General features: G+C 34.6%; 11 protein-coding genes, 1 long non-coding RNA gene and 2 pseudogenes across 18 annotated transcripts; 11 read left to right on the top strand and 3 right to left on the bottom strand.

Annotated features, from left to right (window-relative positions):
- Positions 1–11,080: 11,080 nt before the first annotated feature.
- LOC110634565 (glutaredoxin-C11) lies at positions 11,081–11,830 on the top strand. Its single transcript, XM_021783619.2, has one exon. It carries the CDS (start codon positions 11,296–11,298, stop codon positions 11,602–11,604), a length of 309 nt encoding a protein of 102 aa, XP_021639311.1. The 5' UTR covers positions 11,081–11,295; the 3' UTR covers positions 11,605–11,830.
- A 1,608-nt stretch (positions 11,831–13,438) lies between these two features.
- On the top strand, positions 13,439–14,153 carry LOC110634576 (monothiol glutaredoxin-S9). The gene has a single exon (XM_021783629.2). The coding sequence runs from the start codon at positions 13,677–13,679 to the stop codon at positions 13,980–13,982; it is 306 nt and encodes a 101-aa protein (XP_021639321.1). The 5' UTR covers positions 13,439–13,676; the 3' UTR covers positions 13,983–14,153.
- Positions 14,154–23,164: 9,011 nt separating this feature from the next.
- Positions 23,165–28,046, top strand: LOC110634546 (membrane-anchored ubiquitin-fold protein 3). Of its 3 annotated transcripts, none has more exons than XM_021783611.2 (5): positions 23,165–23,442; positions 23,988–24,138; positions 24,443–24,661; positions 25,277–25,447; positions 27,708–28,046. In XM_021783611.2, the coding sequence occupies exons 3-5, from the start codon at positions 24,529–24,531 to the stop codon at positions 27,752–27,754; spliced, it is 351 nt and encodes a 116-aa protein (XP_021639303.1). In that variant the 5' UTR covers positions 23,165–23,442; positions 23,988–24,138; positions 24,443–24,528; the 3' UTR covers positions 27,755–28,046. The 3 variants fall into 3 exon arrangements, with proteins under 3 accessions (XP_021639303.1, XP_021639295.1, XP_021639288.1); XM_021783603.2 differs by having other exon boundaries at positions 27,705–28,046; XM_021783596.2 differs by lacking the exon at positions 27,708–28,046 and adding an exon at positions 25,823–26,296.
- Positions 28,047–29,321: 1,275 nt separating this feature from the next.
- LOC110634537 (bidirectional sugar transporter N3-like) lies at positions 29,322–31,187 on the top strand. The gene is made up of 6 exons (XM_021783585.2): positions 29,322–29,764; positions 29,865–29,901; positions 30,010–30,220; positions 30,311–30,472; positions 30,599–30,718; positions 30,825–31,187. Exons 1-6 carry the CDS (start codon positions 29,719–29,721, stop codon positions 31,062–31,064), a joined length of 816 nt encoding a protein of 271 aa, XP_021639277.1. The 5' UTR covers positions 29,322–29,718; the 3' UTR covers positions 31,065–31,187.
- A 338-nt stretch (positions 31,188–31,525) lies between these two features.
- Positions 31,526–37,173, top strand: LOC110634821 (uncharacterized; annotated as a pseudogene).
- Positions 37,174–42,270: 5,097 nt separating this feature from the next.
- LOC110634531 (protein TRANSPORT INHIBITOR RESPONSE 1) lies at positions 42,271–46,404 on the bottom strand. Its single transcript, XM_021783575.2, has 3 exons — positions 45,725–46,404; positions 43,829–44,321; positions 42,271–43,510 (listed from the first exon to the last, which is right to left on the bottom strand). The coding sequence occupies exons 1-3, from the start codon at positions 46,186–46,188 to the stop codon at positions 42,713–42,715; spliced, it is 1,755 nt and encodes a 584-aa protein (XP_021639267.2). The 5' UTR covers positions 46,189–46,404; the 3' UTR covers positions 42,271–42,712.
- Positions 46,405–54,938: 8,534 nt separating this feature from the next.
- Positions 54,939–56,002, top strand: LOC110634526 (uncharacterized). The gene is made up of 2 exons (XR_002490999.2): positions 54,939–55,571; positions 55,725–56,002. It is a non-coding gene; the product is annotated as an uncharacterized LOC110634526 (long non-coding RNA).
- A 1,050-nt stretch (positions 56,003–57,052) lies between these two features.
- On the bottom strand, positions 57,053–60,414 carry LOC110634494 (tubby-like F-box protein 3). The gene is made up of 5 exons (XM_021783520.2): positions 59,465–60,414; positions 58,635–58,722; positions 58,268–58,397; positions 57,996–58,181; positions 57,053–57,798 (listed from the first exon to the last, which is right to left on the bottom strand). The coding sequence occupies exons 1-5, from the start codon at positions 59,813–59,815 to the stop codon at positions 57,327–57,329; spliced, it is 1,227 nt and encodes a 408-aa protein (XP_021639212.1). The 5' UTR covers positions 59,816–60,414; the 3' UTR covers positions 57,053–57,326.
- Positions 60,415–62,576: 2,162 nt separating this feature from the next.
- Positions 62,577–67,791, top strand: LOC110634459 (sodium/hydrogen exchanger 1). 2 transcript variants are annotated; one of them, XM_058138669.1, is made up of 15 exons: positions 62,577–62,753; positions 62,930–63,092; positions 63,239–63,357; positions 63,867–63,964; positions 64,038–64,097; positions 64,440–64,486; positions 64,586–64,780; positions 65,006–65,052; positions 65,564–65,630; positions 65,765–65,865; positions 65,997–66,098; positions 66,287–66,425; positions 66,503–66,565; positions 66,900–66,983; positions 67,261–67,791. In XM_058138669.1, exons 1-15 carry the CDS (start codon positions 62,659–62,661, stop codon positions 67,582–67,584), a joined length of 1,704 nt encoding a protein of 567 aa, XP_057994652.1. In that variant the 5' UTR covers positions 62,577–62,658; the 3' UTR covers positions 67,585–67,791. The 2 variants fall into 2 exon arrangements, with proteins under 2 accessions (XP_057994652.1, XP_021639162.1); XM_021783470.2 differs by having other exon boundaries at positions 62,610–62,753; positions 62,893–63,092.
- Positions 67,792–67,943: 152 nt separating this feature from the next.
- LOC110634474 (protein NETWORKED 3C) lies at positions 67,944–71,370 on the top strand. The gene is made up of 3 exons (XM_021783488.2): positions 67,944–68,406; positions 68,872–69,003; positions 70,503–71,370. Exons 2-3 carry the CDS (start codon positions 68,907–68,909, stop codon positions 71,213–71,215), a joined length of 810 nt encoding a protein of 269 aa, XP_021639180.2. The 5' UTR covers positions 67,944–68,406; positions 68,872–68,906; the 3' UTR covers positions 71,216–71,370.
- Positions 71,371–72,148: 778 nt separating this feature from the next.
- Positions 72,149–72,961, bottom strand: LOC110634486 (classical arabinogalactan protein 26-like). Its single transcript, XM_021783508.2, has one exon. It carries the CDS (start codon positions 72,819–72,821, stop codon positions 72,399–72,401), a length of 423 nt encoding a protein of 140 aa, XP_021639200.2. The 5' UTR covers positions 72,822–72,961; the 3' UTR covers positions 72,149–72,398.
- A 24,652-nt stretch (positions 72,962–97,613) lies between these two features.
- LOC110665593 (auxin response factor 4) lies at positions 97,614–104,155 on the top strand. Its single transcript, XM_021825791.2, has 14 exons — positions 97,614–98,492; positions 99,053–99,165; positions 99,866–99,961; positions 100,108–100,164; positions 100,335–100,493; positions 100,808–100,892; positions 101,161–101,251; positions 101,586–101,750; positions 101,873–101,992; positions 102,258–102,342; positions 102,432–102,597; positions 102,743–103,392; positions 103,544–103,731; positions 103,825–104,155. Exons 1-14 carry the CDS (start codon positions 98,387–98,389, stop codon positions 103,904–103,906), a joined length of 2,163 nt encoding a protein of 720 aa, XP_021681483.2. The 5' UTR covers positions 97,614–98,386; the 3' UTR covers positions 103,907–104,155.
- A 745-nt stretch (positions 104,156–104,900) lies between these two features.
- On the top strand, positions 104,901–117,771 carry LOC131177972 (uncharacterized; annotated as a pseudogene).
- Positions 117,772–133,879: 16,108 nt separating this feature from the next.
- Positions 133,880–138,472, top strand: LOC110665548 (bifunctional 3-dehydroquinate dehydratase/shikimate dehydrogenase, chloroplastic). 4 transcript variants are annotated; one of them, XR_002496924.2, is made up of 10 exons: positions 133,880–134,273; positions 135,561–135,672; positions 135,908–136,126; positions 136,197–136,537; positions 136,740–136,803; positions 137,041–137,149; positions 137,461–137,610; positions 137,692–137,840; positions 137,969–138,094; positions 138,221–138,472. XR_002496924.2 is itself a non-coding variant. In XM_021825728.2 (10 exons), the coding sequence occupies exons 1-10, from the start codon at positions 134,068–134,070 to the stop codon at positions 138,262–138,264; spliced, it is 1,428 nt and encodes a 475-aa protein (XP_021681420.2). In that variant the 5' UTR covers positions 133,882–134,067; the 3' UTR covers positions 138,265–138,472. The 4 variants fall into 4 exon arrangements, 2 of the variants coding, with proteins under 2 accessions (XP_021681420.2, XP_021681419.2); XR_002496923.2 differs by having other exon boundaries at positions 137,692–137,878; XM_021825728.2 differs by having other exon boundaries at positions 133,882–134,273; positions 136,037–136,126; positions 137,932–138,094.
- Positions 138,473–144,179: the final 5,707 nt, after the last annotated feature.

Raw genomic sequence — 144,179 nt, 5'->3', positions numbered from 1 at the left:
AGTGCCGGTCCGGCCCATAGGTTGGGTCGTGACATGCAAACTCCACATCCCTCCGTCTGGGGTCTACATAACTCTTCTGCCTACTGAAAGCTGTTTTCAATCGTTCCCTGATTAAATGAACTACCTCTGAAGTGTACTGCACTAGGTCTACATCATGCACCTTCGCTTCTCCCATTTCCATCCAACACAGAGGAGACCTACACTTTCTTCCATATAGTGCCTCATAGGGTGCCATCCTATCTTTGGAATAATGCTTGTTGTTGTAGGCAAACTCCACCAAAGCTAGCTGATCATCTCATTGACGTCCAAAATCTAAAACACTCATGCGAAGCATGTCTTCCAGTGTTTGGATTGTCCTTTCGGACTGTCGGTCTGTCTGAGGGTGGAAAGTCATACTAAAGTTCAACTGTATGCCAAGTGCCTCCTGCAACTTCCTCCAAAACCGAGAAGTGAACTGGGGCCCTCTGTCAGATATTATGGAAGCTGGAACTCCATGCAATCTGACTATTTCTCGAATGTAGAGTCGGGCGTACTGTGCCACAGAATATGTAGTCCTCACAGGCAAAAAGTGAGCTGATTTGGTTAGACGGTCTACAATTACCCATATCGAATCATATCCTCGCATGGTACGAGGCAACCCATTCACAAAATCCGTAATCTTTTCCCACTTCCATTCTGGGATAGGGAGCTCTTGCAGCTTCCCAGACGGTCTCTGGTGTTCAAACTTCACCTTCTGACAAGTCAAGCACTTGGACACGAAGTCTGCTATGTCTCTCTTCATGCCAATCCACCAATAGCTATCCCTCACATCATGGTGCATCTTGGTGGAGCCTGGGTGGACATTGTACAGTGTATAGTGTGCCTCTTGCATGATTTCATTTCTGAGATTGTCCACATCGGGCACACATATCCTAGAACCTTGTATAAGGGCGCCATCATTGGCAAACCCGAACTCACCACCTTCACCTTGCTGTACTCTTTCTATGATTTTCATCAATTGTTGGTCTCTGTGCTGGGAAACTCTAACTCTGTCCCGCAAGTCTGGCCTCACTAAAAAATGAGCCAACAATACCCCCTCATCTGAAAGATCTAGGATTAAACCTTGATCCATTAACTCATGTACTTCCCAAATCAACGGTTTTTTCTCTGCTGAAATGTGCGCCAAACTGCCAGAAGATTTTCTGCTCAAAGCATCTGCTACTACATTGGCCTTCCCAGGGTGGTACTGGATAGTGCAATCATAGTCTTTCAGAAGCTCCATCCATCTCCTCTGTCTCAAGTTTAAATCCCTCTATTGGAAGATGTACTTCAAACTCTTGTGGTCGGTGTATATCTCGCACACTTCACCATATAAGTAGTGTCTCCAGATTTTTAGTGCAAAGACTACAGCCGCCATTTCCAAATCATGGGTGGGGTAGTTCTGCTCATGCGTCTTCAGCTGTCTTGAAGCATAAGCCACTACCTTTCCATTCTGCATCAAAACACAACCTAGGCTAACTCTGGAGGCGTTACAGTACACGGTGTATCCTTTACCACTCATAGGTAGTGTCAACACAGAGGCGGTGGTTAGACACTCCTTAAGCTTCTGGAAGCTCTTCTCACAGTCATCTGTCCAAATGAATGGAACATTCTTCCAAGTTAACTTAGTTAAGGGAGCCGCTATCCTGGAAAAATCTTGCACAAAACGCCTATAGTAGCCAGCTAGACCCAGAAAACTTCGCACCTCGGTGACTGTTGTAGGCCTAAGCCAATCAGTTACAGCTTTAATTTTCTTGGGATCCACTTGAATGTCGTCACTAGAAACCACGTGTCCCAAGAATGAGATGCTCTCTAGCCAAAATTCACATTTTGAAAATTTGGCATATAGCTGTTGCTCCCTCAAAGTCTGCAACACCATTCTCAAGTGCCACACGTGTTCTTCCTCGGTCCGAGAGTATACCAAAATGTCATCTATGAATACGATGACAAAACGGTCCAAAAATGGCTTGAACACCCTGTTCATCAAATCCATGAAAGCTGCTGGTGCATTAATGAGTCCAAAAGACATCACCAAGAACTCATAATGACCATATCTTGTCCTGAATGCTGTTTTGGACACGTTCTCATTCCTGAATCTCAACTGATGTAGCCTGATTGTAGGTCTATCTTGGAAAAGAATCTAGCCCATTGGAGCTGATCAAACAGGTCATCGATCCGAGGAAGTGGATACTTGTTCTTCACAGTTACCTTGTTCAGCTGTCTATAGTCAATACACAACCTCAATAACCCATCTTTCTTTCTTACAAATAGCACAGGAGCACCCCAGGGTGAAGTTCTCAGACGTATGAAACCTTTGTCCAAAAGCTCCTATAGTTGCTCCTTTAACTCTTTCAATTCTACTGGTGCCATCCTGTAAGGCGGCATTGATATGGGGTTTGTACCCGGCACAACATCAATGCAAAACTCTATTTCCCTTCCTGGTGGTAACCCTGGAAGCTCCTCAGGGAAGACATCCATGAATTCTCTGACAACAGGAACATTTTCCATGTTAACACCTTCTACAGATATATCTCTCACCAATGCCAAATATCCTTGACATCCACGCCTCAACATTTTTCTAGCACTAATTGCTGACACCAAATTATATGGAGCCACGCTCCTGTCACCATCAAAGCTAAACTCTTCCACACCAGGTATGTGGAAATGCACCTTTTTGTTCCTGCAGTCTAAAGTGGCATAATGAGTTGCCAACCAGTCCATCCCCAAAATTACATCAAAATCTATCACTGGTAGAGGAACCAAGTCTGCTGGGAGGATCTTTCCATCCACCACTACTGGGCTACCCGGAAAAACCATATCTACATCTATGTTGTCACTAAGTGGGGTAGCTACCGACAAAGGGCATTCTAAAGTTGTAGGGTTTCTACCCAACCTCATGGCAAACACAGGGGAGACAAATGAGTGCGTAGCACCCGGATCTATTAAAACACGAGCCTCATGGAACAGACCAGAAGAATACCTGCCACAACTGCATTTGAAGCCTGAGCATCCTGATGGGTCAAGGTGAAAACCCGAGCTTGACCCCTACCCTGAGTGGCAGAACCTTGATACTGACTTCTACCTCCTGATCTGCCTCCAAATTCACGTCCCCCTTGTCCTTGGCCCCTGCCATCGAATCGATCGCCGCTGCCATGCTGGAAGCACCGGGATACAACTGACGAGGAACATTTGCAATAGAACCCTGTGACCTAATCTGTGGCTCGCTGAACATGGGGCATTCCCTAGCAAAGTGACCTGGTTGGCCACACCTGAAGCATACTCCTGAACCCATCATACAAGGTCCTGAATGTCCTCTTCCACACTGTGCACAAGGTGCCAAGGAGGATCCTGAACTGCACCAGGCTGCTGTACCACTGAGCGTGACCCTTCTTTGGATCCGTGCACAGTGCAGACCCTCGAGTTTTGTGTCTAAAACCACTCTTCTTGTTCCTACTTCTTCCTCTGAAATTACTCTGGCCACCACTATCTGGAGTACCCATGTGGGGAACACCTGAAGAACCCTCTGCTCTGTTTTTCTTTGCCCTTCCGCTGTCATCCACAGCATAGCTAATCTTTATCTGTCTGGCTCAATCAACTACCATATCAAAAGACTGATCAGACATCATGGCCAGGTTTGCATACCTCCTGTCCAGCCCCTTTAGGAATCTCTTCACCTTCATAGTTTCTGTAGATACTGCTGTAGGGGCATACCTGCTCAATTCCAGAAATTCTGTAGCATACTCATCTACAGACCTGTCATTCTGTCTTAAGGCCTCAAAGGCCCACTGCTTTTGATCCCTGAAGCTTTCTGGCACAAACCGATTGATGAACAGTTCACACAAACTGAGTCCACGACAAACCCTCCATCCGAGGCAATATGTAGTCATTCATCCATTGTCTAGGCATAGGCCCTATGACATGTTGCATACACTCTATAAGTCTTCTATCAGTCAACTGCAACTCTGTTCCTGCCTATCTGCAGGAATCCAAAAATCGATATGCATCATCTGACACATCATAAGTTCCAGGCACCAACTTCTTGAAATTAATTATCTGTTTGTAAGGTTCCCCTCTTGGTGCGGTGGACTGTTGCTGCTATGGAGGGTGGACCATATACTGCGCCATCATATTGATGGTTCTCTGCAACCCAGCTAGAGTAGCTGCCATGGGGTCCATGGGACCCTGTGCCATGAAAGACTGATCCTGAACTATTGGCAGCTGCTCTTCTACTTGAGCAGTTCTAGGCCTCCTACCCCGTCTCCTCGGGGTAGGCGCCTCATCCTGTGCTGACACCTCGTCAGGCACATCTGGTTCTGGTGCAGTGGCAGCTCTCCTACTTCTACGCATTTTCCTGAAATTCAGCAGCATTAGTCCATAAAATTCAAAACAACAGGTTACACAGCTTTATAGACTCATATTTACACACAATATATGAAGTAGAAACTAGAAGCAAAGTTGACAATGCAAGACGAACGTGGACCCTATTTTCCGCATGTGACTCCTAGTAGACTCTTCCCAACACTTAGACAATTTTTCCCTATGAATCTGGAGCCTAAGCTCTAATACCACATTTGTCACGACCCAACCTATGGGCCGGAGCGGCACTAGGACCTGGGCCAGCCTAAAGCTCCTGAGGCCCGTAGTAAGCCTAACTATTCATTAACCCAACTCTAAGGCCCATTTGGGCCCAATTTCAAGAATTCAACCGGATAGAGTCCGGCCACAAAATGGACCTTTCAACGGGGAGTTTTTGACTCACCCGACTTGTAAACAAAATAAATACTCAATTGGGGAGCTCAGCTCACCCTCCACATGCTCATATCAACATAAAAATAAATGGGAGCTCAGCTCCCTCATCCAGTCCATCAAACATGCATGTGATAATAATTTTACAGGTCCAAAATAACAATTTATATTATAGACCCAAATTAGTTAAATATTTCTAACACATGCGGAAATTCTAGAAATTTATAGAATTACACAAACATGAATAAATAACCTGCGAGGGAGAAAGCAGGTTAACCTCAAAAATATCCTCCTATGGCCTGAAAAAATATTGAACAGGAGTGAGCGTTCGACTCAGAGAATAAAATATCAATTTTAACTATAATCTCTATAACTATCTGAAACTAATGCACCCTGTAGGGTGAAATGCAACATCAGCAATAAATTCACATCATAATAGCAAAAAGGTAATTTGGAGCACTCACACACCCAGTAATATCAATCATAATATATGGGAGTTGATCCCCTATACAGCTCTTTTAAATCTAACCTGGTGCCAGCGAAGAACTCAAGCCGGACTTTCGCTTAATAAACCAAATCGGGGTCCCAGCGAAGAATTCAAGCCGTGACTACCCCCGAAGGATCGAGTCCCAGCGAAGATCTCAAGCCATGACTACCCGTCCTATCCATAGTACACACCACATCACACGCATGCCAACGCACACACACTGCTCCAAATTACCACAACAACATCCATGGCACTTTAACAGTAATGAAGGCAACATAAAACGTGCCTAGAGTTTAACTACATAGATACATACATATAAGTGATGCATGGGCATGCTTAAACATATAATAATATCGAAATTACAATTAAAATTAATATTTTACTCACAGACTTGACAGCGGTCACTGTGGCGGCTGGGCGGAGGAAGAAGGCTGTCCCGGCTCACCTGACAATTACATTACAATTATTTAACACAATTGACTCAATACAAATCATGAAAAGATCAAATACGTCCTAAGTCGTGCCGAAAATCCGGCAGAGTCTCCCCTATACCTAGGACCTACCCAACCTGCAAAAGGGCTCAAAACACACTTCTATATTCGCAACTCATATATCCACAATTCAATCACATCACACAGCCCCTCCTGGGCCCATCAAATCAGTCATCCATCACAATATGTAAAATTTCAATTTAGTCCTTATAATTGATCATTTTTGCAAAAACTACCCAAACAAGCTCTAAAAATTCTAAAACTTTGTTCTGCGGTCCTTAGCAATATTACTAGGCTATTGCAAAAAGAATCATAATTTTCTGAGCTACTAAGAATATTTTATGGATTTTTAATCCTATTTAAGCACTAGAAAATTACGAAAAAGTAAGGTTCGGGTTTACCTTTGCCGATTTCGACTTCGGGAACGCACTCGGGATGTCTGACAATGGTGGGGTAGCCAAAACCTCGATCCAGTTCGGAGACTTTTCCGGTAGCGGGTCTGTCTGACCGGAAATTCACAAACCCGGACAACTGTCGAATTTCCACGAATTGAGGATACCTACACGAAGCCCACAACACAGAGGTTAGTAAATAAATTTTACGAAATTTTCTAAGCTCATTTAATGCTCGGAAAAACACTGCGAAGTTCCGTTGGACCCACCGAAAAATGGTGTCGAAAAAATTCGAAATTTATGTTGCCGCAAAGCTCTCGATGAGTGGAGCGCTCTGGTACTCTCGGTTTTCTCGTGGGATTCACGGTTTGCAAGAAATCTAGCCCAAAAGTCAAAATGGGCTAAAACTTCCTGGGCAAAAATTGGACAAACCGCTCAATGGATTTCGGTGTTCTTGGTGTCTATGGAAAGCTCTCGACTAGTAGATAGATTTAGACACAAGACCCAGTCCGATTGGTGGCCGGATCGGCCGAATTTTGGCCGGGAAGACGAAGCGGCACGCTTGCACGTCGCGTCGCTTCAGGCACCGTTTTCCGGCGTTCCAAGCAGCAGCTGGTGGGCTGGGACTGCTGGGGATGGGCGCCGGCGAGCTGGGGTGGCAGGGGAGGCGACGGTGCGGCAAGGGGAGGAGGGAGGAGAGAGAAAAAGGGAGAGAAGGGGAGGGAGGTCGGGACGCGTGCGGGGAGGAGGAAAAAAAAGAAGAAGACCGGTCCGATTCGATCGGTCCGATCCGGTCCGGTTCGATTCGGCCGGTTGGATTTAAGATACAAAATTTTGAATTTTTACTCTGCCTTAGGATTGAAAACGAGGTCTAAAAATTCCAAAAAAATTCTAGAAAACTCAGAAAAATTTGTAGACTCCAAATATATTTTTAGTTTTGTCACGTGGTTTTTAAATAAATTTTTAAAAATCATCAAAGTTTATATTTTTGAAAAATCGAACCCGATTTTTAAAATTCGAAAAATCTCAAAAAAATTTCTTAAAATTTAAATAAAATTAAAATATAAATAATACTCATAAAATAATAAAATTTAAAATTTTGGGGTGTTACAATAACAGTTAACTGTTTTAACAGTTGTTAGCTGTCTTATTAATCGTTAGCTGTTAGATATTAGCCGTTAGTAGTTAGCTATTTGTATAGTTTGTTAAAGTAAAAGTATTTGATAAAAATAACTGTTGAATTAGCTGTTAAATATAAAAATAGTGATATAATTTTTGTTGACTTAGTCAAAACGCTTTCTTAACCTCTAAAAGCTATGAAGAGTAGTTTTTCATGAATCACTCCGTCAACCTCTAAACACTGGTATGAATACTATATTACTGAATAATATAATTAAGAGAGATAATGTTTCGACCAGAGTTAGAATGTTAAACGCTATTTTAAAAATTATTGGCAAACATGACCTAAACCAGTAGATTGGAGAGATTTTGATAAATTTTATTATTTTATCTTACCTTATTTAAAAAAAAAATCTATATACACTAAATATATTATACTCCATCTAAACGCATTATTAAACACAAATATTCAACTTTTTCTTTTATAAAAAATGTGACTCATTTTTTTGATTAAGTGAATATGTGCTCTAAGAACACCTAATAATCTCTGTCTAATAATAATGTTTTTAGGCAAGTTACAACAAATTACGTTCTTTTTGTGACTAAAGAAAATTAAAGAAACACAAAGTGTAAGGTATACAAATTCACATTGCCAATTAAGTCAATTTGCTAAGACCCTGGAACATGATTGCCAATGACCATAGATATAGCCACATCGATCGCAGTTTTGGAATCTTTCAACTCCCCATTACGAATCTTTCTCTTATCTTAACGAAGGGCTAAACATTCTGATAAAAAATTTGATATTTGATACCTTATATAGTTAAAGGAATACGTAAGTTTTCATTTGTATACCTTCACAATATCTCGGTATCTCTCACTCCCTCCCCACTGCTCCATTGATTCTACCTAACTTTGTGTCAATTTCTTAGTGCCCACGACTAGACATGGCTGCGGCCGCTTTTGGAGTTGCAACTAAATGGGGCTCGGTTCAGTTAAAATCGGGTTCAAACTGACTAATATATGTTTTTTAGATGGTCTTTGGGCTTTCTAAATCTGTGTGTTCTCTCTGGAAATTCAATATTCCTGTATCTCTTATGTATCATTCAAGTATGAGCATGCTCTACCCTTATCTCTATGGGCAGAATCAAAAGATTATTTTTGAGAGGGTCAACATTATTGATTTAATACATTAACTACATATTTTAAATGGTAAATCAAAAATATCATAATAGAGTGTAATTAAGTTATAATTTTTTTTAAGAGTGCTAGTATTTTGAAAAGTTTTTGAATATATAATGAAAAATAAAAAATTTCAATACTTTACATTACTTAAATCTTAATAAAATAATATAATTATTTTTTTGAGGCTAATAACTAAAATAAAATAATTTTACCTAAAATAAATTAATTTTTTTCTCTAAATATATATATGTCTATAGGAAAATTTTAAAAGGGTTGGGGGGCCAAGGCTCCCCCTAGTTCTCCTCTATTGTTTTAAGTTCTCTTAAAACTCTTAATTTTGTAACTTTCTAATGTTTTAAGTTCTCTTAATTCTTTTTACCTCCTTTAATTATTTTTTATTATATTAAAAAAATATTAAATATCATATATTCCTTCAATTTTTCTTCTTGTTATTGTTTTTGATTCCTCCATTCCTCAAACCAAACTACTGATTCCAATCTAAAATCAGCCCGAACAGAGCATCATCAGCCACGTCTACCCACGACTACTTTAAGCCTTAATGATTAATTCCAATCCAATCTGCCAATTAGTTCTGGGTGAGTTAATTATTTAATATCTACCGTATGATCTTGCACTAATTGACAGTATGATAAATGAATTTTCTCATTACGCAAACAATAATTAGACCCATAACTTTATTATCAGTAGATTACATTTTATCAGATTGATTTTTTTTTAATTTTAAGATTTGCATTTCAGGTAATAAAGATTTTTACAGAATAATGAATGGCAGAATATTATTAGCTCATTCTTGATTTAAGCCATTTAACATTCTTTACAGAAAACAGAAAGCTTCCTTTTCAATAAGTCGTATAATTTTTATTTTTTAAAATTAATATTTTTTTAAATTAAAAGAATTGAATTTTTTTATTTTAAATATTAGATTTAATAAATAAAATTAATTAAATTTAATTTTTGTAAAATTTAATTATTAAATAAGGAAAAAAAATTTTCTGTTTTTCAGCTGGTTGACGTTCTCGATCCTCACCCTGCATAATGGAATGTGCACAGCGTCAGGATGTACTCAGCAAAGTAGCTTTTGCACCTCCCAGCCCATGCCCAGTAGTGCCAACCAAGATGAAAAATAGTGTAAGCAGTTTAATGCTCATGCTTATTTGATAGACTCGGGTTTCACGTTATTAATTTTCTACTTAAAAATAATGCAAGTGGCTGCACTTGGCTAAGTAGCTGCAAATGACGCATGTACACGTTCAGCATGCATAAAGGATACATATTTTAACGTGTCATCACCATCTCTACTGAAGTTGGCCGACATGTTCATGCAGAACCAAGGAATACTGCATATTCCTGAGACTTTGATATATAGAAAAGGATTCTTGAACATCTTCAGATGATGAGGCAGAACAAGGAATTGAAGAAGATGCATTTTTATATATATAAGATTCGATTTTAATATTATGATAGGTACGTAGCTGCAGGGCCAAGTCCTGCTTTTATTCCTCCTGTTGTCTGTTTTAAAACCATTGGCCTTTCACTTCTTCCTAAGGGCATAACATTTATCCAGTTCACATGCATATAGAGATAAAAATGCTGATCAATTTGCAAAGCAGATCACAGAATAAAATCTTATATTTTCCTGTATTAGAAAGATAAAAAATTCTATTACATCACTTGTTTCTTGACTTCATAACAGCCAAAGCCATGTCATTTACTGCAAAAATCTGATAAGGAATGTAATTCTTCCTCATCAGGTTTGGTATTTTTACACACTTCGCTTGCTGGGTTCTAGAGTCAGTGGCTATATAACCATTTTTTTTTAGTTTTTTTTGGAATTTATCCTTTGTTTTATTGATGAATTATGAATGCCATGAGTACGATGAAGGGGACCAATGTAGAGGAAAGAGGGAAAGGATTGGATAAACTCTTATCTTATTCCACATCAGCCAACAGATGCTGCAATGACAGTTGAACCCAAAAAAAAAGTTCTATATATTGATCCACTTTAGGACATACGTCATATGCAATCTCACTAACTACTAATAAGTTCTTGTTAGTTAGATTAATAGAAATGAAAAGGAAAAAAAAAAAAATCAAGACACTTGGTTAGCAGCAGGTAAAGAAATAGACCAGCGGAGACTTGAACCTTCCACGGCTTTGACATTCCATGAAATATGTACAGGGAAAAGTGCTTAAAATTCTTGATGGTGGAAGATTATCGGTTGATATCAAGAACAGTGTGAATTATATATTCTCTTCCATGTTGCACCAAATTGGAAATGGTTCGTAGATATCATTATCCTTATATTTAATCTCCTCTGATGCCACTAACCGGGGCCGAAAGTATATATACATCTTCTGATAATATAAGCTTATTAAATGTATTAATTAATAATTAAATTATTCTTCTTAGTGTACGGACATCTTAGTTATATATTTACATATATATTATAATGTCAAACAAATCATGAGTGGCATTTTTCTTATCCAAACAAATATCTCAAAGAACTTTCTCCTTTTTTGTATTTTTTTTAATAATTTTTTTGGAATCCTCTATTCTATTTTTTTCCTTAACGGACTAAACAATCAATCCACACCACCCTGGCCAGCCATTATAAATAACGCCTGATGAATCTCAGAGTCTATCGTAGCTCAATACACACAAACAAAAACAGAAGCTTCCTTACTTGCCTAGTTTTGTTTTATCTTTTTCTCTTCACAAACCTTCGCTAGCTAGCTTTCTTTGTTTGTTCTAGCGATCACCACTTACTTGATTAGCTGTATAGAAAAAAAGAATTGTTTCATTAGTTAGGGAAACCAAACACAAAGAGTTTTTGCAATGGATAGGGTGAGAGATTTGGCTTCAACTAGGGCTGCAGTGATCTTCACCAAGAGCTCATGTTGCATGTGCCATAGCATCAAAACACTTTTTTACGAACTTGGTGCAAGCCCTGCAATTCACGAGCTCGATCGCGACGCCAGTGGGAGAGAAATGGAGTGGGCTTTAAGAGGCCTTGGATGTAACCCTTCAGTCCCAGCTGTGTTCATAGGTGGAAAATACGTAGGCTCAGCAAAAGATGTCTTATCCCTGCACTTGGATGGCTCATTGAAGCAAATGCTCATAGATGCAAAGGCAATCTGGTTCTAGTACTTCTGAAACAACTATAATAATACTACTTCATGTTTATGTTGTAGTAATTATAAATATAGCTCTAATACCATGTTGAAAACAAATGTTGTATTAAGGGCTTTGCTTTTTTCCTGGTTCCTTGACTACATTGTATGCAAAATGTAATACTCGATATATCAAAAATAGACTTAAGAGTTCCTATATATATAATATGCACTTGTTAATACAGTGCAGCTTTTAATTACCTTGCTGGGTTTGTTCCTGCTCGCATTAACTCAAAAATATTCCAAATCTTACATCATGATCTAGGTTCACATAAGAATTTCACCGTGACCAGGCAGAATCCGGGGGAATTCTCCCTTAAAAATTAATTGCTCCTCCACAAGTGACTAAGCCACAGTGTATAGAATAAAGTCTTTTTCACAATATTGCTTCACTTGGTGACAAGTAATCAGAAATATTCTAACAGAAATTCATCCACTACTTGCTAAAGTTATACCCTTCTGTTTCATGAAGTGAAAATTGCGACAGTTAGCAGAGAACTTCCTATCACAACCACCATAGACAAAGCTTGTGGACAGAATGATGCATATATATGTGCCTTTTCTTCTCTTTCTAAGTGTTTTAATTTTTTCTTGGTCCCCTTTGTTATATGTTTTAGAGCTCTAAATTATTAAACAAATATAAGATGGTTGTTGGGTTTTGTCATTGCCCTTATTAATCAGTATAATTACAGGTTCTAAGCATTTTTAATGGTGATTAAGCCGTTTGCATATTATCTAATTTAGGGGAGGCACAAAAAAAGTTATTCTAGAGCCTTTTATGTCTCCCTTGTGGATTCTTCCATATCCAAAAAGGCAAAACTTTTCCTATGTGCCTTTTTATGCTCAAGCTAAGAATATGACACGCATGCACACACACATATATGATATATATCATGCATATGTACACTTGTTTGTATGAGCATCATACATTAATTCATGCAAATAAAGTCAGATATATATATATATACAGTACATACCCAAGATGATTAATAGTATAGGTCCTGTGCAGTCACTGTAATATTCGTGAAGACTATTGTGCTTTACAGGAATTATAAGCAGCCTATTCAAGAAAGGAGCTAGCAACCAACAAAGTTCAATATTGAAGAATTTGAATTTCTACACCTGCGGGGATTGAGCTTGTATATCCACACATGTGAGAGAGAACACTGGTTGGAGTAATATGCAGTATAGTGCTATATAAAATTAATAGAACCGCTCTCACATGCGCTTGTGTGTGTGCTAGAAAGAAAGAATCCTGCAAGTTGGTGGGCGCAACACGAAGAATCTCTGCAGCCACACCGAAAGCCATCCCAATCTTTCAGCATAAGGATTCAAAGAAGGTGAGTGCGAGAATCTGGAAAAATTGACTAGCCTTTTGAGAATATTTGTCCCCCTACTTTTCCTGTGCCTTTTTTCATAAAATCTGCCCAAGTGAGAACAGGTGGTCAATAGGATGTGCCACCCTGGAGCCATTGCTAATTTGAAGTTTGATGCTTTCATCTTGGAGAAAAGCAAGAAATAGTCCTAATATCAGATGGTTATTATATATAATTTATAGCTAGGCTTATGGAAGTCGGTCAATTTGAAAGTCAATTTGAAAACTTTAGTAGAAAGAGTGTAGAAAATTTGTTGGGTTTGCAACTTGCTGCTTTCAGCCCATGGAAGCACAGTGGTCTCCATCTTTCAAGTAACTTTCATCAACTTGGGCATCTAATAAGAAATAAAGTTCCTCTACTTTTGAATGTTCTCGTTCAAACAAAGGACTCTAATACTCCATACTAAAGTTGTCCCTATAAATAGTCTAGCATTAGGGTATAATTTCAAAAAACCTTGAGCTTTAATTCCTTCCTCTCTTGCCAGCCCACTTTCCTTTCAATACCTTTCATCTTCACAATACCATTGGATCGAATTCTAGCTCAGAATTCAGTCTGATGGTCTTGAGGTTCTGAACAAAATCTAGGGAAAGGGAAAGGACCTTTTCTCTCTCTCTCTGTCACTGCATTAGCTAGAGATTAAGGAGACATTTCCTAATCAAGATTTGTGAACATGGAAAAGGTGATGGGACTGGCCTCAGAGAAGGGGGTTGTGATATTCAGCAAGAGCTCATGTTGCATGTGTTATGCAGTCAAAATACTGTTTCAAGGAATTGGGGTGGAACCTCTGGTTTATGAGATTGACCAAGACCCTGAAGGCAGGGAAATGGAAAGAGCCCTCATGAGGATGGGGTGTACTGCTCCTGTACCAGCTGTGTTCATTGGTGGAAAGCTGATGGGATCTACCAATGAAATCATGTCCCTCCATCTAAGTGGCACACTCAACCAAATGCTCAAGCCATACCAGGCTTTATCTTAAATTCACTACTTATACGCCACCAAGTATAATAAAAATTGGCTTGATTTAGTAGTCTAGCTAGTATGCTCTGTATTAATTAGTATATCTAGCTGTTTGTGCTAAGTATTGATCGTTTTTCATTTACTAGTATGTAATGTTTTCTCCTTTTGTTAATGAAATTAGCTTTATATACTTCTTTTTTCTGTTTGTTCAATACAGAATTTCACCGCTTCTTTTATTTGTGTATATGTATACACACCACATTTGAATGCAAGAAGGAAGAATGTAGACCGAAAAATAAGGAACAACTTTAATTCAGTTAATTATTCTCAATAGCAATATAGCATATCCTGCATTGGGAATGCTCATGCTCTAAATACATCGAACATTTAGAACAAAAGTTATTGCCATTTTGATGTCATGCAATTTTCAGATGGATACAAATTATATAAAATACATTTTTTGTTAGTATGACTCAAAATATTTGATAGATTTGGAGAAAATATTTTTCTAATTTGAGTAGGAGAAATATTTTTAATTGATTGAAGAATTATTTTGTTTTAATATAATATATAAGACTCCTATTTCAGTGTCTAAAACTACTATTTTAATGATATTCCTATTTGAGTAGGATATAGAATATGAGAAAAATGAACTCTTGTTCATTATTGAGGGTATTATTATCAAGTAGTTAAAACACTTTTTATGATGTATTATGAAGTTAAAATAGTAAAAACTATTAGTTATGTTTATAAGAGAATGAGAAGGACAAATTAATTTATTTATTATGAGCGGTTAGTAGTGCGGTATCTCTTGTGTGTAATTGGTTAATGAGTAGCCAGAGTGAGCTTGAATTTATTGACATATCCGTTTATATTTTTTGATTTTAGTATAAGATGACATGCTAATGCTAGTGAATTTATAGAGTCCTAGGGAGAAGATGAGCCACATAAAATATTGTATTTTGTTTATTTATTTTATATGTTTATGAGTTATACACTTCTATGATTGCAATAAAGCGGATTTGATTATAACAAAGTGACATATGAGCTTAAGGACGATTGTAGCAATATAAAGAAAGTCGCATATGCAATAATACAGTGATGCAAGCTCAAGTTTTTATGAAGAGTTGGAATTAATGTGGAACTCTTATACAAAATCAAGAAAGCTAACAATGTGAAAATTAATTTGAAAAAAGAAGCAAGTTACACATAAAATGACTTAATTGAAGATTAAAGATTTGAAAGTTTAAGATCAAGCATGAAGATTTGATATAATTAAAGACACTCAAAAGTTTGGGGTATGTAACTATATATATGATTGATAAATTTTGAGTCAAGTTGGATATATTTTAATTAAGGCATGACTCAAAATTCTAATTTCAGTGCGACAATTATTCCTTAATTGGTTGAAGGATTATTTTATATGTAAAGTAATCTTATTTTCATGTTATTCTTATTTAAGTGGGATAGCATTGAATTGACTAATTACAAGAGAATTATTTAGCTTTAGCTCATGTTTAGAGAAAAAGTATAAAGTTCAAGAAGAAGTGACTCTTGTCTATTGCAGCCCATAAAGGAGAAAATGACATAGAATCCAAAAGAAATAAACTCTTGTCAATTGTTGAAGGGGCTACTAAAGTAATAAATCTATTAATTATGCATATAGTAAAATGAATATTGCATTATTTTATTCAATATAAGTACTTAGCAGTATGATATCTCGTATGTGTAATAGGATTAATGGGTAGGGTAAGGCGGCTTTCAACATATTGATGTATTAATTTGTGTTTGATGTTAGTGTAAGGTAGCAAACCCGTAAATGTAGTACTAATAAAATAAAATAGTAGATCACCTAAAATATTATATTATATTTATTTTTTAATTACAAGAAGCGACTGTGTAATGTGTTCCTTGTGTTAATGATGTTTGCTTTATATATATATATATATATATATATATATATATATATATATATATATATATATAATTTACAATACAGATTTTCACCATTTCTTTTATGCATCTACCATGTTTGAAGGCAAGAAAAGAATGTAGACAACAAAAATAAATAAAATTTTACTGCAAATTTTTTAATGATAAACTTTATCAAGATAAAATAATATATAATAGTATCTGTGATAAATTGATAAATCACTTTTATAGAGATGTATATTTAATAGTGTAAAATACAATTAAGTTATAGGTAGCTGGCGGGAAAGTTGTTAGGCAAGTTGTTAAAGCTGAGCTGGAGAAAAATGGTTATGCAATTTATTGTGATGGTTATAGCTCAGCTAAGAACACATGTATTTTCTTTTGTATATAAAAACACACAAAAAGCTACTGAATAAAAAAAGTGTGGATTCATTTTCTCAATACTCTCTATATTTCTTGATATCGTTTTCATGGTTTTCTTGATATTGTTGACATGGTATCAGAGCTATGAATTCTTGTGTAGTTCTTCTTTCTCACTAAATTGAAGAAATTATGGGATGAATTGAAATGCTTAAAACCATTTCCATTATGCACTAGTGGTGCATGTGTTTGTGGCGCTTCAAAAGCTGTGGTTGAGTATGATGACAATGATAAGTTGATTCAGTTTTTAATGGGACTTGGTATGTACTATGATAATGTGAAGAATCAAATTTTGATTACTGACCCTCTATCGAACATTAGCAAGGCTTACTCCATGGCTTCAAGTGTGGCAAAGTAAAGGGAGGTGCATCCAACTAGTATGGATACTGGTGACAATGTGGCTATGTTGGCGAAAGGAGGATATATGAAAAAGGATCTTGGAAACAATAAGATGGTATACGCAAAGAAAGGGGTCAAGAAGGAGGATCATTTTTGCACCTACTGTCACAAACCTGGCCATGTGCATGAAACATGCTTTAAACTCAATGGTTATCCTGACTGGTTCCAAGATTTCAAACAAAAGAAATATGGAAAACCCTAAGCATATGTGGTAGTGCAAGAAACACCACTAGATATTTCTAGATCTGGATCCACTTCAACTCAAAAAAATGAAGAGTGGAGCAAAGATTTTGCACATGCTGTCCAACAAGAAGTGCTCAAGTGTATGAAGGGTAAGATTAGTATTGATGATGCTGGGCCCAATTTTCTGGATTCACAGGAGTTGCAAGTATGAATACAAACGATTGTTTACTTGGCTTAGAGAATAATAGGAAAGGTAAATGGATTATTGACACGGGAGCTTCAAATCATATGATATTTCACCCACATCTATTTGATTTTGACCAAGTTTTTTATTGTCACAAACCCGTATATCTACTCGATGGTTCTAAGCAATTTGGCACTAAAATAGGAACTGTTACTTTATGTTCAAATCTAAAGCTGACAAACGTGTTTTACCTTCCCAAATTTAAGTACAATTTATTATATGTTGGATAACTTGCAGCCCATTCTAATATTCTTGTTTCTTTCTCTTTCACAAAATGCATTATAGAGGACCAATGGACTAAAGATGTGATAGCTGTTGGGAGTTTGGAAGAGGGCTTATATAGGATGCATGGCACATCAATATCTTCACATACTAGTTGTAATCTAGATACTATGACATCTTTACCTACCACTATTGTTGGTCAATGTAGAGTTTTCATTAATAAAAGTTCATCAAACAATAATAGTGTTGTCATTAATAAAAGTTCTCTTGATTCTTTCTGTGTATGGCACAATAGGCTAGGGCATGCTTCATCTACTACACTTAGTCATGTCAGCCAAATTGATAACTTAACCCATCTGGACAATTGTGATGTATGTCATCTTTCTAAACAACATAGATTACCGTTCACACCTAGCACCACAAATTCCAATTTTCCTTTTCAGTTAGTACTTGTAGACTTGTGAGGTCCATACAAAGTGTCATCAATAATAAGTGCCAGATTCATGTTGACTATAGTAGATGACATATAACCGTGCAATGTGGACCTACCTTCTATAAGACAAAACGCAAACACATAATGCCCTTACCAACTTTATCAACCTCATTCAAAATCAGTACCAACTCTCCATTAAACACATTCATAGTGATAATGGTCAATAATTTGTGAACTCTGCCTGTACCCATTTGTTTCAAACTCATGGTATCATACATCAGAAATCATGTGCCTACTCTCCTTAATAAAATGGTGTTGTAGAGAGAAAGCATCAACACCTTCTTCAAATATCTCGTTCCCTCATGTTTCAATCTAATCTCACATCTCAGTTTTGGAGTGAGTCACTTATTACTGCTACCTTTATCATAAATGAATTACCCACCAAGCTCCTTAATTGGAAATCTTCCTTTGAAGTCTTAAATTGTGTTGCACCTGATTACTCTTTTCTTCAATCCTTCGAGTGCTTATGTTATGCTACAAATACCTCACCCCATAAGTCTAGATTTGATCCTAGAGCCCATAAGTGTATTTTCATTGGGTATCCACCTAGTTAAAAAGCATATAAATTGTATAATCTCCACACCAATTCCATCTTAATTTCACGTGATGTCATTTTTTGTGAATCCGTGTTTTCTTTCTTATCTCTACATTCTTCATTCATTCCTTCAACCTCCTCTATTCCAAATTCTGTCATACCAAATATTGTATCTCATCCATCAAATTCACAGTTATCTAATTCTTTCTTACAACATCACACTTCAATGAACTCTCTAAAATCTATTCCTATGTCTATACCACAAACTCCTCCTCCTATTTTCTCTATAGAATAGGACACAGAATGTGAAATAGAATTAAAAAATGAACCTACAAGGCAATTACGCAAGAATACCAGAACTACGGCTAAACCCGCGTGGCTTCAAGATTTTGTTGTGTTTGTCCATCCTGCCTTAAGCACTCTCCATGATAACATGCAGCTTTCAATCGATAGTTCATTGGTTCCATCGTCTAAACCATGTAATTTTTCTTATTTTGTTTTTAATCTCGCATATCTCTACTTTGTTGCTAATGTATCAATAATCCCTGAGCCTACTACTTATTCTCAAACTAAGACCAATCCTCATTGGATTGAGGCTATGGCCAAAGAACTTGTAGCCTTAGAATAATTGGTGCATGGGAACTTGCCACATTACCTACTCATAAGAAGGCAATCGACTCTAAATGGATATACAGAGTTAAATATAACCCTGATGGTAGCACGGATCGCTACAAAGCTCAACTTGTAACAAAAGGTTATAACCAGCTACCCGATCTTGATTATACGACGAGTTTTTCTCTTGTTACAAAGACTGTTACTATAAGATTGTTCTTGGCTATAGCAGCTACTCGGAATTGGGTTATGCATTAGTTGGATATTAACAATGCATACTTACATAGTTTCATTGATGAGGAATTTTATATGAAGCCCCCTGATGGTTATCTCAAAGCTCAACCAAGCCAAGTTTGCAAATTGCGCAAGTCTCTTTATGGCCTTAAGCAGGCTGGACGACAATGGAAAAAAGAATTGACTTCAAAGCTTTGTTCTTATGGATTTCATCAATCTACTCATGATAGTTGTCTATTCGCAAAGGTTACAGCTCAAGCCTTCATTGCCCTTCTTGTGTATTTTGATGATGTTCTCCTCACCAGCAATGATGAATCATTGATTCTTGATGTCAAGGCATTTCTTCACTACTCATTCACAATAAAAAAACCTTAGCTATGCCAAGTACTTTCTTGGTATAGAAATTGCACACTCTACATCTGGGTTATTCTTAAACCAATGAAAGTATGTCATGGATATTTTAACTGATGCTGGGTTTCTTGATTGCAAGTTAAAAGAATTTCCCATAAGCAAAAACTTGAAGCTAGATGATCAAACCAGTGATTTAGTTCAACATCCGAAGAATTATAGGAGAATTGTTGGTCACTTACTTTACTTGAATCTTACATGCCCGGATATTTCTTTTGTTGTTCAGAACCTTAGCCAATTCCTTCAAAGTCCACAAAAGACATATTGGGATGCTCTTCATGCTCTGTTGCAGTATCTAAAAGGCACACCAGCTAAGGGGTTGTTCTTTCCTACCAATTCTGAGATGAATGTTCAAGATGTTGATTAGGCAACATGTCTGATCTCCCGCAAATCATTAACAGGCTATTTTATTTTTCTGGGGAAATCACTTGTTTCATGGAAGTCCAAAAAGCAAACCACTGTCAGTCGATCATTCGCTGAAGTTGAATACCGTAATATGGCTATGACGGTTTGTGAAATCCAATGGTTGTCTTATTTGTTACGAGACTTTCAGATTTCGGTTCCTCTTCCCATACTACTATTTTGCGATAACAAAGCCGCTGTCCATATTTCTGAAAATCTGGTGTTTCATGAGCGAACAAAACATTTGGATATTGATTGTCACACAGTATGGCAGCAAATGCAAAACAAATTCATTCATACAGCCCATATATCTGCAAAAGAGCAGCCGGCAGACTTGTTTATGAAAGCTCTTGCTAGTCCCCTGTTTCACAAGTTCTTGTCCAAGATGGGATTGATTTCTTTGAACCCATCTCCATCTTGAGGGGGGGGATGTAAAATACAATTAAGTTATAGGTAGCTGGCGGGAAAGTTGTTAGGCAAGTTGTTAAAGCTGAGCTGGAGAAAAATGGTAATATAATTTGTTGAGATGGTTATAGCCCAGCTAAAAAAGCATGTATTTTCTTTTGTATATAAAAACACACAGAATGCTACTGAATAAAAAAAGTGTGGATTCATTTTCTCAACACTCTCAATATTGCTTGATATCGTTTACATGGTTTTCTTGATATTGTTAATAAATAGTATTAATAATAATAATTTTTTTATACTTTTCTAATTATTATAAGATACCAATATTATATTTTTAATTTTTTTTAATAATATTTTATTTTTTTTATATTAATCTCAAAAAAATAAAAATTATAGTTTCGCCTGGATACAAATTAATAATATCATGTAGCTTTTAAGATATGCTAAGCTAAAATCCTTAAATTAAAGTTCAAACATTAAGAAACAAATTCTAGAGGGAAGGGCCTACCAAAAGAAAAAGAAAGAGCATTATTGTGAGGGGAGGGAATGAACTTTGAGGACTCCCACTTTTGAACTTCCTATTGCCTTCCACCATATGCAGAAAAGTTTGAAAGCAAGATTCTTTTCTTGATTGTACTGCTATTGATTCTTCTGCTTTATCTTAGATAAAGAAAAGTATTACATTCCTTGACTTTTGCTCCTTTTCTTCTGTGAATATCTTGGTCTTTCAGAAACTTTAAGCAATAAGCTTCATGTGGTATGATTGCTACTTTGCCCCCATACCATCTTCAGAGCATCTCTTTCTCATGCCCCCATAACATCTTCAGAGCATCTCTTTCTCATTGTTATTAAGTTAGAAATGGCAAAACTTATGCTGAGATCCAAACTTACATATTATTGAATGATTATCAGCCAAAACTTTGCATTTCCACTTATGTTCTGCCACATCATTGAAAATTAATGAGCATTTCTCATTAAATATGAGTTGCAGCTTCGATGGAGGAATTTTGTAGTTCATTGTTAATGCTGCTCATGTTGCTGCAGTAGATTGTACAGGTTTTATATTCTAAAAATTTCCATCACAAACAAAAGATACTTAACTGATATGGAAATGACAAGAAGGCGAGGCATTGTTAGAATTGATATCATCAGTCTATAATAAGCAGGAATTTGAACCCTTGTGCAAACACTAGATAAGTGATTTAGACAGCTTGAGAACTAACAGCACTCAGAACGAAGGAGGTCCCCTTCCACCCCACTTTACGTGATTCACAGAAGGGATTTAGTAGTTTAAAGATTGAAATTGAATTGTCATAAAATATCAAAGATATTTCATTCTTTTGTTGAAGCGAAGACTGTACATTAATGTGGCAAAGAAGATTCTTCAATGGCATAGGGATAAAATTGCACTAAAGCAAAGAAATGAAAAGGAGCAAAATCATTGAAGTTGGTGCTGACTCGAAGAATCAAAATCATTGAAGTATCCCTCGGAAAAAATATGACAGAAAATTCGTATTAGCTTCCTTGTTTCTTGAACTTGAAATATATAATGTTGTCTTTTCGCATTCCAATGGCTGAAAAAACAAAAGAATCATGTGTATTGTTGAAACAAAGTATTCAGAATGAACTCTTAGTGATGGACAGATTCCATATCCACTATAATTAATCATCCAATTTCTTTTGTAGTGGTTTTTACTTTTCCTGGAAATGGATTCTGATCAATCCACTGAGGCAATAACGGTAGGTTATATCCTTTCCTTAGGGCAGATATTCCCCATACCCTGCAAGGCACAAAGAGAAGCCCATCATTCGAAAGCCACAGAGGTATGATCAAAGCTCAACAAGGTAATTAGAAGGATCTGTAACGCAATGAATAGAGTTCCCATTTCCTGGATCCCATCCCATCTCTCTCTTTGGTTGCTTGCAATCTCCTTTCACATCATGCATGTCGCTATTATGTGGACTGTATTGGCCCTTTGCTTTACAGGTATGGCCAAATGCTGGGTACAACACCATATGAACATCACATGATGCAGGTTTGAGTTGAAAAAGGTTGCTACTGGCCACATAAAAATTAAAGAAAGAGAAAAAACAAGGTCAACACCAGATCAAGACACGCCTTTAAGAAATTAAAGAATTCAATTCTTGCATATATATGAATCTCATATATAATTCAACTTCGGTCATTTGCCAACATAAATTTTAAGGAATTCTGTGCAAATCTTGATCCCAGAATGGAAAAATTCAATCTCTAACTCTCTTAATTTTTCATCTCAAAAATATAAATTAATTAAAATTAAATGATTTTTTAATATATCAAAAATTCTAAAAAGAAATGAGAATTACAAAGGCTACAGGAATTTAAATACGAATTTTTACTAATGAGACAGGCATTAGATTTTTTTTTTTTTCCCAACGGTTTCACCTGGTGTAGTATTCACGTAACTAACAGTAACTGACTCAATGCGTGTACTTTCTACGCAGACTTTAGACCGTCAGATTATTAACTGCATTTATCCAGCGTCTTCTACGCCTTCGAGAGGAATAAATCAACCACAGACCTCAGTATATAGTATACTCCACCATACGTCGCCACGTTGCAACTTGACGGCTCGGTAGGATATGAGAGGGCATTTTAGTCAAATAGTAGGAGACTGGAGTTATGCTATGTTCACGTGTACATCTTTGATTGGGAGTCTAAAACAACGTCACCAGGTGTTGATAGCATTGAAATGGAGCCAGTGACCATTGCTTGTTATCGGCAGACACAGATTTTCGATGGGGAAGGAGAGAACAAAGAAAAGGATCGGGAAGACAAAGTAATTAACAATCAACGAACATATCTCTCTTTCGATGGAAGCACCGATACCGTAACTGAGAACCCTAAGCGATTTGTTTCGGTTTCGGTTTCTGTTTCTGTTTCTTTTTACTCTCGCTGATCCAGCGATCTTCCTTTCTTTCTTTCATGGATTCTTGATCTTGATCAGGTACTAATCGAATCGCTCTCTCTCTCTCTCTCTCTCTCAATTGTATATTTTGATCTCTCGTTTCTTCTTCTTTTCTTTTTTAACGATTTGGCTTGGATTCGTATTTCGTTGGTTTATTTTCTATTCGTTTCGTGGCTCAGAAACTGCAGGATAGAGAATTTTTTTTTTTTTTCAATTGCTATTGTTGTAACTTTTCGCTCCTGAAGGAACTCTGTCACCCCATATTAAGCTTTTGGATCTGTGTTAAGTTTAATTCAGACTAGATTTCGGTATTTTACGCAAACAACATACATTTTATTATTATTTTTTTAAATAAAAAGAGAGCGAGAGAGAAGAAGAAGCCCCCTTCATTTTTTCGCATTCAAAGTCTAGGGTTTTAACTTCTCTGGCTCCTTTTATTGGTTTGATTTTTAAAATTTTGTTAAAGATTGTTGTGCATGGTTAATTTTATGGACTGTCTATTAGTGGAAGTTAATGATTGGGTCTTTGAACTTTCTGTGTTTTTTCCAATTTCTTAACAATCAATAGTCTACATCTGATTGCAGAAACAAGCAGCAAGAGTGGAGCTGTTATACGGAGAATCCATTGGGTCATATGAAGTGCTTACTTGATTGGATTGGTTCTCTAGCAGTTGATTCTGACGTACCGTATTTTCATGTTTTCACACCCAACAAACTTTTTGGCCAATTCACGGAGGTTAGTGAAACAGAATTTCCACTATGTGTGAAGTTATGTTATTGATTTTGGCTGACACGAAAATTTTGAAAAATAAACTTAAAGTTACTCTTTTTCATGCTTTTTAGTTGCTATGCTATATTTTAAGAAAGCTAAACTTGACTGAGATTGATTATCCCATTGCCTGTGAATTGAAGCATTGATATTTGGGAACAGAGTGATGTGCGAAAATCTTGGCTTCAAATGAAGATATATGAATATATATATATATATATATATATATATATATTATTTTTTTTTATTATTATTTTTTTTTTTTTTGCAGGTGAGTGGAGTGAGATAAAAATTTTCTTGTGTTGATTGGATACCGCGTGGTAACTGCAAACTGAGCAGAAGAGAAGAAAGGTAGTTATGGCTGAAGGAGCAGAGCAAATTGAGCTTAAATTCCGCATTTATGACGGAACAGATATAGGGCATAGTACTTATGCGTCATCAATGACTGTTGGAACTCTGAAGCAAAGGCTAGTTACAGAGTGGCCCCGAGGTTATTTATCTAGATATTTCTATGCTCTTTTTACTTGTTCCAACTAAACATAGTGATTGTTAAACTTTCGAATTGCTTTTGAACTTCAAAAGGTTTGAGCAGATGTATCGGATTTTATTATTGTTGTTATTTTTGCTCTGTTTTCTGCTGCCAACCCTATTATATCATTTTGCATTGCAGGTTGGGCTTTAAAAACCAAATAGCTTCTTGAGTTTCAGATTTCTCTTATAGAAATTCTTTGTTAAAAAAAAAAATTGTTTTCCTTGTTTAGTGTCTGTATTTTCTATTGATCATGATCTCAATCATAATTAGCATGTAATGTGACATTGCCAATTTTGGCTTTGCTTTTACTTTTCCAGGCTCACATTCTATATTGCTAATGATATTAGGTCAAACTGTTAGTGGTTGATTTGTGAGAGAGAGTGACCAATAATTTGATTGCACTGGTAGCAAATTTTAGTAGTATTATGCTTTTGATTGATTATTGATTGATTTTGCTATATGCTTCTAGTCAGAAAGCTACCTGCTTTATGTTGCAAGTCAAATTTAGGCTTTCATGTATTCACTTTATAGCCTATTCCCTGTCTGTCTCTAATGGTGCCTTTGGATTTACAGATAAAACAGTATTACCCAAGTCAGTAAATGATTTGAAACTAATACATGCTGGTAAAATATTGGAGAATAGTAAGACACTTGCTGATTCCAGAATAACCTATGGTGACCTTCCTGCTGGGGTTATAACAATGCATGTACTGGTACAGCCTCCTGCAGCTAAGAAGAAGATGGGTTCGTTCCATTTCACTTCCTTTTCCCTTGTGTCTTGATTTTTTATAACCTGTGCAATTTGTCAAGGTTTTCTTGAGATACATGAAGCATAGTAGTTGTAAAACCTTGAACAACTTTGTTCAACTTTTGAGCTAAGGCTAACTACTTCAAGTCCACATTATTTCACTATTGGCTAGTGCATAGAACTTTTAAGTTATCTAGCATCTCTTTTCCTTCAAACTAGGGGAAGGAGGAAATAGGTGGAGCCATATGAACTTTATCAAAAAGTCGTGAAGAACTGTAGATAGCTTTATTCATGCGCCAGTTTTCAAAATTTTATCATCATAACTGCATCCAACTTTACTTTTCATGATTTTCCTGTTTGTTGTACTGCAGACAAAAACCCAGAGGAGATGAAAAAGCAGAATTCATGCTCATGTGTTATCCTTTGACATTGGAAGCATGCTTTTTGGCTACAAATGCCGACAGCATCACCCATTGAAAATTTTTTGTTTAATTAGTGATATTAGTGCAGTTTCACATTTCATATGGCATTCATATGTGTGGATTGCATTTGCAATTTCTAATTGCTTTTGTTGTTTTTCCTGTTGTAATCAGTCTCTTAAAAGCAATATTAGACTATCAGCTCATTTTCTTTACCCGGGAGTAGTATTTTGCTGAGCACAGTGATAGAGGCGTATGTTTATTTGAGATATAGACAGAGAGATATAGTATGAACTAGATGAACTTTAGCATTTGGCATTAATTAGTTGTTTTTTTATTTGTCAAATGAAAGGCATTCTGGAACTGCATGTATATTTGAAAGTGCGGGAGAATGATGATAGGTGTTTAGGAGGATTTGTAGTTTAATCTCTACATATTTATATCTCTATCAGTAATTACAGCTCTCATAAATTTCACTAATTTAGTGTGTTGTAACACTATCGTCTTAAATTTAATGTGTCATATTAGCATCTTGAAATAGGAGATGTTATAAGAGTTCACCTTTTTGTGAAAGAGGAAGCACTATTTTTATGTACATCAGAAGTATAATATTCTTCTCCGAAATAGTTTAGTAATATCAGTGGAGAAATAATTTAGAACCTATTTGGTTTAACTATTGGATGTAGCTAATAGCCGATAGCTGTTACTATTAAGTAATAGCTTATAACAGATAATTGATGATAGCTGATTTATGTTAAGTGTTTGGCAAATTAAGTTTAATCATTATTGTTGATATGTAAAATGATTAATAAGAGTATATATTATATAATTTATTTTACTATTGAAATAAATGTATAAAATCAAATAATCTAATGCAAAATAATATAGTAATCGTTAATAGCAAAGAAAAAAAATATAATAATATTACATTTTTACACATAAAAATGTGAATTTTTTTTATAATAAGTATTTTGTATTTTATTTCTATATGCTAATGTATAATGGAAAAGAAAAGATGCAACCTTGGCTTAGTAATGCTTAATAGAAATTATACGTTTTTGGGCGCATTTACTTCATTTTCTTATTATTTTGCTTCTATTATGCGAAAATTGTATTTTGAATGGGCAAAGTAGATTGAAAATCCAAATGAGATGTGATTTTCCTTAATCTCGTTAATTTTCTTGCCCCTTGTTGATAACAGGTAGAGCTTGGGATCCAGTATATGCTCTGTTTTCTTATATTCTTCACGGTAGCAAATACTGTTGTAAGACTTGGCCAATCAGTACGATAAGATGGGCGTACAAATTGATTAGATTAAGGTTATTTTTGTCAAATAATAAAACAAAAAAAATTGCTGCTATTTATGAATCGCAGGTAGATAGCTTATTAACTATGGTTTAATTATTTGGAAAAAGAAAATTACTTAAACACCCTTAAATGACCATCTCCTTCAACTATTGCCCCTCTTCCCTTTTTAATCTCTCTCATCCTCTCATTTCTTTTCTTTCCACCGTTTCTGTTCGTCTCTCTCACAAATTATCTAGGTAATTTCAAAATGAAAATCGTAAATCATTGATAAATTTTCAACCCATGAATAAATCTGAACTAAATCGTAAATCATTGATAAATTATCTAGGTATGATAAACACTTAAAGGTATGAATCACGGAAGGCTCAGGCAGAGAGAGCAGAACAACTGAACAAGAATTAGGGGATGCTTTGCGAAGATGGGCCAATGAGATATCCATTCTGTTTTTGGCTTTTGCTTGGTGATGTGATACTTTATATTATATTTTCCTGCGTGACTTGTAACATTTTGTCATCTGTTGCAACAGCAGAATCGGGTATGGCACAACAAGTACTGCTGGACATTTTGGTGGGATAGATGGCTGGGATTCTACAACGTAGCTATGATCTTAGGATGATATGATTGTTAGCTTACAGAGTAACATACAAGATGTTTTCATGGCTGTCTTATTAATTCTTTTTAATTATTTTTGAATGTGCATTATCATAGGTTTTGAAACTAAAGCTGATAATCTGTATCTTTCACAAGAAAAAAGAGATGGAAAATATCTAAGCTTTCTCTCTTACATCAGAAATAGAAAACTCTGAATTTGTATACAAAGCAGAGCCTTGCACGGTAGAAAAGGATGAAATTTATTCACTCTTGTTAATTTTCCTTTTCATCTGGCATTAACTTTGAACTGCGTGCATCTAAAGCACCTGAGGCTGTATGTAAACATGAAGCAATGGCATGATGAACCAAGTGAAATAGCAATAGAGCTTTTCCCAAGTATTTGTAATTAGTTTTCTAATTAGACAACATCTTGCTTCCAATATAGGAGTAGTACTTGTATGATTACAATGTAAATATTACAAATGTAGAAGAATTTCAATATAAAGTTGAGAGCGTCTAGAGTTGTTGAGAAGAGAGCAAGCTTGATTTAACAGAAAGGTTTTTCCTTTATGACATTTTGATAATAGATTTAGAAGATGAAAATGACTCTTTGCAGACTATTTACCAAAAAATTAAAACGGAAACCTGTATCATTCCTTGATGGGCCGCACAACCTCCACCAATTAATTAATAATGTGGTTAGTTTTTCTTTAAATAAGTTTGATCTTGAAATTAAATTGTAATTAACGTACACGATATCTTCTCTCCATAAAAAGATCACCAAACTCCGATAGAGTGGCAGACAGATGTCCAAAACTTGGAGTAAATGCCAAGTGGAAAGAGAATCCTGCTGGTGAGGCCATTACAGACGCACTCAGCTCAGCTGATCCACCACCGGACAAAAAATGTAAAAAGAAATGGAGCAAAGATTCAATGCAAAGAGAGTGTCCCCATAACGGAAATACCAAACCCCTATCTTGGAAATCCCATAAATCCTTCATTGCTGATATCATCTTCGATTTCTGCAATTCCACATTTTCTTTCCCAATTCATAAATTCTGGAATATATGGTTCTATTAGTTAATGATCATCAAGGATATTCATTTAACTTGAAATACATCTTGTAGCAGGGGACAGTTTTTTCTTCCATTAAATGACGGAGCTGCCCTTGAAATGTAACAGCCAACTGTAAAAACCAGACGATCAACGGGAAATTGCCATTTTGTCTGTTTGTTTCCTCTCAATCATTTGCTTCACGTCAGCCAATGGCTCAAGCTGCTTTGCACTTGGAGCCACAAGCCAATCATAAGATAAATCCTTTTATTCTATTTTTCTATTTCTTTCCTTAATTCGAATAATTTTGACAGAGGTAGAAAACATAGGATCTTGATTAACATATGAATTGAGTTAATTTTTTTTTGCCCAATTCTTTTATCATTGGAAAGGATTTTCCATTTTTTTTTTTTTAAAATTCCTGAACAAGGAACCATAAACGCCACAGTGTAAGCCTTTACACGACATCACACGTCAAGTTAATGGAACGTGGCAAGATATCAGCTAAGTAGCAAGATAAAAGAAATGGGCTGAGGCCCGATTACCTTTTAGCTAAGCTGTACCGGCTATCCCTTCTTTCGAAAAGCTTGAAGTCAGCGAAGCTAAAGCTATGCTAGTGAATCATTAGCAGAAAGAGCAACAAAAGGTGGTATGCTGAAGAGAGAATTTCAAGATTATCAGAACTCGAAAACGCACCATCTAGTTATCAGTTCACAAAATATCGGGGAACGGTTTGTTCTTTAGCTCTATAGAACATGTCCAATATGAAGTTGCCAAGTCATCAGCTTTTGCTTTATAGCCCTATATAAGGATATGCAAATGCAACCTGATGCACACAATTCATGTAATAACTTCTTCTGGTTGCCCTCAATAGCAAAAAGCTTCACATTTTCATAATGGCATTGCATGATCCTCGCCTAGTTCTTGTCTTTGGTCTTCTGGGTACCTTCTCCGATCTCTAGTCACTGCCTTAACCAATTAAATTCCACCTTAATAAATTGCACTAACTAATGCTAATTTCATTTATGTTTCACGTCTTCAGGCAATGTGTTGTCCTTCCTCGTATATTTGGCTCCATTGTAAGCCAACTCTGCAACTTCCTCTGTGTGTGTGTGTGTGTGTAATTAGGATATTCATTTTATATATGATCTCATATATGTATATATTCTTTTGCATTTTCTCTGCAGGCCAACTTTTTACAAAATTTTCAAGAAAAAATCGACACAAGAATTCCAATCCTTACCATATTCAGTAGCACTGTTTAGTGCCATGTTAATGCTGTATTATGCCTCTTTGAAGCCACATGCATTTATGCTGATTACAATTAACTCCCTCGGTTGCGTCATTGAAACCATCTATCTCGTCATTTACATAATATATGCAGCCAAGAACTCCAGGGTATTCCTTTCCCATCCATGTTTCTCTTTCACATACATATGTACATTGACCACATCATTAAACTGAGAAAATTGGTGTCCCATTCGGCAGATTTATACCTTGAAGCTACTTATCTCATTCAACTTGGTGGCATATGCAATGATCATAGGATTGACATCCCTGTTCTCACATGGCTTTGAGAAGATGAATGTTGTTGGATGGATCTCTGTCGTCTTCTCTGTCTCTGTCTATGCTGCTCCTCTTAGTATCATGGTATGTATATATATATATATACATACTGATGATATAGTAACCCAATTAAAATTATTATTAATTAATTTCTAATAAGTACGCCATATCTAGAAAGTTATGCTGATTAATTCATTTATTTTCATTCAGCGGCTTGTTGTAAAAACAAAGAGCGTAGAATACATGCCCTTTTCACTGTCACTTGCATTGACTATCTGTGCGACTTGCTGGTTGGGATATGGCCTTGCTGTGGACGATTACTTTATCGCTGTAAGTCATCGAGTCCTTAAAAATAGCTATAGTATTCTTGCTTCGGTTATTACTATATATAGGCTCGCTACTTAAAACCCTTGCTTGTCTCTGCTTGTGTATTCAGACACCAAATGTACTAGGATTCTTGCTTGGATTAGTTCAGATGATACTGTACTTGATCTACAAGAACAGAAAGAATGAGATCTTGCCTAAAACCAACTCACAAGAACTAGCAATTAGCGAGCATCAAACGAGAAAAGATGGAAACTCTAATAAAACCAGCTTGAATCAACCAGAAGAAGCTGCAAGGGATGGTGAAAGAATAGCTAACAAAGCAGTAGAATCAACTGAACTCGAAGTGTGACTGCTTATTTATTATATGAGCATGAGTTTCTATACATATTAACCTGATCTTCCAAGCTGTTCTAGAGGTGGAAGATCGATATTGAACTCAGTGATATATACAATTTTGTTGCTTTAATTACTACAAAATATGACTATATGAGCTCCACTGATCGTGAGGTTATATTATTTATTTATCGATGTAGGCTTCCTTATTAATGTAATGTAGTTACAAACAATACGGCTGGTGATGACATGATAATTATGAATAAATATGTAATTAATTTTTAATTATCTATTTATGTTTATATAGTTATAAATAATATTGAGTAATTTAATTATTTTAGTTTGTTAGAAAGATTTTAAATAAGAATCTCTCATAAAACGAGAGGTTAAATAAGAAAAAAAAAACAAATTAAAAACGACGTCGGACAAGATAATCTGCGATACACTAACCGTTCATGTCGTCTTTCCGGAAACTACACCGTATCAAATTGCCTGACTAGAGTTCAGGACCTCGGGTAAATTTGAACTTCAACGAGCTACCGACCACCGCCATACTCACTTCACCTCTTAAAATAGGGTTCCCAAATTCGACCTGTTTCCTGTTATTGATAGTCAATTGCTTAATAAGAAATAAGATAATTTCGTGAAACAATGAAGAATCGGGGCTCAAAAGAAGGTGAGGAAAAGAGTGAGAAGATCAACGGCCCAAAATCTATCAGCATGAAAAAGAAGAACATGATGAGATTAGGAGGGCCGGGTCTTTCCCTTGAAGCTTTCGCTAATGCCAAATCCACCAGAAACAACTACAACCATGCTCCAATAAGTACATTGTTCCTCTCCTCTACACTCTGTTGTTTCTTTAGTTTTTGTTGAATTTCAGGCCCCACCACACACACAACCACACAACCCCCCCCCCTCTCTTCTTTTTTGTTTTGAATTTAGTGGTGCGTCTGGCGGAGATTGGAAATGTTATATTGAGCTCGAAATTTAGTAGGTTTGTTTGCATAGCATGAAAAAGGCTCACATAGTGAAGCCTAAGCAGCTTAACAGTTCTACAATATTAACATTTGGCTTCTGGTCTGACTCTGAATTCGATAGAGGGCAGAAATTTTCCTCTTTCTTTTGCTGTGGATTGTTTTAGTATTGTTTTCAAGCTGTGGAATATATGCTTGGTTTTGGGTGGGTTGGAATATCTCAATTCTAGTTGGCCCTGCAATTGGGACCTCAGCTTTTTATGTTCCCCTCTAAATAATAATAGAAGGGATAACTTTAGAAAGTGAAGGTTTTCTTTTTTTTTTTTTTTTTTGGATAAGCCGAAATTTATTAATAGAGAAAGGCAAGAAGCCAAAAAGGACAACCTAGCCACAAAACAGGACTGAAACAAACCATAAACAAGGGACAAAATAATAGAAGGTTTTCTTGAAAGGACTGTGAACATGGTTTCTGTACTCTTATCTTTTTACAGCTTGAATTTTGTTGAATTTATATGCCTTTATGCAAGAGGGAGAAAGGGGAAACACGTGATATCCTTGAATACTTGCACTTTCTGATTTTTGCATTTGCATATCTTCCAGCTGATACATATGTGTAGACTTACGTGGTTTGGAAATCATGTCAAAGTGTGATAGGAAAGTTTTATCTTGAAAAATGAATGATCAAATAGAAGCGGAGCTAAGGTGGCATCATGGACTAATTTCTTATTGTGGGATGAAGATCATCTTTTATGCCATTGCCCCCATTTTTGTTTTTCAATTAATTTTGTATGTGTTATAGCTTTTCGTTTGAAAATTTTCTCAATGTTTGCCATCAGAGAAGCAAAGAGAGTTCCATAAGAATGCAAAGCATGTGAGAAAGTGAAAAAACTAGAGCAACAAAATCAGCAGGATGATCTCTCATCAGTTGTTGGATCTATGGAGGTGTGGACTATTATCTTGCTCATATTATCTCCAAATATCAGTTTTATTTTCATAAAACCTTTAGCATCCCAGGGAATTCTATTCATTAGCATGTCAGTAGGGAAACTGTATTGTGCTTGAAATATCATGACAAAGGACTGGATTTGTGTTGAAGAGGCATGGATCTTGGCTGGGATTCCAAGTTGAAGCACATAGTTACATTAGCTCATTTTATTGTTAGTTTAATTTAGTCAAATTTTGGCTTCGTAGTATTATGGGTTTTAGGATTACCTTGGCTTCAAATCTTAAATTAGTTTTTAGGAGTCCAAATGCAGTCAAGATTTACAACTTAACTCAACTCAACTCAACTAAACCTTTATCCAAAAAATTTAGGGTCGGCTATATGGATTCGCTTTCTCTACTCTAAACGATTTTGGGTTAAATCCTCAGAAATTTGTAATGCTTCTAGATCATATTGTACTACTCTCTTCCAAGTTAATTTAGGTCTACCTCTTTTTTTCTTTCTATCCTCTAACCTAATTTGCTCTACTTGTCTAACTGGAGCCTCCATATGTCTACGCTTCACATGACCAAACCACCTCAATCTCCCTTCTCTCAATTTATCCTCAATTGGCACCACTCCTACCTTTTTTCTAATATTCTCATTACGGACTTTATCTAGTCTAGTATGACTACTCATCCACCTTAACATTCTCATCTCTACAACTCTTATCTTAGATGCATACGACTCCTTCAGTGCCCAATACTCACTACCATATAACATAGCCGGTCGTATGGCTGTACGGTAAAATTTTCCTTTCAACTTATTGGGAATCTTGCGATCACATAAAACTCCCGTGGCACGTCTCCACTTCAACCATCCGGTTTTAATCCTATGACTAACATACTCCTCACATCCCCCATCTACTTGAAGGACTGAGCCGAGATATGTAAAGTGATTACTTTGGGACAGTACCACTCCATTCAAGCTAACTCCTTCCCTATCACTAGTTTGGCCTTTATTGAACTTGCAATGCATGTATTCTGTCTTCGTTCTACTTAACTTAAGGGTCTTTGACTCTAGAGTATTTCTCCAAAGCTCTAGCTTTCTATTGACTCATTCTCGCGTCTCATCTATCAAAACAATATCATCTTCAAACATCATGCACTAAGAAATACTCTCTTGTATATGTTTCGTCAATTCATCTAAAACTAATGTAAAAAGGTAAGGGCTTATAGCTAATTCTTGGTGTTATCCAATTGAGATCGGAAAATCTCTTGTGTCCCCTCCCACTGTGCGCACAATAGTAGTTGCTCCTTCGTACATATCTTTTAACACTTATATGTACCTAATAGATACCCTCTTTTGTTCTAACACACTCCATAAGACATCTCTTGGAATGTTATCACAAGCCTTCTCCAAATCAATAAAAATCATGTATAGATCTTTCTTCACATCTCTATATTTCTCCATTAAGCTTCTAATAAGAAAGATAGCTTCCATAGTTGAACGACCGGGCATAAAGCCAAATTGATTGGGAGAGATAGAAGTATCATGACGCAGTCGATGCACCACAACTCTCTTCTACAACTTCATAGTATGGCTCATGAGTTTAATTCCCCTATAGTTCGAGCAACTCTGTATGTCTCCCTTATTTTTAAAAATAGGTACTAAAATACTTCTCCTCCATTCATCAGGCATTTTCTTTGAGTTTAGAATCTTATTAAATAATTTAGTTAATCATGCCACTCCCATATCTTCCAAACACTTCCGCACTTCAATTGGTATTCCATCAAGTCTACAAGCTTTACCCACTTTCATTCTCTTAAGTGTTTTCTTTACTTCTAAAGATCTAATCATTCTAGTATAATTCAGATTCTTTTCTATTGTTCTATAGTCTATATTCACCCTATTACCATTTTAACTATTATTAAAGAGATCGTTAAAATAATTTCTCCATCTTTCTTTAATGTCCTCATCTTTCACCAACACTTTTTCTTCTTTATCCTTAATGAACCTAACTTGATTGAGATCTTGACATTTCTTTTCTCTCCTCATTGCTAATCTATAAATATCTTTCTCCCCTTTTTTAGTTCCAAGTTTCTCATATAACTTTTCAAAGGCCTGTGCTCTTGCTTGACTAATTGCCTTTTTTGCCTCTTTCTTTGCTATCTTGTATTGTTCATATGCTTTATTATTATCACATTTAGGTAATTTCTTATACCATTCCCTTTTTCTCTTCACTGCCTTTTGTACTTCCTCATTCCACTACTATCTCTCTTTTGAGGGTGGTCCATGTCCTTTAGACTCTCCAAGTACTTTTCTAGCTACTTCTCTAATCTTTGATGCTATCTGTATCCACATATCATTGGCCTCCATATCCAGCTTCTATGCTTCGGACTCAAGAAGCTCATTTTTGAACTTCACTTGCTTTACTCCTTTGAACTCCCACCACTTTGTTCGAGCTACACTCTTTCTTCTGACCTTACTTAAATTATTCCTAAACTTGACATCCAAAACCACTAACCGATGTTGACTTGTTAAAGCCTCTCTTGGAATGACCTTGCAATTTGTCTTCCTGGTTAAGAGGAAGTCGATTTGGCTTCTATGTTGCCCACTTTTGAAAGTCACTAAATGTGACTCTTTTAATAAAGTAGATATTTATTAGTATTAGGTGGTATGCCATAGCAAAATTCATGATGTTTTTTCTCTCCTCATTTCGACTGCCAAAACCAAAACTGGCATGAACATTCTCATAACCTTGCCTATCACTTCCTACATGTCCATTCAAATCTCCACCAATGAAAACATTCTCTTCATTCGGTATGCTTTGCATTAAATCATCCATATCTTCCCAAAATCTTTGTTTACTCTCACTATCTAGTCCTATTTGTGGGGCATAAGTACTAACGACATTTATTGTTTTTCCTTCTAGTACTAGTTTTACTAGTATAAATCTATCCCCTATTCTTTTCACAGCTATTACAGCGTCTTTCAATGTCCTATCTATGATTTTGCCTACTCCGTTCTTATTTCTCTCTTTTCCGGTAAACCACAGTTTGTACCCTGAATTACCGACTTCCTTGCTTTTCTCTCCTACCCATTTAGTCCCCTGAATACAAGCAATATTCACCATTCTCTTTTCCAAGGTATCCACAAGCTCCATTAATTTTCCTGTAAGTGATCCAACATTCTAAGTGCTAACCCTGATCCTCCTCCTATCCTGTTCCTTCCTAATTGGTCTCCTTCTATGATATCTTCTATTGTTTTTTATGTCTATCTTGTATTCTGTTCCATTATCTGTTCTACTATCTATCCTATGGACTAACTTCTTTACTCACACACGTTCATGATGTGGGAACCCTTGCTCACTTAACACCACACCCGGGCGCTGGCATGGCGCGTCGCTTTCGGTGAACGCCCTACACCCTTGCATGTTTCTCACTACACCCGGGCTCCGATGTAGTGCGTCGTAAGTAGAGAAACCCTCAACATTTATATCATTTGAATCCATATCATAAGGTGTGACGAAATTTTTACGCTAGTTGTCACCTACCGTAACCCTCCTCTTTTTTCCGGGCTTGGGACCGGCTAAACGCAAACTACTTAGGCGGAGTTGCAGTCAAGATTTACATGGATGCAAAATCTGAACCTAGTCATTTACTGCATCAAGTGTGATTACAGGATGACAATGAAACTGGAGAAGGTATAAAATTGATGAAAAACAAACAAAAGAACAAGAAAAATGGTTCACACAATTTGAGAGAATTGTATGAGAAGCAAGTACAAAGAGAAAGAAAAAAGCAAGAATTGAGAGGGAGGCAGTTATTAAAGCAAAGCAGGAAGAAAGAGAGGAGGCTGAAGCTTGTAGAGAAGCTGAAAGAGAAAAGATGTACAAGAAGACTCGGCATGGTCAGCCTGTTATGAAGTATAGAATCGAGCATCTCTTTCAGACCATTCAAGGATCAAACTGAATTTGGTTAACCATTCAGAACCAAGCATATTTGTTATTTGTGGCTTGGCCACCTGCATAATTTACAAAAGCCACTGACTGCTGGAGTTTCAAAATATTGTGGTTTTATTTCTTGGAACTTTACTTACAAGTTGAGTTGTTGTTGAACATTAGTTTTCAGGAGTTTTTGACATTCCAAAGAAAAACAATTTTGATGTGGTATTGGGGATCTGTTGATTCCATTGTAACGATATTGATCAGTAGCTAAGTTCTCAAACCTGGCTAATTTAGTCGTTGTGCTCATTTCAACAAGAACTGCTATCATATGTAACACATATCTACGAATTCGTATTAGAATATCGTTTACCTTATAAACAGATAGAAATCCCAAAAAGCCATTGGTAGATCAGTCCACACAGAGAGAGAGAGAGAGAGAGAGAGAGAGAGAGAGAGAGAGAGAATGAGAGGAAAACACGAGTATGCATTATATTACGAAACAGGGGGGGACACGCAATGTAGCAAACCCCTCTGCTCCTATTTATTCATTAAAGCCTTAATGGCAAAACTAATGGCACAGTTGCACACTCCATTGTCGGATTAACAACAGCATGAACTGAAGTCATCAAACATCAAAAATAACAAGCGGGATATGCTGCCCTACATAACACCAGACGAGACAACCTTAGATGGTTGGACGGATCAGCAAGCAGCGCAGCGGAGGTAGTAAACAGGTGGACGGATCAGCAAACGGCGGCGTGGAGGTGGCATGCAGGCGGCCATGATAGCGAGAATAATGATGAGTACCATGACAATCCCCTTCAAATCCAAACCATTACTGCCGTCACAAAATTGAGTGCACATGATCTTGCCCATATTCTAAACTTTGTAATAAGAGCCTCTTTTTTGGTCCTTCCGTGCTCTCCTCTGAAATGGAAACGCAACAATAAAGAGAAATGATAGGTGATTTTTTGTTTGGTTCAATTCAAGTCAAGTTAGCGTAGGAAATATTTAACATAAGCTTTATTTCATTGGTAAATGGAAGACTTGGGAAATGTCTAGTCAAATGTTTTTGGACGACTATGAGCTTCTCCTGAGTGGAAATTCTTGCCTTGGCGTAGAGAACGAATAAGATGTTAGCTTACAACTATATATTTTTTTTAAGAAGGGAAGAAAAATAATCTGCACTAAGCAACATCTAGAATAAGAATAAGATATGCTTGCTAGGGGCTGGTTCGGTCCCTAAATCAGACTGGAAGCACTTAAAATTGTAGTTAATTTTAATTATGACTGAATTAGACTAAAATTGAATCAAAAAATATTAATTTAGTTTCACATAAAAATTAGATTTTTTCATTTAAAAAATAAAAAAGTTAAAAAAGATTGGACTGTGGTATTTGATCAAAAGAAAATCAAATTGGATAGGATTAAAATTGAAGCTAAAGTCGTAGGAGGACTTTAAAGGCTAGTTCAGATTTTCATGCATTTTAATTCAGTTTAATTTTTAAAATATAAAATATAGTAATTTAATTAATTTAATTTTGATAATTCAATTCGATTTAATTTAATTTAAATCAAATATTCAGCCCTAAGTAGTGTGGTTGATCATGCGAGAGCCATAAAGCAATTTCTAACCCCTCTCACACTCGAAAGCCTGACTTCCAGGGAGGCCTTATCGTTAGCAAGAGTTAAAGGGTACAAGAAGGTTATCATTGAAGGTGACACTCAAATAGTTGTTAATGCCCCTAAGAAAGGGCGACTTTGTTGTCTATTCAAGGCATTGTATCGAACATTAACTTTCTAGCAAGTGCCTTCGACTCCATCTTCTTTTCCTATGTTAGGAGGAACGGCAATGATGTTGCTCATGTTTTAGCGAGTTGAACACTTGATGACTTATCTTTATTTTTATTTATTCAAAGCAAATGCTTTTTATCTCAGGTAGTTTACCTTTTTAGTGACTTATTATGTTATCTTAAAAAAAAAAAAAAAAAAAAAAAAAAACCCAAAACCGTTGGCAAGTCTACATCTTCAATCAACTTGAATCCAATCAGTGCTAGCCGGGCTGAATACGACTAGTAAGAGTCTGGAGCACCAGGACAAAGGAGGAGGAATGGCAAAAAATATACAGAAAAATTAGTGACTTGAAATGATTGTCGAGGATTAGTCGTTGTAGATTATGTACTCCATTAGTGGCTCGAAAAATATAGGCGATCATCAGAAAATTATACGGCTCACAAAATTACTCCCAAATATTTTTTCTTAAATATAACAAAATAGAAAAAAAGAATGGTTTAATTATTATATGTTTAAAAGATGGATACCACAATTGTAAAGATATATGTATATATTAAAAATATGATTTTTTTATTTATTTTATATTTTAGTATTTTCATTTCATGTAATTAATTAGCCTATCTGAAATAATAGATATCAAGTAAAATTAAGGATTTTGATACTGTTAATGTTCAGGTTTAAATGGGTTATATATTTTTCTTGAAAAATGACTTTCTAATTACTAATATTATTTGTTTCATTGAATTTTTTTGAATACAATAACTTTTAAAAGCAAAATTTAACCAAAAAAGAAATAAAAGTGTCCATTTTAATGGAGTGACTCAGATTGATATGTCATGAGAAAACTGGAGAGCCAGTGATTGAATTAATATCCTTGGAGGGGTATAAGTATAAATATCATCAATTATCAATGAATTACAATTCAAGCCGCCCTTCAAGATTCAGATTAATACAACGTACTCAAACCAGAAGAAGAAGAAGAAGAAGTAGAAGCAGGGCTACACATGACATGAACACAGGATGAGGATTTCAGATGGAACAGAGTAATTAAAAAAAAAAACACTAAATTAAGCGACTCGAAACATGACGTAAGTTCGGCGAGGAGGTATACTGCAGATGACCATGAGAGCGAGAGCAATAACAAGCGCCATCAAAAGTCCTGTGAAGTCAACGCCATCGCCGTCGCTTAGCTCCGAGCAAACCATTTTTCCCATTTTCGTCGCAAGTCGCAACAATATATGCTTGCTTTTCTCCTTTCCTTTTGTTCCCTCGAAATGTTACCACATTATTTTCATGACGATTTTATAATTTTATCTTAGATTGAGTCAAGCCCACAGTGGAATTTTGCATGTATAAAGAAACTTCGCTTCCTGTTTGGTCGTCTGAAAAAATCAACCCACAATTATGGACCCAACGACTACGCTTGTACTAATGACAGTGACGTTGTCCATTTTCAATCCCTGCGTAGGGTTTAAGCTTTCTCAACAGTGGGGGGCGGCCGGAGACTGGACGCAGACGATTGGGTTGGGCCAAGTTAGGAGACAAGGCCGTCTGTCCTGGGGCAAGACCAAGCCTGCAAGGGGATCTGAGACTACCCCTTTTACCCATTGAATGTGACAACATGTTGGGGTTGAATTGAAATAATTAAACAGTGGAAGAAGGTAGATAAAGTGGAAGGTAACAAAATGATTGAGAGCATTATTCATGAGGATGCAACAATCATTGATTTGATTCCCTTCATCAAAGGGTCACTCGCTCAGGTTGGCTCTGTTTTTTTTAAGTATTCATTACACCATACTACATGTGGGCCTCTTTTAACTATGACTGTTGATGCAAATGCAATGGAATAATAGTTTTGATTCAGTTACTGTGCCTCATCATGGCTATAAAACAGTGAGAAAATATAAAGATAAAAAAAATAAAAAAAACAAAAAAAGAGCTGCAGACTACCATAGTAACAGGGAATGATGGACAATAAATGCATCAAACGTGTGGCTATCATCAACCAATAAAAATGTTTGGGAGGATAACTTTTGAATGCCCTATTTGCTCACACATATTAACAAAGTTTACAGATAAAAATAAAATAAAATAAAATAACCTAAATACCTTCGAAGACCCTCTTACCCAGCCAAAAAAAAAAAGAACCCAACACAATTAACTAAGAAACTAAAATCATGAACACTCAATAAATCTATTCCGAAAATATAATCAGCACAATTAATAAAAAATAATGATTAATCCCTTTCTGTTCTGTAAAAAAAAAATGGGGGTGAGGAGCTGACAAAAAGGGTCGAAGTTGAAATTAAAGTAGGTGACTAATAGGAAAGATGAAATTTATCCAATTGTCCAAAAACGCCCTCGTTTCATTAATGCAATTGATGAATATATATACAGATGTATTACGATTAACTCTCTGTTGCAGGCTTCGGGAAAAAAAAAAAAAATCTCTCTGTTGTAGGCTGGCGACTTAGAAAAGGGTATTTAAAAGGGGCACATGAAAATCAGATATCAGGTGGGAAGTGTTGTGTAGGAGGAAAGAGAGTGGGCGTGAAAGAAGCAAAAGTTATGGACATTAACTAATGTCCACGAATCTATCACGTGGCACAACAGTCGAGGCTCATGAATTCCAATAGAAAAACAAAATAAATAAAGTGAAAGTTAGTACCATATATACATTCTTCTCTTTCTATTCCTGTTATATTTTATCAAATCTTATGTTCTCTTACGGGTCTGGATTACTTCCTGGCTTTAACTTGAGGATTGAGAGAAGCTGCTAGAAGTCAATGCTATCTAATGAATATTGGCCTTTTGTTAGGTTTAATCTCATTAATTAACAGGCCAAGCCAAGCCAAGCCAAGGTTTTGTTTTATGTGCAATGTGCTTTAACTATATTATTATTATTATTATTATTATTATTATTAATGTTGCTCGTGTTCACTATCAGTTGAAATGGCATTTTTTAAACATAGAATAGAATGGCAGCTAGAACTAGGCAGGATGCATTGCACTCCCATTCCATCAACTCAATGATTTTCTGTTTCTGGTCAACGAGTTCTCTACCTAATTTCCAGATCAACCGACTTGGTAGAGAGAAACACACAACAGCACTCACTTCTACATAACATTTCCAAGATTCGCCTGACTAACTGTCAAGAAGGGGGACATATTAATATGAATGTGGATTTCATTTACTTCTTCAACATCCAAATGCATTTGCTCTTCAAATCAATGAAAGTTGTTTAAAACTAGGAACCTGTCTTCAAACTAACCTATAAACCTAGATTTCACATGCCGGCTCAGAAATATTGATCCTTTACAACACCTTTCTCTTTAGATTCATGATTAGAGACCTGCAATCTGGCATATGCCCTCACCAGGGAAATAACTGTGACTATGACCTTACCAGAGATGATAAAAGAGAAAACTGTATGATTGCATATAAAGTGATAACTTCACTTTGTAAATTCACAGTTGACCAGTCTCTGTAATTCAATTAGGCAGAGGAATAAAATCTAGAATAGTAACAAAAAGCAGTAGTAGAAATTTAAATGTGTCAAAACATTCCAAGAATATCACTTCATATCCACATGAATTGAGCTTTATTCCACAAGGAGTTTAAAAATGGCACAAATGAGTCCACAAAAATAATTTCTATCCCAAAATTGTTAAATAAACACATTAATTAGCATTCCAGTCTCCAAATAGCATACATGGCAACTATCTTGAATTAAATAACAACTCTGATTAATACATACTACAACAATACAAGTTTCCATCTCTTTATTAATAATTAACTGGTAACCAATAGCTCAGCCAAGTGTAAAATGGGATGACAATTGAGATCTCAAGCCTCAGTATACCCCTCCTCCATTCCTTGTTTCCGGACCAATCAGGCTGCAATTATATCAAGCTACAGAAAATTAAATGTGCAACAATGAGAAGCACTTGGAGCATGTACCTGTCGTATATTATTCACCACAGGCAAGAAGCATGATGCAGAAGTGGGAGAGAATAGAGATCTGTCAAGAAAGCCTCAATGCAGAATCTTCATCCATTGTCCAAACAAAACCAGGCATGTCAAATCGAGGCCCAGCCACAGTCCTATAAATGTAAAGCTTCTCAACAGGACAACTTTCTGGCCTTGAACCCGGAGGTCCCCTCTCATCCATAACTTCAACATTGAGCCTAGGTATCTTCTGACCTAGCAGCTTACATGCTCCAAAACTCACTGAGCAAGAAGACATCCAAAGGGATCGCATTGTCTCCAGCTTTGCAGCATTGACCAAAAGAGCCTTGTCCCCAAAGGGGCAATCTCGAATCTCTAGTTTGCGAAGGTTTTCACACCCAGACAGCACATGATGGAGTCCCAGATCACTATCTCCAGCAAATGCTACAGATAGCATCTCTAGCTTTTTCGCATGATTTCCAATATGCTCAAACACACGATCAGTGAGAAGACCTGCCATGGAAAGCCGCTGGAGGTCCTTGCAGTGTTCAACAATGGCTCCAAAACCATCATCTAATGGCTGAAGGGTTATGTAATCAGGGGCTCGCGGTTCAATAATACAAAGACGAAAGCGAGTCATGTTTGGACGGTTCCTGGCAATTGTTGCCAAGGCATCATTAGTCATTTGACGGCAAAAGTACAAAACTGAGTGAAGCTTAGGGCAGCCCTCAGAAACAGAGACAAGGCCCTGTTCTGTCAAGGATACATTTGGTTCCTGGGCAAACGGCTCAGATGGGAAAACCCTCAGTTCTCGCAGGTCCTTGCAAAATGCTGCAAGAGCTTCAAGTCCAATATCCTCAATGTAATCCAGAACCTGCATTCATTTCCTTCATTAGATTAAAAACAAACCACCAACAGAAACTCAATACTCATATCAAAATCAATATCCAAATTTGATACCCATAAAGTGTTTCTAGAACAGCGACTGATGTCATTCCACTACACGACTACGTGGAAAATCATCAAGACAAATGGCAAAATCTTAATCAAACATTTAAACTAAACTCCATATGGAATTTATAATTTGTCAGAAACTGTTTTGATTTATTCCAGTATTTTGTCAAGTGCAAAAAGAAAAGCACTCAGATATAGCATCCTAGTGAAAAGTTAGAAGTTAGGAAGGTAAACTTACCCATAGGCGCTGCAAACTTTGACACTGACTAACAAGCTTAGTAAGATCAGTGCTTTGGATAGTGGCATAGCTCAAATTCAGTGATGTTAGGCTAGGGCAAATAGGATAAATTGCCGGAAGGTAACCTGGGACCGCATCCCAAAACCCAGATAAACTTCTCAGTTCCTTGCACCCAGAAAAAGCTCCAGCTAGGCTTGAGAAGACATCAGGCTGCAGCTCAGCTGAGTAGGTGCCTGTGCCCAACTCAACCAGCTGGGGCGCCCTGCAAAGAATGTTAGCAAGCCTGTCAAGAGGCACAGCACGGTTGAGCCGAAGAGTCCTCAAATTGGGGCACCGACCCACCAGGCGCTCTAGGGCCGAGAAACTCACCTCAGACCCTAAGCAGGAAATGTTAAGAGAAACCAGTGATGTGTACGAGTCAGGAAAGTGGCTCAACCAATGCCCACTAAGATCATCCACCTCACTCTCCCGCAAATCCAGCTCCTTCAGATTCCTACGGACAAGTTGCTTAACGAATAAAAACAAGGTCCAAGACACAGGAATATTCTATGTTTCACATACAAAAGCTGCAGTAACTCTTGTTCTACTAAGTTTAGCTAGAGAGTATGAAACAAATAAACTAATAAAACAGAAAATTTGTGATGAAATTTGTGGCCCATCATGTTGTAATCATTGAAAATGACTAGACTGCCTTATTAAAGTTACTTTCCTCCATACACATGCTCTCAAGAAAAGAACCATTCACCCTTTACTAGTATGGTCTACTAAGTCGGCCAAAATTATTGTATTATAAAGCATACATCACAATTTAAATTACACCAGGATTTTAATAACCCAAAATAGACATAGAAAAGGGGTAAATATAAAGGAGTTATCCTTCTTAAAACAGTAGAATAAAGTAATGAAAAGATTATCTAGTTGAGGAATCCAAAAGAAACCCACATTGTACAAGAAGCAAGCATCCAAAATCTAGAACAACTGTCACACCAAGCCCAACCATAACAAACAAATTAGCATATGAAAAAATAACATAAGCGATCTTGACTAGATTTTCCAAATTATTAGTGATTCAAAGAACAAGCACACCCCAGATCTGACAGAAACAAACCCAAATGGGAAGACAACCAAAGCAAGAAACAAAGTTTGAAATAGCAAATATCGAATTTCCAAATCTAAAGACCAAACCAGGAAACTAAATCCAAATAAAGATACTTATGTATTGTTTAGAAACCAATCATGGAAAAGTATCAAAAACACATTAATAGAAACTGTCACTGAATTCAGACTCCTCGGAGAAAGCCATGTGCGCGCACAACCACATAAAGAGAGGGAAAGGATGTATTAAATGAAAGGGAAAAAACATTGTAAGCCTCTCGATTTGCAAACCAGGAAATTGTTCAAACAAATGTTGAATTAAAAAAAAAATAAAAAAAGAAGAAGAAGAAGACAGATATTTACCCGCATTCATCATCACACAACCGTACAACTAAAGCAGCAAATCCATGTTCACAATTTAAATAAACCAAAAAAAAAAAAACGGCGCAAAATTGCTCCGTTTATGGGCAGAGAAGTTGTAGAAACATCCAAGAAATTGAAGTCCAAAACTATCAACTTTGGTACCTACAAAATACTAAAAGCCACCTCCATTACAGAGATGCCAACTCAATAGTGTTCAACTGAGCTTACTTGCACTCTCTAGCTCTCCGGACCAAAAAAAATCTTTAAACTCACCGTAAAATTGACTTGCTCTTCCCCAACACCAACACACACACACACACAAAAAACTCCCTTCCCCTCCTAAACCCACATTTCTTCATCGACCATACACAACCCAACAATCAGGATTTAAGCAAAAAAAAAAATGCATCAAGAGTGGAGAAGAGTAAAAACAAAAACCTGCAATTGGCAGCGATGGCGGCAAGTCCATCAGTAGAGAAACCCTCACATGAAGAAAGCACCAAAACCTTGAAATTCTTGAAGGACTTAGCAATCAGCTCCAAAGCCTCATCCGTAACCACCATTCTCTTCAACCTGATCTCCTCAAGCCAGGGGTATGCTGTAGCCATGGCCGCGATCCAAGGGTAAACATAACCACCCCAACCTTCGGGGACGAGATTGAAATCCGCGAAGTGCGGCTTCCCTTTAAGCTCAACCGATCTCACCTCTGGAAATCTCCTAATCACCATTGGCGGACTCACAGCGTAACAGTTCCCGACGAAAATCCTCCTCCGGCACCACCTCTCTATCTCGTACCAGGACTTGCACACCATCGATATCGCGTTCCGGTCCTTGTCATCGTAAATGAAGGAGAACACGTGCTCCAGCACCTCCTCAGGGAAGGAGCTCGCCATTCTCAACATTAATGCCAATTATTATGAGTCCGAAATGATGTCGTTTCCTTTGTTCTTCAGCGTTTCACGTTCAGAGAAATACAGAGAGAGGGAGAGAGCTCAGATTGTTATTGCTGTTAGATCTGAAAGGCCATCAACTCAAGAGCTCAACTCAAGAGCTTATAGGTGCTGGAGAGAGAGAGAAAGAGAGAATAATGGGAGGATAAGGGGAGTTTTTATGTTGTGCGACCGGTCAGGTTACATTTTAACCAAGGTTAAACAGTGTAATTGCCTTTCCTGATTGCCTTTCCTGATATCGACACGTGGATGCAAGTGAAAGTTCACCGTTGGATGGACGGTGGCAGAGGAGAAAGGGATCTTATCCGTTGGCGACGAAGCGCAGCCGCAAAAACGGGTGTATATAAGAGCGTCTAGCCAAAGCCGACGTGGAGAGAATTTCAAAGTATCGCCGGGACTGATTGTCATTATTTCTACTCTCAATTTATCGTGAACGAGAATTTGGAAAGGGTTTGGAGAGATAATAAAGTGTGGTGATGTGTAGAGGGTGATGGTGGAGAGGGAATCTCATGATTCCCGTTGCACGGCTGGATCTGACGGATCGGATATTGGGGGGACCACCGTAAGAGAGAGGAGAGGTGATTAAAAAGTTAAAATAATGAGAATGATCTGATGTGAAGTTGTTTTGTTTATGATGACATCATGACCGTCCAATCATATTTGACTCTTCCACTCCGGGTCCGGGATTCAGGCTCTCCTCAAGCAGTTACACTATCACTGATCCATTTCAGTTCCAACGGACGTGATCTAGATGTTATAGATGGTAATATTGATCGAAGTACAAACGAGTGCACGTTGCATCTTAATCAAGACCGCCAGATGATAACACTTTTTTGACAGTGTACGGATTTTGCTCGCAATAGCAAACAGGTTTTTTACACGTTCACCCAAGAAAAAGGCTCCATGAGGGAGTGATTAATTTTTCTTTTTTACTGTGAACGGTAAAAAAAAATGAAAGAAGAAAGAAAAGAGGAGGCTGTAATTAGTAATTACCACATGCCCATCGTATTGAATGACGAAAACATCCCTTATCTGTTAGCACAGTTTCCTCCTCTATACACAAAAAGTGAAGGGTAGTGTTGTCAGTGCACGAAAAGGACTGGGTATTATGGGGTGGCACCGCCTGAGCTTGGAGACGTTAGAACTGTCCCTTTTACGTCGAAAAAGCTGATGTGGTTAAAATTGGAGGGTGGAAATTGTAATTAATCAGAAAAGGGAAGATGAGGGCCGTTGGATGGATGGTGTTCGTGGCATAGCGTCTCCATCAGCTTTGTCTCTACTGGTAGTAGTGTTTTTTCGAAGGCTTGAACATATAAGAAACTATAGATTAATTAATTAAGAAATTAAAATTTTAAAGCTCAGAAAATTAGGTGTTAATGAGTTTAATAAAGAGTTGAATGAAGTAAAGAAATGAGAGAGTGAGTTGTCGAGCACGTAAAGGAGATAATAAAATGGCGATTAAATTAAATAAGGAGAATTGATAATTAAGCCCACGCACGGTTCTCCGGGAATCTCTCTTGCCCTCGAGTGGAATTGCTCGGACTTAGCTGTACACATATATGGAGGCTGTGGCTGTGCTTGTTAATACCACCCACCTGACTTGCTGCTAGTTTTTTAATTTCTTTAATTTTAATTAATAATTTTAGGGAAAATAAAATTCTAGGAGCCATACCATAATGATGATGGCTATGGTATTTGCCTTGATTAGTGCCGAGTTACCATACTTATAGTAACAAGTGTTTATTTATGTATTAATTAGGTTTAATTTTTTTTTAATATTAATTTTCCCTTTGTTTAATAAACAGGGTAACGTGAAGTGGTGCTTCCAAGGATCATGAGAACAAATTAAATAAAGGAATCGTAAATGAAGTATTTTGCATTATTGTTAATGCATATCTTAAGTTGGTACAAAAGGTGTAATTAACGATAATTAGTGCAAGCAAATGTGCAATCGAAGTAGGGAGATAAAATTTGTAAACGCTTAAGAAGTTTTAGATTAAATATTTGAACTAACAATTGATGTTTTTTTTTTTCATAAACTCTCAAATTTGTATGCATTAGTTTAGAATATATTTTAGTTTTTTTTTTAATTGTGTTTGTTAATATTAAATTTTGAGGTTTTCTCTTTGATATTGTCTGAGATTCTTAGATCGGTGACTGATCAGAGTGCTGCTTGTAATCAATGAAAAAATGTAAGGTCGGCTGTCTGAGTTAGATAACTCCAATACTCTGCTCTAATAAGTAGATATTGAAAGAAGCAAATACCAACAAAAAAGAATAAGACTAGAATTGCATACATTGAATATTGATATGAATCATATTTATAAAGTAAAAGATAATGTCTTTCTCACTTTAATTAGGATTTTATCAGTTCATGTCAGCTCATTCCTTCAATTCTTTGCAAAAATATTACCTAATATGTCCTACATTTCCTGTGATATTATAAGGCATGCTTTCTTTATGTAACTAACTCATACCTGATCATTCTTCTATCTTGTCAGAATATATTACTATCCTTTGATCGATCAGTGATTTTATCCAAACACTTTGTAAGCTGTTCGATCACTTTGTGAGCCATCCGAACACTCTGTGAACTTTTTGAACACCCACTCTAATCCAAACATCCTATTTTTAATAAGTTCTACATTTTTTAAATTCGAGGATCCAAATCATTTACCATTTAGTTCAAAAATCAGGTCATACATTAGATGAGAGAAACACAATACATACATTAAAATTTCTCAAGTATAGGTTTAAAAACTTATTCACTCGAGATCTAATAATAATTATATATATGAGTATATGTATTCATAAGATACAAAATTAAGAATTATTAAGAAAAATTAACAAATAAAATAAGAGGATTGTCATTGTGAAAACACTCGTTAATGACCACCCCAAAGAAAAAAAAAATCAGAAGAACGAAAGGAGGGAGGAGGAGAGTAAAGAAAGAAAGAGGAAAATGAGAGAAAATTTGATTATTTTAAGTAATAGTTAGAATGATGAAAAACTAATTTAAAGAAAAATCTGAAATTCATCTAATTAAAAAACTATAAATTATTAAATTAGTGAAATAAATTAAATTTAATTGTTGGGATTCAAGTATTTATGGATTAGCAATTACAAAAAAATAAAAATAAATGAAATCAACTTGAGAATAAGAATTAATTAAATTGCATAAATAAATGTATTTATGATAGGGTATGGATAAGTCCAGTAATTGAAGAAGAAGAAGAAGATCAGCAGTTGATAAATCATTTGATGGAGTTAACAGCAATTAAAGCCATTGATGACAGCTCCCAACAACATGCATTAATCAAACCCATGTGATGTGAAAATCTGAACTCTTTAAGTCTAAGATTTGAGACCCATTTCCACCTGCTTCCAGCTTCCCCAAAATTTCTCACTGCTCAATTGATATTGACAACGATCTATCTCTTCAGGACAATACAAAATAATTATTCCTATCCAATGTTTGGCAATTTTTCCTGTTTTCTAACAGTTAAATTTCAGTATTTATAGTTAGTAACTAATTGCTCAACAGAAAAGATATTGTTGAAAAAAAAAAGTCAAACTAAGTTTTTTTTTTTTAAATTAATGTTGCTATTGCTTTAGTTTTATCCGAACTAATGCTTCAAAATACCATCGAACATGGTGGCTTAGTGGTAATCTTGCAGAGTTGGAGACATTCAATCTCAGTTCGACTCCTCACACCGGTGTTGAGGACTAAAAAATGTCTTCGCATAATGATGAGTGAATCAATGGCGAATAGTCTATTCTTACGGCTCATTGAGATTTACTATGGTTATGTGGTCAGTTCTCCGGGGTTTATGAATTCATTTAACCGGAGACCCTAGCCTAGGAGGTAATGACTATCAAGCAGGAGAGCTCCTTTTTTTTTTTGCAGATAAAAAAAAAAACCTAATGCTTCAAAATATAATAAAAAAAAGGAGAAAATTATTTAAATGAAGTAGAGCTCAAATTTTAATTTTGAAGATAATAGAGTGTTACAATTTGTAGATTCTGATAGAAAATTCCCCTTGTTTATTTTTCCCCACTTTTTTGAAATTTTGATTGAAAATGATAAAATGGGAATAATTAAAATTGAATATTTTTTTTCTTCAATGAAAGCTATCTCAATCACCTTAAAAGAAAATATAAATAAATTATAAATTCAATTTTATATAAAAAAATAATTTAATATTTTTAATTAAATAGTTTGTGTATTTATCATTTTAGTTGTATATAATATTTTAATTAATTTTACATAAATTTTAAAATAATATTTAATTTAAAATTATTAAACTACTAATTTTTTTTTATATAAAGTAAATACACCCAATAAATAATCTCACTGGGCACCAATATAGAGACAACTGGAACTGGAAGTCTAAATTAATCATATATCCCTGTTGTAAACCATGAAGCTAAAGACTTCTTCTTTTTTTTTTTTAATTTTAAAATTTTAAAATTTTTTTAAATTTTATATAAAAAAATTAAAATAATAAATAATATTAATTAATTAATTAATTAATTAATAGGTAATCATAGTTTTAAGCTATAATAACTTTAATAATGTGTGGCGCTTACCCCCAAAGAATGCAACATGAATATTAATACAGTATCTGATGCAGACAAGAGATGTGTAGGTCAGGTTTCTTGTGTACAAAAAGTTTTACACCCAATAATTATTATGACAACAACCCAATAAGGTGCATTCATTAATTATTTTAATTATAATGTTTATTAAAAAACATCCTAAATTAAATAAATAATTATTATACAATTTAGTTTAAATTAAATCTAAATATATATATATTTTTTTATAAAAAGAAACAAATAAAACAAAGCTAAGCCAATAAGAGAATTAAAGAAAGGAACAAGATTTATGGCCAACTTTTGTTGACCATAGAAATGAAAGGGAATAAGGAGCAATGAGAGGGACACTTTAATTAATACTGAAATTAGATGGCTCCCACTCTAGAGATTCTTTACAATATATACATGCGTATATCATTGATTGATTTGATCATAGATAATTATAAAAAAAATAATAAAAAATAAAAACTCCTAATTGGATAATTAATCAATTAATTATGTGTAATTGAAGTATAATACTATTGTAATTAGCTTTGCCATTAAAGGTTAAAAATTTTGCAGCCTAAGTATTTTGGAGGTAGCAGAGAGCTGTGCTTTTAGACTTTAAAAGGTTAGGTGAGGACTGTTGGAAAGAAAAGCAATTTCCTTTCCCCCAATCATTAGAAGATCCTGCTTTAGATCTGATTTTAGAAATTTATGCCTCAAAAATCGCTTAAATATCATTTTTTGAAGAAAAAAAAAAAAAAAAAAACTCAATCGCGTCAATGTTTAAGATTTTGAGATAAATTACTAGTAAAATTTTAAATTATAATATGAGTTTAGGTGACTAAATTAATTAATGGGGATCAAATATGGAATCCAAGAGAGGCATGTAGCATGGTCCATAGGAAGGTGGGGAATTACGCCATGTACGTAAGGTGGTATCTTATCTTATCAATCAATTAAGTCCTAAGCTATCATCACACTTCAAATAACTTGGATTTTTTCTAAAGATAAAATAGATAATGACATTATTTGTTTTGCTTGAGCTTTTGGAAAGAGTTCCATTGGTTGGCTTCCTCAATCATATGCGTATATAGAATATCTTTACATCCCCTCCATATCCACTCACAACTACACAATCTCTTGTTGAAAAATCAAAAATACAAAATTATATATATATTAAATTTGAGAAATCTAAAATTCTCTCTCTCTATATGGGTTAGTCTTAATCATGAATGGTAATGAACCAGGTAGATAAAGAGTAAGGATCGCTCATTCTATCTTCAGAGATTGAGGTCAGAACAAGAACTTTTCTAACAAAGAACGATGCAAGATGTAATGAGTTTTTATGTGAGATTTTTTTTTTTTATTTATTGTTATATAACATTTTAATCTTTGTCTTATATAATATCAAAATTAAGATATGATAAATAAAAGAAATTTAATCGAGCGTAGAATAAGTCAAATAGGTACGATTATCATCTCTAGTCCTAATAAGCTAGAAAAGAAAGCTGAAGGGTTCAAAATTGAACAGGGGGGACCGCCACGAAGCCCAAAAAAGGAGAGGAGAGGAGAGCAAAAGGCTAGCTTGTCTGCACTGTGCAATCATCTCTCGTGTTTCCAACTGAACGGATGTTAAGGAAAAAAAAAAAAGGAAAGCTTTGTAAGAGCTATATACATCTATGCCTATGAGTTATGACTGTGATCATCACCCACAGTTGCCTCTCTCTTTTACTATCATCGTTCTTACTAAAATACTTGCATGTTTACCTAACTTTTATCTTTTCTTCGCCTTCATCTAACTCGGCACTACACTCCTAATTCATATCAAAGAATCTGATATTTACAGTAATTCAATTGAATTCATCCAAAAACATAAAAATAATTTAGTATGATTCAACGTGTTTAATCTATTGCTATATTAATATTAAAAAAATTACTTATTTGGAGTCAATTTACAAATAAAATTTTGATATGGGTTGGTAAGTATTTGGTGAGCAGAGTAAGACCAATAAATATAATTTATCGTAATATAGCTGGAGGTGAATAAATGGCTGATTACTGGCTCCTATGGACAAAAACTTCCCGACTTGCCGTTGAAGTCTCGGATCTAACAGTCTGTTCACCATCGCTTTCACCGTCACATGTAATCAGAAGGAAGCATTTCTCCGATTTGACTTTTTCAGTTTAAAGAAGATACATAATAGTAACGCTCTTGATTTTTTTTTTCCTAATTTTTTTTAAAATTTTTTTGTTTTAATTATATAATTATAATACCATTAAAATAAATCCCATTAATTAATATTGATTTTTGTTTTAATCAACAGTCAGTAATAAACAATAAAAGTCTTTGATTGCCCCTTATGACTTAATTAAGAGTTTAATTCCTGAAAATAATAGTTTATAGTTAGGTTCATTGAAGGTTTAGGGTTGGTTGAACTTCAACACCATAATTGGAATTTTCTTTTTTTTTTTTTTTCACGTGAGAGAAAAATCAGATTAATTAAGGGTAGATACAACGATCAATTATATAATTCAACCAAAACTCATGTATTAGCAAAAGATTAATGACTGCCATAAGGTGGTAGGGGGGATAATCAAAGTAGTCTTAAATCAAACAAATCAAATCAATAACCTAAACTATATTTAAGTCTAATTATATTTGATGGGTTAGTTCATCTAATTATATTCAAGACTTAAACCAACCCCAAAGAAATTAAGGATAGGAAATATCTTATCTTAACATACGATGTTGATTTCTTGCACATAAAAGGGTAAAATAATCATGCTCATTGGCCAATTTTTTCCTAAAAAGTTATATTTTCCTACAATAAGTTCCTTCACTACATGACAAATTTAGCTCTGCATGCTTCACTCTATTATTTTGATTGGATCAGGGAGTCAAAATTTGCTAGAAAATTTTGTATATCTTCGAGGACATGCAATTTCTTAATATTATAAACAATGTATATTTAGAATTTACAGGCCTAGCTCCTCCTTTTTGACTTATGTGTAACAACAATTATGAGGCTAATATATAGCTTAAAAGTAGAAGAAGAAGAAGAAGAAGAAGAAGAAGAAGAAAGAAAGGGGTCTAGGAAAGCAAGCAATCTGCATGGAGGCAAATTCTGTAGCCCGACATGTTAGGAAAAGATGGAAAATTCAAGATTTAAGAATCCCATCTTTCAAGATCTCTTTCTCTCTGTGCCTGTCTTTGTTAAAGGGCATCATCTCATCCCCATTCCTCGTGCAAAAGGTGCCTTTTTCAGATAAGGCATCTCCAATCTGGTGCTAGCCTAGCTCGAATTGACCATTTTTTAGGGGAATGTATACAATACATTAAATATTTTCAAGAGTGAATATCATATGCATATGAAGTATTTCAAAAGCACTGAATAATTTAAGGACCAATCAATGCTCGTATCTCTCTCGAGACTACTAGCAGCAACTGACAATATTATTATTATTGATTGTTAAGGGGTTAGCATCGATTCATTTGCTATAATAGTAACTCCCAATTGGGTTTTGGGACCACTACTTTGGTTATTCCTCACGCCAAAAATTTTTAGCTCTTCTGTTCGACTTATCAATTCCATCTCTAGCAGGATTTGAGCAGTGTTTTTCATGGTCCAGATTGACAAAATTGAGAATCCAATGGCTAGAACTAGAATTGATTGATTAAGCTGCTTTTGGACATTAATGGTGAGAGAGGACCACTATCCAACAAGTAAATGTGTCCAAAACATTAGCTTGCTGAATTGCTGGGGACCAATATTTTGCCTTCTTTTATTGAGCCAATTATTCACGAGAGGCTGACATTGATGTCCGAGGTGAAAGGCCCATCTCTGTAGCCGAAGACAGAGTGTGCATTTACATTTAGACTCAATTTTAATGAACAAGTTTTTCTGATACTTACTAGGCTGCCATTTAATGGCCACTTTTCCAGTACACACTATGTGTCAGGATTCAGGAATCACGCCTTTTTTCTTTTGATTTTTTCTGCTTACCCATTGCAATTTCCTTATCATCTCGCTTTCATGCAACTTGACCATATATATGCCATCCATCCTTACCAAATTTTCTCATACATCTTAATTATTTAAGTTTTTAATTCTAATGATTGAGTGATTGTCTTGTGAATTAAGAATTTGGTCTTCATGCTATTGTCAATCTATGCAGACAAATAGCAGGGGCTTGATAAAGACACATTATCGAGCTTGTTGCTTTAGACTTTAGACATAGACGCCCAATTATTATCGGCCCTACTCTCTTTGTTGACTATTGGGCGAAGCCCACAGAACTATAGGCTCCAAGGTCCCAACTCCAACGTCCTAACCCCATGGCTGGATGGTGGATCCAGTCATGCAGTACAAGCATTGAAGTGGCATAGCTTTAGATGGTAGTGAAAGAAGAAGAAGAGTAGTTGTGTTGTCTTGCCGGCTTTGAATGATAGGTTCCTTCGAAAGTTGGAAAGAAATGTTGTTCAGATTTTTCTTATTAGATATTCTTACATTCCCTCGCAAAAACTATTACTTCCTTAAGTTTATCAATTGCGGGGATTTTCTGCTCTGATTTTTCACAAAAATCTGCGTCCCAAGGCACTCATAATTCCATTGTAGTAGAGTACAAACTTGGAAATGCATCCAGCTGGACCAGGGGGACCTGCTGTGGTCCCAGACCAGGTGGACCGTGGTGGCCAGGGGTGGTTTTTTTGGACGACTTGCTGAAGGTTTAAGCGGCATGGTATCTTCTCTGTAAGTGATCCTCTCCTGCTTCAGTTTTGTTCATTTAGTTCAGTTAACCATATGAGAAGTGGAGAAAAGAAAGTTTGAAGGAAAGTAAACTGAATGAAGATTTATAGAAAAATTGAAGTAAATTCTTGATCTGACTGGTCTGTGTATTTGCAGGTTATATTGCTTGTGCTGTTGTTGGTTGATACAAGATTTGCTTTGGTGGACCTTGTCGTCCCACCCCACTACTCTGATCCTCTGTTGATTCATTCCTTCTGTAAACTTGCAGTTGCACAGTGGCTATTTCGTTTCTTCTCCTCTTACAGTTTCTTAAATTGTTGTTTACCCTCTAGCTTTAATACATGGTCAATTTTTAAGGATCCTTATGACCTCATCCAGGGCCTTAAGATGTATGACATCATCAGTTATGTTTATTTATATTAATTTTGAACGAAGCCTTCAGCAACCAAATAACCAATCAATTTTACAGATTGTATAATTTGTTTTAGCTTACAGATTGCAGCATTGCATTGCAAAAATTTTCCCAGCGTATTTCTTGGGATGGCAATCGATGTACTTGCCCAGTCTAATCCAACAAACAGCCCGAAACTTTGAAACATCGAGTGCCAAAGCACGATGTGCAAGAGAGAAAACACAAATCTGCATCAAATCTATAGTTGTTTTGCACTATAATTCTACCATGAATTCATTAGTACTAACAGCCATATGAACATGTATGGCAATCACGCAGAATTAGCAAATTCTAAATTTCCAACCGTTCAACAAGGGAAACATTTTGAAAGCTACACAATAAGTAGGAAAACAACATCCAAAGCAAGTAGCAATAGTAGCCTTCGTCTGGGAAAACTACAAGCAAACTCATGAAACAACTCGCCGTTAAGGTGTCAAGTATCGAACACTCAGTGAAACAAGAGATGATGTTTGTCAGCCACAGTACAACCTACAGATTAGAGCACATTTGGCTCATAATGCCAATAAGTTAATATGTACATAAAAAATTCAAAAAAATTAAAATCCTATTTCTTCACGTGGCATTAGAAGAAAACAGATTGAACTACCCAGAAACTTTGTTGGAGAATGCTCCCATGCCATACAGCTACAAGCCAACAAATGCATTTGAAACCAACTTTTCTGGAACGATATGAGTAACTGTCAGGAAAAATGTAGGAACTTCAAACACTTCAAACCCCAAAAGAGCAAAGGATACAGCTAATATTGGCTAGGGAACAAGATTAAGAAGGGGAAAGGAAAGGAGGGCAGGCAGGGAAGAGGAGGGGGGGCGGGAGGGGGGGAGGGAGAACCTTCACAAGTATGACAATTGACGAGTTCGAAAAAACCAATGCAACTGAAAAGTTCAACCAGTGTAGTCCAAAGTAATCACTGTATGATACCGACTTACAAAATGATTCGGTACAAAATACCTTTGAATAACCAACTGAAAGAGAATGAGTAATTTTTTCATCTGGGTGTATAAGAATATGATCTACATCAATCTAAATTTCGAAGTCATTCATTTCACTTCAAAAGACGTTACAGCAGCCATAAGGTTGAAAATTCATAATGGACAGAAGATATTACGGGAAAAAGAGTTTATTGAATAAGAATAGCATAGTTGTGCAAAAAAGGGGGGCAAGCAAGAAAACAAAATTCAGAAGGTCAAGAAGAGCACAAACAGCAAAAACAAATATGATCAGAAAGGTCTCTTCGTATGAAAATGGGGAGTTCTAGTAAGCCACTGGATTCACACCTGCTTGTCTGTCATTCACAAGCAATCTTGGTGTCAAAGCTGCTAAGGCATATAGCAAATGCCAGGAAAGCAGAGATTGGATACTGATAATCCATGGTGAAGACATCTTTTCCCACTTTTCCAAACTGAAGAATTACATTCTCATGCTCTGGCCTGCCAACTCCATTATCTGGAGAAGCAACCAGCTGGAAGTTCTTAACTGAAGCAACTGTAACCCGTCCATTGAAGTTCAGGCACCAACACTGGAGTTGTTCATGCCACCTGGGTGCCTTATTCCTTAAGACTAGCATTCCATCTTTATAGCCTGCCAAAGGAACAGATTGCAAATTCTCTGTGCGGGTAGATTTTGATCTGAAAAAGGGAAGTGAGGTAAAGGAATCCAAATTGCTATGCAAAAACTCAGTTTGCGTAGGGGCCACTCCACCAGGTTCAATAGAAGAGGCAGGGATGGCATCCATAATGCACTGCATTCTTCTTGGACCTCTGAATATCACATAGTTAAAACCCAGCAAATTATAAATTTATAATATGATAACCTACAAGATCATTCCCCATCCTCCACAGAGGAGGAAAGAACATTATTCACCAGAATGCTTTAAATTCTTTTTTTCCCTGTTGAACAAAAAAATTTTTTTCCCCCTTAAAAAACAATCAGAAAGTTTAAGAAACACCTCTCTTACCTTGAACCTAAGACATTCAGCTCATATGAGACATGGGCCACAGGATAGTTCCCTGTAGGGACCCTGGGGGAGACCTGTTTCATGTTAACTATCCTGGTGGAGCGACATTTAGCAACTTTGGCTCCAGAATTTGGAGGCTGTGGCTGTGCATCATAGATTGTGAACTTGGTTCCCAGAAAATTGGATCTGTTGTAATGGAAATGAAATCACAAAATTAGACTTACAAAACAAGAAAAAAAAGATCAGTCACATCATCTAATAGCTGACAATACCTCAACTTTCCAATGTAAGTGCTGCTCCCACTGGACACATCATCACAGTTTAAAGAGATGATGTAATCTGTGCAAGTAGGTCGTCTGCACCTCCGTGCAGCAAGAAGAAACTTACCATCATCATTTGATGCTGCCAATATAGCATATAAGTAAAACAGTCCAGCACTAACAGCACAAAGAGAAGTCCCAAATCAAACAGAAACCTACTCATCTCCAAAATTATTAAGAGGGAAACTAACCCTCCAAAAAATCTTATTAAATTGATTGCAGCAGCACTGATCACCACAAATACACAGCAATAAAATCACATCAACTGTTGGAGATGTATACAATTAAAGGAAAAAAAAACAAAGATTTAGGTATTCACCTTGATTTAAGCTGAGGTACAGATAATATGTTTGGTTGCTACGATTCCGTTTAATGTAGCACTGAAGGAGGGAGTCCCTTGGACCAGGCTGCAAAAATAAATAACCCAAGAACTTTGAAATTAGCAGTAGTGGGAAAACATAAATGCCTTAGATCTTAGATAACAGAAGTTAAAATTTCCATTTACAATTTTTATAACAGGAGAGAGAGAGGTGTTCAAATAGTTTCTACTCATGGCATTACAGAAAACTCCAAGAAGCCCATAATTCCACAACTACAAAAAGGAACTTTATGATCTTTGAAAGAATATCAACTCAAAAAATATAAAGCATGCCAATCCAAGTAGACATATTTCAGAGCATCATTATGACAATAACCTTATTATAGCATAACTCAACAAGCCATTGCCATCAATGACAACAAGCAAAACCAAGTAATATGTTTCAAATCCAAAGAAAAAGCAAGTACCCCTCATATAAGTGGGAGAAAAGGTGAGACCTTCCCCTGTGATTGCTGAAATTTTGCAAAGTAAAGTAAGTAAAGACAACTATGTAATTTCACAGCATTAAAATTAATAGCAGAGCCGCAATATGGCTGAAATTTTCATCAAAGGAAGAGTCAAATAACTATAATTATTCCCATCACATTGATACACAACTATAATCCAGCAACTGATTATAAAACACTATTGTTCCATAGTTTAATATAACGATATAGAACGACTAGCATTTTCCAAATTGTTACTAACGCATCTGGATTTCACTACACTAGCAAGACACATAAATAACAGAAAATAAAACTTATTTAAAACCTGAATGAGGGCCAATAAACCTGTTTCAAGGAGATTGGGAATGTCAATTTGCCCGAATCTTCCAGAGTTTTTACAATTTCTTTCATGATTTCTCTCCAATTTCGGCACACACCAGCACAAGCAACCACATTCTTCCGGGATGGCCAAGTAATTTCAGATGCCTCGATTCTCGTTAGCACATCCCTCAAAAGCTCAGGCGGCATGTTAGCCCAACAGCTCTGCTTAAATGCATCAACAGACACGAAAGAGCTATCCTGAACCACCTTGTGTGACCTCGATCGCATCCCATAACCAAATCTCACATCGAAACCTTTTCTAGACATGCTCCCAAATTCACCCCTCATGTCCTGAAGCATGCTCTTGAAAGACATCTTCACCCCCCCTTAAATTTTGAACTCTCAACGACCTAGAAAACACACGCACAGACCCCAAAAAAATATATAAAAAAAAGGGGAAATACACTGAAAATTTTTATCGCTTCCACATTCACATCCTAAAAGCTGCACTTAACTGTAAGATAAGCTGATAATCAGTGATCAAGAATACCCAGAAGCTTGAGAAGCTAAAAATATCCACTTTTGATGGAAGCGAATACCAATTCCTACTAATTCATCACCAAAAATGTGAAGATCAGTAGTAAATTGTCTTCAAAAGGAGGAATTAACACAACGATTCAGATATACAATTCCATAATCGGACAATCAGCACATGGAAAAAAAATCACACCCATCCACAATCACTCCAATAAGTTAATCAAGTGCAGATATATTGGGAAAAGCAAACCTCAGAACGGTGCAAATGGATCTGGAAGGAAGCAAAATGGGAACTTCTGAAAGGGCCATGAAAGGCATTGCGGTTAAAACTAGGGGTCAAGTGAGAAAGCAATGGTGAAGAGAGAGTGGGAGATTAGAATTTGGTACGTGCCGTGATATGCGTGTCTCCGTACTGGGCTACTGGGGTCAGGGGTCAGGCCAGGGAGGCCAGTATCCACCCTGCATGGTCCCATTTCCCTTAATCCCAATATTTGCATTGCATTGCATGCCTCTGGGTGGCGGATCCGAGTCTGGGTTTCTAAACGGGTCACTAAAATAATTGCATAACAAACTAATGAATAATAGAGGGTCGATAACATATTATTAAGATTCAAATTTTCAACCTCCTAATCTTTTTATTAAAAGCCCACGCAACATTGATTCAGTGGTAAAGGCATAATGAATTTGATCCCGAGTCGATCCCCATCCCCTTATACTTATAGAAAAAAAAAAAAATCATTAAAAAAATAAAGTTAAAAAAAATTTTGGTTTAGTATGCTTTTTAGAGGTAAGTCACCTTTTTTTTTTTTCCTCATTAATTTTAGTGACCCATCATAAATATGTTAGGTCATCTATATTTTTCATGCAATTTCCAAGCACTGTTTATTGTTATTATTATTATTATTATTAGAAAAAGGAAAAAGTTGAGAATGCAATGCTTATATTTAACTTGTTTGATTGGCAAAATATGCTATATGAGTACTTAATTAGAAGAATAATTGTAATGTTAGTGTAAAATATAGCTCGTTTCATTTGAGAGAATGATGCATCAAATTCTCATATAAGAAAGAGTTTAGTAGTGAAATTTGTATAAAATTAAAGTATTATTATTTTAATTATATGTATACTTTTTATTAATTTTTATATTAATTTCATAATAAATACTTAATTTAAATATATTAAACCCATTCTTATATAAGAACAAACTTATAGTAATTAAACTTTGAAAAGAATATTTTATTTTCATTATTTTTGGCAAATTAAATGGACTCCATTTTCCATTGAAAATTATATTTTTAATTTTTGATGAAACCTTAAGCACGCATAAACTAAATTTAAAAAGTCAGTTTGAAAATTGTTGAAATCGAAATAAACAAAACAAATGAATATAGAATTTAATTAGAATTTTAAAGTTGTCATTGTTGAGAGAGTTTCACCTGAATTTTAGAGTTTTTCTTTTATTTATTTATTATTTATTTAATTATTAATACTTAAAAAAAATTAAAATACTTTCACTGAAACAAGTAATCTTAACAATTTAATTTTAAAAATAAATAAATGAAAGTGCTAATAAAAATAAAATTTATGAATGATAAAATATATATATATATATATTAAAGCTGAAGTTATACAAACTCAGAAATAAATGTCACATATTTAAATAATTAATTTAAAAATATGTCATTTACCAGCCAATTATCATTGTCTTTTACCGATTTATACAAGCCAATTGATAAAAAATACCACTTAACAAAGGATATTGATTAATTGATATGTAAATAAAGATATAAAAATAATAATTATTAAACTTTACTTGAGTTAATTTATTTTTTTAATTTTTAAAATTTAAATTAAAAGAAAGATATTGAATATTGATTCTGCTTTTTTATCCGATAACATGTATATATCAACTAATTAAAAAATACAAACAATCTATTATTTATTAAATTTTAATTTTTAAAATTTAATAAAATTTATTAATATTAGAAAATAAATTCATTTCACATCTTTTAGATATTGAATATAGTGCTAATTAAAATTTTTTTATCTTCACTTGTTGATTTTAATAATTTAATTATTTTTATATAATTATATTTTTAATTATTTATTATTTTTTAAATCTTGATGTTTATGTTTTATAATTTGTTTATTAAATTTCATCTGTGTGTATGCATAAGTATATATTGTATTTCAAAAAATAAATATTTTTATAAAAGATTTAGAGTTTAAAATTATTTAATATCTAAAAAATATAAAGATTATAACTAGTTTCTATTTATAATTTAAAAAATAATATATTAATCAACTTATTTATTTATTCACGTTTAGAATAAAATTATAAAAAATTTATTATTAGTAAAGTTTTATAATATAGTTATAAAATATAAAATAAAAAATACATATAAATTTATATTATTAAAATAAAATAATAAATAATCAGAATTGCTAGTTAAAAATACTATTTTTAATATATTTTTTACAATAAAAGAGGAAAGGCACATCACGGTCCCACCAAACTTAAATTCATCGACATCTATGATCCCGACCACACCATAGTCGAACTCTACTCATTCGTTACGTTTTGCGCGGTCTTGCCTAGGCAACAGTTCACTTGTCCGTTCTGCTTCCCTCCTTTGAAGTTCTCTCTTCAAATCAAAATCTAATTTTCTCTCTCCGTCTCTATGTCGTTTTACATAAATATCTGTCGTACTCTCTCTCTTTCTCAGCATCTTCCATTCAAATCCTCTTTCTCTAGATGCGTGAGTGGGGGTTCAAGGTAAACGCCTGCTTCTTTCCTTTTAGCTTTCCTTTTCCAACAGTCTTGATGAGTTGTGTCTTGTGTGTTCTCAACATCATTTTTTGTTTATTTACTTCATTTTTCTTTAATTATTTGTGCTGACTTCTGTGTTTAATAGAGTGAGTTTATTAGTCCAATTCTGAGATGGGTTTCAGTTTGGGATCAGTGGTGGTGAGATTGGGGTTGAAATCAGGAACTGATGCAACCCCTGTTGATTCTATAACTTTGTGTGTGGCACTCCTTTGTGCCTGCATTCTCATCGGTCATCTTCTCGAGAAGAATCGATGGATGAACGAGTCAATTACGGCCCTTTCCATTGTAAGTTACTCTCTTTATTGTTCACAAATTTGACTTTTAAATGATGCTAAACTTAAATTTATTGCTATAATTGTGAAGTTTTAGGTGAATATGTGGTAGGGGATTGTGGAAGGCAATAGATTGATTATCTTTCTGTTTTATGGCAGGGCCTCTGTACTGGGCTTATTATCCTGCTAACCACAGAAGGAAAGAGCTCACACCTTTTTCTATTCAATGAACAGCTTTTCTTTATATATGTTCTTCCACCTATCATTTTCAATGCTGGGTAAGTGATGCATCTTACGTATCCATCTCTCTCCCCGACCCATTACCATTTGGCAAATCTCTTAGGAATATGATGTGTGATTCTTGATTTCAAGGTTTAGAGTCCTTCCTCTGCCTATTGGTATATTGAATCTTAAATCAGAAAAGCCTTCTTAGGTACTCTTTTAAAGTATTGTATTTCTCTGCTTTGCCAAGTATTCTTGGTCCCTAATTGTGCAAGACACTGACCTTTGGTGGGAAATTGGGTTCTAATCTTGTTATTAATTGACAAGCACACTTGCCCATGCTAGAGTTACAATTCAGAAAAGCAACAGTCAAGGTTTTTCCTTGAGTCATTTTTTAGCAAACTTTGGAGTATATATGGGTTGTGGAATTGCTCAAACGTGATCAATCAGAATTTGTTTAGCAGTATAATTTTTGGTTATGTATCTCACATTTTTCTGCTTTGTCTCTCTCTCTCTCCATCTGTTTATAGGAAGTGTTTTATGTCTATATACACGTGTGTAACAGTTTCCAGGTAAAAAAGAAACAGTTTTTTCGAAACTTTATGACAATCATGCTATTCGGTGCTGTTGGGACTTTAATATCCTTTATCATCATATCACTGGGTATGTTCCAATACTCTCTGCTGATACTTATTTTTGATTTATCATGGCTGTGACTTCTTAACTATTGCTTCAGGTTCGGTGCAGTTATTCAACAAATTAAATATTGATTTCTTGGACACAATGGATTATCTAGGTACTCTGTCTCTCTTCTCTAAGAAATTACTTGTATTTACTGGGAATGAAAAATAACTGGGAATGTTATGCCTAGATGCTATGTCATTATGAACCTATAATGAGGTATGAAAAAAATTAATTTTTGTTCCTTTTGCATTTTTGGAATTATATCATTTACGTTGTCTCCTTTTTATGAGTGTTTGTCTAGCTCATATGTTACTGTTTGGATTCAGCTCTTATCCATCATTAGAAGCAATATCTTCATGAACCATTAAGTGCAATTAAACAAAACATTGCTTTATATACTTCTTTCTTTTGATATTTTGATATTTATTTTTCACTTTCCTTTCCATTTTTTTAGCACTAGGAGCAATATTTTCAGCCACGGATTCTGTTTGCACCTTGCAGGTATAAATAATTTCAAGGCTGTCTTTTCTATCTTATATATGAAAAGTATATAAAAACAAACATAATATACTTTGTTGAGTTCTAGAATTGATGTGGCAGGTGCTCAATCAGGAAGAAACACCTTTGCTTTACAGTCTTGTCTTTGGAGAAGGTGTGGTAAATGATGCCACATCTGTTGTGCTTCTCAATGCAATTCAACGATTTGACCTCTCCCACATTACCTCAAGCATTGCTATGAAGCTGTTTGGCAATTTCTTATATTTGTTTGCTACAAGCACATTGCTCGGTGTGGCAGTGAGTTCCTTTCTCTCTCTCCCTCTCTCTTGACTATGTTCAGTGTTCGTGGCTTCTCAACACCTCTTCTTTAGATCAAATAAGAATTTTGCAGGTGAAGCTATCCATATGATCATGATAACTGCTATTTTGTTTTTATTTTCTGGAATACACCAATAGCACATGCTAGACTCATTTAAGATCTAATGTATCTTGTAAGCTATAACATTTTGTTTGTACTTTCAGGTTGGATTAGTAAGTGCTTACATCATAAAGAAATTGTACTTTGGCAGGTATCTTAAAGGGCAGTAATTCTTTTTCCTCAATTTTTTGTTTAGATATGGGGATGAATTCAATCTCTAGATGTAGATAAATTTTCAATGGTTTTGTTTTTGGGGCTTGGCTACCTACGAACTGTAGCTCTCCTTACTCTTAATCTCTAGAATTTTCTTTATTGTTTGATTTTGAAAACTTGTGCAAGTATGAATATTTAGAAATATATAGCTAACTTACTATGATCTATTAGTGTGATTTTTGTATGAGTCAAGAATTGAGTATTATGATCATAAATTTCTGGGATAAATTTGGCTTTTTATATTTTTTTAGAAAATTGCCTACTATGGTCAAGTATCTATAATGAGTCTCTCTCTCTCTCTCTCTCTCTCTCTCTCTCTCTCTCTCTCTCTCTCTCTCTATATATATATATATATATATATATATATATATATATATATATCTGTGTGTGTGTGTGTGTGTGTATAGTTAATTTGGAAACCGATTGAGCTAAATTATGCACAATATCAGGCACTCTACTGATCGCGAAGTTGCTTTGATGATTCTTATGGCTTATCTTTCATATATTATGTCTGAGGTAACATTTCTACTGATTTGCTAAGCACCCCATGAAATTCTCATGAACTTTTTACTTAAACATAGTGTCTGAGCTTAGATAGCATCTTACTTTCTGCTCTAACGGGTGTGTTGTGGAACTTATTTGTCATCCAGTTGTTCAATTTAAGTGCCATTCTCACCGTGTTCTTCTGTGGGATTGTCATGTCACACTACACCTGGCATAATGTGACTGAAAGTTCAAGAGTCACTACCAAGTAATTCAAATCTTTGAAACCGTTTCTCGGGACATTGAAATTGATTTGGTTCATATAGTCAAGTTCTTCCCCACTGTGGGTCATTGATGGCATGTTACTAAAATTCATGTGCTTTTGATTCATTTCTGCAGACATGCTTTTGCAACGTTGTCATTTATTGCAGAAATTTTCATCTTTGTATATGTTGGTATGGATGCCTTAGACATTGAGAAGTGGAAATTTGTGAGCAAGAGGTAATCCTAGCTAGAAGTCTACACAAATGTAGTTTCGTTAAGTCTCTTGTTTTGATATGTTGTCCATTTTTGTTCTTTGCCTGGTTTTTAACAGTATCAGATAAGCATTCTCTTCTGGTAAATAATTTGAGATTTGTAATTTACTGACTGCAAATAGCATGTATTGACTTTATACTTGATTTTTATAGTCCTTGCAGATCCATTGGTGTGAGTTCAATACTTCTTGGGCTAGTATTGGTTGGAAGAGCTGCTTCTATATTTCCTTTGTCCTTTATATCAAATTTGACCAGGAAGTCTCAAAGTGACAAAATTGGATTAAAGCAGCAGGTAGGCATTTATTGTATTATAATGTTAAGTTTTCACCCAAGTGAATCACAAATGAGTAGTTAATTTTTCTCAAACAGGTTGTAATATGGTGGGCTGGGCTCATGCGAGGAGCTGTATCTGTGGCACTCGCTTATAATCAGGTAAATACTGGACAACGGTTCACAAGTCTAGGGTATCTGCAGTTAAAAGAGAAGAAAGAGAATCGATTATAGGATGGCCAATCCAAAAGTTTTCTTAATTTGAGGGGAATGCCTATGTTTGATTGATTCTAATTCTGAAATGAATGGAGAAGCTGATGGAGTTTCTGCCTCATTCAATACACTTGGTTATCCAGTGTTTCCACATCTAGATTTAGCAGTACTTTTCTCTGTTGCATATAAGGATGTTATTAATTATATGTTACAAAAGAATATTTTAAATTGATTTGACATGGCATTTTTATGTGTTAAATTTTGTATAATGATTTCCATGCAGTTTACCAACTCCGGGCATACTCTATTGCCGGGAAATGCCATGATGATAACAAGCACCATTTCAGTTGTTCTTTTTAGCACAGTGGTAAGAGACCTCATCCTGATTAAAAAGCTTGCTTATCCATCCAGTCTGTGGTAATATAAACTGTAGTAGCTTTGATTGTGAAGTATGATATTTATCGGATGATTGAGGTTCTATGCTAGTTTTGTAATGTACTCCCTCTTAATGCTACAACAGTATCACTAGAGATGTCATAGACTCTCTGCGCAATGTTAGTTGACTGTGTTTCCAACATAACTCAAGCAATAGACATAGATGATTTCATAAGCATGAAGCCACTTGAGCTTGTTTGTCCTTTCAGGTATTTGGATTAGTAACCAAGCCTCTTATGAGAGTGTTGTTGCCAAAGACACAATCAAGCAATGAATTAAGTTGTGAGTTAGCAGATTCAGTTGATTCAAAGTCTCTTGCTTTACCACTTCTTGGTAATGGGAAAGAAAGAGAATCAGATGCCGATATTAATATTCCCCTTCCAACAAGCAAACGCATGCTTCCGTGGGACCCAACTCATACTGTCCATCACTATTGGCGGAAATTTGATGATGCCTTCATGCGTCCGGTGTTTGGCGGAAGAGGATTTACACAATATGTTCCTGCCTCACCAACACAATGGACTCTTCTTTGATATATGGTAAGAAGAAGAAGAAGAAGAAGAAGACAAGGAGGAAACAGGGTAATGCATAAAAACAAGTTGTGGTTGATAGTATTATATGAATACAAGTTTTCTTTTTTCTTTTTTTTTAAATTTACATAATCAAATGATACTAAATTATATTTATTTATAATCATATAAAATATAAAAAATAAAATAAAATTATATATTTATTAATAATTTTATTATTCAGTTTAATTAATAAAGTTCATAATTTTTTTTTTAATTTAACCATGAAAGGGCCCGATTCAATACTAATATGACCAATAAAAAAAAAGCCAATGGCACTCTAAGCCAAAAATTGATTTTTGGAAAAAAAAAAAGATAAATATTGTCATTATATTTTTGGCAACAAGTTAAAGAGAAATTTTTGTGAAAATAATTGAGATGGGAAAGGGTGGTGACGTGGCTTTCGACCGTTGCCCACTGGGAAATTTTTAGTCCCGCGGGACGCTCCGCATGATTCGATTTCGATGAGCAATTTAGTAAAGTCACATCTACCGGAACTCTTCTTTGCTACACGTGCCCTTTTCCTATTCGTCTTAAAACTCTAATAAGTACCAGAAACAAAGAGACAAAGATATTGGCAACTACAAGAAATCGTACTATTTTATTTAATTTAAATCACCCCATCACTGCACATCGTCTTTGTTTCTTGTTCTACACTGTATATATGGTATGCACTGACCTAATAGCAGATTCAAGCGCGCACACACACAGAGAAAGAGAGAGAGAGAGAGAGGCTCCATTGTCGTCTCTCGCGGGAAGAAAGGAAGACCACTGAAGACCACTCAGGTACCTTCTCCAGTTTCTGTGATCTCTGCAGTTTTTTGGCTAATTAACCTTCGATTCCCTCTTCTATATGGTGATGGAACTTACAGCTTCAAATATAGATTCTCTTTTTCTTCCCTAATTTGCTGCGGATTTGCCGTCTCTTGTTTTTCTTTTCCTTTTGAATTTTGGTACATATTATTTCAGGCATGTGATTTGGCGTTTTCAAAATTGCACTTCCCTTTATGGTATTTAGTGGATACAATGACTAAACTGACCCCGATATTTTATGCTGCTTCTCCCATGGGAGATGACTAAATCTGTCTTTTTAGACCCTTTTTGTCCCTATATATGGTAATAGCAATGACGCCAAGCTGTAACGGTCGTCGTTCTGTAGGTTTGATGTGGATTTTCGACTCTGTATTCTATTTTATGAGGTCACAAGTGAAAACCCTTTTGTTGATTTTGAGCTGTGTACTTTCGATTTAGATAAAGAAGAGAGCAATCAAGAAGAGACATAGAAGATGGTGGAGATGCTGAAGAAGGATACGTCACACTGGTGGTGGTTTGACAGTCACCAAAGCTCCAGGCGCTCTCCGTGGCTACAATCCACTCTTGGCGGTGAAAGGCTTTTCTAATCCATAACTCTCGTTGTTTTTTTTTGTAATATGTGGTTTTCGTTCTCGTTTTCTTGCTTTTTTTTTTTTCCACTGTTCTGGAAGAGATGGATCAGTTTTGAAGGCCCAAAGTTTTGAATCGTTTCTTTAACTTTTTTTTTTTTAATTCCTTACTTTTCAGTGAAATTCTAGTGAGGAATTGAGCACGAGTGATTAGCTAGTAAAGAATGGTTGTTACCTTTTTGGGGGTAGACGACTTCTAGCAAATATTAGGTTTCAACGTATTTACTTGTCCAAAATTGTAGTATGTGGCTGCACCTTCATGGACTCTTTGAGAAACTATAGTCGTGAAAAAAAAAATCAGGAACCGAGGATTGGTGCAGAAAGTTTATTAGGGAGAAATTCCAAGAAATTGCTTCTTTTCTGTGTGGTTTTGGATACACATGTGGGGTTAGAGGAAGGTTCCGCCAAGGGCGGTGTGATATTCTATTTTTCCTCTTTTTGTTCTTTTACTTGGTTCATTTGGCTGGGATACAACGAAAGAGGAATAAACCTCTATTTGCAGAGTTACCATTTGACTGGCGGGGTAACTATCAGTAATGTTAAGATCATTGCACAAATTGTTGAGGGAAAAAAAGAGTTGATATTGGAGGGGTCCACAGACAATGTAAACTGGTGGTATTTTATGATAAAGGATAGCAATAGCAATTGAGACCAGAAAAGTATATATTAACATGGAGAACCTCAAGTTCATTTCTCTGAATGGGTCATATTTTATCTCCTCGGTACTACTTCTGAGGATGATCTATCGTCTGTGATTTTATGACCATGAGTGAACCAATTGTTGTCGTCTTTTTGCATAAATTTACTTTTAGGAATGGCCCCAGAAGATTCATTTTTTTTAAGCTTCTTAAGGGTCTCATTATAGCCTAATAACGTACTGGACGGACCCATTTGTGTTTAGTTAAACGTGAAGGAAACTTTTTCAAGCATAACATGTAGACTCTATTAGGGCTTTGAAGGTTGGTGGGGCCGTGAACTCTTTTTATAAATTACGTTGTTCCTTTGCCAGCATGGACCCTTTTGATAAACTAAACAATGCTTCTTTCTTTCATTTCTTTTCTTCACTTTTTCTTTTTGCTAAATCGACCAGGAGTGTTGATAGTTACACAAAACAGGATAAGAATTTTTGTTCTGTATGATACTTGATGTAGTTATGATTGTGCTTTGTAAATGAAGGATATTTTGGTATCATTGTTTGAAGAAGTTGAATTTATAATTGTGAGCATTGATAATTTTAGACAACTATGTTAATATTCTAAATTAGTTGCTCATGCGTTTCACAAGGAAAAATTCCATGATATCAATGGTGAACTCTTGGGATTTGATCTCTTGCAATCCAATGTTTTCTTAGCGTTATTAATTTTCTGAATTTTCGTAACTTTGTATTTCTGATTATATGATTGATTTGGGGCATTGAAAATCTCTTTTCTGGTATGTCAGAGCTAGACAGGAAGACAAAGACAATGCTGAAATTGATAGAGGATGACGCAGACTCATTTGCCCAGCTTGCAGAGATGTATTACAAGAAACGGCCAGAGCTGATTAGCATGGTTGAAGATTTTTACAGGACACATCGATCATTAGCAGAGCGATATGATCAACTTAAGTCTGACCCTGGAAATCGCTTTCTAACAACAATGGGGTCCCCATTTTCAACAAAATATCAACAGCAGAAGTTAGTGAATGGGATAGATCAAGCCTGTGACAAACATTCTGAAATTTACGACCTGGAGGATTCTGCTGAATCTGAAGTTGAAGATCCAGAACAGGAAGAAGAAACTGAACTTGAAGAAGAAATGGGGGATGTTGAGGAACCTGAACAAGAACTAGAACTTAGTCAAGTTGAAGTTTCAGGTGCAATCTGCAATGATGAAGTGATGAAATTACAGCAAGAAATAGAAAGACTCAAAGAAGAGAACAGGATTCAGAGGGAACAACTCTTGCAGAAAGATGAAGAGAAGAGAGAGGTTATAAGACAGCTCAGTTTGGCTATGGAAGTGCTTAAGCTAGAAAATGTGCAGCTCAGAAAGCGTGTAGCTAGAGACTCAACCAAGAAAACGAGCCTTTTTGTGTTCGAGAACTTGAAGGAGATATTTTCAAGGAAGCTTTTCAATGGGTCTTCAAAATCTCGGGGGAGTATACTAGCTCTTTAGGCATGGGTTGCAGCCAACAATTATTGTACATGTAGTTTGTAGACACAGTTCATATCTAAAAGAGAATGTAACTCAATTTTCTGTTCAGCTGAATTTAGGAAGTAAACATACAATGTCTTTGAACTCTATTTAGGTAGTAAATGTCAAATTTAGCATGCCTCTGAATCTATATCCATTTAGCTATATAATAAATGAATATTATAAAGCTAAGTTTTGAAATATTATCCATTTAGCTATATAATAAATAAATATTATAAAGCTAAGTTTTGAAATAGGTTTACACAATATTACCTCCAAGTGTTTGTTCTATTTGTTTGCCAAGAGGCATGGTTTCTCCTTTTGCTCTTCCAACCCATTCAAATTCCATATTATGTTACAACAATAAATAGATTAAATTAATTTTTTTTAATATATATATATATATATATATATTTTCATGGTTCCCTTTACAAATATTTTTAAAATATTTTTAATAAATTAAATATAAATATAAGAACCATTATATAGCTATATTTTCCTTCAATTAAATAATATATTAATAATGATTATAAACGGGCGTTGCACTGTTAAAAATCTAGTTTTTAATTTTGTCAATACTACTATTATGCTATCTTGATGCAATTTATCAGAGGTAACCTGATTTTTTTTTTTCTAAATTTTTTTAGCAGTTGCTACATTAATGTATATACAGAAGGAGGAGGAAGGAGAATCAGTGGTTACAAGAGATTGTAACCAGCATCCTACCAGAATACTACCACATAGTTCAAACATGTCTAATGGAAGCAGATTCATCGATACTTGCTCAATCTGTAAGATTGGAAGTAAAACAAGCACAATATAAAAACAGAGAATTTACAGTTTCAGCAGATAAATTTTAGTTTTGTAATCTTCAAAACCTTCATCCGATAGTTTGTCTCTTTAAGAACATTGAAATATAAGAATTGAGAATGCAACTTTATTTATTTAATAGTTTTCAAGACAAATATCCTACCACATAGTTAAAACAATGCCTTCCTCAGAAAAATAAAAATAAAAATAAAAATAAAAACAATGCCACACACTTTCATTCTCACCTAACATCACAATATGACATTAAACTATATACTACAAAAAGAAATCAACTAAAAATAAAAGAGAAAGTGGAACCACTAGCAACAATAATGGAGCTGCCACCAAGAGTACCTCACAAAGCAGAAAGCTGCATCAAGCAAAACACCAGCAAACCCAGAAAGCATACAGCTAGATTTAAAGGTCCTGATGAACTTAGAGAAGTGGCAGAAGAAGCTGGTAAAGACCCAGATGGTGATATTGCAAACACAGGCCCTGGAGCTGGATCGATAAGATCTGGATTCGGAGGACTTGGGCTAGAAGGAATGGTGGGGAGTGATGACTCAGCTGGAGAAGGTACCCCAGCTCCAGTAGTAGGGAACACAGGCTCAATATCTGGTGATAAACTTGGAGGAGAGGATAAGGGAGCTTCAGGTAACAATGCAGGGGCTGCTGATATGGTAGAAAACTGTACATGTACTTGAGATGTAAAAGCTGGTGAAGAAAAATAGGCCATGAAGACCATGAAAGTTGTCAAGAATGACCAAAAGGAAGCCATTAATGATGATGAAATCAATTCACCTGTTATGAACTTCAATAAATGTGCAGAGAGAGAGAGAGAGAAGTATTATGGAAGAATTTTGAGGAGGTTCGTGATTAAGGGTTAAAGGGTCTCTGGTAAGAAGTGATGGTGGGACTGTCTGCCAAGCGTCCATAGATTATTGGGAATTGATTTTGTGAAGACAGCTCTGCATTTTGGCTATAGGACAAGATTTATATGCAATTGTAAACAGGATCACATGATGGTTGTATGACTTTTATCCTTTTCTGGTCCGTGAAATTCCATAACTGAGAAGAAAACTCCCAGCACATGCAAGTAGAATGGCAGCAAAATATTATAATAGTAGATGATTTGTTTTGATTGCATGTTAATCAGTGATTTACAGTGACATTTATTATGTGGAATCATTGCTTTTTTGTGAGTTTGTGATCCCCCAAATTATGGGAATCCAACCCAAATACCCAATGAGTAATATTATTATTTACTAGGTTCAATTTACTGTATTGGAATCCTGCATTTGTCTACCTAATCATAGACTATTTCTATTTTGTACTACTCTGACTCAGGTCACTGAGCTTACCTAAGTGTCTGTCAATTGTTAGAAAATTGATGATAAACAGAACAACAGAAGTGAAAAGCAGCAGTTTAGTCATTGATTCATGTGTTAGAGATCCGCTTTCAACTGGCTAACAAATCATGTTTGATTTTTGTCCACCACTATTCATTTCTTGCTAATATATGATAACTGGAGCGAGCAGGTGAGGGCAAGAAGCAACAAAGCAACATGGTCTTGATCACTTTCACTTGTTTATGTCAAAATATGTACCGCATTTAAAACAGTAATTGTATTGAAAGGATTGGATAAATAATTAAAAAAAAAATGCCCCCATTGAATGTTAATTTAAAAAATTTCCCAAACCAGATACATTTCTAACCCTTCAGGAAAAAATAAAAATGATCATGATGTTCGCCATGCTTTTTGAGATCGGCTATGAGCAAATGTATCATGCAAAAGGAAATGAATAGATGATCATGATTAGAAATTTGCTGTCACAATTTGGAAAATTTAAAGAAACTGATAAATGTAAGTATCTCAGGCCAATTTAGGTGACTTGTAAACATTAGAGATGAGAAATTACCTGCAATCTCTACAGGAACAAACACCAGTACACCACTCTTATACCAATTATGTCCCTGGTGAGACTCCTGGAAAAACAGTTGCAACTATTTCTTTTTTCAGATGTAATTCAAAAGACACAGCGTGCGTTCAGAACGAAAATCAAACTTATTTAGCCAAGGAAGCTTTAATTGTTCATGATCTTACCCACAAGTGAGTTACGGATGGAGCAAAACTGAATTTAATTTCATAATCCAAAAATTAATCCTAAAATATTAATAAAAATAAGTTAAGATTTTTATATCAAAATTAAATTATATGACGTGGGACAGAGTAGCTACACTCCCGTATCATATGGATGTGAACTTTAGAATTTCAAGCCGAAAGGCACTGCTTGGGCTTTTGTTCAATGTTCCCCATTACAATGAGAGTTTCCCAACTTCAATAAAAGGGACAAAAATGAAGAAGACATGATGAAGGTGATTTAGCTTGGACTGCCGAGGTCCGAAAAGTTGCTGAAAAGGCAAATAATAACCACCATCTGACTTTATATTTTGCTTTTATTGCAAATTGGCTCCTAAAATGAGAGTGATTTTGACATCTAATTCACGACTTTCTCAGCAATGATTATAATAATTGGATCTTAATTTAGTTGGTTGATTAGACTTGATTAGTTAATTAGCAACGGTTGGAAAAAATGAGGAGGGTTACATCTTTTTCCTGGTGTTATGCCAAAACTGAAAAGGAAAATCGAGTGTGGGGCACCCACATACTCATGGGGTCCCTTTCAAATTTTAAATTCTTACATTTTGTTTTTCCTCCATTAATATTACAGCAAGCAAAATCAGCTACATCACATTAATTAATTTCCTTCAAATCAAATCCACATATTTTTCTCCTTGGGCATGCCTAAACCTGATTCTATCCCTCATATAAAATAATATAAATATCCATTATCGCAAATCATTACAACCAAATTTCAAGGCTGATTGCAGCTGCTCTCACTTAACCGAAAAGATAGACATGGAAATTCGTTAAAAATAGAAAAACTCTTACCTCCCGCCCAAAAAAGGGATAAAAGAAGGAAAAAAAAAAAAAGAAACAAAAACCTCAATGACGGGCGGTACAGGAGCTCAAAAAAATGAGCAGAAGCTTTGGCATGCCATCGATTGGGAAGTTAAGGGCAGTATCCATGCTTACCAACTAAGGGTGTCCTAATAAAATTAAAATTGACGTGTTAACATTTGGAGGTTACGCCCAAAGGAGTCCATCAAAGCCAATTTCCGGATTTGAAACTGGGCTGTCACCCAGTGGATCTGGTTCTATTACTTGCTTATCTGCTGGTGAGTCTACAAATGGCTCCAACAGCAAGATAATTGTCTACAAACTCAAACACTAAATATGCCGATCAAGAACATGGAGATTTGAGAACACAAGTGGGGGTGAAAAATCAGACAATTCAGAAAAGGGATGGCACACCACCTACAATCAACAAGGTAGGCTAGGTTATGAAATATTTTTTATTCGGGTGCCATTCAACTTCAAAACCTGAAATGGTTTTGTCCACGAGAATTTATGAATATAAACCATAAGGAATAGGCGGACAAAAAATAAATAGATAACTTGCCTACTGATTGCTCATATACTCGTATCCAGTATTGACTTCATTTGCTAAGACCTATAGGAAGAGAATATTGATTTAAAGTAAAAAAGAAATAGAAAACCTTAAACTTCAAAGGAAAACAGTTAGTCTATGGAATAGGATATGATCCTTCTTTAGTGAAAGATTTAATCAATGCCGAAAATGTTGTTGCCACATTCAGAGCAGAAGAGTTTCCACCATTAAGACCATAAGAAAAATCAAATGAAGGGGGGATCACTAGCTACTGTTGGATGCGAAAGCATAAAGCTTACCAGTGATAGGATAACAATTTGTTACCCTTCGAAACTTGCCAAAGAGCACCATGCTTTTGCTAGTAGTTTTAACCGAGCACAAAGGGGGAAAAAATAAAATTTAAAATCATATTATTTTGTATATAAAAAGAATAAACAAGTTGAAAATAACAGTTTCAAAGTGTATTGTGACTAGATATGTTCTCTAATTTTTGCTACTATACCCTATAGATTCTTCACACTCCTCACTTTCATTGGGAAGGAAAAGGAATATTATAAAATAATAATAATAAAAAGCACTAGCATATACTTGCAACGAGAATTTTATCCACAAAAAGCTTTGTGTTTACATTGCCAAAGTGCCATAAAGCATTACGTACTCTATCATGGTTGTGAGGGGTAAATGCCAAACCGGCAATTATTAGTTAAGAAGGCCGGCCTCCATCAACATTATTGGAAACCTTGAAGCAAAGACACGAGAATGAATAAAAATGATGGAATAAACTTAAATATCATGTAAAAAGCCAAGTTTCCAATAGCATTACCATATATGTACTCTTGGATTCAAAGCAACTTCAACCTTCATGAACAAGCCGGCTTTGATGATACCAAGTTCTGCCAGATCACCAGCAAATCTGTGTCAAGAGCATCATTACACATACAAGGAACGATGTCAAGTCTAAATATAATTAGAACACTTCTATAGAGTAAAATGAGGCGAAAGGTTATTAAGAAAACAAAAGGTAGAAATTTGGAATAATTCTTTGGTAATAAGGCCCTTTACTTTTGACTAATAAGGTAATGAAATGCAATCGCTCGTTTCATCGGAATGGCACTGTTTCTTCACACCCTACGTGAACATCAAAACTCACAATCACGCCCCCCTGAAAATATAGCATCAAAGTTCTTATTAAAAGCAGGAAAAAAAAAATTAAATAATGCTGCTCAAGAGGCAGAGAAAATCCATTAGCCTAAGATGAGATTTCGATGCCAGGCTTTTTCGTCTTATTGGTGGAATTTAACTGGCTTTCCAGCATAATCACATCACAGTCACACAATGATAAATAAGAGACATACCAGTTGCCAATGGAAAAAATGAAAGGGATTATGGACTAGAACTCTCCCAAATTAATTTGGCCCAATTGGAATAGTTTCTAAATTCTAACTGTACACAGCTTGATTCAGAGCCTTTTGAAAGTAACACATCATATTGCTATAGACTTTCCGTTTTTTGACTGCCTTTTCAGTACTTTTCCCTTTTCCCATTCACAAATACTTTTATATATTAAAGAAATGTTAGTTTGATAATCTTGAGAAACACTATGGCAACATTTTGTGGTTCCTTTGCATACAAGAAACTCCAGCATTATTTGCATCAGAGGTCGGCTCAACTCGCCGTACCAGCAAACCCTGCACAATTGTAATTTATGAGGAAACTGCTTGGCACATTCATGCTATCAAGTAGCAATGAAGTAATGACACTGCAAACTTGTGCTTAATATATCACATGTAAGATGGGGAGAGAAGCAAATTGTAGCACTGTTACAACAGATAAGTTTGAGATTCGATAAATGATAAGAAACACCTCATTAGACTGTACTTTTAAGCACACACGCAATGCTGGATTCTCCAACAAGAACAAATATGAACTAATCTTGCTATACTGGAGAACAGCCTTTACAGATGCAGACACCAAATTAAGTTTCATGTCATAGATCATGTAAAATCCTCAACTTACTACGCGGATCCTAAAGAAAGCCAATTGACAAATGATGATGACACCTTCAACAATTCATATATGCAAATTTTATAACAAACAGTTCTATCTCTGAATCAGTCAAAATCAGAACAAGAAACTTTTAGAGATGTTTGGCCCTTAAGATTGTCAAGCACCTCATTGCATGTCAATATCCAATTTACACCCATCGAGTTTAAATATATGAACATTCAGCATAGAAATATGCAAAATTCACCATATGGAATATATATGAGAAATGATGGTATCTCACCAGTGTATTTTCTGTTCCTCTCATAGTCATTCAGAAAATGAGATACAACTGTTGTTGGAATCACATAACCAGTATTCTAAGATTCTTCAGATCTGTAAACCTGAAAGAAGTGTTTCATGAAAACATAATAAAGACGGGGCAATTGCAAGTAAAAGAATGACAGATTTTGCAAGCAACAACAAAAGATGAGAACTTCCAGTTTATTAGACTATGAAGACTTTTACCAACAAGCATGATGCAATTCATAGAAGGAAGTATGAACTGGAGACAGTTCATTCTTCAGATGAAGTCATATAAACAGATAATATCAAACCAGGTAAACACTGACAGCTTAAGTGCAACAACATGCCAAAGAACGTACCTGAAATGGCACTCCAATGCACTCCCCTTGGTCATTAAATGCAGGACCACCACTATTAACTAAAATCTAGCAGGTATAAGCAGTGGCTACCACAAAAATATGACATAATGCCTCAATAAAACGAGAGAGAGAGAGAGAGAGAGAGAGAGAGAGAGAGCTGTCATTATTAGGAATCCATATAGAAGCAATTTCCAGAATGAAAATACATAAACTACAGAGTACAGACATTTTAACATGGAGTAGAATATTGAAAACATAAGTTACAGAACATCTACTAACCAGGATTTATTGCTTCATCAATTTGAATACCCAACAAGTCAGATGACCCATGAGGATATGACGTAACATGAAGTAGTAAACAACATGGTGTCATGTTCTTCAAACATGCTGCTCAAAGACATTCCTTAAGATATCAAATGATCACATGTGACGTGTTCGAACTGTAACAAGTCATAGGTTTCAAAGTGGAATCGAACTTCTATGCGTGATACAACTCCATTTGTCACTGAAATGGTGTCTCCTCCAAGACGATATCCCACAACAGTTACTGCATCCTGCCCATGTAAAAAGAAATATGAAAGTAGTTTAAAAAGTTGCCCGGAAAGATATGCATACAATGCAGAATATGAATATCAACATATATATTAGAATAGTTTCATATTACTACAGATGAATGTTTTATTTATTTCCATTTTCAAAACTAAGCTACATAAACTCAGTATAAGACGTAAATTTCAAATGAGCCAGCATAAAATGATAAAAAGGTCTCTTTTCCCTCTTCCAGGAGGAAGGGAGGAGTGGATTTGATCAACCCCAAAGCATTTGATGGAGGTCTCAACTAGGTACCAAATTTATAATATCTGTCATGATGTCATATGATGTTAGTTTGGTTTTATACTAAACTTATATGATCAAATAACTGATGCTGCTCCATCTTTACAACTTTAAAAGATTATGAAATGCATAGTTTGGTTTTAGACTTTTAGTAGATACATAAAACTTACATAGTCAAATACCTGAGGCTGCTTCATCTTTACAATTTTAGAAGATCATGAAATGAACATTAAATATTTAATACTCTGAAATTTAATTGTTTAAAGAAGCACGATAATTTAAAGCAGTTGCAAATGCACAGACAAAAAGATCCATTGACATGGAAGTAAAACACACACCCACAAGAGCACAAAATGATGCCATGACTCTACGTGAAAGGGATCTTCTGAACCTGAAGACAGGGCAAACGTCCAAAATGGACTGGTTCAGCTCCTTCCCAAAATTCCTCATTCTCTACTGAAAGTAAAGCTAAATCACAATCGACGCCTCTGGTTAATACCTGCATTTTAAATCACTGTGAGGAATTAAGTTGTAAAATCTTACCAATATCCCATAGGCATAAACATCTTAAACATAGCAGCTTGCTTAGGCATTCATTAATTAACAGTAAATTCAAATCTTCCTATTAGATTTTCTGGGTGAAATGCAAAACACAAATGAAAAAATCCAAGAATGTTCAGGAGCTCAAAGACAAATGCTGAGAGACAGAATTACAGCATACAAGCTTAAATGCCGCAATGCTGCTAATTTTATCGTATTATGAGAATATAATTAATAAATTAAAAAATATTTTCAATTTTATTTTATAATAATATGAAATATTATATTTACATTTTATAAATAAAATTATTATCTACTAATAAAATTATATTGCATATTAGTTACATATATATAGTTTTGGTTAACATCAACTCATCCACTAATGCTAATAGTATAATATTTGTTTAAAACAATATAATATTTATTATTTACTTATTATAATACATTGAAATATAATTTAATAATAAAAGAAATTTAATTATCGAGGCTAATTATAAAATAATAATAATAATAATAATTAAAAAATAAAATTAATTAACATATCTAAAAAAAATTAACATTTTTCTCATAATAATAGATTTAATATATAAGATCAATGTATATGCGCATTGCTTTAAAATATTTTTTAATCATTAAAAAATAAATTAAATAGATTTTAATTACATCAAAATTTAAGAGTATAACTAACTTAATTATTTGTTACTTGTATACTTTAATAAATTAATCTATAAATATATATTATAAGAAATCAATAGATATTATTTTTAATATTTTTAGATAACAATAGCTTAGCCGGTCCCAAGCCCGGATAAAGGAGGAGGGTTGCGGTAGGTGACAACCAGCGTAAAAATTTCGTCACACCCTATGATATGGATTCAAATGATATAAACGTTGGGGCGTCCTCTACTAACGGCGCTACATGAGCCGGGTGTAGTGATAAATATGCAAGGGTGTAGGGCGTTCACGAAAGCGGCAGCGCCATCTTTGGCGCCGGGTGTGGTGTTAAGTGAGCAAGGGTTCCCACATCATGGACGGGTGTGGGTAAAGAAGTTAGTCCATAAGACAGATAATAGAACAAATAGTGGAACAGAACACAAGATAGACATAGAAAATAATAGAAGATATCATAGAAGGAGACCAATTAGGAAGGAGCAGGATAGGAGGAGGATCAGGGTTGGTATTTGGAATGTTGGATCACTTACAGGAAAATTAATGGAGCTTGTGGATACCTTGGAAAGGAGAAGTGTGAATATTACTTGCATTCAGGAGACTAAATGGGTAGGAGAGAAAAGTAAGAAAGTGGGTAATTCATGGTACAAACTGTGATTTACCGGAAAGGAGAGAAACAAGAACGGAATGGATATAATCATAGACAGGACATTGAAAGACGCAGTAGTAGCTGTGAAAAGAGTAGGAGATAGAATTATACTAGTAAAGCTAGTACTAGACGGAGAAACAATAAATATAGTTAGTGCTTATGCCCCACAAATAGGACTAGACAGTGAGAGTAAACAAAGGTTTTGGGAAGATATGGATGATTTAATGCAAAGCATACCGAATGAAGAGAATGTTTTCATTGGTGGAGATTTGAATGGACATGTAGGAAGTGATAGGCAAGGTTATGAGAATGTTCATGGAGGTTTTGGTTTTGGCAATGAAATGAGGAAGGAAAAAGCATCCTGGATTTTGCTATGGCATACGACCTAATACTAGCAAATACCTACTTTATAAAAAGAGAGTCACATTTAGTGACTTTCAAAAGTGGGCAACATAGAAGCCAAATCGACTTCCTCTTAACCAGGAAGACAAATAGAGCTCTATGCAAGGATTGCAAGGTCATTCCAGGAGAGGCTTTAACAAGTCAACATAGGTTGGTGGTCTTGGATGTCAAGTTTAGGAACAATTCAAGTAAGGTCAGAAGAAATAGTGTAGCTCGAACAAAGTGGTGGGAGTTCAAAGGAGTAAAGCAAGTGAAGTTCAAAAATGAGCTTCTTGAGTTCAAGTATGGAAGCTAGATATGGAGGCCAATGATATGTGGATACAGATGGCATCAAAGATTAGAGAAGTAGCTAGAAAAGTACTTGGGAGTCTAAAGGACATGTACCACCCTCAAAAGATAGATTGTGGTGGAATGATGAAGTAAAAAAGTCAGTGAATAAAAAAAGGTAATTGTATAAGAAATTACATAAATGTGATATTTATGAGGCATATGAACAGTACAAGATAGCAAAGAAAGAGGCAAAAAAGGCAGTTAGCCAAGCAAGAGCACAGGCCTTTGAAAAGTTATATAAGAAACTTGGAACTAAAGAAGGGGAGAAAGATATTTATAGATTAGCAAGGAGTAGAGAAAGGAAATGTCAAGATCTCAATCAAGTTAGGTGCATTAAGGATAAAGAAGGAAAAGTGTTGGTGAAAGATGAGGACATTAAAGAAAGATGGAGAAATTATTTTAATGATCTCTTTAATAATAGTCAAAATGGAAATAGCGTGAATATAGATTATAGAACAATAGAAAAGAATGTAAATTATACTAGAAGGATTAGATCTTTAGAAGTAAAGGAAGCACTTAAGAGAATGAAAGTAGGTAAAGCCTGTGGACCCGATGAAATACCAATTGAAGTGTGGAAGTATTTGGGAGATATGGGAGTGGCATGGTTAACTAAATTATTTAATAAGATTCTAAACTCAAAGAAAATGCCTGATGAATGGAGGAAGAGTATTTTAGTACCTATTTTTAAAAATAAGAGTTGCTCAAACTATAGGGGAATTAAACTCATGAGCCATACTATGAAGTTGTGGGAGAGAGTTGTGGAGCATCGACTACGTCATGATACTTCTATCTCTCTCAATCAATTTGGTTTCATGCCCAGTCATTCAACTATGGAAGCGATATTTCTCATTAGAAGCTTGATGGAGAAATATAGAGATGGGAAGAAAGATCTACACATGGTTTTTATTGATTTGGAGAAGGCTTATGATAGTGTTCCAAGAGAGGTCTTATGGAATACGTTAGAACAAAAGAGGGTATCTATTAGGTATATACAAGTATTGAAAGATATGTATGAAGGAGCACTACTATTGTGCGCACAGTGAGAGGGGACACAAGAGATTTTCCGATTTCAATTGGATTACACCAAGGATCAGCCATAAGCCCTTACCTTTTTACATTAGTTTTAGATGAACTGACGAAACATATACAAGAGAGTATTCCTTGGTGCATGATGTTTGCGGATGATATTGTTCTGATAGATGAGACACGAGAAGGAGTCAATAGGAAGCTAGAACTTTGGAGAAGTACTCTAGAGTCAAAGGGTTTTAAGTTAAGTAGAACGAAGACAGAATACATGCATTGCAAGTTCAGTGAAGGCCAAAGCGGTGATAGGGAAGGAGTTAGTTTGAATGGAGTGGCACCGTCCCAAAGTAATCACTTTAAATATCTAGGCTCATCCTTCAAGTAGATGGGGATGTGAGGAGGATTTTAGTCATATGATTAAAGCCGGATGCTTGGAGAGAAGACGTGCCACGCTAGTTAAATGTGATCGTAAAATTCCCAATAAATTAAAAGGAAAATTTTTACCGCATGACCATACGACGGCTATGCTAGATTGTAGTGAGTGTTGGGCACTAAAAGAGTCGTATGCATCTAAGATAAGAGTTGCAGAGATGAGAATGTTAAGGTGGATGAGTGGTCATACTAGACTAGATAAAGTCCGTAATGAAAGTATTAGAGAAAAGGTAGGAGTGGTGCCAATTGAAGATAAGTTGAGAGAAGGGAGATTGAGGTGGTTTGGTCATGTGAAGCGTAGACATACGGAGGCTCCAGTTAGACAAGTAGAGCACATTAGGCTAGAGGATAGAAAGAAAAAAAGGGGTAGACCTAAATTGACTTGGAGGAGAGTAGTATAGCATGACTTAGAAGCATTACACATTTCTGAGGATTTAACCCAAAATCGTTCAGAGTGGAAAAGCGAATCCATATAGCCGACCCCAAATTTTTGGGATAAAAGTTTAGTTGAGTTGAGTTGAGTTATTTTTAGATAACAATAATGATGATAATCAAAATCGCTCTATTTTAAAATAGTATTTACAATATAAGTATATTATTAAAATAGATTAATAATTTATTATTATACTTTCCTTGTAATGAGATGAAACTTTGATATTTCATTAATCTAATGTTAATATAGAGTAAATTCATCTTATCATAAAATAAAATCATTTTAAAATGAGTCAACACTTTTTATTAGTGCTCGATAATCTACATGTCTTATAAAATAGCTTAAATTGAACATATTAATTGACTTCAAATTATAATGATGCTTAGAAAAAATGATAATTTATAAATAATATAAAATAAAATTTTTTATTAAATTAGTAAAACAAAAATTATACATTTAAATAAATTAAAATAAGGTCAATAAAAAAGCTTTATTTTTTTTTATAGATAATTGATAAAAATATAATAAATGTATTAAACAAATAGATTATATATTTTTTAAAATTATATTTTATTTTTTTAAGCTAATAAATGGAAGATTTTGTTTTTTGGTATGAAAATACAATAGGCACGTAACCGAGTAGAAATCTTGCTAAATGAAAAAGTGAATAAGAGAGCAAGTTTATTTTAGGTTAAAGGAAAAAAAGATAATTTTACTTTTTTAATTGCTCTTTTAATAATAATAATAAATAAAAGGTCAAGATTATCCTCATTGATGGGTTATATTCCGTAGATTGAGAAGGGTAAACCTGTCATTATATGCTTGAAAACTATTTAAAGGAGCTGAATAAGAAAAGAAAATTACATGTCGCTGTGACTGCAGTGTCTAGGAGATGTCATCACTTGATCATTCAATCAAAGTAAAGGAAGGGCAAAATGGTAAGAATAATAAAATTGTCAGCTGCTTTAGTTATACAAAAAGGGATAAAAGTGTACTTTTAAGGAACAGTAAAACTATTGTCTATTTTTGTAATATATATATATAAATTGCTTAATTTCATTAGTTAAGGGTTATTATATTTAAATAAAGATTAAAATTAGACTAAATAATTTAAAAATGTATGTAAATTAAAAACTCAATCAAAATTCAAAAATTGATCAATTTGAGTTAAAACAAATCAAAATAGAACGATTTGCTTTAATTTATTTTTTATTCATTTCAGTTTGATTTGATTTCTAAAATATAATAATTCGATTAATTCAATTTTAATGATTTGATTCAATTTGGTTCGATTTGAATTAAACACTCAATCCTATATTTAATATACTTAACAACTCTAAATAAATATTATGAAAAATTTTGTAGATATTATTTTTTTAATATTTTTTACATAATAATAATTATATTAATGTTTTAAAATAATAATTTATAAAAAGAAAAAGGTGGTGTAAGTAATATAAGTATAATAGATTAACAACATAATATCAAATTCTGATATTTTATTTATATAATATTAATTTATAATGTGAAAGTCATTATATCATAAAATAAAATCATCGATAATAATAATTAATGTAAATTTAATAATGAAATAAAATAATAAAAAAATGAAAATGATAATAACAAAAAAAGAAAAAGAAAAATTAATTTGAATTTATGTGCTTTAAAAATTAAAATAAATTAATAAAATTTGAAAACAATTAATAAATAAAATATCCAATGACTTGAAGGAGACTCATTTATTTTGGTTTAAAAGATTCAACTAATTAAAAAAAGAAAAAAAAATAATAATAAGTTAACATTTCAAAAGATTTCAAAATATATCATTGAAAAATTGAAAAGAAAGTTTTTACTTTTAACAATAAAAAAATTTTAAAAATTAAGATATTGAAAATAAAGAATCAAAATAGGTAAAATAAAATGTAATTCACTTTATTATAAATAAAATTATTTTTAATAATCATAATAATTAAATAATTTAAAAACAATTAAAATTGAAATCAAAATTTGAAAAGGGAAATAATTTGAATATATATATACTGCTCTTTAAAATGTTATAATTTTGGGACTATTAAATTTTTTCAAAACAAAAATAAAAGGATTAAAAATGAAAAAGATTAAGAACAGTAAAAGGGTTGTTTGTTTTAGTTATATATAATAATAAGAATCAATCTCATAGCTAAATGCAACTTACCAACGTTGAGTTTGGCTATTTGTAATTTATAAATATGCAAATCAATGCAGAAAGGTTTTTAAAAATGTCACTACCCCTTGGTCATAGTCAACTAACTTGATTGTTGTTACCATTTATAATATTTTTTTGAACATACATTAGTCCATTTCCTTTGTTTACACTAAATTTTTGTGTACAAAAGCACAAGAATTTTGAGAATTTTTGTGTGCTTTTATGTCAGTTATCTGTGTTTTTTGATCAATTTGTAATATGATATTTAGGTAAAGATTGATCAAAAAACACAGATAACTGACATAAGGCCATGACTAAATTGGGGCTCTATAGAACAGGCAAGAAAATGTCACTCCAACTAAACATTAGGCATAGGCAGATAGAACTACTTGTTTATGATATAAAATTGAGAAGCATTGACAAATTATGTTGATTATATTCATAAAAGTTCTGGTAAAGTAGATTACTCACGTGTCATATTCAACACAATGTGCATTTGTTAAAAGTTTTCCATTTCCATTCATAAAAGCACTGCACAAAAAATTTAAAAGCAAATGAATAATCAGTTTAATAGAACATAGTCAATAAAATTAAAAAAAAAAATCATGTGGTAATGGCAATCAAACATGAAAACTTTAAAGAGCCAATAGCAACTCAATGATTTCTTTTGAAACACCCAAAAATAAGAAAAAGATAAAATAAACTAGTTTGTGGAAGACTTCAAAGGTAAAATTAAAAATAATTGAATAATAAAACTCACCTACCAGTGCTTGTGTATTGCCTTTGTTTTTACCAAGGGAATAATCAGGTGCAGTATGGGTGCAGTACACCTAGGCAAATCAAATAATCCAGATTTTTACTCTAGCAAAGAGCAAGTTCATCCAAAAGTAACAGAATGGACTCTTCTAAATACTGAAGAAAAAGAGGCAAGCACACATTATTTCACCACATACACACATATCAACATCAGTCATGGTGAGAATTTTTACTGCAAGTAGCTGAGAACAATATCTTTCAATCATCCTCAGTGCAATGCACAGTACTTTGGACGAGACTAAAGGATGAAAGCTTTACCTATGGAGCATCTACAAACAGAAAATTAGCGTTACCAACCTAGATTTGGTAAAACGATATAAACCAGAAAAGATTTAAAAAAAGAAAAATCATCAATAATACCTAAACAGAAGCTAAATATTTACAGAATGTCAACATCCAAGAGCACATGACTTGTGCAAAGAAGACACCAGACATGCTGGCATATAAACTAGCGAAAACACTAAGCAAATGTTGGAAAGTAGACATGCAAAAAACCCCCAAGGTGTCATTGGCCCAGTACAATAACTCATCTAAAATTATACAGCACTTGACTTGAACTTTTTTAAGACAAGTTAGCCGAGAGAATTTCACGATAATCTGTTCATCAAAATTATTATATTAGCAAGGACTTGACAAGTCAATTAGAAATAATATCACAAACATCAAATATAAGCAAACTTCATAAGCATAATAGGCACAATAAATAATGAGGCAGGAATATATGATGAGTGGGCTACTTCTTTCATTTACATAGCATAATCGACACAATAAGAGTGATAATCCTTATATCACTTGTAGGTAGGAGGTAAACCTATGAGGAGTAGAGGGACAGATACTCACTATGCTAATGGCTAGTCTCACCTGTTGCTCAATGAAGTTCAACTAATCACTCCGCTATAAAGAGCATTAGGGATACAATGGGATATGACAGGAAGAAACATCATTGTATTTGAGTCATCACATCTTTAAAATTACATAAATAGAAATAAATACAAAATAAATGGCTATTATCCTCTTTATTCTCTAAAAATTACATTTTACTACCCAAATTTTCTACCCCTTGACATTCTCCCCCACTTAAACAATTGACATCCTCATAGACTGAGCTTGTAACCTCTTTAATCTTTTGTGCAAGTGGTTATGGAATACACAATGAAATACTGTCTCATTAAAAACCTTTACCAGAAAAAACCTAGTGGGAATAAACCTTAGTAAAGGAAAAAAAAGTACAGTGCGTATTTATTCCCTCTCATGAAGATATCATTTGAGATATTTGAGTCTTGCATTCCAATATAGTTCACCAATCTTCTACACGTGGTTGGAGGTTTGCTTCATTCTCCCATTTTGGTGAAGTACTCCTTGTACGATTGACTTTTGGTGGTTTTCAACAATTCACTCTGCTAGGATCTCTTTACTCCTTGGTTGACTGTTGGTGTGCAAATGAAGGTTGGTTTAGAAATTTTGCTGCGGCTAGCGTTTGTCCTATGTGGATGATATGGCTTTAGTCTGCCCATGTGGAAAACTAGGTGAATCTTCACCCATTCTGGTGACTTCACTTTGTAAGTAACTTGGCCAACTCTAAAAACAACTGGTATTGGCCCTTTGTAGTTGCAAATTAGTCTCTTGTTTCGGTTGCAAAGGAATCAGAATTGGTTTGTTAATAGCTTCACCATCACTAGATCTTCAACTTCAAACTATTGTGGTCTTCAGTTCTCATCTGCCTAATTCTTCATGTGTCTGGACGCTTTCTCCAATTGGTTCTTGCAATCTTTGCATCTTACTTCCACTCCTTTATGAAGTGGCACACTTTGGGAATTTTGCCTTGTTCAATCACATAGCCTAAGAACTTGATTTGGGGTTGGACAAAAATGCCTTTCTCACTCTTCCAAAAGAGCTTGTTCTCCTTCAAGCTTTCAAAAACAAAACAGAGATGTTTCTTGTGTTCTTTCAAGGTAGAACTGTACACCACGCTATCATCAAAGTAGACCACCACAAACTTGTTGAGATAATCATGAAATACCTTGTTTATCAAATTACAAAAGATAGTCAGAACGTTTATTAGCTCAAAAGGCACACAAGATATTAGAAAATATTGTACTGTGTCACACTTGTGGTTTTGGATTCATCCTCCACACACGTTGGTTCCCTAAGCTTAACACCTTTCTTGAATTGGAGAGCCCATATCAATTTCTTTTTATATATGGGGCTAAAACTTATAGGAACTATGCAAGGTTTATCCCTCATCAAGAGAATACAATCCTTTCAAGGTCCTATTTGGCAAGATACTTTCACGAGCCACTCCCACAATGTTTAATGCTTTGGAGATAACAACATTTTATCTTTCCCGTATCCTCCTGTATATCTGACTTGAATAGTAATGCCATTGTATTCGCCATGAAGTTATTGGTGACTCTTATGTCAACAAGAGCTCTTGCATTGACGGAGCACTATCTTCCTTCCTTGAGACTCTTCTCTTCCTCTCAAATGGCTTTTGAGACATTTAAGGCACCCTTGTGAGGACATTCTACAACATAATGCGGCTTATCATGGAGAAAATACTTTAATGTTCTAGGCTCAACCAATGCTACTTTGTTTGACTCTTGGTATTGGTTATTCCATGGTTTTGCCTTGTTCTGTTCTCTCCCTAAATTAATTGGCCTGTCTCTACTCATTCCTTCGAAAGCAGAGTTACTTCGGTCTATTCCCCCACTCAAAGCCTTACTCCATTGGTAGGGCAATTGTCTAGACATGGTGTGAAATTAAACTTTCTTTTGGGAGCATTGTTAGAATAATCATCTACACTTTTTGCCGTGGTCAAGGCTACATTAAGTTCTTTCACGTTTTGTCTCATCAACTCCTTCTTTGACCAAGGCTCCAAACCTTTCAAAAAAGTGAATAGTCTGTCTGCTTTTGATATATACTTGATTTCTAGCATTAGTGCCAAAAAGTTCTTTACACACTCTCGATTGAACCCGTTGTAATTCCTTCAGCTTGCATCGTGATTTGTAAGCCACTTGCTCAGGATAAATTTGTGCTTCAGTTACTTTTTAAAGTTATCCCAACTAATAATTGAACATTGTTCTGATATTATTTCTTCCATTTTAGTACACCACCACAATTCGGCATCATTTAGCCAAATACATTAGTACTATTTTTAACCTGCCTTCATCAAAATCATTTTTAGTAGCATTGAAATACAATTTCCTATAAAAAAAAGAAAGTTGTTTACTTTTCACGCATCGCGATTACCATCAAAAGCCTTTGGCTCATAAATTTTAGCCTTGTCGTCCTCGTAGGCTCTCATATTAGGATTTCTGGCAGCTCTCACCAGTAAGTTCACATTGAATCGATCCCACAGTCTCCTCGACATCATTCTTAATATCATCCACAGTCCCTACAAGAGAATTGAGAGAAGTGGTAATAGATTTTAAGCTTACCTCAATGTTTTCCATACGAAATGCCACTACCTCAAACTCTAGCATTTTGTTCTTAAGGTTCTCCAACGTGGTATTTCCTGCAAAAAAGAGATATTGGTTGGCCTTAAGCTCTATTGGCTTACTCTTATTTCCTATAAGCATGAGATTTTGGGTAGCCTCAAGTTCTATTGGCTCACCCTTGCCCTCAGATAACTTAGCTATCACAGCCAAAAGATATTTCCTGTAAGCATGAGATTTTGGGTGACCTCAAGTTTTACTGACTCATCTTTGCCCTCAAATAACTTGGCTTTCATAGCCAAAAAATATTTCTTGTAAACATTAGATTTTGGGTAGCCTTAAGCTCTATTGGCTCACCCTTGCCCGAGGCAACTTGGCTATCAGAGCCAAAAGATACTCAATTTTCTCTTCCAATACCTCGATGCACCTACCTCATTGTTCAAGAATGAGGTGAATTGACTCAAGCTCTACTATCAACCCCTCAAGAGTGTCACAACGTCATTATCCTCTTTTCAAAAGATGCAACTAAAAGAATGAGCAACACCCTACTTGAGGTCATTACCCTCTCTCCGAAAAGATGCAACTAAGGAGTGTGTAGCACCCCATTTATATGGCACAAAGCCTCCTCTTTCTCATCCAATGTAGAAATAAATCACCCTGCCTACTCCTTTTGGAGCGCTTGGCGTAATAATCATTGTGACATTCATAGACTCGAGCAAAATCACTTTGACCCTTTTCTCTAGGGTGTCAATACATGCACAATTGATTTCTTTCAAACCTTCAAGTATCAGTGATTGCTCTTATATCAAAAGTCACAAGCTTAATATAAGAACTCATCTGGGACTGTGCAACACCTGTCTTAAACTCTTTCAACACAAGTTAGCCGAGAGAATCTCACAATAATCTGATCATCAAGATGAGTATATTAGCATGGGCTTGGCAAACCAATTGGAAATAACATCACAAGCATCAGATATAAGCAAGCTTCACAAGCATAATAGGCACAATAGATAATGAGGCATGGATATATGATGAACAAACTACTTTTTTCATTCACATAGTATAATCAACATAATAAGAGTGATAGTCCTTACATCACTCGTTGGTAGGGGAAACCTACAAGGAGTAGAGGGACAGAGACTCTCCTTGCTAGTAGCTAGTCTCACCTGTCGCTCAACGGAGTTCAGTAGTCACTCTACCTTGAAAAGCATTAGGGACACAATGAAGTGTGGCAAGAGGAGACATCATAATACTTGAGCTATTACAACCTTAAAATTACATAAATGAAAATAAATACAAAATAAATGGCTATTATCCTCTTTAATCCCTAATAATTACATTTTAATTTTCAAACTTCCTACTCTTTTATAGAAAATTTAACTCAATAGTCCCCTATCCAGCTACTCACCTATCTATATTTGGTAAATCGATATAAAATAGATGAGAATTAAAAAAAAAAATCAATAACACCTAAACAGAAGCTAAATATTTACAGAATGTCAGCATGTAAGAGTACATGCTGTCATCTAAACCAGTAAAAACACTAAGCAAATGCTGGAAAGTAGACATGCAAAAACCCCCCAAGGAAGGCATGATTTGCCCAACTCCATTTTATCAATAAGAGAAATTTAACTCAAAATTATGTGCTAGTTTTACCTTGACAACCGCATTTATAAAAACTGTCTCCTTAAGATTCTCGGGTTCAGCCTAAACATAGATAAAAACACCTTATAAAATTACAGTTAATTAATTATTAAGGGGGTGTTTGGTTCACCTTTCGGTGCAGTTAAATAGTTGATAGACATCTAAACAGGCGAATTAGAGTATTTGGTAAACTTAAAAAATATAAAGCCAATAGCTGATGGACAACTGATATGATATCCATCAACTACAGTTTGCATCAATTCTATTTTTAGAACTGTTTCTCATCAGCTGAGAACTGATTTAGTTACTGCAGTTTGTATCAATTCTATTTTTAGAACTGTTTCTCATCAGCTGAGAACTGATTTAGTTTTATATTTTATTTAGACTATATTATTCTTTTTTAAGTAACTCGAAAATCAATATTATTAATACTGATTGCTTTTATCTTCTTTATTTACAATTTTAACATATTAATTAGCACGTTACAACTTTGTTAAAATATTTTTTTAATAATATAAAATATAAAATACTTATTTCTTATGAAAAATTATGTTTTTTTTATCTAAAAATATAAATTTAATTATAAAATTTTTTCTTCACTAATAATAATAATTACTTTATTATTTTATAACTACATTTTTTAAGTTATCTAATTATTTTTTTTAAAGAATTTAATTATTTTCTTATTTCAATAATAAAATAAATAATATAATATATTAAATTAATAATTATATATTTCATTTAATAATAAAATAAATAATATAATATAATAAATTTATAATTTTATATTTATTTTAATAATAAAATAAATTATATAATAATTTAACCAAACACCTAACGATAAAATCAGTCGTCATCGGCCATCAGTCACTTTTTTTCTAAATGTACCAAAGAAGCAAAATAATCGGATAACAGAAGTAATTTGAAATAAGAATAAACAAAGAGAGCGAGTAGGGTGTACATCTCTGTTGGCCATATATCAATGGACGACAAGGAACCTCGCTTCTACGGGCGTCGTTTGTGACTGGTAGCGTTAGAAGTGACGGAGCCAATTGATCGATGCGACGTGACGAGATCGCGTCCGAAAGAAGCCTTGAAGCGGAATTAGCACACAGAAGCAGCAGGTAGGGACAGCTATAGCCATACTGCAGCAACTAGCGGAAGAAATGGAAGAGTTGAACAGTTAGAGTTGAGCTGCTCCAGTTTTTTCGCAGTTTCCTTATCCCCGGGCCCTGCTTCCCTAATCTCTACCCTCTACTGCTAACTGCAGGTTTCGGCTCCTAAGATACTTGCAGTGGACGGGCTAAATAAATAGGATTTTTTGGCTCCATGCTTTTGTTGTTGGGCGAAGTTAAATGTTGGCTACGAATAAACTGAAACTTATAGGCAATTTAACCCAATTGAATTAAGGTTAAATATATAGGGTAACAAATAAGAATATTACATAAATAAAATTGTTTATAATAAAAAAAATAATATTATGAAATATATGATAAAAATCAAAATTTATAAATAATGTAATTAACAAATTAAAATTAACATAGTTTTTAAAAAATAAAATTTTATATTAAATTTACAAACTCGTAAATTTAACTTATTTATAAATCTAATATTTAACTCACAAATTAATGGATATATTATTATAATTTTATAATCTAACAAACTCATTTATATATTAATTACTATGATTGAATGAATTAAATTCTATTTAGGTTTGGATATCCCACCCTTTATATTTCTTTTAGTGAATTTTAAATAACATACAAAATTAACAAATTCATATAAAATGTGAATGATAACGATTAAATTTAACAAAACATAAATTATAATCATATTTGGATGATATATATTATATGGGTTGAAATTTGGAGACATTATAATGGATTAATTTTTACGAACTCGCCTTTTCTCTTTACTTTCTCTTTCTAAAAACTCTCCCAACGCAAAAGTAGTTTTAAAAGGGTTGTTCTCTTATCTTCTATTCTCATATCGTTTTTCCTTTATTTACTGGCGGGCAACCTTCCTCTTATTCATCCCCATTCTCTTTCCTTTGTCCTATCTTTCTTTTGTATCTTAGTTTTATATGAATTTTTATTAGTTTCAGTAAGGATTTTGTTCTATCTCAGGTCAGTTTATTATTATTATTATTATATAAACAGAAATTTAACTGGCTGAAATTAAGATTACAATGGTCCAACCCATACAACTTTATTATAACATACATTTCAAACCCAGGCCCTAAAAGAAAGAAACCCTAGGGAATATTCGGGTTAATCTGAACCCACTTTCCATGGCAGCAAGCACCACCTCTACAGCAACAGCTCTTCAACAGTTACCCGCCATAAGAGATGGCAAATCCATATCAACAAGCAAAAGGAAAACAACATAATCAGCATATAGAGCGCTTAAGCACCATTCTACCAAAATCTTCCAACTAAAACCTTCAAAGCTAAAGGAAATTGGAAAGAAGTTTGCAGTAAAAAAGCCATAAAAGACAAGAACTTGGACCTATGATGAATGAACTGAAAATAAGGTACGGCAAACGAGTTTTTCATATTTGCCTAAAGGAAAGGTCAGCCGTCTCAGTACCACCCCTTAAACTGCCGGCCAATGAGTTTCTAAAGCTTCCAACCAACATGTGGGGAGGCCTATTACAACATGCAAGCAACTCTACTGAACACACACCCAAAACAAAACCCCTACCGACGAAGGGGAATTGAAATTCCATCATTAGAGACTGAGAGAAAACTAAGAAAACTAGGAGAAAAACAACTAAAAACTACCTAAAAACGAAATTGAAGACGAGATAGGAGAGGGTCAACGAGCAGACCTCTGATCCGACTCCATTGTACTGCTGTAGCTTATTTTATGTGACGCACTAGTCATAATTTTAGGTTTATTTTATTCTTTAAGCTGCGTAGATACTTAGTATGAATTTTCGGTTTGTTTTATTCTTCAAGCTACGTAGATACTTAGTATGTTAATAATGTATTTAATAAAAAATTAAAAAAATTAAAAATTAAATATTATTCTTATAAATTTTAATTTTAAAAAATGATCATTATTAACTGATACCTTTCAATGTTAGAATTTAATCTTAAAATAATATAAATATTAATAAAATAAAAAATTTAAATAATATTAATAAAAATTAAAAATTATAAAAATAATAATTGCTCTTACTAGGCCCTTACAAAACACCCATTTAAATATGTTTCAATTAAATTTTTTGTCAATTTGTTATTTTAATGAAACTGACTTTTATAATAAAAAAAAATGGGCTACATTTAATTGCCCGGACGCTCAGTTGCTTCCGGCAGTAATATATTTTCAGGATAAATTTTGATAATTATTTTTAAATTTATTTAAATATAATATTATAATTTTTTAATTTAAAAATATAATATAAAATTTTATTAATTTTTAAATTTTATATAATAAAATTTTTCGAACATCTAATTATTAATTTTTTAATTATATCTGACCCTATTAACTTTTATTAAAATTTAAATTTAAAATACTATAATTTTAATACGATTTTAACATTATCATACTAAAATTCATTATTAGAAAGTTAGGATATATACTTTGGGGAAACCGAGCAGTATTATTAAATGTTATTTAAAAAATAATATGAAAATTATTAAATCAATATTTATAATAAATTTATGTAATCTAAAGTGTCAAAAATTAAGAAAAATATTTTAAAGAAAAATTACAGTAAATAAATGAAGTTTAATAATTTACATAAGTAAAATAGTTTAATCTTAACTTTAATAAAGATATATTATATTTAATTATTGAAATGTAACTATAATTCAGATAACAAATGTAATTATAATAAAATTTATTTATTTATTTTAACAGATTTATTATAATAATATTAATCTCAAAATTAGAAATTATTATATATTTATATGAAAACTTCTTTAATCTCAAAAGGAAATTTTAGATTTTTTTTTTTTTTGAATAGCCCCCTTCTTTAGCTCCGCTCCAGCCCCTGCCCAGGCCCCAGCTAGTTTTGAAAGACACGTCGCTTTCGCCGCTGTAATTGCTCCAGGCAGTTTCTCTTTTTACTATGCGATCTGATTTCCACTCTTTGCCCATTATTGCCGCTCGCACTCGGCCATCTTTATCGTTGATCACTAAAAAAAAAAAAATAAAATAAAAAATGGCATCAAAGTTTTGTTTTAAACTCAGATGCATGTCTGTCAGTCTGTCTGTCTGTCCACGGACAAGCACAACCAGTCGCTCTCAACTAGCCCTAGCCGATAGATTGAGATCTGAAACGGCTGAATTCACAAACCTTTGATTTTGGGTCTTTCCCGGAGGGCGGAAACCAAAACCAACAAGATAAGCAAATAGTAATTTTCGAACTGTATTATGGTTAAGACATGCCAGCTATGAACAATTTACTTGGGCTATGATCTTATCTCAATGAGAGAGAAGACAATAACAGTGACGCTTGCTCTTCAGTCTTCATACAGGGGTTGTAGGCGGACAACTCGTCCTTCTGGAGTGTTCTGTTCAAATTAAACAAATAGCAGAACCCTTTTCTTTAATCATTAATTGTATAAGGAAATGTGGAGAGATTAAATGAGAGAAATAAAGTGAAAGAAAATTAATTTTTTACGTTGTTCGAATAAATTATTAAAATAATAAAAAATATAATTTATTAATTTATAAAAAATATATAAAGAAAGAAGGCCCTCATTTATTATCTACGGTCGCACCATTCATGCGGTACAAGAGGATTTTTATTCGGTGGGTGAAAACTTTTATATGTAAAATATAAAAGTTTATTGATAGAAATGTGGTATATGCTACTATTGTTGTATCACTTTTTTTATAAAAAGACTTTCCTTGCCATTAAAATAAAAAATAGAGACCACTAATTGTTTATTTTGATTTATTTTACTACAATTGATTAAACCATGACGTTAAAATTAGAATTGCAATTAGGGGAGAGGTTTAAATTGAAAAATCGAATCGAATCGATTAATTCGGTTCAATCGGTTTGATTTTAAAATTTAATCGGTTCGATTTGATTTATAATTTTGATAATTTCAGTTAATCGATTCGGTTTGGTTATTTTCATAAAAAATCAAAAAAATCGAACCGAACTGAAATTATTAATATATATAGGAAATAAAAAAAATCGAATCAAATTGAATCGAATCGAATCGAACCGAATCAAAATCAAAGAAAACCGAACCGAACCTTAAGATTTTTGAGTTTTGATTTCTAATTTTTTTTGTTTTTATGTTTTTATTATTTAGATTTAATGTTAAAATATGAAATTTTATAAATTTCGGTTTGATTGATTTAAAATCGAACCGAACCGATATTTATCGATTCGATTCGGTTCGATTTTCTCTTATCAATCGGTTCGGTTTTTAAAAATTTTAATTTTCAATTTTCGGTTTTGTCGGTTTGGTTCAGTTTGGAACCGAACTGACCATTTGCACACCCCTAATTGCAATGGAATAATAGGATCATGTGAATGGGAATGGTTAAAAATTGATAAAATTAATTTATAAATTTTAAAAATTTATTTATTTATTTATAATATTTTTTAAATTTAAAAATTAAATTTATAAGTTAAAAAAATTAACTAAGGAATTAAATTATCATTTTAATATTTATAAATTTTATGTTTATAAGTTAATTAAATATTTTATTATATTATTTTTATTTAATTTTTAAAATTTTATCATAAATTTTATTTTATATTTTTTTATTATTTTAATAATAAATATATATAAAATTTTTTTATTAAATATATTAATAATTTATCAATTCGCTTATAAAAAATTTCAATTAAATATGTGTGAATAATTAAATTAAATAAGTTTAAATAATGTTTTAGTGCTGATAATAAATATGAATAAATTGAAGTAAATTTTAATTAGATAATTTGGAATGAATATTTAAATATTAAATTAAATAATTTTTATGTGTAGACTATCCGTTCCCATAATCGGCAGCTGCTGGGAGCAAGAGCGCACACATCACACATGAAAGAACAAATGGAGAATGAAAAAAATAAGAGGGAGTTGGTGTTTGCGGACAAAAAAATGGAAATACAGGCAAGAAAAGGAGAAAATGTGGACGGAGAAAGCCAGAAGAGAGAGAGAGAATAAGGAAAAAGAAAGGAAGGTGACGGTGAATGCAGGCAAAAAGAGCCACATAGAAGGCATCGGTGACCAAAGTTTGCTAATATCGCCAACCCAATAAAGACAGTACACTGACTCATGGCTTTAACACCTGCCCAGAGATGATGAAATAGTACTACTGCTGTGTCAAAAAGGATGCACAAACCACCCTCTCCTTCCCTCCTCTCCCTCCCACAAACGCACACACATACACGTAGATTCTGAGAGCACGCTCTACAGGTGTAAAAACACCGTCCCTACCCCCAGGGCACTTCAATACTTGCTGCAGCTGAACAAAAACCACCCATCTCTCATCTCTTCCCCCCAGGGCACTTCAAAAAGGAAAGCAAAGAAAGGAACAGATAATAATTAAACGTTACATTTTCATTATTATTTAGTTGGTAAAGTTTGTTATAGGGAGTGGCGGAGGAAGTGGGTGAAAATTTAGGTTGCGCCACATTGCACGTTCTTTAGGTGGATTCAAGACACCTGATTGTCAAGGACTCTCACTGCCTTCTTTTTGTCTTCTTTGTGTCTTCTTCTATCGGCTATACACTGTATTCTCCGTTTCCTTGTGTTTTGTTTGCCTCCTCCTACATTCCTATCTCCATAGACAAAAAGCAGAGAGATAGAGAGATGGCTAAGGGTAATGTTGTTTGTGAAGTTAAGGGGTCGACCAAAGACGTTGGTGTTGAGACCAGAAATTGTATCGACGATGGCTTGCCTCCTAACAACCACCATGGTGATGTTTCGCTTTCTTCTTCTTTCTTTTTCCCCCTCTTCTCTATCCTCTCACCTTCGCTTTGATGATACATTTTTCCCCCGATGAAAGGAATATAATAATCTTACTTTTTTTATTTTCTTACATGCTATTATTTTTAAAACCTCGTTTTTACTGTAGTCGGAAATTTGAGGGGGTTTGGATTTTATTATGTTATTGGATGGTTTTTCTTCATCGACTAGAGAAATACTGGGGTGGTGTCTGTGCATTTTCTGGCCATTTTATGTTTTGAATTTCTTCAAAATTTTCTGCCAACACTTTTTCTGTCGCACCCAGTTTGGGGTTTAGGATTTTTCCTTCTCTATGCAACATTTTTTTTTACTTCTGCTTGGAGCTTCTGTTGAAGATAAAATTCGTAGTTCCCAATGTATTTCTTTTAGCTTTTCCCTTGTTTTCACCCCAATTTTAGATAATGATCTATTTTTAATTTCTTTGCATTGTTTTCTTTTTTAATGGGATAGTTTCCTCTTGTTTATTTTTTTTTAATTAATTAATCTTTGCCCTTTATGTCTCATTCTTAGGTAATAAAGATGACCTATACACTGAACTGTGGCATTCATGTGCCGGTCCCCTTGTTTATGTACCTCGCGCTGGAGAGAAGGTTGTCTACTTCCCTCAAGGTCACATGGAACAGGTTCTGTTCTCCTATTTTGCTCTGTTACATCCTTTTTCTTCTGGTTTTGTGTCGACTCATAGTCTTGTTCATCCCATTGAAATAGAAGCTTAGTCCAGCCTGCTTTTGTACAACGACGAGATTTCAATACAAGGACAAGAATCAATGAGTCGCCACCTTAAGTCAGTTTCATAATCATATGTGAATTTTAAAGACAAATTTTTATCACTGGGCTTAACTCATTTGTTTGCGAAATTAGGATGATTTCAATTCTGGTGCAGCTCTTTGACTTCTGCAACTAAGATTCTCATGTTTTGGAATCTCATATTGAGTGAAATCCTATTAATTTTGTTTTTGAAACAGGAGTTGCACTAGAAATGCAAATCTAGCTGAAAGATGTTGGATTTCTTGGGATTTTAATTAATTTAGGCTTTAAACAAAAGAAATAATATGGAAAGCTGCATACACTGAACTCACTTTTAATTTATTCAGGGAAATTAAATTCAATTGAATTCTATTAGCTAAATCATAATATCATATGGATTACATATAAAAGCAATTGAATTGATCATATCACTTATTGTTCTACTAAATTTTTGCACACTTAAGGGACTGCTTATATGATGTTAGCCTAAACTGACATAACTTTGTAAACTAATTATTATCTTTCTAGGTTGTGCTATTTTAGTAGATTAAATTTTGGTGTTCTGTTATCTATTAGGTTGAGGCGTACATGAACCAAGATGGTACAATGGAAATGCCTATCTACAATTTACCTTCCATGATAATCTGCAAGGTTGTCTATGTGCAACTAAAGGTCTGCCATATTCTTTTGCTCATTGTATGTTTATTCACTTTCAACAATGTGTTTGATTTAAGGCACGCAGATGGTTTCTTGGTTTCTGACTTCTGGGTATTAAGTTATTTAGTTTTATTACATCAATATTTGTTATGGATTTTTAGGCTGAAGCTGCAACAGATGAGGTGTTTGCCCAAATAACTTTGCTTCCAGAGCCAAGGGTTAGTTACTAAGATGCTGATTGAATCTACTATATTTTTGTGTATAAATGTAAAATGTTCCAACCAAGGTTTTACTGTTTATATTAAGATCTCATTGCCTTTGGTATTTGGATAATTATTCATTTTCTTTTATAGTGTCAATTCATGTCTACTGCATTGGTTCCTTGCAGCAAGATGGGCTTAGCTCAAAGGATGAAGGAAATTCACAGCCTTTGCCTCGCAAAACTTACGCACTATCCTTTAGCAAGAAACTCACATCATCAGACACAAGCACGCATGGTGGATTCTCAGTTCTAAAGCGACATGCTGAGGAGTGCCTTCCACCCTTGGTTGGTAATCTTCTTGTGATTTAGTTGATAAGACCTATATATTGCCACTTTCTTGAGTTAGGTTTCTTTTCTTCTTTTAAGCATTGACTATATGATCTCATTGGGTTTGGCAACAAACCTGTTGAACCCTTCTATCATTCAAGTCATCTAGAACATTAAGAATGGATTGTATAGCATCTTGGCATTGTGCAAGAATTTCCATTGGGGGTTCCTGTTGGGAACTATTTTTCTTGTGGAATAAATTGTACTTTCTAAAGCATGTTGCAAGAGATCTGAATGAGGAACAATTTTATATGTTATAGTTATTGTTGCAGGATATGTCTCAAGATACACCAGAGCAGAGGCTACTTGTGAAGGACTTGCATGGTTCAGAATGGTTCTTTCGTCATGTTTATCGGGGTACCTTTTCCTTAACTCCAGTGTTTAGTACACTAAAAAATACTTGCATTTTCATTGCTTTTTCTCTTTTTTTGACATTTGACACACATCATTTGGTTCTACTTTGTTTTCTTCCAAAAGAGTGCATGAATGGACATTTTTCATCCACTTGCACAAAGTTTCTTTCATCAATAATAGTTCATAAGTTCGAAGTATCATAATTCTAGACAAGACTTTTGTATATTGACCTTCTGAATCAAATTGCTTGTCTTGTTAAACAAAAATGTAGGTCAGCCGAAGAGGCATTTGCTTACAACTGGATGGAGCTCATTTGTAACTTCAAAAAAACTTGTTGCTGGGGATGCATTTATCTTCCTTAGGTCTCTCTCTCTCTCTCTCTAGCATGCATGCATGTTTGTATACCAAGGACTCCATATTTTACTAGGTGAAGTTTGCGAAGTTATCCAGGCATTAATGATGTGTTTTTTTTTTTTTTTTTTTTTTTTTTAGTTATGCATGAATGATATTTAATGAATCTGTGTCTGCTAAACATCACCTTTAGTGATTTGCACCATCCAAATTGTTAGGTGACTATCAAGTGATGATCCATATTCAAAGTTGAGTTTAAGAAGAACATTTTACTGTTTACCATCTTCAGTTTTATAAATATCTCTACCTGTCAGAGGAATAACAGTTTTTTTTTTTTTTTTCCAGAGGAGAAAATGCGGAATTTCTTATTGGTGTCCGTCGTGCTCTGAAACTACAGAACAATGTATCAACGACTGTCATCTCTGCACATAGCATGCAACATGGCATCTTAGCCACTGCCTTTCATGCCATTAACACTGGAACCATGTTTACTGTCTACTACCGTCCTTGGTAAGCTAATAGTCATGTAAGCAAAAATGTTGAAAATGTTTACAAAAGGGTTATAAATCTGGTATAATGGGTAGCCTTATATTACTAAGTTCTAAGCATGAACTGTTATGTGCCATCTGCAGGACAAGTCCTACTGAATTTATTGTTCCTTTTGATCAATACATTAAGTCAGCTGAAATTGATTATTCTGTTGGAACAAGGTTCAGAATGCTGTTTGAAGGTGAAGAATGTCCAGAACAGAGGTGCATAGCCGCGTGAAACATTTAGCTCTTTTCACAATTCAGTTTATTTTTTGAGTTCCTGCATGTGCCAATTGTTGAATGGCATAGTATTGTAATTTGTACTACAGCATATATAGGAAAAATTCCAATATTATTGTGATATGTGCATGCTTTTAAGAGTAACTGCAAGGACGAAAATATGTAGTTATGGCATGTAAGTTGATTATTTGAATCATTACTTTTGCTTTTAGCTTCTGTTAACCAAATGTAGTCGTTCTATCCAAAGGATTGAGAGATTTGAAGGCACTATTGTTGGCAATGAAGATTTTGATCACATTCGATGGCCCAATTCAGAATGGAGAAGTCTTAAGGTGAAAATCTCTCTTTATGCTGCTGAAAATGCTTTCTGGCCTCTTGGATAGGTTCTGTTAGATTTATTTAAATATGTGATCTCTTTCAGGTGAAATGGGATCCTACATCGGATGGATTTGCACGTCCAGAAAGAGTTTCTCCATGGAACATTGAGCCAATAGAACCTGTAAAAAGAAAGCGCATTTATCTTCAACCCCCATCAAAGAGGTCACGATTAATGGATGCATCTGTGTTTCCTAGCATGGTCAAGGATGGTAATTACTTCCTATTTTATCATTTTTCTTGTTCCTCATTCTTTCTTGAAGGTTTCTCCCTTCTAATTTATAGAAAATTTGAAGTTTAGCTCATGTTTGTTTAAGCTATTTGTGTTTTGCTAGTCAAAAAACCTTTTTGTGCCAGGCTTATTGCACAGTCCAGTTGAGTATGCAGCCCAAAATCCCTCGGAGGTCTTTCAAGGTCAAGAAAAGAGGGACACGGGTGTTGATGAATTGGGCGCACTCGAACCGCCACTAATATCACGTTTGATTCCTCAGAATCTCAATTCAAACAACAAACCAGTGGGATTAGGGAATCAGCTGCATTTTTCAGTGCATGGCCCATTTTATCCGAGTCCTAGTGGTACTGTATTATTTCCTGGTGGAAACGTAGTAAGGTTGGGTCTTCCTAATTGCTGTTGCCCTCTCCTCAGCTCTTATGGAGTCCCTGAAAACACCACAAGAAGCAGAGACTTGTCAGTCGTGAGAGTCAAATCTTACAATTCTGCGCCTCAAGACTTGAGAACTTCAGAACTGAAGGAGGCAAATGAAGTTCCACATGCACCACAACCAAGCGGTGGTGGCAGGTACATGCTTTTCGGAGTCGATTTAGTTAAAAGTCCACAGGAGCTCCCTTCACCACAAGTTGCCACGTATAGTGACCATGAAAGTCTTTATTCTATTCCCCCAATGTCTCAGTCTAGTGTTTCAAAACCATCCAAGAGTACATCTGGCAGTAAGTCAGAAAATCAATGCAAGAATTGTTGTTCTGCCGCCAATCAGTATTGCACAAAGGTAATCTACTCTTTTTTATGTGGTTTGTGACTTTTGTGGGGGGAGGGGGGGGGGGGGGGGGGGTGTGGTTTCATGGACATAACCTAGCTAAATATATTACATGGCTGGGAGCCCAGTCATATTCAGATTCTAAATTTGAGAGAATTGTCAGGTGCTCAAATATGGAGCTGCTGGAAGATCAGTTGACCTGACTCGATTTGATGGATATGAAGATCTTATTTGTGAACTTGATCAGATGTTTGACTTCAAGGGAAGCTTAATTGATGGGAGTAGTGGGTGGCAGGTAACATACACTGATCATGAAGAGGACATGATGCTGATAGGAGATTATCCATGGCAGTTGAGTAGAAAAGTTCGAAAAGTAAAACATGTTCTGATGTTAAATCTCTAATGGCTTAGGTGTGCATTAATTTGGTCACATTGTACATGCAGGGAATTCCAGCGTATGGTCCGAAGGTTGTTCATCTGCCCAAAGGAAGATACTGGCAGGCTGAATCCAAAATCAGCAAACTGAGTGTCCGTGTGATAAATCTTGCACAAGTGACTGTGTCTTCTGTTTAGTTTTTGGGCAATTCCATAAATAAATGAGAAAGAGATGCGTTTATGTATGGGAAACTAGGAATGCACTTTATCTCAATGCAGTTATGTGTGATATTTATGGCAATGCAGCTAATGGGATTGCAGAACATAGACATCAAATAATGTTGATACAACTTTATGTTTGAATGTTTAATTTGGTATTGATTTATGGCTTTTCTTGCAAGTGCGGAGAGTTCTTTTCTTCCTATAGAAACTTGTGAGTTACAAATTTTTAACATTCACATGATTCAGAAAATTTGTTCTTTACCATTAGTATATGGACTTCAAATAATGTTTGATGACTTATAACCTCTTCAGCGTCCTTATCTGAGGCTGGAATCTTTATTTTATTCCTTTTAACTTGCTGGGAGCTTTTCACCTGACAAGAATCTGCAACATGTTCCTGTTTATATTGTCATTCCGGGAACCTAGATTGACAGAGTTCGATTTTTTTTTTTTTTGAGCATATTGAATAAAACATTTTTTCAGAGGTAAAAGGTTTTTTTTTTTTTAATTTCTTAATTTTTGATTTAAATTAAATTTAAATTAAAAATTTTGGATTAATTTAGACAAACTAACTGACATGGTTGAAATTTAAGCCTCCTTTTGATTGCCTAGCTAGCGGGTTTGCCATTTATATGTTCAAAACGACGGCGCTTATTATACACCGGCGTCGTTCCATTTTGACCTGAAGGATCCGTATTATCCAGAATGTCTGAAGGGTAACGAACTGACAAATCTGAAATCCTAGATTTGGAATACCACCATTTTGCTTTCCCGCCATCGCGAAAGGACGATAAAATTCGAAACTACGAGCCTCAGCTAGTTTTACGCCCCTAAATGCGACAATCTCACCATCCCTGCTCAATTGTCCATCGTAGTTCCACAATTGTTGCACTTGCGCTTCGTTTCTCGATCTCCTCTAATTCTGCAATACAATACCGACTCGCCCTGTGAAACAACCCCAATGTTCGACCACCGTTTTCGGATATCAGTCTCCTTCAAATCCGCAAAGCAGCCAAGAAGAAGATAAAGATGACCCAGAAGCTCAAGGCCAAGACCTACGGTTCCCCGACCATTGGTTGCTTCCTTCCAAGACCCTCCAGGTACAATTTTCCCTCTTCAAAAAATTTTAGAGATTTTTTTTTTTTCTTTTAATTTTGGTTTATGAATCAAGCACTTTCAATGGCGCGCTCAGGAATTAGAGCAGCTTAGGGTGACCCTGCACAAATGGCTGGACGATGAGTACTGCCCCCTGAGGAAACAAATGTAGAAATCAGTAAGGTTGCTGCCCAGTCGTACTATGACTCTTTGGTAGGGGAACGGACAAACCTGGGTGAGATTTTGTTGAACATGGCTAGAGAATTGGAATCCATTTCCTGTCAAGGAAGCTTTCATGGGGCATTTTCTTCTGCAAATACTGCGGTGAATTTGATTGCCCAACGGATAGCCCTCGAAGGTAAAAATTTCTGAGTAATTAGATACAATAGTATTTTGTAGTTGAGCATTATGCACATATAACTTTATGACTTTGTTGAATTATATGCTCATATAAATGTATATATTTTGTGGAACTGTTCATGCATTTATATGTTCATATATGCATTATTAAACATGGGATCCAAAAATGAAGATACTGCTCAAGTACGAGTAAGAATAATGATGTTTAAAGTAAGGACATGCCAGTAATACTGTATGTACCGCCAAATAGTTTGCATTAACATGTGTCAATACATACAAAATTATTACACAGCATTAGTTTGTTGTTTCATGGAATTCTGTTAGAGCGTTTTGAAGCTTAAGTGCGCTTGTTTACACTCTACAATATCTAATTGAAAGAACAAAGTCCGTCTTCAACTGTAATTATTTTAACTTTGAATCTTGGAACTTTGCTTTATTAATTATGTGGTTTACTTTATTAGTTGAACTTTGTCCAATTTGCAAGGGATTCATGTTACTAGGTTTTGGTGTTAACTGAGCATAATTTTTAGTATATCAACAACATCACAGCTCCTTTACGGGTATACGACTCTTTATTGTATTAGAGACATAAAATATTATTAGATTTTCATCCATAAATTGAATTTTGAGTTAAAGTAATTCCCTATTATAGCATTAGATCTCTGACTTGATAGTGTAGAATTTGAATTCTTAACGCTCCAATTGTAGATGTCAAATGTCAGGACAAGATAATGGTGCTGCTGTGCCTACTCGTGCCCCCCATGAGAGGGGCATAGGCAGTCTCTCATGCACAATCCAAAAGGTAGAAAGAGCAAGTTATGGAAACGCTCTTTAGCTATCCTGTACTAAGTGTGATTTTGACATTAAAATGCATTGTTTATTTGTTTAGCACTAGACCAATTCACGGGCATGGGTTACTCGCTTGGTTTCCCAGGCCCAGTCTGCTCCAATCAAGACTCGCTTTCAAACAGTCTCAGGATATAGCAGTGCGTGAGCTGACCCAGCCTGATAATTTTATTTTATTTTTAATTTTATTCAGTAAGGTTTGGTCAATCAGAGAATTCTGACTGAGGCCTAAAAAGTTGAGGGCCAACTGAGCCTAGCACAAACCTGGCTTGATCTGCTCATTTAATAGGCCTATCCAGCAAAAATTCCTTAACTTTATTAACAGCCTTTGTCAGATAAAGTTTAGAAATTAAGACATGGCATTGTTGGTGTCGGTGCAATTTAAAAACCATTTTTCAAGGTAGTTCCTGTTTATGTTAATAGTCATTTTGAGTCAACAAATTCGTGATATTTGGTATCAAAGTCGACCCTACAGCTACTGTGGAATAGAAATGGCAATTTTTAGATATAAGTGCCATCATAATTGTGGGGAAAGGAACCTTGGCCAATCATTTTGAAGCAGATTGCACCGATGACATTTGGCATTGAAAATTTTGTATCACAGCATTGAAATCTAATTTCTTAGACCCAAACACAACCTCAAAGGAAATTGATATTGGCGGATTATGAGCAAGTGGAATTTGATGTAGATTTCACGTGCAATGCTCTATAAAGTCTCAACGGATTTAACCATCTGCTTTTTCAAAAAAAAAAAAAAAAAATTTCCATAATGGCACGTGTTGAATGCCTTAATAGGTTTTGCTCTGAGCCACCTCATGCTCATCCACCCTTCCACACTGCTTGGTCTCCTCCCGTGGACAGACCAACGATGAATTCTTTGAAATTTTTTGTATTAAGATTTTCACTTATCTATACTTCACAATCAATATTAGATTTTACGCTATTAATTTTTAATGTTTTAAATATTTAATATTAAAAAAAATTAACAATATTTACCTATTGTCAAATATTTGTGATAGTGTTAAAATCTTTTGGTCGGAGTGTATCATATGGTATAATTGTTATTAATTTTTTTTAAAAAATTATTATTTAATTTCTGTATTTTAATAAAATTAATAATTTATTTTTTTTATTTTAAAAAATATATTAATTAATTTTTTTAATTTATTTACTCTATAGTCTATTTGATTATTTTAAATGCTAATTTGAATATCATTCAATATGTAATTTCAAAATATAACTCTATAATCTTTCTATTTTTTTAAATTTTGGATTTTTTAGTTTTTTAGTCATAATTTTTCTCCCCTTTAAATACATTAACTAGCAGGAAAACTTGATGGAGAGATTAAATAATAGATAAAATAAAAATTATAAGAATTAATTAATATGTTTTCAAAATAAGATGATAAAATAGTTTTATTAATATATAAACTAAATAATTATTTTTTGATTTCTTTAATATCAAAAATTGATGTTTAGCATCAAGTAAAACATGCTATAAAATGCTTTAGTTTTTATAATATCTTATAATATGTTTGGCATTACTATTAGGAATATTGTTAAGAAATGTCACGACCCAACCTATGGGCCGGACCGGCACTAGGACCTGGGCCAGTCTAAAGCCCCCGAGGCCCGTAGTAAGCCTTAACTGTTCATTTACCCAATTCTAAGGCCCATTTGGGCCCAATTTCAAGAAAACAAACGGACAGAGTCCGGCCATAAAAATGGACTTTCTAACGGGGAGTTTTTGACTCACCCGACCTGTAAACACAATATATAGTCATTTGGGGAGCTCAGCTCACCCTCCACATACTCATCAACATAATAATAAATGGGAGCTCAGCTCCCTCATCCAATTCATCAAACATGCATAGCATATTAAGTTTACAGGTCCCAAAATAATAATTTTAGTTTACAGACCCAAATCAAATAAACACTTCTAACACATGCGGAAATTCTAAGATTTAATAAGTTTATACAAATAGTAATAATTGACCTGCGAGGGAGAAAAGCAGGTTAACCAAAATAAAATCCTCCTGTAGCCTGAAAAAATATTGAACAGGAGTGAGCGTTCGACTCAGAGAGTAAAATATTAATTTTAACCATAATCTCTATAACTATCTAGAACTAATGCACCCTGTAGAGTGAAATGCAACATCAACAACATTTTCACATCATAACATCAAAAAGGTAATTTGGAGCACTCACGCACCCTGTAACATCAATCATAATATATGGGAGCTGATCCCCTATACAGCTCTCTTAAATCCAACCTGGTGCCAGCGAAGAACTCAGCTCGGACTTCCACTTAATAACCAAATCGGGGGTCCCAGCGAAGAACTCAAGCCGTGACTACCCCCCGAAGGATCGGGTCCCAGCGAAGAACTCAAGCCGTGACTACCCGTCCTATCCATAGTCCACACCACATCACACGCACGCCAACGCACGCACACTGCTCCAAATTACCACAACAACACTCATGGCACTTTAACAGTTATCAATGCAATATAAATCGTGCCTAGAGTTTAACTACATAAATATATATGCATATAAGTGATGCATGGGCATGCTGAACATATAATAATACCGAAATTACAATTAAAATTAATATTCTACTCACAGACTTGACGACAATCACTGTGGCGGCTGGGCGGAGGAAGAAGGCTGTCCCGGCTCACCTGACAATTATATTACAATTATTTAATACAATCTGACTCAATACAAACAAAGAAAAAGACCAATTACGTCCTAAGTCGTGCCGAAAATCCGGCAGAGTCTCCCCTATACCTAGGACCTACCCAACCTGCAAAATGGCTCAAAACACACTTCTATATTCACAATCCATATATCCACAGTTCAATCATATCACACAGCCCCTTCTGGGCCCATCAAATCAGTCATCCATCACAATACGCAAAATTTCAATTTAGTCCTTATTATTGATCATTTTTGCAAAAACTGCCCAAACAAGCTCTAAAAATTATAAAACTTTGCCCCCGCGGTCCTTAGCAATATTACTAAGCTATTGCAAAAAGAATCGTAATTTTCTAAGCTACCATGAATATTTTACGGATTTTTAACCCTATTTGAGCACTAGAAAATTACGTAAAAACAAGGTTCGGGTTTACCTTTGCCGATTCCGACTTCGGGGACGCACTCGGGACGTCTGACAATGGGGGGCTAGCCAAAACCTCGGTCCAGTTCGGAGACTTTTCCGGTAATGAGTCTGTCTGGCCCGAAATTTGCAAACCTGGTCAACTGTCGAATTTCCGCGAATTGAGGATACCTACACGAAGCCCATAACATGGGGGTTAGTACATAAATTTTTCAGAATTTTCTAAGCTCATTAAATGCTTGGAAAAACACTGCGAAGTTTCGTGGGACCCACCGAAAAACGATGTCGAAAAAATTTGAAATATATGTCGTTGCGAAGCTCTCGACGAATGGAGCGTGCTGGTGGCCTCGGTTTTCTCGTGGGATTCACGGTTTTTGAGAAATCTAGCCCAAAAGTCGAAATGGGCTAAAATCTTCCCGAGCAAAAATCGGACAAACCGCTCGATGGATTTCGGCGTTCTTGGTGTCTATGGAAAGCTCTCGCCGAGTAGATGATTTTAGACACAAGACTCGGTCCAATTGGTGGCTGAATTGGCCGAATTTGGCCGGGGAAGTCAAAGCAGCGCCAGGGGCATTTCGCGTTTTTGCCGTTTGGGCGGCCCGGGAGGGTGGCGCGCGCGGTCGTGGCGGGGTGGGGAGGAGAGAGAAAAGAGAGAGAAAAGGGAGAGGGACGACGCCCGCGGGGAAGAAAAAGGGAAGAAGGAAAAGGCCGGTTCGATTCAGAATACAAAATTTTGAATTTTTACTCTGCCTCGGGACCGAAAACGAGGTCCAAAAATTCCGAAAAAATTCCAGAAAACTCAGAAAAATACGTAGACTCCAAATATATTTTTAGTTTTGCCACGTGGTCTTTAAATTAATTTTTTAAAAATCATTAAAGTTTATATTTTCGGAAAATCGAACCCGATTTTTAAAATCCGAAAAATCTCAAAAAAATTCCAAAAATAAATGCCACGATGATGAGTTTTATTGAACTGTGTTGAGATTATGTTGAAATGAGAAATGGAGTTGGGTTTGAGAAAAATATATTGGAAGTGCTTTCTTTTCGGGTTTTGAAGAACTGTTTTCTAAAATTACAGCCAGTACTCTACCGAAATTTTTATAAAATTTGCAGAAAATCATAACTACCAAAATATTTGTTTATGACATAAACTCCAACTAAAGGCTTTTAAATAATGCTTTAGCATTACTTTACAATTTTAAAATGAATTAAATTTGTTTAAAATCCCTTTTAGTGTATTTAATGAATTATCGATAGTTGAAGTTCGATAATTCATTAAGTATACTACGGGATCATGTTGCGCTTTACGGAGGGGTAAGGTGTGACATAGTGAGTATAAGAGGAAGCTGTTAAGCATTTTCTCTGCCTGAACTTATCTTAGAATAAGGGTCTAAGGCTACACTCACATTTGAATTCAACCATTCAAAATAATAAGTACACGCACGTAGAAAATCCTATCATGTAATGTTTTTAAGTTAAAACAATTATCTTATTTACTATCTTATCTTACATGTACATTTTACTAAGTTAATTACATGTCAGTTTATTTTACAAGTTATACATAGCATATAGAAGAAAAAGTCATAGGTATTTTCAATCTAAAGTGCAAATATAAGAGGAATATGAAGGCCCTAATCATGTTAATGTTTCTAGGTTAGGCTTATTTATACTTATTAATTATTTAAAAAATGAAATAATAATTAAGAGTCTAAATAATTGAAAATTATAGAAAATAAATAAATAAAATAAAAAAATAATAATCAAAATAAATTAGAATTAAAATAACTCCTAAAAGAATAAAATTGGTACTCTTCCACAATTTGTTTGAGTTTAGCTGGAAAATTATTCTTTAGCCAAACTCTTAATTTTCTACCTCATCTCTAACTCTTCTAAATCTCTCAACTCCTTATTTTGGTGTTTTCAATTTTTGGATCAGAGGTTTCTAGGACACCCAAAGACACCTTAGAAAGGTGAAAATTAGATATGGAATAATGGATGTAACTAGAGGTTAAAAGGGCACTTAAAGTGAACCTAATACACTAATTAGTTAGGGCTAATTTTTTATGAAGGGTGATAGTCTAATGGTAGCTTGAATGAGACTTTAGAGAGTGTTCTAATTAATTTAGAATCTGTCACACCCTACCCTTTAATAAGATGTAACATGATCTCGTAGTACATCTAATGAATTACTGTACTTTGCCTACCAGTAACCCATTAAATATATTATAAGGGATTTTAAAACATTTTTCTTACTTTTTGAAAGTGGTGAGCTTTTATCGCAGGTATTAAAAACATTTACTTAAAGTTTAAAGACTAGTTAAAATTTTTGTACATTTTTATTTTTACGCAAATTTTGGAAAATTTTTGACAAAGTGCCGTCTATATTTGGGAAAAACAGTTCTTCAAACACCTGTCAAAAACATTTCCAAATAATTCATTTCAACCCAATTGTAACCACCAAAACTCAAATCATCACAAATCCAACCAATCTCCATAATTCAAAACAATTCTCAATTCAATTGTCTTAAAAAATAATATTAAATAATTTCATTCATATTCTACTAAAGAAAAATTAATTTACATTCATTACAAAACTCAAAAATAAGTTTGAACATTACAATAATTTGCATTTCATTACATATCAAAATAATATTACAAGAGTTTTTGTACAACTGCTCAAATAATTTACATATATATATATTTACATGCATAATCAAAATATAATATACAAGGGTATACCTATAATATACTCGAGGCTAGTCACAAGCAGTCATCAAGGTGCAGCTGCAGGAATCTTACACAACTGCTCTATCTCTACTCTCACCTGCGACAGCATACAAAGCTATCGCTGAGTGGTGAACTCAGTGGTGCACAACTATAATTTAAAATGTAATACAATATACATTGACAATAATTATACCATAATATTGAAATCTTGAAATTTAACCAACTTTCAAATGTTAAAATTTTCATTGTCAATAATAATAGTCACTTGTTAAAATAACCTTGATCAAAATTTCAATTTGTCAAATCATAACTGAACAATAAAAATAATTCCTGCAATTATGGAAATAAACAATTATTTTAACAAAATCATTTGTGCACAATCTCATTTAAAATCACAATTTCTTATCAATTAAAACTCATTCTTTATCTCACTAACTATGCAAGACTAATCCGAAATGGCCATTTTCGGGGTTATTCTAGCTCCCTATGGTTGGGGAGGTCGAATCGGGATTCTAACTCTCTATGGTCGAGGAGGTCAAATCATCGTGCACAGTACACAACATAATAATGCAACTTCCGATGGGTCCATAACAAATACTTAGATCTAACTTCTAATAAGAGAAGGATATAAGCCTGTGCACATACCATGGTATTCAAAACAAAACAAAGCTAACTCCATTGTCTTCTCAATAAATGAGAGAGACGGGTAATAACTTAGTTAAGCATCTATAGTGAGATATAAAAACCATATCATGCATTTTTTGTCCTTTTTGTGAGCATATATCATAACACAATATTAATTCAAGATCAATTCTAATATTCCATAACTTTTTTATGCTCATCACAATCCAAAACAAAATTTTGTATTTTATTCATGCAAATTGCCTGTCACGATTCAAAACATAATTTATCTAGTCCAAAATAATATTCAATAATTGTTGAAATAATATTTCACAAAATTAAACTCATGCTTGTTATACCAATTTCAATAATCATTGAAATAAATTCCATAATTGATAAACATAGTGCATAAGGAAAAATAAAATCATTTAATTACGTAAAATATTCAAAACAAATTCAATTAAAAACTAGTTGTGCACAAACCTCTTTTGTCGACTCAATTTACTCAAACTTTCATTTTTCCTTAAAAGATCCCTTTCCAACTGAAACACATAAATTTAAAGTACTTCAGTATCCATTTCTAATATTTAAATTCCAATAATTAATTCATATATACTTAATTCTAGCCCCAATATGCTTAAACTAACGTTCTTGAAAATTTTCATTTCGGGGTTACTATTTATGACACTATTCAAGCCAATTTGTTGATTTTCTTATGCTTAATAAGTTTATTAGTTCTAATTACACCCATATACCACATTTTTGGTGTCAATTTTGTTGGCATTGATTGCCAATTTAATTCCTAAGTCTCCTAAGAGAATTACAATTTTTCAGTTTTGGTCTCCTATTTTCTACTATTCCATTGGTCTGGTTATTGTCAGAATTTGGCTAAGTGTCCTTCATCAAAGTTATTTCTTATTGTCTTAAATTTATTTTCCTTTTTGAATCACTTCATTTGGAGTTTTGTAGCCGAAGATATGAATATTTGAATGGGGCTGGCCATATTTGGTGTTACCTAGAATTCTGGGCATTTTCTGGATATAGGCAATTTTTGATGTGCTGACTGCAGGTAACTTTTTGGATAGGTTATGGCCAGAATTTGGGTTTGTTTTCTTCATGAAAGTTGTAGGGCTATATCTTAGATTTCCATCGGTATAAGATTTAGGTCATTTAGACCTTCCTAGACCAAGTTATGGTCATTTAAGTAACTACTGTTCATTTGGTCATTTTTATATAAGACAGTGGCCTAATTGTTCACTAAGTTATGGTCATTTTCTGAGCATGATTCCTAAATGAAAAATGGTCCATTTTGTGTTTAGTTTCATTCTCAATTGATCTCACACCAATTGGGTTGGTAAATTTTCAGTTTTGGTCCCTGAAAGGGACTTACGTCAAGCTGTCTGCATATTGACCTTAACCAATCCGAATTGAAACTTGGTTCTAACAATTCATACACACCACAAATGGTCACAATTGACCATTAATCAACTCAAATAAGGTCAATAGCATCAATTGACCAATTCTCAGCTTTTTTTCCAATTTTTCACATGCTCAAAACCCTAGTTTTCTAAATTCCTCAATTCATGCAATTTAAAGATACAAATCACCTATACAACATCAATTCACCAAGATTTCATGTTTAATCTAACCAAACACCATTAAAACCCTAGGGTACCATGGCTGCCTAAATTTCTTTATTCCCATACAAGCATGAATTCTTCACTTTTCTAAGTAATTTTCACTTGTAGTCATTTTTCGGGAAGGTCACCCATCGCTGTGACTCTCGGCTCATTTAACTTTTTATGCTTTATTTTTCTTCTTTATACTTAACTATTTGGCAATTACTAATTATTTGCGTTCAGGGCTTATCTAGTTGTCTTAGATGTGATTCTAATCCATTTAATTGTCCGGACCGATACCGGTCACCGAAACAGTAACATATACCAGGCTATACAAATAGGGGTATTACAGAATCTTCTCAAATGCTCAACAGATTAAGAGTTGATTTAAAGTCTCTTAGGATGGGTATTTATAGGAAAACTTAAGGCTAGTGTGATAATATTAAGTTGATCATGTTTAATTTGAAAATTAAATTACTCTCATCTTATCCTTATCTCCGGATTTAAATTAGGCTAAGATTATGGCTGACTAAAATTATTTTATTTATCTTTTTAATTAATTTAGAAGATAATAAAGCCCAATTTAATCAAAGTCTATTTCCTAATTTAATTATCCTATTCGAATTGGGCTTAGAGGTGAGACCTAATGTGCTTAATCATTAATCAAGTCTAGTCCATTGCTTTTGTGGCCCTTTAAGGACCTTGGAAATATTAGTCTATGTCCTCATCAAATGGCTCAAGCTTCAGATCTTGGTGTAAGTTAAAATTTTCCTTTTAAAGCATTCTAACCTTATTTTCCACTCTATTAGTTTTTAAATAGTTTTTAACCATTCTAAATGTCTTTAAAGTATTCTAAAGTGCCTCTAAATCCTTTAATTCATCATCATAGGGCTTCTTATTGCATCTACACAACATGCATTTTGTAACACTCCTCACCTGTCTACAATGTAGCCGAGCAAGGTGTGCTAAATTCGGTGCACCCTATCCTATCTTATCGTATACAATATTAATTCAATTTATATTATCTTACGTGTAGAATTTTTTGTTTATCACATCTTATTTTTATGGGGACCCAGACAGAGCCTCTTTTGTTCTATTAGTGCATGATGGGTTTGTTAGTAGTATGCCTTAGAGCATATCATTTAGTATGTATCTTGTACATATTTTATTACTAAAAGGCAATTTCACTTTTCTGTTTACATAATGTATTTATGTGTAATAGAAAATGTCCATTAATATTTTATTAGAAATTTTATTCTTAAGTTGTTAAGAATATAAGTGACAGTATTTCTAGCACAAAGTATCATAAATTGGTTCACAATCGAGGATACTTCACAATAAGGACATGACTTATCCAGAAAGATTATAATCATGTTTGTTCCCAGAGTATTTATATAAGATATAAATAAGATGGAATGGTGAGTCTCATGCCATATAACAAACATGATAGGCACTTATACATGATAAGTAGGCCGAACAAGTGACGCATATGACAAGCACATGGAGTTTACTCTTGTCAATGCATTGCCATATATCATATCAGTGCATATAATCTTTAGACCTGAGATATACAAGATAACACAGCTATCTTGTATATAGGTGGTTTGAGTTTGATACTGCTTTTATACTTGTACTGTGTATAGGTATATGGGCATGTGTTGGCTCCTGCTAGTTATATATGGAGGTAGGTGTTAATCAAGATGGAATCTGTTACCTTAAGTAAATAGGGATAAAATCCTATGTTCATTTAATTGTTCTTGATGTTTCAAGTTCCTGGCCAAGACCGACAGATTTAGTCAGAAAAGAGTTTCTGACAAGAAAATCTAATTAATCAAGAACTGGAATTAAAAGAGAACATAATATTCATAGCAAATAGGGTTTGACATAAACCATGACTATAGCTCGAATTGTGATTTTGTAATAGAGAGATTCTAGTGCATGGTAGCATATGATTATAGGTTCATTCAAAGGTATTCCTTGTTACTGATTGGGTGGCCATGACATGCTATGCTAGGTGTCAACCATGGTCTATGAGATGCCTAAAATGATTTAGAGAAATCATTTAAGGTAAGAAAGAGTTCTGATGATATTAAGAGTTAATATCATACCTCATTGCTAATTAGCGATGAGCCTAGTAAGTTACATACATACACAAGTTAATCACTAATTTAAATGTGATTTAATTGATTAATTAAATAGTTTAATTGATTAATTAAATAGTTTAATTGATTAATTAAATAAGATTTGGTTTGCAATAAGATTGCAAAGTCCCTAGCATGGCTTGAAACCAAATCTAGGTTATTAGATGTATAGTATAAGTTAAATTTATATTTAAAGTGTTTAAATATGAATTTAATTGTGAGAAATTAATTAATGGAGATTAATTAATTAATTTATATTTGATATAAATTGATTAGAAGAGAAGAAATAATGATTTTGGGTTGAGAACTCAAAATCAAAACATACGGGTAATTTGATCATTTCACAGGGTGACATGTGGCACCATGAGATGGTGACACATGGCACCATATAAGCTTGCCATTTGTCTTCCAATCATGTAAGATGATCAAAGTCAAGATTAAGTCTAGCTTTGACACTTGGCTTAATGTGATTAAGTCAAATTAAAATTAAGATGCAATGTGGTGATGACATATGGCAAGGGTTTTAAGTGATGACCTAATTATAAAAGGGAAAAGAATGAAAAATAAAACACACTTCTTCTTTGTCTCAAAGGTGCCGCCACCTTTAGCTCTCTCTCTTCTCTTCATCTTTTCTCATCAATTAAAAGAGAATTGCCCAAATTTCTTTGAATAAAAAATGCTAGAAATTATTTCTAGTGTCTTATACACATCTACAACTTCTCTGAAGGAAAAAACCCTATTTATAATTGGTTGGCAAGGCTTGAAAAGCAAGATTGGGGGCTGCCCATTGGTGATCTTGGTTGGACAAGCTAGATGGACAACATTTGGGGTCCTAGGTGCTTTCTAAAGGTGCCAATCACATCCATATTGCATCAAAGAGGTTAGTGTTCTAACTTTTCTTTTAAACTAGGGTTTAAATGAATTAATTTGTTAATTCACAATCTTGAATGGCAAACATAGATCCTAATAGATATTAAAAGTGTTTTAATATGCAATTGAGCATTGAAATTAATTAGACACATAATGGATGTGGTATGATGCATGAAACCCTAGAAGAAATTTTTGAAATTCAATGCTCTAATCTAACCATTTACATGCTTTCGCTCCTTCAATTGGTATCAGAGCCACTATATTTGCCATTTAGATTATTTAATATCTGATTTAATTGTATGATTTGATCAAAAATTGATTGATTCATTGCTGGTTGGACCAAAAAAGGTAGCGGCATGATGAAGTGCACCAATGGTGCGCATGGTTTGGTCCCTTCAACCATAAGCATGGTTTTGGGCTTGATGCATGGGCTTGGTTTTGAGGCCCATAATTAGGCCCATATTTAATGAAATTGTTTAATTAAGAATTTTAATTACACAATTAAATTTTGATTCAATTGTTTGAATGAGATTCAAATCTAAATTTTTAAATTTGTTTGAATGAGATTCAAACCTGAATTTTTAAATTTGATTGAATGAGATTCAAATCTGAATTTTTAAGTTTATTTGAATGAGATTCAAATCTGAATTTTTTAGTTGAATATGAGATATTCAATTTAATTTTAGTATGTATGTTTTATTTAATTGTTAAATGGTAATATGCATGATGGATGATCATGGACAATGAAAGACCAATGTGATTGGATTTATTTCTTTTATTTTTCTTTGAGTTGTAAATTAATTAATTTATTTTAATAGCATATATTATAAGTGTTGTAATAATTTTGGGTTTTAATTTCATTTATTTGAGGACTTTAAAGTCCATGTTCTTGTAAATTCGCCTTGGTATGCCAAGGATTACAATGTAATTAGATTGCAAAAAGATCAAGAAGGTCAAGAGCATTGGTGGGACCAGTGGGAGGAATTCAAGATCAAGTGTTGATTATGTACTCCTTCAGCAACTCTTATAATATGAATGAATGAAATGCACCTAGGAATGCCCTGATTCAATTCTTGGTGGCTCAGAATTAAATCCCTTAGAAAGTGCATGATCATATCATATTATATGTTTATCCATGTATGCATGAGATGTATAGGAATATATGCAAGTATATGATATATGCATGCTAATTGGATAATGTACAAAGTGAGACCATAATAGTAATAAAGCCAACCACTAAATCTTCTAAACAAATGGTTAAGTTAGAAATGGTATAATTAAGGTAATTATATCATGGGCCCTCCATTGAGGCAATTATTTTAAGAAAATTTTAAATACTTGCATATGATGCAATTAATTTAAGAGATTTTCTTAAGAATAATTATTAAGCATGAGATGTTGTAAATATGTAAATAGTTTTGTGGTCAATAATGGATGTGCTTGAGGAAATTAAAATTATTTGCATGTTTACTGGCTCAATGGGATCAACTTAACTAATGCAAGATAAGTCAATAATGGATGTGCCTGAGATTTTGAGCATTAGGGCCTAGGTAAATGATTGAACCTCACATGAGATATGATGGGCAAGGAGTTGCTCACTTACAGTTTATTGTAATTCCAATAATAGATGTGCTTGAGGATAATCAATAAGACTATAAGAATTCAATCACCCACTAGAGATCCTTCCAATTAGGATTTTTGTTTCCTACTTTGAAAGGGTAGGATTCGCTAAGTTAGTGGGAGGACCAATTTGATTAAAAAATCATAATCATTTTGGTTAATTACATGATACATTTACTAATTAATCTAGTTATTTTCTACAGTTATTCTTCTGATAATAATGAGCACACAATAACCACCACCATCTAATATCCTTGCGAGCATATTTGATCACAATAGGTTGACAGGACCTAATCTTTCTGATTGGTTAAAAAATTTAAAACTTGTCCTAAACTTAGAACGTATTGGATATGTTCTAGACTCAAAGGTTCCTAATCCCTTACCTGCAAAGGCCACTCAAGAGGAACATGATACTTTGGACAAGTGGAAGGAGCATGATATGAGAGCCAAGTGTTACATGCTTGCTTCTATGAGTAATGAGTTACAGAAGCAACATGAAAATATGCAATATGCAAGTGAGATCCTCCTTCACCTGCAAGAGTTGTATGGTGACCACAGCAGGAATACTAAGTATGGGATATCTAGACAACTATTTCGCATGAGAATGTCTGAGGGATAGAATGTTGGAGATCATAACCACAAGATGATTCTGCTTATTGAGTAGCTGGAACATCTTGACTTTCACATGGATTTCCAACTGCAGACGGATTTAATCCTTCAGTCCCTACTTGAGTCATTTGAGAATTTTGTGATAAATTTTCATATGACTATGTAGGAATACACCTTGGCTGGTTTACTTAACATGCTTGTTATTGCCCAAAAGAATATGTCGGGCAATAAAGGAAAAGAGGTAGCTTTGATTGCATCTTCTTCTGCTGGAAAGTCCAACAAGAAAAAGAAACCTCAAGTTACAGGACCTTCCAAGAAGATAGCCAAATAGAAAGGGAAGACCAAAGCTGATGAAGGCAAAGGAAAGTGTTTCCATTGCTAGAAGGATAGGGACTGGAAAAGGAGCTGCCTAGAGTATCTTGCTTCTTTGAAGGATAAGAAGGATACACCTTCAGAAGGTATGTCTATATCGTGTTATTTAGATGCTGATGATGCTCATAGTTCATCTACAGCTTGGGTTTTAGATATTGGTGCCAGTTCTCACATTTCTTATGATATACAGGAATTAGCAAACAGTAGCAACTTGCATGCTAGAGATGTTAGACTCCGGATTGGCAATGGCTCAACTGTTGAAGCTTTAGCCATAGGATCTAAATCTTTTTACATGTCTAGACATGTTTTGTGTTTGAATAATATTTTGTATGTGCCTGTTGCTTTTAAGAACATCATTTCTATATCTAGTTTGACTAGAAATGGTTATGAATTTCAGTTCACAGATAATATTTGTAATAATTATTTTGGAAATAAATATGTTGGCTCGGGTTATATGCATTATGGTCTTTATTATTTGGATAATAATGATAAACACAAAATGAATGCAAGTAATCTAAAAGAATGCAATGCCATGATGAAAATGAACTCAAGTTCAAAATATATTTGACACTTAAGATTAGGTCATGCTGCAGAAGATAGGATTGCAAAATTGGAGAAAATGGAGATTTTATCCTCATTGGGTTCTGAACCTACTCCAACTTGTGAATCCTGCCTGTAGGGCAAAATGACTAGATCACCCTTTGTTGGACAAGGACTAAGAACTGAAAATATTTTGGAGCTAATACATAGTGATGTATGTGGTCCATTTAAGGAAATGGCTAGAGGTGGTTTTCATTACTTTATTACCTTTACTGATGATAAATCAAGATTTGAGTATTTGTATTTGACGAAATGCAAACATGAATCCTTTGAAAAGTTCAAAGAATTTAAATCTGAAGTAGAAAATCAAACAAGAAAAAGTATTAAAACTCTTCGATCAGATCGTGGAGGTGAATACTTAAGTACTGAATTTGATGAATACTTGAAAGAGCGTGGCATTGTTTCCCAGCTGACTCCTCTAGGAACGCCACAGCTGAATGGTGTATCTGAAAGGAGAAATCATACCCTATTAGATATGGTACATAGTATGAAGAGCTATACTAATATGCCAATCTCCTTTTGGGGATTTGCATTAGAATCAGCTTTGCATATTTTGAATAGGATTCCATCAAAATCAGTTTCTTCCACACCTTATGAAATATGGCATGGAAGAAAACCAAGTCTTAAGCATGTTAAGATTTGGGGTTGTCCAACTTATATCAAAAAGCTGAACACTGATAAATTGGAAACCAGATCAGAAAAAGGCCAATTTGTTGGATATCCAAAAGAGAGTTTTGGATATTATTTTTATTTGCCTACATCATAAAAGGTTGTGATAAGTAGAGATGCCACATTTCTTAAACAACAGTTTATTCAAGAAGAAGGCAAAGGAAGGCAAATAGAGTTAGAATGGAGAATTATGACCAACCAATAGATCAAATGCATATAGATCCATCTAGTCAACCTACACCTATTAATGAAACATCTACAGTAATTCCTCACAGATCAACCAGGATATCTCACCCACCAGTGAGATATGGTTTCCTTCATGAAGATGAACAAGAGTTGTTTACTCATGAAGAAGTAGATCATGGAGATGATCTACTTACCTATGAAGAAGCTATATCAGATATAGACTCTTCAAAATGGATTGAAGCTATGAAATTCGAAATTGATTCCATGTATAAGAATCAAGGTTGGGATCTTGTTGAGCCACTTGAAGGTATTGCACCTATAGGGAATAAATAGGTTTTTAAGAAGAAAATTGGTTCTGATGGAAATATAGAGACCTATAAAGCAAGGCTACTGGCGAAAGGGTTTCGCCAAAGGCAAGGAATAGACTATGAGAAGACTTTCTCGCCTGTTGCCGTGCTTAAATCAATTAGGATTCTATTAGCAATAGCTCCGTACTATGATTATGAGATTTGGCAAATGAACGTTAAAATAGTTTTTCTCAATGGATACATTGAAGAAAACATTTTCATGAAACAACCTAGGGGTTTTGAATCCCAAGATAGTTCCAAGGTATGCAAGCTAAAGCGATCCATTTATGGGTTGAAACAAGCTTCGAGGAGTTGGAACATCCATTTTGATGAAGCCATTAAGTCATTTGGTTTTATAAAAAATGTGAATGAGCCATGTGTATATAAGAAGGTTAGCGATAGCGCTATCACTTTCCTTGTCTTATATATGGATAATATTCTGTTGATAGGTAATGACATAGGTATGTTGACAGCTGTAAAAGTATGGTTGTTAAATACATTCTCCATGAAAGACTTAGGGGAGGCAACCTATATTCTTAGAATTCGCATCTATAGAGATAAAGCGAAAAAAATAATTAGTTTATCCCAAAGTCTATACTTGAAAAATGTGTTAAAGAGGTTTAACATGCTTGATTCCAAGAGAGGATTGTTATCAGTGAGACTTGGTATCCACCTTTCTAAAGAGATATCTCCAAAGATACCTGAGAAAAGAGATAAAATGGCTAGGATTCCATATGCTTCGGCTATTGGAAGTTTGATGTATGCAATGATGTCTACTAGGCTGGATATCCAACATGCTGTTAGTTTGACTAGCAGGTTTCAATCCAATCCAGGTTTGAAATACTGGATAAATGTCAAGAATATCCTTAAGTACTTGAGAAGAACTAAGGATTTATTCTGATTTCCAATTGGACGGTTATACTGATTCTGATTTCCAATCAGATATCAATGACAGAAAGTCTAGCTCTGGGTTTGTGTTCATTTGTAATGGAGGTGCAGTCAATTGAAAGAGTTCCAAACAGAGTACGACTGCTGATTCCACTATAGAGGCTGAGTATATTGCTGCATCAGATGCTGCAAAAGAAGTTGTTTGGATAAAGAAGTCAGTGATAGAACTTGCAGTAGTTCCTTCCATTGAGTCGGTAATTTCACTCTACTGTGACAACAATGGAGCGATCATATAGGCTAAGGAACCCCGGTCTCACCAAAAATCCAAACACTTAGAAAGGCGCTACCACATTATAAGAGAAATAGTTGGGTGAGGCGATGTAGTCATGCAGAAAATAGCATCAATTGAAAGTCCAGCTGATCCATTCATGAAGCCTATGTCACAAGCTCAGTTAGACCGACATCTTGAGAAGATGGGTCTAAGATATGATAGTGAATGGCTCTAGTGCTAGTGGGGGATTGTTAGTAGTATGCCTTAGAGCATATCATTCAGTATGTATCTTGTACATATTTTATTAATAAAAGGCAATTTCACTTTTCTATTTACATAATGTATTTATGTGTAATAGAAAATGTCCATTGATAATTTGTTAGAAATTCTATTCTTAAGTTATTAAGAATATGAGTGACAGTATTTCTAACACAAAGTATCATAAATTGATTCACAATCGAGGATACTTCACAATAAGGACATGACTTATCTAGAAAGATTGTAATCATGTTTGTTGTCAGAGTATTTATATGAGATATAAATAAGATGGAATGATGAGTCTCATGCCATATAACAAATATGATAGGCACTTATACATGATAAGTAGGCCGAACCAGTGACGCATATGACAAGCACCTGGAGTTTACTCTTGTCAATGCATTGTCATATATCATATCAGTGCATATAATTTTTAGACCTGAGATAACACAGTTATCTTGTATATAGGTGCTTTGAGTTTGATATTGCTTTCATACTTGTACTGTGTATAGGTATATGGGCATGTTTTGGCTCTTACTAGTTATATATGGAGGCAGGTGTTAATCAAGATGGAATCTGTTACCCTAAGTAAATAGGGATAAAATCCTATGTTCATTTAATTGTTCTTGATGTTTCAAGTTCCTGGCCAGGACAAACAGATTTAGTCAGAAAAGAGTTTCTGATAAGAAAATCTAATTAATCAAGAACTGGAATTAAAAGAGAACATAATATTCATAGCAAATGGGGTTTGACATAAACCATAACTCCAGCTCGAATTGTGATTTTGTAACAGAGAGATTCTAGTGCATGGTAACATATGATTATAGGTTCATTCAAAGGTATTCCTTGTTACTGATTGGGTGGCCATGGCATGCTATGCTAGGTGTTAACCATGGTCTATGAGATGCCTAAAATGATTTAGAGAAATCATTTATAGTAAGAAAGAGTTCTGAAAATATTAAGAGTTAATATCATACCTCATTGCTAATTAGTGATGAGCCTAGTAAGTTACATACATACACAAGTTAATCACTAAGTTAAATGTCACACCCTACTCCTCGTAAGATGTAACATGTTCCCGTAGTACACCTAATGAATTATCGTACTTCACCTACCGGTAACCCATTAAATATACTACAAGGGATTTTAAAACAATTTTCGTTCATTTTGGAATTGGTGGGTAAAATTTTTTTCAAATATTAAAAACCTTTATTTAAAGTCCAAACATAAATCAAATTTTTGGATATTTAAGATTTCCGCAATTTTTACAAAAATTTCGGCAGAGTGCCGTCTGTATTTTGAGAAAACAGTTCTTCAAAACCTGAAAATAAAAACACTCCCAATATTTTTCTCAATCACAACTCTATTTGCAACCACCAAATTTCAAATCAACAACAATGGCAACACTTCAACTCAAAATCCAAATTCCAAATCAAAAATTAATAACTCAAAACATTTCATAAACTCATGCACATTGCATTTTAAATATTTAATTTACATTCACTATTAAATTTACAAACACAAAATCTCAAGAATAATATTATTACAATTTTATCTTTACAACTGCTCAAACTACAGAGATACACATGCATACCATCATATTTACATCAAACTAAACTACCAGGGTATAGACAATACCCGTACAGAAATTCTTCAACCGTGCTCCTCTCGATCAGAAAGTACTCACTCTACTGCTATGTCATTTTCTCTATCTGCGACAGCAAGTTAAAGCTATCGCTGAGTATATAAATACTCAGTGGTGCACAATAAAGAATAAAATGTATAATATAAGACATTTATGAACAAATCCTCATTCAAAAATCTCATAATCGCATTTCACAATTTCTTTCTCAAATTGCATTTATAACAAATCATAATTTCAAGCTTAATATAGCACAACTTGATCAAACAATTTAATAAACATAGTGTTGCCAAACAATAACACAACTTAGGCCATGACACGAAATTTCCGAACATGCCGTGTGTACATCACGACAAGGCAAACACCCCCACTAATCGAAATCAATGAGAGAGGTGGCTAGCTAGCTAATGAGTACTCATCCAAACTCACCCCTCAGACTGGGAAGCCAGAGAGGGAGGAAACTGATCAAATATCAAACTCACCCCACGAGTGGATGAGGAACATATTAATATTGCCATGCCAAGTGTGAATTAAAACAATTTAAATCAAGTTATTCAAATATTTTATGCGAAACACAATCAATTTCTAAAGTCAAATTTTCATTCACAGGTGGCAACACCGTAGTACTTAAAACCCATAATTAACACAAAAATTTCACAATGCAGAAAATTAAAAAGCTTCATTTCAGATCTCCATTGTAAAATAGGTAGCTCAACATTCTCGAAATTCATAATAAAATAAACATATTCACAATGTATAACAAATCAATTTTCATTGTAAAAACTATAATTTATAAATTTTTGTGCACAAACCTGATGCGAGTCGCCTATCGGCCTTGACTCGATTCCTCGGGTCCTTTCTTGGTGTTCTTTTCCACTGAAACACACAGTTTCACAGTGTTTCAGTATCATAACTTACCATAAATCCAATAATTAATTTATAAATACTTAATTCTAGCCCAAATATGCTTAAACTAACGTTCTTAGAAATTTTCATTTCGGGGTTACTATTCACTACACTATTCAAGTCAAATTGTTGACTTTCTAAGGCGTAATAGGTATGGAAATTCCAACTTCACCCACATACCACATTTTGGTCACCAAACTTGTTGATTTTGCTCATTTTCTCAAAACTTAAGTCCTTTAGGCAAAGTTACAAATTTTTAGTTTTGGTGCCTTAGGTTGTACTGTTCCATTGGTCACTTTACTGTTGGAATTTGACAAAACTTCCTTCATAGAAAATGTTCCTTATTGTCTTAAGTGTATTCTCATTTTTGGATCACCCCAATTGGAGTTTTGTAGCTCAAGTTATAGCCAAAATACGCCATCGCTTACATGCAATCGCTCATACTGCTATTTTGGTTCTGGCAGATTTTTTATCCAACTTCGTTCAGTAATTTGATCAAGTTTAGTTCATAATTTGGTCTAACTTTCTTCATATAAAATGTTCTACTATGTCTTAGGTTTCCATCGGTTCAAGAATCACCTAAATCCGAGTTTCCTAGAGAGAGTTATAGCCCTTCAAACATTACTGCTCAAATGGAATTCTGCAGAATCGCAGGTACATAAACTCAACTTTTCTCAATAATTTGAATGGGTTAATGGCATAATTTTGGGTGGTGTTCTTCATGAAAGTTTTAGATCTATATCTTATCTAATTACTGGTAAAATTTCAGGTCATTTTGACCTACCTAGCTCGAGTTATGACCAAATGAACAATTACTGTTCATTTGGTCAGTTTGTGCAGTGGCAAACTGCTCTTATTCAACTTTGGTCAATTTGTTCACTAGGTTTTGGTCAGTTTTTGGGCATGGTTCCTAAATCAAAATTGTGTCATTTTATGTCTATTTTCATCCCCAATTGGTGGCATATCAATTGGACTTGTAAAATTTCAGTTTTGGTCCTTCAAAGTTGACTTGGTCATGCTGCCAGTAACATGACCATACAACCTCCGAATTTGGCTTCACTTCTAATAATTCAAACACAACTTATTTGGTCACAATTGACCATTTTTCAGTTCACAATAGGTCAAACATGCCATTTACTCATTTCTTGCATTTGTTGCATTTAGCTCAAAACCCTAAGTTCAAAACCCTAATTCATGTCATTTGTTGCATTTATCTAATTAAACACTTATAAGCATACTCCCTTAACTCAATTAAGCTTCCAACATGTTTAGGTCAAACAAATTTATACTTTGTCCAACCAAACCCTAGCTATCCAAAATTCTATATAATCCCTCAACAAATTTTCTTTCCATTTTAAGTTTATTTACAAGCATAACTTAACTACTTAAACATAGATTCAAAGAGAAAATGAAGAAGAACACTAACCTTAATTCTTTGATTTACAATCCACCAATTCTTTCACTTTCTTCTTTCTTCTTCTCCCTCAACCTTCTTTTCTAGTGTAGATTGGAAGCTTTTTAGGGTTTAGGGTTGAAATTTATGGGGAAGAACTAAGTTTTTCAAGCTTTAAAAGCTTGTTAATGGAGGAACCTTGGGAGAGAAAAGTGAGAGAGAGATAAAAACGTTTTTTGAAGAAGAAGAAATGATTTTCTTTTCTTTTTTATGAATTTTTAAGTCTTATGGAAGACCAAAAATGTAAATAAATAAATAAATTAATTATATTCTTTATGGCATCATGTATGAGGTCATGCATGATGTCATCACCTTTTGACTTTTTCATTTTTCCATTTCCTTTTTTTTTTCTATTTATTTTTCTATTAGTTCTTTAATTTAATTCTTGATTCCGAAATTTTCTTTTGTCCAATTTTATTTGACAGTTAGGTCAGGAGTCAGCTCTCGGGGTCAATTAACCAAATTGCCCCTCGCCGGTTCATCTCGGTTTGCAATTAACTCCATATTTCTTCCGGCTCCCTGACCTAATTATTTGACTGGCTTAACAGTTCTTTTTCGTGATTTTCTCTTTTCCACTGTGTTTATAAGGGTCCTAAGGACCGCAGCGTCACTTTTTACGGTTCGAAATTTGAGTTTAAAATGACTTCGCAATGCTCTCGAGGAGGTCACCCATCGTGACTCTACTCGTTTAACTTCTTATGTTCTGTTTTTCTTATTTATACTTAACTAATTGAACATTACTAATTATTTGTGTTTATGGTTTCTCTAGTTGTCTTAAGTGTGGTCCTAATCCCCTTAATTGTTCAGACCGACTCCGGTCACCGAAACAACGAAATATACCTAGCTATACAAATAGGGGTGTTACATTAAATGTGATTTAATTGATTAATTAAATAGTTTAATTGATTAATTAAATAAGATTTGGTTTGCAATAAGATTGCAAAGTCCCTAACATGGCTTGAAACCAAATCTAGGTTATTAGATGTATAGTACAAGTTAAATTTATATTTAAAGTGTTTAAATATGAATTTAATTGTGAGAAATTAATTAATGGAGATTAATTAATTAATTTATATTTGATATAAATTGATTAGAAGAGAAGAAATAATGATTTTGGGTTGAGAACTCAAAATCAAAACGTAAGGGTAATTTGGCCATTTCACAAGGTAACATGTGGCACCATGAGATGGTGACACATGGCACCATATAAGCTTGCCATTTGTCTTCCAATCATGTAAGATGATCAAAGTCAAGATTAAGTCTAGCTTTGACACTTGGCTTAATGTGATTAAGTCAAATTAAAATTAAGATGCAATGTGGTGATGACATGTGGCAAGGGTTTTAAGTGATGACCTAATTATAAAAGGGAAAAGAATGAAAAATAAAACACACTTCTTCTTTTTCTCAAAGGTGCAGCCACCTTTAGCTCTCTCTCTTCTCTTCATCTTTTCTCATCAATTAAAAGAGAATTGCCCAAATTTCTTTGAATTAAAAATGCTAGAAATTATTTCTAGTGTCCTATACACATCTATAACCTCTCTAAAGGCAAAAACCCAATTTATAATTGGTTGAAAAGGCTTGAGAAGCAAGATTAAGGGCTGCCCATTGGTGATCTTAGTGTGAACAAGCTAGAGGGACAACATTTGGGGTCCTAGGTGCTTCCTAAAGGTGCCATCATATCCATATTGCATCAAAGAGGTTAGTGTTCTAACTTCTCTTTTAAATTAGGGTTTAAATGAATTAATATGTTAATTCACAATCTTGAATAACAAATATAGATCTTAATACATATTAAAAGTGTTTTAATATGCAATTGAGCATTGAAATTAATTAGGCACATAATGGATGTGGCATGATGCATGAAACCCTAGAAAAATTTTTGAAATTCAATGCTCTAATCTAACCATTTACATGCTTCCACTCCTTCAGGGTTTCATGTTACCTGTTAAAACAATTCATATCCTTTACATCTATTCATTTATCATATTATTCCTCACGCTCATATCAATTTTCAAGAAAATAAAATACTTTATTTCATTCATATAAAGTCAAGTACAATATTTACAATTCACATACAATTCAAAATTATTTACATCATTTAATTATATACAATACCAAAATGCAAAATCTAATATGTACATGTGCCCTACCAAAATAACTAATGAGGTGACAACCCACACTATAGCAGATCTGGTCCAAGTCCGTTCTAAGCACTACTGCTGCTGCTGCTGCTCTCCAGTACCCACACGATAGAAAAACCAACTCGCTAAGCATTTCTACTTAGTGGTGCAATAATTGTAATAAAATAACTAAGAATTGAAATAATTATCTCATAAATAATCTTATAAAGATGTGTAGGATTTCATGAAATTAAAGTCTTTTACATATTTCTAAAATTTTGTGAGCAATTACTTAATCAGGGTCTTTTTTTTTGGTTCATTTGTTCCATATTCAGTCCTATTATGCTTATCTGTGCCCAAGTAACCTATGACAGACTATAAAGACTAGATACACGGGAGTATACTAGTTAAACAACCATATGTCTAACATGTATATAACGATCATGTCAGGCACAAAGCCAGTGGGCAGGCATGAAGCCAGTAATAAAATCAAACACAATGGCTAACGAGCAGATATAAAGCCAGTATAACAACCATCTTAGACATATATTGTCCATCAATAATTATTCCTGTTTGCAGTATTGCTATCTATAGTCCCAAATTGGTATACCAATCGATCCACACTATATAAGTAAGTCTAGGTACACTTTGGGCAAATTAATATTATTAAGTATTTATTAACATTTTCAAGTTACTTGTGATGGAAAACATATGTCCCACATGCATATTCATGTCACTTTATGTTTAACAATTCATTTTGATTAACTTCATTTTATATAACAAGTAATTTTTCTGAACCTTTCTTAAGGTCCAGATTTGATGTCTCAACTTTATCTAACAATTTAGTCAAGATGTGGCCACTGTTTGGCCCTACATCCTTCATGGGAGTTGTTCCTCTATGTGTTATCTTTGTTTTTCTTTTTGAATCATATTATTTGAAGTTTTATAACTCAAGTTATGATCAAATAACCATAACTAGTTCACTATCTCTTTCTGAGTTCAGAATTAGGCAGATTCTGGAGTTTATCTTGGTCTAATTAATTAGACCTGTTACAGTCATTTTTGGGCTTAAGGTTCTCCATAGAAATTGTTACCCTATGTCTTATAGTCACTCAAAAATTTTAATTACAAATTTTTAAGGTTTTTAGAATTAATTATAGCCAAATCACTAGCTTGGACTCATGTGCCCTGTGTCTTCAGGGTCCATGTTCAGGTCAGTAGTTTTGACTTTCATTTCAGGATTCTTACATTCAAAATTTGAGGCAAGTCTCTAAATCAAAGTTAGAGCCCTGTTTCTTAGATTTCCAGAACAGTTGGGCTCTTCCCAATTAGAGTTTCCTAGTGGGAGATATGACTTAAAGACTATTATGGGGTCAAGTGTAGTTTGGTCAAACTCTAGGTTTTGATGTGCTAACTTTTCTAACCATTTGACCTAGTTCCTTTAGGTTCTGGGTTTTCGTCAAAAGATCAATATTGTAGACCTATGTCTTATAAAAATTTTTCCATTAGTTTCATTGCATTTGGATTTTTATAGACCAAGTTATGGTCATTTTGCCAAAACTGGTCGAGTGGTCTATGTCCAGGAAATTCTGGGCAGAAACGATTCTGATCAGTTTGGTGACCTAACTTGGGTCAGTAATTTCATTTGGTTAGAGGCATTTTTGGGCTTGGTGTTCTCAATGAAAGTTGTATTCCTATGTCTAATCTTTTCAATGGTATAAAATTCAAGTCATTTGGATCTGTCTAGAGGGAGTTAGGGCCAAATGAACATGTACTGTTCGTTTGGTCAATTTTCTGGACTCAGGATTTGGTAAGCCGGATTGGGACTATAATTAGGCCAAGATTTGGATAGAATTTGGGCATGGTTTCTTCATGAAAAATGAGGCATTTTGAGTCTAATTTCACCTCCAATTGGCCTCATACCAATTAGAGCCACACAACTTCAGTTATAACTCAAATAGTATACTGGACTCATAGGTCTGAATTCCTGCATAGGAGAAGCACTCCCAATATTCATTCCTCCTTACTCCCAAATTACAATTTATCATTCATAACACTTCAAATGATCAACAAAATGTCTCAACAAGATAAATCTCAAGCCATAACACTAAGGTACCAAAATTAATTCAAAACTCTAACTCAAAATTTCACAACACATGAAATTCCCATTCACTTTAATTTCTAACATATACAATCTCATCACATGTCCTCACTAATCAATTTAAAACCATTAAAGTCATCAATTTCACACAACCCTCATGGCTGCCGAAAATTTAAGTTCCCATATTCTCAAGATTTCTTTTAATTTTCATAGGGGTTATACTTAATTTAGCTTACTTCAACTAGTTAAGGAAGAAAAGAAGGATGTTTGATGCACTAACCTCTTTGGAGCTTCACTTAACCTTATTTAAACCTCCCTAATCTCTTCTTCTTTTGCTGCCAATAGCTTTGCCTAGGTGTAAAATCAAATTTTTGTGAAGGGGTTTAGGAATTTTGGTAAACAAATGGAGAGGAATTCAAGCTTTTAAGCTTGAAAATGGTGGAGATGCAATGGCTATGGAGTTTGGCCATGGTATGAAGAAGATGAAGAAATGAGTCCTTTTAATTCATTAAGTGGATTTTGTCTCTATTTAAGTGTGTTTGTCTAATATCTATTGGCCATTAATTTTAATGATGTCATAATTAGTATTTATACTTTTAATTCTTTCTTTTCTCTTCTTTTCCATTTCTAAGCAAAATTTTATAATTTTATTTATTTTATATATTTTAATCTCTCTCATTTTAAATGACACTTAGGTCAAAATTTAACTCTGGAGTTAAAATGATCAAAATGCCTTTCATTAAGCTCATCGGGTTATTTTTGGTTTGTACCGTTAAATAAATTTTTCTGAATTTTCTTTGACATTTCTATTGTCATTTAGACCTTAATAACTATTCATTAGATGTAACACCCTAGGCAAATCCCACATCGACAAAACACGGGAGAGATGCTGGGTTTATAAGTTGTTGGTTCGTAACTACTAGTGACGCGTTTTAAAACCGTGAGGGCTTCGGATGTAATGGCCCGGCCCACTAGTGATATTGTCCGCTCTGGGCCGAAGCCCTCACGGTTTTAAAACGCGTCACTAGGGGTTACGAACCACCAACTTATAAACCAGCATATCTCCCGTGTTTTGTCGATGTGGGATTTGCCTAGGGTGTTACAATCCACCCCCCTTATGGGACTCAGCGTCCTCACTGAGGTTGCCCCACCATCGTTCAAGGTTGCACGCGGAGCGGCTCTGATACCACAAATGTAATGGCTCGGCCCACTAGTGATATTGTCCGCTCTGAGCCGAAGCCCTCACGGTTTTAAAACGCGTCACTAGGGGTTACGAACCACCAACTTATAAACCCAGCATCTCTCCCGTGTTTTGTCGATGTGGGATTTGCCTAAGGTGTTACATTAGAGTCCCAAAAATTATTTTTCTAGGGTTCCTCATGGGTCTGGGGTCAGCAACTATCTTCACAGTCGCTTTCTCGTACGGTCACCCATCGCTGTGACTCCGGCTCGTTTAACTCATTTGCAATTCACTTCTTTTATTTTTCCTTAATTTTTTTTAGTCTTTATTGAGTCAATTTATGGTTTCTCATTGTAGTTTGAGTCTAGTTCTAAACATCCTAACTATCCAAACAAACATTAATCGTCGGAATAATAGAATGTACAGACTACCTAAAGTAAAGGCGTTACACATTTAAAGGGATAAAAAAAAATAAATATTTACATCTCTCTAATATTTGCGATATGTTCTCTCCATTATTAATATTTTTCCCCATAATGAATGAATTCTTTTACAAGTCGAAATATAACATAAATTATTAATTTTTTTTAATTTAAGGTATTATTTTTATTTTTAGATAGAAATCGTAATAGAAAACAAACTATAATGAAGATTGTCTTAAAAAATTATTACCTTTTTTTTTTTAAGTTTTAATTATTGAGTTTTTCTTTTGATTTCTTTTAAATTTTTATTAAATAATGAGTACTTAAATTTTTAAATTGTTTTCTGGCACCAAAATGAATTCATTTGAGCGACTATATTCTTGAAAGTTTTCTTAATTATTAGCTCGTATTATGTTCATAAAGTAATAATAAAGAGAAATAAATAAATTAAGGGACTGTATAAACTTGTTATAATACATGTGAGTTGGTATATGTCAACTCCACAGGTCTATTCAGAGATGATTACAATAATGTTTATTGTCATTCTCATTAATTAAAGTTGAAAACTGCATTAAAAATATCAAAAATAAAAATTCTGATTTTTATGAATGGACTGAATTGAATATTGTGGTTTTAGTTTAAATTTAAATGATTATTAATGGACTGAATTGAATATTGTGGTTTTAGTTTAAATTTAAATGATTATTTTTTTATTATTATTTTTAAAAAAAATTTAATTTAAATATAAAATCAAACTAATAATTTTTACTTGAGGTAAAGTTAAATTTAATCAATTTTAACCGATTCTATCTAAAAAATGGACCATTGGTTGGGTCTATAAAGAAGCTCAGGTGTCCAGTGGGAGCACTGAACAAGCTAGAACTCATTCTATCTAAGAATGGACCATTGGTTGGGTCTATAAAGAAGCTCAGGTGTCCAGTGGGAGCACTGAACAAGCTAGAACTCAGAACTAAAAGAATCTGTCCCTCATCATCAAATCTTCTTCCTTTCTCTGCTGCTGCCTCTTCTTATCTCCCTCTCTTTTAAGTTTAATGGCATTCCACTTCCAGAACAACGTGCTGGTGTGCTCTCCACTGGAATGCGAAACGGCAGGGGAAATGCTTTCTTCCATGGAGAAAGCAAGAGCAGAAGGTGCAGACCTTGTCGAACTTCGCATCGATTCCATGACATTCTCTCACATTTCTCAGGTCCACAAACTCATTCAACTAAGAACTCTCCCTGCTATTGTTTCTTTCAGGTACTTCCTCCAACTAATTACAACTATCAAGTCGTTTCCCCCTGTGTTCTATGATTACTTTATTTTAAATATTTTATTATTTAATTCATAAATAAAAATTAAATTTGTAATTTAAGAGCCATCATAATTAAACAATATATATTTTAATTCTAATTTTAACAAAATAATATATACCAAAAACTCTGGAATGAAGTAAAATAATATAAAATTAGATTTTATTTATCACATTAGCCTATATTGTTGGGGAGTGTGCCCTCATCTTTTATCGGCTGTAGTTGGCATCATCTACCAAACATTAATAATGTAATACATGTCGTAGGTTTTTTTCTTTTTTTTTTTTTTTTCTCGGCCTATTTGACTGTAAAATGACTGTCGAGAATTTTTTTTAATATATTAATTAAAAAATATTAAAAAATAATTTAAAATAAATTCAATAAATTTTAATCATACAAATAATAAAATTATAAAGTAATTTTTTAAATTATTTTTTTAATATTTAAAATAATGCTTTATTCTTAAAAGGCAGTTTTAACTTAACTTCAAGGCCAAACAGAGCCAAAATTTCTTGTCTACCTCCAAACTACGGGGAGCCACTTTGTCTTGTGTCTTTTTTTTCTTTTTTTTCTTTTTTTCTTTTTTTTTTTTTTATCATTCGGGAGAGAAACAAGGCCGCCACCACCGATTCAAATACCTCAGCCACTCAATTCCATTAAGTGCTTATCAAGTTACTTTTTCTTTTTATATATTTAATATTATTTTAATTTTATATAAAAATGAATTTAATAACTCTTAATATATATAATTAAAACAATAAATACATGAAGTTCGAAATAAATCCTGCGTATCGCTTCTTGATATGATAGTAAGATATGTATGGTGGGGTTATTGCTTTCCAAGGAGGCTGGAAAGGATTCACATAGAATGTGTGGTCCAAAGTGGTTCTTTCATTCCACTATAGTAAATAATTTTATATACCAACTTTGAGTCTTAAAACATTGGTAGGAAATTATATATTATAGTATTTATTTTAGACCCACAACATTTTTGCAAACTATTAAATTTGTTAGTATTTTAATTTTATTAATTATATTCTTCAATTATTAAATTTATTTTGATTTTGATAATTCAATTTGAATTGATATGAAATAACTAAAAAAGAAAGATATAATTTTTCTTAAAATATTTATTTTGTCAACTATTTTAATTATAGATATTTAAATAATGTAGTAAAATTAAGGTGGTAAAGCATAGATTTAAGAGCACTAATTTGTCTTATGGGCTATGCAGGCCGTATTCATGGAAGAACTCGAGCAGTGGGGACAGCAACATCAACACTTGTCTGCAAGTAATGAGATTGGCTATCGACCTAAATGTTGAATTTGTCGAAATGGACTATGAGGTAATTATTCATTTATTGCAATAATTTTAAGCTATTTAAATATAGAATTTTTTATTGTTATTTTTGTTAGATTTAAAATACATTTTATTTTTGTTTTTATTTTTTTCATAATAATTCAATATTAAAAAATCACCTTGAAACTGGTTCAAAATTTTGTCATGTGATCTTATTTTCCAGTGTCAAAGCAAGTGAATAGGCTCGTATTATTGACTTAAAATCAAATGGAACTCTTCAGGTGGCTTCTGATGTCAATATGGCTGAATATGTATACAACAGAACCAATAGCAAGTTAATTGTTTCCAGCTATGTGAATGGTGGGAAACCTTCCATGGAGAAACTTGGTAATCTGATTGCTTGTTTGCAGTCCACAGGAGCAGATGTGGTTAAGCTAGTGATCAATGTGCATTATATCACAGATTTGGCTTCTGTTTTTAAGATGCTTGCTCATTGCCAGGTTGGTACTTCTCTGATACAGCTTCTGAAAATTCCATTCACAACTATTATATTGTCATGTTTGCCTGCAGGTGCCATTGATTGCTCTTGCAGTGGGCAGTAGAGGGCTTCTAAGCCAGCTGTTGGGTCCAAAATTTGGTGGGTTTCTGGTGTACGGATCTTTGGGAGACAAGACAATTCCAGGCATGCCAACTCTGTTCAGTCTTAGGCATGTTTATAAGCTTGAATATATAAATGCAGAAACAAAAGTTTTTGGTCTAATTTCAAATCCAGTTGGCCACAGTAAAGGTCCTATTCTGCATAACCCTGCCTTTAGACACACAGGATATAATGGAATTTACGTTCCCATGCAAGTGGACGATATCAAAGAATTCTTTAGAACCTTTACAAGCACTGACTTCGCCGGTTTTAGGTATGCAGCCATTTAGGTTTACATACCTCCCCTGTATGCTCATATTCAAATTCAATTTATGAACTGCAGTATACCATACTCGACTCAACTCAATTATGCCTAGTGTTGGCTATATGGATCCATTTTTTTACATTCCAACATTGTATTATTGACCTTTTTTTTTCTATAGTAAATGGAATTTCTCTTTTCTTGATGGATCTAGTGTTGGAATCCCACACAAGGAAGCAGCGGTTGGCTGCTGCGATGAAGTCCATCCACTGGCCAAGGTCAGGAATTCTGCTAACTAATGAGGCAGTGCAAGAGGTCAATAATATTGTTTAGCAGCAATTTATGATGATTACCAGAATTCCATAAATCTCAGTAACAGAAGAGGTCTGATATTATATTTAATAATCAATGAAGACAAGTTAGATTAATGGCACTGGCCCTCTTGAAGTTCTTGGTTGGTTATATTGATAGTTTTACACATAAGCTTCTAAGCTGTGGCATTGTTTGTCATCCAGTCCATAGGAGCAGTAAATACTATAGTAAGGAGACCTACTGATGGGAAGCTAGTTGGCTATAATACAGATTGTGAGGCTTCTATTAGTGCAATAGAGGATGCACTAAGAGGTACCGTATTATGCTAATAAATTTTTATTTCTTTAACAATGCATTGCATCTTTCTAAGAGTATCTGTCTTTGAGTCAGAAAGGAAGAATGTACAAGAGAATAACAAAGCCCTACTCAGTTCACCTTCTCCTATCTCTATTTGTTATTACTCTCTTTAGTTAAATCAATAGTGAATTACACTCTCTTACAGAAAATGGACAGATGACTAGCTGAAAGAGATAATTAGATCATAACATCTGTGATTTGGTTAATGGGTTTTGACGTCATTAAACATGATGATAAACTGATTGATTTCTGCTCTGGAAATGCAGAAAGACGGGCTACCAACAGAGGAGCATCAGATGCTTCACCTCTAGCTGGGAAAACTTTGGTGTTGGTTGGGGCAGGAGGTGCAGGGAGAGCACTTGCTTTTGGTGCCAAAAGTAGAGGGGCTCAAGTCTTTATTTTCAACCGTAATTATGGTAAGCAATGCTAATGATGTCTCTTCAGAAATAATATGATTCACATTTTGTATGTCTAACTATGTTGCTATGTTTGTCAAGAGAGAGCAAAGGCTCTTGCACATGCAGTTGCAGGAAAAGCACTGCCATACGAAAATCTGGAGAGATTCCGCACAGAAAATGTGATGATTCTTGCAAATGCTTCTGCAGTTGGAATGGAACCTAATTCAGACCAAACTCCTGTTTCAAAGGTTCTTTCTATATCTGTCTCTCGCTCTGGCAGTGTTGGGTAATAAAGAATTTATGCTGATCTATATATATTCTTTACATTTTCTTTTGTAGGAGTCTTTAAAAGCATATGAGTTGGTATTTGATGCAGTTTACACCCCCATAAATACAAGGCTTTTGCAAGAGGCTAAGGAGGTTGGTGCAATCGTGGTGAGCGGCGTTGAGATGTTCATCAGGCAGGCCCTTGGTCAATTCAGACTGTTCACTGGTGGCTTAGGTTTCAATCTTTTCAAATTTCAACTCATTAATTATTCAACTTCCTTAAGATGGATTGGAGAGCCTTTCATATGGCTATTAGAAATAATCGTGTTCTAACATTCATCTTACTTTCACTGCTTTGCAGCTCCTGAGGCATTCATGCGCAAGCTGGTCTTGGAACAATTCTAATTGTATGTCCCACCATGCTCAATACAAGTAAAATTTCTTCGCAATCCTGGTTGCTGCCTTTCTCAAGTCCAGGCCATATAGGTTTAAGTTTTTATATCAAATTCTGTAAATAAAATCTGTTGAGAAGGAAGCTAGCCATCTACCTGAGATGCCTCTGGTAATCACTAATGATATAGCAGTAATCTCTTTACCTTCTGTTTACCTGCAAGCATATATGCTTAAAGTTGTTGCAATAAGCCTATTTTCTTATTTGAAAATAAACTTTTCGACACATTGGATGCAAATGTGATGGAGTTGGAGTCTAGTATAACAGAGAATCCCCTTCTGTTGACGAAAATTATCATCTGCAAATTATAACTAGCGCTTTACATTTGCGACAGGAGCAACTGTCTAATCGCCTCTACAGCAATCCCAAATGGGAAGTTAGAATTTAGTTCCTTGGACAAGGTAGAAAACTCCGAGTTTCACTGTAAGAAAGGGAAAAGAAAAACTGGAAAAATGAAATTCCATATAACAGATGGATGCTTCTAAAATCTTCATTAAACAAGTTTAGCACTATACCAGATCTGGTGTCACAGACTCTTGAATGATGTAAAACCTCCATCTACCACCAAATTATATCCGTTAACAGTTTGGAAGAGTTTTGGATTAAGAATTGAGATTGTTCCAATATGATAGATCATGTGTTACTAGTATCAGAAAATCCAAGCCTGCAAATGAGATAGTATGCTCCAAAAAAAAAAATTATTTCACTAACAATGGGATCACTTAATTTTACTTCTTTCATGATTTTTAGAAGAGAAGTTAAATTCAATAATTTATATAAGCAATAGTCTCTTGGAGGATTAAGAATAAAAAAACTAACAAATATGGGTATAATCATGAGGAATAATAACCAAAACATCTAAAAGAAACTGCTGAATTAAAATCAGTGACACAGATATCCGAAGTAAGAATAATGGAAGGGAAAAAAAAAAAAACTGATATTACCTCTGGAGTTTCGTCGAAGGAAGCCTATCCTATGGAGGTGGAATTTATGGGGCATTATTAACATCTGCAACCCCTAAGTTGGAAGCAAACATCATTATACAATATCATGAGAAATTATTTATATTATTGGGCATTTGGTCAGTGGTATGATTCTTGCTTTGGGTGCCAGAGGTCGGAGTCCGATTCTCGAAATGCTTCCTTTTATTTGCGATTGGTTATGTGAAAATATCTAGTTTTCTTGCAGCTGATGAATTGAAAAGGTTCTGAGGCTGTTGGAAAGAGTATACTCCACTTTACTGAGACCCAAGCCCTTCGCTTTCGGTCTCAGTCATAACCCGGTAATTTTAACATTTTCTTGATTTGTTATCTATTTATCACTGTGCTTTTGTGATCCTCTGGAAATTGAATCTGTCCTATCTTGATCTTGTGTTATAGTTGATGGAAAATAAGAGAAAATTTGAATATGCCCAATTTCCTTCGAAGTAACGTTATAGTTAATATTTACTATATCACAAACACCTGGACCTTGCGCGAAAGTTTGGTATCGTATGATTTTAAATGGAATCCGTGAAGAATCCATGCGTGGAACTAAAATTGAAACTAGTGCAGGTAGCAATCCTTCTTCAGAAGGGTTAAAGTTAGGCATGTGGGATTTTGATCTTTACTTCTAATGTTGTGTTGAATTGAAACAACTCTTTGCTTACTGCAAAAATGCCATCTTTGACTAACAATGCAATCTATGACTCTATATGTAATTTGCTTTGACAAAATGAGGTAGTAAGTTTGATGAATTAATTTATTGATACTTGTGCGTCTCTTCACTTAATCACTTGTGATTGCAAAATTAGGTTGGGAACAGAAGGATGTGGCAGAAGGGAATCATCAATTGTTCCCAGATACTGTACCATTAGATGATGCTGTTGCGCTTGATAGTTCCTTGGACGAAACCCAATCTTGATTTTGACACCGCTGATCATGTCAAGGATGTGATACCCATACGATAACTGAGTATGAGAAAGAAGTTGTGCTCGACAGTGAAGATGAAGGAATCTGTAGTGCTGTGTTTGCTAGCATTGCCAATGGGTTATCTGATGTTAAAGAAGATAGAAGACTAGAAGAAAATGTACTAGGCTCGCAAAAGAGGTAGCTTGGTCCACACTTTGTGCTGTTGGAGGACGTGGTAGAGACTTCTGATGGCTTTGGTAGTGGCACAGGTTAGCACGAAAGATCTGACGAAGTTTGGATTTTAGCATCAGTTGCTCGTTACTTTTGTATTTTCCATGAGCATTTATTAAATCACCCTGCCGCAAAATGACTAATTTAAGAAATTTGCCTTAGAGAGTTCTACTTAATATAAGAAGTATTCCTTTATCATATCATATTGAGTAATATTTCTCTCACTCAAATTAGAAAAAATTCTCTCCAATCCCACTAGAATTTTGAATCATAATTCTAACAAGTGCGAGGAGAAATCTGTAAACCTCCGTAAGGAAGTGACAAATTCACCTTGCTCAGATTCAAGGGTTGCAGTTGATTGTCTAAGGAAGATAAAAGCATCAGAAATGATTTTTGAAAATAAGCTTGTCAATAACCTAAATGAACAATTGCCTGAAGTCCAATTGGAGCAGGAGTCAGGTTCTTATAGTGTTGAAAGAAACACACTAGATATGTTTGATGTAGGTTTTAGCACTCAAATGGCAGCCGAAGCTATGGAAGCCTTATCATCTGGTCTTCCCACTGACAGCGGTGCTGATTATGTTTATGTCACGACCCAACCTATGGGCCAGACTAGCATTAGGACCTGGGCCAGCCTAAAGCCCCTGAGGCCCGTAGTAAGCCTAACTATTCACTTAACCCAACTCTAAGGCCCATTTGGGCCCAATTTCAAGAAATCAACGTAACAGAGTCCGGCCATAAAATGGACCTACCAACGGGGAGTTTATGACTCACCCGACCTGTAAACACAGTAAATACTCAATTGAGGAGCTCAGCTCACCCTCCACATACTCATCAGCATAAAAATAAATGGGAGCTCAGCTCCCTCATCCAATCCATCAAACATGCATAGAATATTAAGTTTACAGGTCCACAATAATAATTTAGTTTACAGACCCAAATCAAACAAACATTTCTAACACATGCGGAAATTCTAAGATTTAACAAGTTTATACAAACATTAATAATCGTCCTGCGAGGGAGAAAGAAGGTTAGCCTCAAAAATATCCTCCTGTGGCCTAGAAAAATATTGAACAGGAGTGAGCATTCGACTCAGAGAGTAAAATATCAATTTTAACCATAATCTCTATAACTATCTAAAACTAATGCATCCTGTAGAGTGAAATGCAACATCAACAACATTTTCACACCATAACATCAAAAAGGTAATTTGGAGCACTCACACACCCTGTAATATCAATCATAATATATGGGAGCTGATCCCCTATACAGCTCTCTTAAATCCAACCTGGTGCCAGCGAAGAACTCAAGCCGGACTTTCGCTTAATAAACCAAATCGGGGGTCCCAGCGAAGAACTCAAGCCGTGACTACCCCCCGAAGGATCGGGTCCCAGCGAAGATCTCAAGCCGTGACTACCCGTCCTATCCATAGTCCACACCACATCACACGCACGCCAACGCATGCACTCTGCTCCAAATTACCACAGCAACATACATGGCATTTTCACAGTTATGAATGCAACATAAATCGTGCCTAAAGTTTATCTACATAGATATATGGATATAAGTGATGCATGGGCATGCTTGAACATATAATAATAGTGAAATTATAATTAAAATTAATATTTTACTCACAGACTTGACAACGGTTACTGTGGCGGCTGGGCGGAGGAAGAAGGCTGTCCCGGCTCACCTGACAATTACATTACAATTATTTAATACAAATGACTCAATACAATTCAAGAAAAGACCAAATACGTCCTAAGTCGTGCCGAAAATCCGGCAGAGTCTCTCCTATACCTAGGACCTACCCAACCTGCAAAAGGGCTCAAAACACACTTCTATATTCACAACCCATATATCCACAACTCAATCTCATCACACAGCCCCTCCTAGGCCCATCAAATCAATCATCCATCACAATATGTAAATTTTCAATTTAGTCCTTATAATTGATCATTTTTGCAAAAACTACCCAAATAAGCTCTAAAAATTCTAAAACTTTGCCCCGCGGTCCTTAGCAATATTACTAGTCTATTGCAAAAAGAATCATAATTTTCTGAGCTACCACGAATATTTTATGGATTTTTAATCCTATTTAAGCACTAGAAAATTACGAAAAAGCAAGGTTCGGGTTTACCTTTGCCGATTCTGACTTCGGGGACGCGCTCGGGATGTCTGACAATGGGGGGGTAGCCAAAACCTCGGTCCAATTCGGATACTTTTCTGGTAACGGGTCTGTCTAGCCCGAAATTTACAGACCCGGTCAACTGTCGAATTTCTGCGAATTAAGGATACCTACACGAAGCCCACAACACGGGGGTTAGTACATAAATTTTTCAGAATTTTCTAAGCTCATTTAATGCTCGGAAAAACACTGCGAAGTTCCGTGGGACCCACCAAAAAACGGTGTTAGAAAAATTCAAAATTTATGTCGCCGCGAAGCTCTCGACGAGTGGAGCGCTCTGGTACTCTCGGTTTTCTCGTGGGATTCACGGTTTGCGAGAAATCTAGCCCGAAAGTCAAAATAGGCTAAAACTTCCCGGGCAAAAATTGGACAAACCGCTCGATGGATTTCGGCGTTCTTGGTGTCTATGGAAAGGTCTCGACGAGTAGATGATTTTAGACACAAGACCCGGTCTGATTGGTGGCCGGATCGGCCGGATTTTGGCCGGGAAGACGAACGGTCGCTCGCGCGAGGGAGGGACGTTCGCGTGCATTTTTCGGCCTTTTTAGGCGTGGCCGGTGGTGGGGGCAGTGGTCGGTCTTGGCGGGAGGAGCGGGGAGGTGGCGGCGCGGCAAGGGGAGGAGGGAGGAGAGAGAAAAGAGAGAGAGAAGGGGAGGAGGTCGGACGCGCGCGGGAGGAAGAAGGAAGAAAAAGAAAAGGCCGGTCCGATTCGACCGGTCCGATCCGGTCCGGTTCGATTCAGTCGATCCGATTCAGAATACAAAATTTTGAATTTTTACTCTGCCTCGGGACCGAAAACGAGGTCCAAAAATTTCGAAAAAATTCCAGTAAATTCAAAAAAATTCGTAGATTCCAAATATATTTTTAGTTTTGCCACGTGGTCTTTAAATTAATTTTTAAAAATCATCAAAGTTTATATTTTCGGAAAATCGAACCCGATTTTTAAAATCTGAAAAATCTCAAATAATTTCTTAAAATTTAAATAAAAATTAAAATACCAATATTACTCATAAAATAATAAATTTAAAATTTTTAGGGTGTTACATTCTTCCCCCCTTACAGAAAATTCGTCCTCGAATTTTTACACAAGACATAATAAAGCACATGATTATACATTGAACAGATAAGGGTACTTGCTACGCATGTCCCGTTCTGACTCCCAGGTGCACTCTTCCACTGACTGGCTCCTCCACAAGACCTTAACCATAGGGATCTGTTTTGATCTTAGCTGTCTTACTTGGTAGTCCACTATGGCTACAGGTTGCTCCTCAAATGTCAAATTCTCCTTTAACTCTATTACCTCCGACTGTAGTACATGAGAAGGATCTGGAATGTATTTTCTGAGCATGGAGATGTGAAATACGGGATGAACGTGAGAAAGGTTGGGTGGTAGCTCCAACCAGTAGGCAACTGCTCCAACTCTATCAGTAATCTCAAAAGGTCAGATATACCGAGTTGCCAATTTGCCCTTCTTTCCAAATCTCATCACTCCCTTCATCGGAGAAACCTTCAGGAATACATAGTCGCCTACTGCAAACTCCACATCCCTCCGTCTGGGGTC

This window comes from Hevea brasiliensis, chromosome 2, assembly GCF_030052815.1.
Source record: "Hevea brasiliensis isolate MT/VB/25A 57/8 chromosome 2, ASM3005281v1, whole genome shotgun sequence".
Classification (NCBI taxonomy): Eukaryota; Viridiplantae; Streptophyta; class Magnoliopsida; order Malpighiales; family Euphorbiaceae; genus Hevea; species Hevea brasiliensis.
Note: the sequence above shows the minus strand (reverse complement) of the source record. Positions and strands in the feature narration are given on the sequence as shown.

Bases quoted from the DNA above. Each gene is read 5' to 3' on its own strand.
- LOC110634565 (XM_021783619.2), top strand. From the start codon at position 11,296: ATGGATAGGGTGAGAGATTTGGCTTCAACTAGGGCTGCAGTGATCTTC.
- LOC110634576 (XM_021783629.2), top strand. From the start codon at position 13,677: ATGGAAAAGGTGATGGGACTGGCCTCAGAGAAGGGGGTTGTGATATTC.
- LOC110634546 (XM_021783596.2), top strand. From the start codon at position 24,529: ATGGCTGAAGGAGCAGAGCAAATTGAGCTTAAATTCCGCATTTATGAC. The intron at 24,662-25,276 runs GTTATTTATCTA...TTGGATTTACAG, and splicing joins AGTTACAGAGTGGCCCCGAG to ATAAAACAGTATTACCCAAG. The intron at 25,448-25,822 runs GTTCGTTCCATT...GTTGTACTGCAG, and splicing joins TGCAGCTAAGAAGAAGATGG to ACAAAAACCCAGAGGAGATG.
- LOC110634537 (XM_021783585.2), top strand. From the start codon at position 29,719: ATGGCATTGCATGATCCTCGCCTAGTTCTTGTCTTTGGTCTTCTGG. The intron at 29,765-29,864 runs GTACCTTCTCCG...TCACGTCTTCAG, and splicing joins TCTTGTCTTTGGTCTTCTGG to GCAATGTGTTGTCCTTCCTC. The intron at 30,473-30,598 runs GTATGTATATAT...ATTTTCATTCAG, and splicing joins CTGCTCCTCTTAGTATCATG to CGGCTTGTTGTAAAAACAAA.
- LOC110634531 (XM_021783575.2), bottom strand. From the start codon at position 46,188: ATGTTGAGAATGGCGAGCTCCTTCCCTGAGGAGGTGCTGGAGCACGTG. The intron at 44,322-45,724 runs GTTTTTGTTTTT...ACTTGTCCGTAG, and splicing joins GCCATCGCTGCCAATTGCAG to GAATCTGAAGGAGCTGGATT. The intron at 43,511-43,828 runs GTAAGTTTACCT...AAATGAATGCAG, and splicing joins AAAGTTTGCAGCGCCTATGG to GTTCTGGATTACATTGAGGA.
- LOC110634494 (XM_021783520.2), bottom strand. From the start codon at position 59,815: ATGTCTTTCAAGAGCATGCTTCAGGACATGAGGGGTGAATTTGGGAGC. The intron at 58,723-59,464 runs GTTTATTGGCCC...TTATTTTTGCAG, and splicing joins TCCCAATCTCCTTGAAACAG to CCTGGTCCAAGGGACTCCCT. The intron at 58,398-58,634 runs GTGAATACCTAA...CTATATTGGCAG, and splicing joins GTACCTCAGCTTAAATCAAG to CATCAAATGATGATGGTAAG.
- LOC110634459 (XM_058138669.1), top strand. From the start codon at position 62,659: ATGTCGTTTTACATAAATATCTGTCGTACTCTCTCTCTTTCTCAGCAT. The intron at 63,093-63,238 runs GTAAGTTACTCT...GTTTTATGGCAG, and splicing joins CAATTACGGCCCTTTCCATT to GGCCTCTGTACTGGGCTTAT. The intron at 63,965-64,037 runs GTATGTTCCAAT...CTATTGCTTCAG, and splicing joins CTTTATCATCATATCACTGG to GTTCGGTGCAGTTATTCAAC.
- LOC110634474 (XM_021783488.2), top strand. From the start codon at position 68,907: ATGGTGGAGATGCTGAAGAAGGATACGTCACACTGGTGGTGGTTTGAC. The intron at 69,004-70,502 runs GTGAAAGGCTTT...CTGGTATGTCAG, and splicing joins GCTACAATCCACTCTTGGCG to AGCTAGACAGGAAGACAAAG.
- LOC110634486 (XM_021783508.2), bottom strand. From the start codon at position 72,821: ATGGCTTCCTTTTGGTCATTCTTGACAACTTTCATGGTCTTCATGGCC.
- LOC110665593 (XM_021825791.2), top strand. From the start codon at position 98,387: ATGGCTAAGGGTAATGTTGTTTGTGAAGTTAAGGGGTCGACCAAAGAC. The intron at 98,493-99,052 runs GTGATGTTTCGC...TCTCATTCTTAG, and splicing joins GCCTCCTAACAACCACCATG to GTAATAAAGATGACCTATAC. The intron at 102,343-102,431 runs GTGAAAATCTCT...GATCTCTTTCAG, and splicing joins CAGAATGGAGAAGTCTTAAG to GTGAAATGGGATCCTACATC.
- LOC110665548 (XM_021825727.2), top strand. From the start codon at position 134,068: ATGGCATTCCACTTCCAGAACAACGTGCTGGTGTGCTCTCCACTGGAA. The intron at 134,274-135,560 runs GTACTTCCTCCA...TGGGCTATGCAG, and splicing joins CCTGCTATTGTTTCTTTCAG to GCCGTATTCATGGAAGAACT. The intron at 137,150-137,460 runs GTACCGTATTAT...CTGGAAATGCAG, and splicing joins AATAGAGGATGCACTAAGAG to AAAGACGGGCTACCAACAGA.